The sequence below is a fragment of the Lepisma saccharinum genome, chromosome 9, assembly GCF_977018435.1.
Source record: "Lepisma saccharinum chromosome 9, izLepSacc3.1, whole genome shotgun sequence".
Taxonomy (NCBI): domain Eukaryota; kingdom Metazoa; phylum Arthropoda; class Insecta; order Zygentoma; family Lepismatidae; genus Lepisma; species Lepisma saccharinum.
Genome location: NC_139237.1, coordinates 39,832,958 through 39,977,136, shown reverse-complemented (window position 1 = coordinate 39,977,136; position 144,179 = coordinate 39,832,958). Strand labels below are relative to the sequence as shown.

Genomic DNA, 144,179 nt, shown 5'->3' with positions numbered 1-144,179 from the left:
ACCTGCTCTGTAACACAAGGAAAATGCCTCATTTAGCAATTAATGTGCCTTTGTTAAGTTGTTAAATTCAGTATGGCACTACATTTTAAATAATGCTGATGGAATAAATCAATAAAGTTTGTTAAATGACAACGACTCCTTACCACAAGAATATAATTATTCTTTACGGATATCCCCTATAACGGTTGGGGGTTCGACGTGCTGACCCCACGTCACCCCATTACTGGTTAAACATCTCCACACCTCTAGGTAGGATTGTGGGCAGTCGGGAGATGGGCCAAAGCCCTTCCAGGGCTGTCGAACCACGGGTTATTATTTATTTATAGATGCTTAAATATATATGCAACCTGACATGTCTATCCAGTGACTTATTTCAAGGGTTGTACTTGACTCAACAAAATAAGCTTACTGTGTGAAGCAGATTCATACGAACCAAAAATACCCAAAATAATAAAAATAATAATAATAATTTATTTCAAAATTTCAATAATGTATTTACTTGTTCTTGTTTAAATTTTCGATTATTCGAAAAGTTTGTTAAGGAGTTGAGTTGAGTTGGTGTTTTTAAGTCCACTTTATGCACAGTAAGGCTAATCGAGACTGGACCTACAGTTTAAAGTAAGATCCGGACCACTGTGTACCTGCACACATGTATCAAACCCGAGACCCCTCGATTACAAGACAACAATGCTATCACTGCGCAATCGGGGAGGCATCGTTTGTTAAGGAGGATTCTCAAAATCGGTCTTCACGATATCGAGAAAAATATGCGACTCGATAAATCGTACAGTTTGTGAAGACAATTACTTTTAACACGCTGCGTGTTTTAGACTGTTTTAATAGTAGAATAGATATTTGATGCGAATAATACTACTTACCCGGAGATATGAGGCATCCTGCCACCATTATACTTATTTAGCGTGTATTGCGCTCTGATTCGGGACCAGTTGTAACTGTTTGCATACATGTGGTTTACCGCTGCACAAGCGGTCGTTCTTTAATCTACTCAAGCTCAAAACATTGTTTGGACGCAACGGCAACACTCAACGCCCAACCGCCTCCCCGATGGCGCAGTGGTAGTGCCATCACCTTGTAATCAAGGGGTCCCGGGTTCGATTCCCGGTGGAGGCACATAGTGGTTCGGATCCCACCTTAAACTGTAGGTCCAGTCCCGATTAGCCTTACTGTGCATAAAGTGGACTTAAAACAACAAATCAATCCAATCAACGCTCAACCCTGCCTGTTGTTGACCTGCTACTGCTAGGGGTGGAAAGACAGCTCCCTCTAAATTTCAAGAAACAACGAAGTTCTAGGTTCCTACACTGACACCCACTATAGCTAGAACCAGGAAAACGAGAAAGAAATGTGGTTTTGGGTTCGTGTCACTCAAGAACAGTGTTTCTAACTGAAAGAAAAAAATACTGAAAAAACTATTTTGCAATATTTGTCATGAAAGTAAAAGTTTCAGCAAATGTAGAACAGTTTGCCGGGGCCACGTGAACGTTTCGGGGGGCCAGTGCCCCCCGCCCCCCCTAACGACGTCCCTGCCAAGTACTGATTTTGTTCAGATCATAATTTATATTGCGAATTGAATTTTTAATATTCTTTGGAGGAAAGGACAAATACAGCTAACATCATCTGCATAGATGTGATATTTACAGTGTTCGAGTGCGTCAGGAATATGGTTAATGTACATAGAGAAGAGGAGTGGACCGAGGACGGTTCTCTGGGGGACACCGGCGCTGATTGATCGCCACGACGATTTCTCACCAGAGTTGAAGACGCATTGTTGGCGTTCATTAATATACGAACGGAACCAAGCTAAGGTTGGGTCAGAGAAGTTGTACAGGAAGGATAGCTTCGATAGTAGGATGTCGTGGTCAATAGTCTGAAAAGCTTTACTAAAGTCCAGAAGTACAAGAATAGTTACTTCTTTATGTCCATGACGTGTCTTATGTCGTCCGTCACGTTGATGAGCGCTGTGCAGGTGCTATGGTTGGACCGGAATCCCGATTGGAGGGGATTCATTAGATTGTTTCGTGATAAGAAATTACGCGTTTGGTTACTGACAACGTGTTCTAGAGCTTTGGACAGGGCCGGAATAATACTTATCGGCCGGTGGTCGCCGAGGCTGAGAACTTTGTTTGTTTTCGGCAGAGAGCGAACCTTAGCCAGTTTCCAAATCGACGGTAATATGCCGAAGGACAGGGAGAAATGAAAAATGCTTGTTATAGGAACGAGAACGTACGGAATAATTTTTTAATCATTAAAACAGAGATTTCGTCTATTCCCACAGCAGTGGATTTTATTTTATTGACAGGTGACTGAACGTGTTTTGGCCGAATGGGCGAGAAGAAAAATTTTGGTGCGGTGCTGTGAACGGTGGTCGAAATCGTTCGTACTGTTTCTTCTCTTGCATTATTGGCGAGTGTTTGAATTTCGCTGAAATATTCGTTCAACGTTTCTATGGAGAAGTTTAATTGATCGTTCCTTTTTTGTTTACCAACCCCTAAAGTTTTCAGTTTTTTTCCAAATAACATCCGACTTTTTCTCATAATTTAGAAGATCGTTCGCGAATCGACGCTTTGCTTTCCTAACTTCTTGGTTTTGGTTACAACGATTTCGTAATATTCTGAAACTTTCGAAACTGCCACTTTCCGACTGGCCGCGCCTTACGTCCATCCGATGTTTGCCGTAGGCTCGATCCCTGGCTGCCATGAGTTGCCGCAGGTCATCCGTCAACCACGGACAAGGGGGGCGAGAGACGCGTTTCTTTTTCACCGGGGCGTGCTTGTCCTACAGCTGGAGAATGAAAGTGTTAAGGAGATTCACCTGTTGGTCGAGAGTGGGCAACGTGCTGATTACGTGCCATGGGAGAAGGGCGGCGTCGGCAGATAATTGCGCATCGTTTATGTTTTTAATGTCTCTTTAACATACAAGTTTGGCTTTGTACTTGGGAACGCGCAGCTCATAAGATAAAAATATCATGTCATGGTAAGAGATTCCGGGAACTGGGGTCTGTCCGTGACTTACTACGCGTGATGGGCTGGAAACAAGGATTAAGTCAATCCACGATTCAGAGGTTGGAGTGTGGTGAGTTGGGTCGAGAGAACAGATGGAAAGGTTCTGAGCAAACACTGTGTCCCGGAACGACGTGACTTCTTTCTTTGTGCTGCAGAGATCGATAATAAAGTCCCCCAAAATTATGGAATGTTCATAGTTGGGCAAGAAATTCCCGATTTCATTTTCGAAGTTAACGAGGGAAGTGCAAGGAGGTCGGTACACGTACACTACAGAGCCTTTTGTTGTCTTACTGTGAATTCGAGTATGAGGAATTCAGAAGAATAGTTTTGCTCGCAGCTAGTATTAGTTGTGACTGGTAGTTTGAGAGATCAACATGAAACTACTAAACTCCCATATATTTGTGCGATTTTAAAAAAGTTACTCTTTTATTTTTATTTAGCGGACTCTTATTTTATGTCGCTGAGATTAAGGCGCACGTCTTTCCTTACACTCAACCACATACAAAAAAGTCATTAATATAAAACCTATTCACAAATTGATTCATATATAAACATTCAAAATAACAATCACACATATACCTTTCACGTCAAACCAACCGCGGTAAAAATATGTAATTCTTGTAATCCTTTTAAAATGTTACAATGGACATTTCCACTTTGACATGAAAAACGTCTTAAATCCATTCATTTTACAGATAATGACACAAACATGAGATGTGCAAAATATCTCGGCGATATTTGTTTTGGTTCTCGAGAAACACGCATTCAAACACCGCTGAAATTCACCTACTACGTCACGGATTTGAAAACGTCCTCTCCACAGACAGGAGGTCCTCTGACGTCATCACTTAGAAATGCGTGCAGGCGGGGCTTCTGCTCGTCCCGTCAACTTAGCATGAGCCGCGGAAGCGACAGAAAATTCACTTCTTATTGTTTAAACCAGTATCTTACAACTTCCAGTGCAAAAATCTGTGCTCCATTTCTTGGAGATGAATTATGCCCTAGCAGTATAGTAGTATTTACTATAATTCAGTCACTCGGTAGACGGTTTTTCCCATTAGGGTGACAAAGCAAACCTTGTGACAGTCAATGGCTGAACACGTGAACAGCCTTGTTCATTGCGAATACATAGGTTGGTTCTGACTGGCAAGAACTTAATGTTATAGGAATGCCTTTTCTGGAATTACAGTTATTTTCGTCATAATATTTTCTTCACAAATTTTAAGATAATACTTTTAGAACACACTGGTTTACACGCCAATTTCTGTAATATAAGAGGTGATACGGTATATAAAGGTACGGTGAGTTTTTAAATTTCCTGCAGTAAATGACAGTTTTCTTCAGTTAATATATATATTGCAAATTTTTGTATTTAGCCTACTTTTACGTCGCTTTGTTTAACCGCAACGATGAGAACGCATGGTTAATTTATTATGTATCATCTCTAACATCACATTTCTTCCCACTTTTGGCTAATCGCTACAATGAAGATGAATAACTGCAAGCTGTATTCAAAGTCGGGGGTGCAGGAGTACACCCCCCTCCACACACACACTACCACCAACTAAGTATCACCTGCCATGATAAGAGACGAACTACCCGGTGGAGGCACAAGTGGTTCGGATCCCACTTTAAACTGTAGGTCCAGTCCCGATTAGCCTTACTGTGCATAAAGTGGACTTAAAACAACAAATCAAATCAAGAGACGAACTTTTTCTTCTGTCCCATCTCATTTCGAAAACATTCACTTGTCCCATCTCCTTTTATGAGACGAGACGGAACATGCCTCGTCTCGTGAGCAACACTAACATTAACCATAGAAGCATCCCCCTAGCTGTCCCCAAAGTCTCCAGCAAACATTCTCCCATGTAACAATTTCCAGTTCAATGAAATGTCACTCACAAGGAAACAGTCATGCCCAGGTCGAGAGTCAAACCTGGAACATGCGACTTCCTCAGATAAATAATAAATTTTGTGTATAATAATTACAACGCCAGTCCATTCCTGGTAATTCTGAATCTGCAGTTTGGTTTGCATATATAAGCAGGATAATATTTAGTTTTCGAGGGCTGTACCGTCGAAACGAGGAGTCAAAAAATAATAATAATAATAAAAAATATTAAGAAAGTATTTTTTGTATTTATAATGATAAGACTCTGCATACATTGTTAATTCTATATTTTTTTAGACTTGATACGAGAAAGAGAATTGCCCTCCCAAACCGAGACGCATGTTTATAAATTGAGACGAGACTGTCAATGAGACATTTACAAATAAACACGAGACAGACATTTACAACTCTCAACGAGAACGAGACCAAGGCTGCCATGTCTCGTCTCGATAGGATCCTTAGTGGTGAAGTTGTGAACCAACCAATTAATGCGTTCGGGGTAACGAGATGAGGCGGCTTTTTTCGCAGTACAAAATTCAAAATAATTATATCGTACCATTTCAGTATGGGATATTGTTATACACATGGGCGTATGTATAGTTCACGGGGTGGGGGAGGGATGGATCAACTTTTGGTATGATTAAGGTTGCTTTATTTCGTAAGTGAAAATCCAGGACACTGCTGGCCGGAAACATGGGGGGGAGGGCATGTTGGACCCGACAAAGTTGTGTGTTTCTAGTCACGAAGTATTGATACTTTTCTGTTGATCTTGTGTCACTACGTTTTTAAGAACCAAATTTCTTTAATATGATTCGAGGGGGAAAAGATAACTGATTTGATAGTCTCAATGCAGTTTCTTATCGCAGAAATTCCGAAACTATCAGGAAATTGCAGATATTGGTCTGCAGTCCCATCTGGTGTGTGGAATTACGAAATTTCCTTCCCATCCGTATCTTGTCCTATACGTCTCTAATTTAAGAGAATGAAATAAGTCCGAAGGAATTTTTTATGAACAAGGGGATAGAACAAGGAAATTGGTAATTTTAGTGAACCAAAAAAGAGAGGGGCTGGACTCGTTGAATCCCCCTTAAATACGCCCATGGTTATACACATTATTTCCTTGTAATAATTATACATAAACTAAGTACAGATATGTACTGTGCAACTAATGTAATCTTCTCAGTGTGTTTTCTCTTATCTGCACAAAAATGTTTGATCATAATTTGCGCAACAGAAATGGAACACAAACTGAAATTGCTTTATGGAAAAGAAAGTTAAATAGGCTTTATAAATAAAGTTAAGAATGTGAAAATTCCTATTTTGCACTACATAGGTTACGGTAAATATCGATAAATATTAGTTTAAAAAATATTTTTGAGTGTCGTGTCAGCAACCAATTTTATAAGCAATATTTTTCGCATTGCCTGAGAACACACACGCAGCTGAACCCTTTCATTTATCTTGCACGTGAGCAGCACGGATATTTCATAGAAGAATGATCATTACAAAGCATAGCTTCCAATCGCTCCTTCTTCCATTATTTAAATCGGTACAGATTTGTAAAACTGCTGCACGTGTTCGCTCACCGTGGGCTACCCATCCGGAACTGGACGCTCGAAGCAGACGACAAACGAGCTCTCCCTAAGGAGTGACGTAGTAACATGGCGGCGGCGTGTTTTCAGCGCAACGCTAGCCTCCCAACTTTGGAAGTCTCGTTTCTGCCTTAAACTGAACGCAGAGACACGCGAGAACTTGCAGGGGCCATTTTTCCAGGGTGTAGTTTTTAAAATTGTTGTAAAAAAAATTGAGTGGAAATGTCCATTGTGTTTGTTTTAAAAACAGTTACTGTACTTGTCGTGTACCGACTGATCATATACGCTGATCTACGCCATACAAGATCTGCATCATCTGCGCACGCCAGACCTGGTTATTAAGTGTTTTTTGTAGTTAGTTTTCTGTGCTATCTACTTTCAAATCTGCTCCGAAGGCGAACAATTTCGTCAAAAATACGAAATTCCAAGCTGAGCTCTCGATCAAGTCTCGCATACCGAAATTTTTACTTCTACGAGGGGGACTAGTGTACGGGATAGAATATTATGTTAGCGAGCAGGATGTACTGGATGGCGTTCAATCGCCTATCCCAGTCATTGACGTCAAGCGTATGAAGAAGAAGTTGTGGAAAAATGATGGATCATTTTTGCTACGAGATACAAAACTGGTATGTCTGACATTTTTGGGGCTTATAATTCCCCAAAACATAATCATGAATAGTATAATACATGAAGTTAATCCCAGGCAAAAAGCTGTTCTTCAGTTTAGACAATGTTTCAGATATGCACACACGGCAACTCAGTGTCGTTCCCAACCAAAATCCGCAACCTGCGGAGACAATAAGCATGGTTCATCCTGTAACCTACCAGCTAAATTCTCTAATTGCCAAGGAGCTCATTCAGCTCTTGATAAAAATTGTCCAATGTGGCAAAGAGAGCAACAAATACAGGAGCGAATGGCGAACGATAATCTCTCTTACCGTGAGGTTAGACAAATTATTGAAGGCACATATATACAACCGCCATCTACAGAGGAAATTCTGAATCCCATTGTAAACAAAACAGATTTTCCTCCTATTCAGTTTCGTGCCCGTCTAAATGCTTCAACCAGTGTTCCAAAAATTCTAAATCATAATGCACAACCCACCTTCACATCTAAACGCATCACAAATGCAAACCACAGTCCTAGCATTAGCATATGGCAAGATCATTCAGATGGATTAAATCTAACTCCAGTTGCTTCAACGATTCATCATCCTATTCCACACACATCAGGGAAGTCGATAGAAGTACATAAAAATATCAGAGTGACATCAAAAGAAAAAAGGAAACATTCTAGGAAACCAAAAATACATACTCACTCCAACCCATCCACACTATCAAGTACAGACACTTCTTCTACTGAGTCAGAACCCAAGCCCTCTTTAAATATAGTGCAAAAGCTTATTCTAATTCTAGTTTCTCAAGAATACAGCATACTAATTCAACAGATAAAAACTTAGAACAATCATCCTCTTATCATCCATCTGAAAATATTCGCAAGGTTTACACCTCATTATTATAGAGACAATACCGTTTCTATGACCTACGCTTGTGCAAATAAAAGAGTTTCAGAAACAAAAACTCCTTTTACAACATATTAATACCCTATCTACAAACCTGCTGGCCGTTTTACGGAACCACACCTCTGAATTAATCAATTATATAAAAGTTGACTAATATGACATTATTACTTCAATGGAATGTCAATAGTTTCTCTGCACGTAAACTAGATCTACTAAAACTGGTGACGGAAAGACATCATTTAATACTGTGTTTACAAGAAACTAAGGGTCGTCAGCAAGAAATATATAGAATTTCACATTATCATTGTATAGGACCTCCATACAAAGATTCGGAACGGGGAATTGGTATATATGTCCATGAAAAAGTAGCCTACCAGGAAATACAATTACCTAAACATAAAGAACTATTTCGGATTTATAAAGTAGAAGCAAGAGCAATCCAAATTTACATAGCAGGATATAAAATTACGATAATCAATGTATATAGCCCTTCAAATTACAATTCTCAAAACATAAAACAAACTGATTTACAAGCTTTAACGTTCAATATACCCAGTCCTTATTTAATTGTCGGGGATTTTAATGGGCATCACGATGTTTGGGGTATGCATGCAACAGAATAGACTTGGCACTAGTATAGTGGATTGGATAGACGACAACTCTTTCATTGTCCTAAATGATGAATCACCAACACACATACCTCGAAATGGAAGTAATCCAACATCAATTGATTTAACTATAACATCTGACTATTATTCCCTCAATTTCAATGGTTCATAGAGGATGAACTCCATGGTAGTATTCGTGCTCAATTTTTACCAAGCCAACCTTTTCCCCCCGTCCGATTACCAATTCTCCGCTGGAAAACAAACAATTTAAAATGGGAATTATATAAAATATTAATAGATTCCTTCATTCTAAGTAAACATCTTACTTCCTCCCAGCCTATATCTTATTCACTGCTCCTTCAATATATTACTAAAGCTTTAAATATACTAACCTCGCTTAAAAATACTCATTGTGAAACTATGTTTCCAAAGATACATTGGTGGATGACAGAATGTGAAGAGACAAAATCAAATAGGAAAATCAGAGAAAACCAATATGCCTCATGCCCCAATCTTGAAAACCTCATATCATGGAAAAAGTCCATAGCTCAAGCACGGAAAACATATTTACAAGTCAAACGATAAGCATGGATTAACTACTGCAATTCGATAGACATGCAGGAATCATCCGGAAATAATGTTATTTGGCATATATTCAATTCTATACGCAAATGTACCACGTTCTCCTAAAAAAAAGACCGATAGATGACAGTTGGCAACATCAATTTCTCTCCCAATTAACTCCACCATCTGTTCACTTACATTATGATATTAAAGAGAATTTCCCCTCAAAATTTACAAAAGATTTTCCACCTGTAACCCGAGAGGAATTAACAACAATTCTTAAAAATGTGAAAACACAGCGCCAGGTCTTGATGGTATTCTGTACCAGGCCATAACATATTTACCGAATACCGGATTAGATATTCTTGTTTCACATTACAACAATATATATCGAACCGGCATAGTTCCGTTAGAATGGAAAAATCATGTAGTTGTTCCAATTTTAAAAGCAAACAAATCTCCGTACCATGCATCCTCATACAGACCTATAGTACTTATTCCAGTTTTGAAAAAAAAAAATTGAGCGGACAACGAAAAATAGACTATCCTGGTTATTAGAACGTGAAATTTTTTTTCATCCCACACAATTTGGATTTCGAACTAATCTTAGTAGTCAAGATGCTATAGCCACTCTAACAGCAGCAATTCAAAATAGTAAAATTACACGTTCCTACTGTTTTAGTTTGTTCATAGATGTTGAAAAAGCTTACGATTCTATAAATTTACATAATCTTTGTCATAAATTAGAGAATCTTCATATACACCTGAAACGTTCAACAATTGTGTGGAATCTTTATTCCAACAGAATTATATTTGGATGGTTCTCCGATAAATTGAGCGATCCTCGTTCCACTTCAATCGGCATACCTCAAGGTTCACCTCTGAGCCCTCTCTTATTCAATATTTATACGAACGAGATACATGCATTATCAATTCAACCATTTCATCCCCTTCAGTATGCAGATGATTTCTGTTTCTATAACATTACAGATGGTGCTACTCAAGGTATTACAGCAATGCAGAATTTAATCTCCACCTTAACAACGTGTTTTTTCAACGTAGGACTATCCATCAGCGAAACAAAATCAAAACTTATTTGTTTTAATAATAAACGATTGGGTACTTATCCCAACAATATATCACATATTTCTAATATCCCAGTAATAGAAACACATAAATATTTAGTTATACATTTTGACAGGCGATTCAAATGGAATACACACATTATGCATTTAACCAATAAAAATCGTAAAATAATAAATATACTCCGTAGTAAAACAACAATTAAATGGGGTGGCCACCCCAAAATCTTACTTCTATTTTACATGAATTGTTTTCGATCAAACTTTGAGTATGCAGCCTTTAGTTATGGGGGTGCAAAAGTAAGTCTTTTAGACAAAATAGACATACTACAGAAAAAAGCTTTGAGGACCTGCTTAGGTCTCATGCAGTCCTATCCTAATGTCAGTGTACAGGGTGTACCAAAAGTTCTATTACCCACCCTTTGAATTGTAGACAAACCTGGAAAATGTTATTTTAACAGCATGCGTATGATGAGAGGATGGTATACAATTAAATCAGACCAATGACCACTATTTACTCCAGAGGATCTGTGTACACACCGCCATTTTCATGGCACAGTATAATTTGCCTCCAGGTGCGATGTGAAATCCGTAACATAAGATGTCAGATCCAGATTTCAGGGTGGTGTAACGTTTGTCCCTTTTGCGAGTGCCCAACCTTACGTAATTAAAAATTGCTAGTTCAATTTTTTTGCCATCGAGGGCGTTTTGCCTCTCGATTGCTCTCTCTGGTGCTGCCCCTGGCGGTGAATTTTTGCAGCTTATGTCTGCTCGGAAATCCCGCTGCACCAGGCAGTTCAGTTCGCCCTCAGCCTTTCTACATAGCACGCCCACTCCGAACGGCTCCATTCCGTTGCGATCCGTATCATCTAGTCCACGCCGGCAAGAGTGTACCCGATCCACGACTTGTAAAATTGACGTCTGCCACGCCGACCGCTGAATGGGGAGAAGGTGATGAAACGAGCATAGAGACTTTAGCGGAAGGAAGGCCGTGCAACTTTACGTGATTTGACACTCGTGGGGAGGTATGTACAATAATCTCTAGACCGTGAATATGGCAATGTGAACTTATATACATTTTTTATTCATATTTGCATCAGTGATTGGCCCTCGTGTATTTGCCCCTTTTTGTGAGGTGAACTTTTCGTAGCGTTACAACCTAGTGTATATTTTCGTTGGCGCACGACGGCAAGGGCAAAAATAAGCAAATCGAAGCATAGAATATAAAACTAGAGTGGACGCAACATAAATTACGCGAACCAGGCCTTTTGTAAATCGGCGTTCGTAATAATTACAGAAACTGTGCGTGGCCATTGTTTACGAACCTTTTTGAGTAAAACGTCTGTTGGGGCAAAATTGGATTTTGAATTGTGCAACGAACTTATAGTTCCAGGTCAAATTAGACCTTTCTCGTGCGACGTCAAATGTGGGCGCATTTGCGCTTGAGCAAAAAAAAAATAACGCAAAGACAGAATAACTACGATCCCTTCTGTTCCTTTTGTTTGTCTTTTCTCGTACCCCGATAATAGACATATCCACATTGAGGTAGCACTAACGATGCATTTAGAAAATGGGGGACACAAAAAGTAAAGTATAACTAGTAAAGTAAAATAAGGGTCGTTTTGGCCTGTGTGTTCGATTGAGTAAAGATGAGTCGTACGTTGTTATCCAAGCACGCAATGTGCGTTGTTTTAGAGATGTAGAACCTCTGTACGAATTATTATTATAGAGTCAATTGACAAAAGACATAAGATTGTTTAAGTGGACGTGCCCTTGGTAGTTTGCACTTGATTGTTAAAATTGAATGGGGAAACCCTGCGATACATTAAACGAAGCGCCGGACGCTCCGATTGTTGATGATGAATGTGTGTTGTTAAATTACTCATAGTAGATACATTTTGGGTATGTTTGTATTAAATGAAAGATGTATTGAATAGCAATCAAGAATACATTTGAGCTTGTTAATTAAAATTGTGTGGAATCTTAATTTCTGTTACTGCAATCTAAACGGCAAGAATTGCGAAATAAATAATTGGTTACATAAATAATCCATGATTTAACTAAACGAGAGGATTGGAGATAAGTCTGCAGTCTTTTGGCACGTCTTTTTGAATAATAGATATAATAGTATTAATAGGAACGAGAAGGGAAAATTACGTTGGAAGAATAATACAGCAATTTTACTTTTACAGCGAAGAAGGCAGGTACTGCTATTCGCTGTTGAACCCTTTTGAAACTTATTGTGCATGTTGTGCGACGTACGTGAGTTTCTTTGTTTTCAGGGCTCCTTCCCTATTTGTCTCGTGCTTCTTGTACTCGTCGCTCGTAAACTGCAGTCTTTTGGCACGTCTTTTTGAATAATAGATATAATAGTATTAATAGGAACGAGAAGGGAAAATTACGTTGGAAGAATAATACAGCAATTTTACTTTTACAGCGAAGAAGGCAGGTACTGCTATTCGCTGTTGAACCCTTTTGAAACTTATTGTGCATGTTGTGCGACGTACGTGAGTTTCTTTGTTTTCAGGGCTCCTTCCCTATTTGTCTCGTGCTTCTTGTACTCGTCGCTCGTAAACTCCTGCGTCATTGTGCCGGAAGTACGACACAAAGAAGGGAAGTATACAACTTGTAACGTGAAGAGCGGATCTAAAACCCTTTTGAAGGTGAGCCGCCGCGTAGCCGCTTCCTGTTAATTACCGTGCGCATTCTCATCAAATCCCGCTCCCACGTCACAAATTTTGGTACCAGAGCATTGTTTTTTTCGTTCCGATCAATCAATATTATACCTTTTGTTATAATTGAAATGAAAATTTTTTTCCCCTCCCATTAATCCCCCCCTTTTTTTCTCTTGTCCTTTTATACAAACTTTGGCAGCAAAGTTTTGGTTTCTTTTGATCCATCAATTATTCAGTTTATATTTTTTTTTAGTAATAATTACCCCGAAAATTTTTTTTACCTCCCATTCTTCACCCCCCTTTTTTTTCTTTCGTGTATTTTTTTTCCCCATTTACAGCTTTTGCCATTTCTTTGGTTTTGGTGGCCCCTCAATTAATCCTTGCCCTTTTTTTTTTCAATTAGTGTTTGGCTTTTCTTATTTTTCACTTGTACCGGGTGTTTACAAATTTAAGGATTTCCTTGTTCTTTTATGATAGCACTATGACATTCGATATTCCTCCTCCCTATGCTCCGTCCCCTTTACCTCCACCCTCCCCTTCAACATTGGATTTTGTAAGTGGTCTCCTGTTACCTCAGCCACAAACGCCCGTGCGCGATCTTGTACGCTTCAATGCCTTCAAATTTCTTTTTCAAGATCTGCCAGTGTTACATGGCCTAGATATCCCTCTTTTATTTACCTTTTTTCTCCGACTTCATAAGATAGTTACCTTGGAATTGCTTGACATTGAGTCGGTTTTGCTATGGGCCTTGCAGTACACCTTGACTCCCCTTAAAGAGATTTGGCTGGAAGGTCTTTTACAAAAGTTGCCTTGGAATTTATTCAAGTTAATGATATGGAATCGGTTGATTCCACATTCTTTATTGTTGCCATTTCAGAACGAGGTTTTACATCGGGTGCAGCAACCCGGTGAGAGTTTGTACTCATTCGTTCGCGACATCTATGACGCTTATCAAATTCTCCCGGTAGAATGGTCGGAGTCACAATTATTAGGGACGATTATAGAGGGTATAAATTTTCCAGCGCGTGCATTACTTTTGGGGCATTCCCGTCCACAAACTATTGGGGATTTACTTCTTATGGCCCAAAACATTTGGCAGCCGGAATTGAAGTGGAATCTCCAACGCAAACCGGACAATGTGGACATTTTGGAACATGTGCCTTCGGTAGACGATTCTTCAGTTCCAGACATTTCGCCCCATCAACCAGTTTATATTCCATCCTGCATGCCAGCGGTAGCGTCATCAACTAGGTTGGGGCAGGATTCCAATTTACCTTTGGCTTTCGGTGCAACACAGGTGGATACCCCTCCCTTTTCACTGCATGCCGAATATCCCTTTTTGTTTGAAGGTCACCCGACACCCACACTGCGGGTGCTTCTTAATCATTCTCCCGTTTTGGCATTACTTGATACCGCTTCTTCGGTATCTATAATTTCTTCTTCTTTGTTACATACTCTTAAAGGTTCCTTTCCTATTTTTTCTGACCACTCCATCGAATTGCGAGATGTTACTAACCATTCATTTTTTTTATCCTCCTTTTGTTACCTACCTTTGCGACTTGACCGACTTACTTGGAAATGGCGCTTTTGGGTGTCGGAAGCTCTCCCCTTTTCATTAATTTTGGGCACGGATTTTTTTGGCCATACCAAAGCGACCATTTCTTTTGAGACGAAACTTTTATCCTTTCCCTTTCATCAGGAGGGTGTACCTATTGCTTTCCTTGAACCTACCCAGCTACATATCTCTGAGGCCCTCCCTGGTTCCTCCTCGAGTTCGCCAGAAACTTCTCATGTGTCCGTTATTACCGATCCCCTTCCCGTTCACTTGGATAACCAACCCTTACAAACATTGTTACTTCAATTTCAGGATGTGGTTACGGAAAAGGTTGGTACTTGCACTTTGGATCCGGTTTCGATACCTGTTGTGTCAGACATCCCCTTTCGATCAAAACCCTTCCAACTTAATCCTGTTCAAACTGACATAATGAGGAAACAGATTGAAGAGTTGCAGGCTCAGCACATTATAGAGCCCTGTCGGTCAGCTTACTCCAGCCCGGCCTTTCTGGTTCCCAAAAAGAACGGTACACACCGTCTGGTATGCTCATACAAGAACCTTAACCGCCTAATAGCGTATGATCAATTTCCGCAACCGCGCATAGACTTATTGTTTCAACACCTACAATCAGCGGCAGTATTTTCTTGTTTGGATCTATGCCAATCGTTCCATCAGATACGGTTAGATGAGAGGAGTAAAGACTTGACAGCATTCGTCACTTCCTTTGGCCAGTATAGATATACTCGCGTTCCGTTTGGAATCAATCTTGGAACTCAGATATTGTCAAGGGTTCTCGATGAGGTATTGGGAAAGTTTAAATACAAGTTCCTTTTGACCTATGCAGATGATTTATTGATATATTCACCCGATGAGTCGTCCCATATGGAACATCTTAGAGAGGTTCTTCAGGTTTTGCGATCGGCTGGTCTTACTGTCAATCCGGATAAATCTATTTGGATGGCGTCGGAGATTAAGTATCTCGGTTATATCATTCGTAAAGGCCAGATGGTTATGGATCCGGATCGGATTTCAGCTATCCAAGATATTCCCGCTCCTAAGAGCCAGAAGGGTGTTTCCCAGGTCATGGGCTTACTCTCGTATTATTCCCGGTTTCTTCCCCAATTCGCTGATCGCACGTCCTTTTTAACAGATAAACGGAAGAAAGACGCTACCTTTGTATGGACTCCCGATGATCAAATTCGGTTTGATAATTTGAAAGCCGCATTCATTGAACATACGGTTCTGGCCTTGCCAGATTTTACAAAGGAGTTTGTTCTTCAAACGGATGCTTCAAGTCTAGCACTAGGCGCTACCTTAAACCAACGAGAACTGGATGGCTCATTGCGTCCTATTGCGTTTGCCTCGAGGAAGCGTACAACCTTGGAGCGTAAGCAATCTATATATGAAGCGGAGTGTTGCGCGGTGGTGTTTGGATTCAAGAAATTTGAAACATATTTAACCTCTAAACATTTTGTTCTTCAAACAGATTGTCTTGGCTTTTAAAACACCCTGAACAATTTGGTAAGTTTGGTCGATGGCTTTTGTATTTGTCTCGTTTCTCTTACCATGTGGAACACATTGGTTCCGCTAAAAATCCGGTGGCAGACTGTCTTTCCCGCATGCATTCTTCAGACGATTTTGCGGTGACGTCTCCGCCTTGTACCAGTTTGGCTTGTGCGGCTCCAAAATTCAATATCATTCCTTTCAATAAATCAGATATTGCGGTTCTTCAAAGTCAGGATTCAGACTTGTCACCTATTATTACGCATTTGAAGAATAATCAGCAGGTTAAACATTATCATTTACATCAGGATCTGTTGATTTGGCAGCCGCCTCGTTCTACTTCTTCTCTAGTTGTTGTTCCTCAAGTGCTTAGACATTTAATATGTCGTTATTATCACGACACCCCTGTCGGTGGTGCGCATTTGGGCGTCAATAAAACCATCAAGAAAATAGCGACGCTTTTCTGGTGGCCTACTTATCTCTCAGATATCCGGCATTATGTCCGTTCTTGTGACATTTGTCAGAGGGCCAAACTTGCTATCCGTAAGCCTCCTGGCTTATTGTCTTCTGAGGTTATACGACTCCCTTGGCGACGTTTATATATCGATTTGGTTGGTCCTCTTGTTCGTTCCACTAAGGGTAATGTGTATATCTTGGTGGTGGTGGATGCCTTTTCCAAGTGGGTGTCCTTGTTTCCGCTTCGGTCGGCTACATCCCATCATATTATTGACAAGCTACGCACCTTGTTTTATTGTTTGGTGCTCCATGTGAGTTGGTTTCGGACAATGCCTCTTATTTTCGTTCTAACCTCTTTAATAATTTTCTATTTGAGTCAAATATTCGCCATATTTACACTAGTGCTTATTATCCCAATCCTTCCTTAGCGGAGAGATTCATACGGAACCTTAAGGCTTCGTTAATTTGTTACCATTCCAAGGATAACTCCAAATGGGACACTCATCTGGAAAGCATAGTTTTTGCCTTCAATACCGCCCAGCATGATAGCACTCATACATCTCCATCTAAAATTATTTTTGGTCGAGACATAGACGGCCCGATGAATTTTTTTTGGGAGTTACAAACTGACTCTGAATTGGCTGCTCCTCCTTCGCCGGAGCGGGCACATCGTTGGGGTGAAGCTTATCAACATCTATTAAAGTCTTGGCGCTCTCGCCAACATAAATATGACCCCTCCAGATCCCAGGTATCTCTGAAACCAGGAGATATGGTACTTTACCGTACCTTTCCCCATAGCAATGCCTTGCTCCGTATATCTTCTAAACTTCAGGAGCGTTGGTCGGGTCCGGCTCAGGTGTTTAAAATGCTGGGTCCGGTTACCGTCATGTTGGTTGACCCAGATACCCAGCAAATGATCAGAAAGGTCCATGTCTCTCACGTCAAGCCATACATCATTCGGGATATGGATGTTGACCCCCAACCGGTTGATTTATCGGATACTGAGGTTGCAGTTACGCTTCAGTCTTCCCCTGACAACGGCTCATGATTTTTTTGACATTATTAAATGGTAATGCTTATTTCTTCCAGCGTAATTCCTGCTTCTTCTCCTTACTTTGCCAGTGTATATATATTATGTTTTTTTGTATAGTTGCAAGTGCATTATTTATATTCATGTATTAATATTTTTTAAAGATCAGTCTTTTTGTAATTATGGGTTGTTTTGTACAAACCCTTGTTGAGTTATTTATTAATATTGCTGATTATTGAAATTTGACACTGTTTATGATATGTATCCCATGGTTCTCCCTCATTTTTGGCATCTTTTGTAATAGTGCTACCTTCCTGTTCCTTTTCGTAGTAATTGTCCTCCTCTCCTTTCCTATTTCTTACATCTTCCTTCTCACTTTTCTCGTTTTTGATTCTTGTTTTTTTTTCTTTTTCTATGTTTTTACTTCTGCGAGGATGGAATATGCTACGCATGCGCTTGGGAATTGACTATGTTTAACAACTTCTATTACACTCAGCGTAGCCTTATGATGCATATATACATCTGGAACGACCATGTGGGTGACATAATTCAGTGGTGTGATTGTTTTTCTTCAACTAGTGTCCACATTGCAAGGAATCTAGGTGTATCGACCGGGAGGCGTACACGATTTCCTCTGAACTATGTGATCAACGACAACAGCAGTGCTTCTATATAGACACTTAATATGCTCTTTGAAATTTATCAGAGTTAATCTCTGATCTGTGTTTTGATTGTGTATGTCATTATGGTGTATTGATAAATTTTGGGGGTTTGTGTTAATTGCTGATTGTGTTTTGGACATGGTAATGTGGTTGACCTATGATGGGCTTATATTGGCGCGTTTATATTCTTGGGAACAGTGCATTGCCTTTTTAGGTTAAGGGGGTTTTGTTTTTCGCTTGTTGGGGGTATTTGTAACGTTTGTCCCTTTTGCGAGTGCCCAACCTTACGTAATTAAAAATTGCTAGTTCAATTTTTTTGCCATCGAGGGCGTTTTGCCTCTCGATTGCTCTCTCTGGTGCTGCCCCTGGCGGTGAATTTTTGCAGCTTATGTCTGCTCGGAAATCCCGCTGCACCAGGCAGTTCAGTTCGCCCTCAGCCTTTCTACATAGCACGCCCACTCCGAACGGCTCCATTCCGTTGCGATCCGTATCATCTAGTCCACGCCGGCAAGAGTGTACCCGATCCACGACTTGTAAAATTGACGTCTGCCACGCCGACCGCTGAATGGGGAGAAGGTGATGAAACGAGCATAGAGACTTTAGCGGAAGGAAGGCCGTGCAACTTTACGTGATTTGACACTCGTGGGGAGGTATGTACAATAATCTCTAGACCGTGAATATGGCAATGTGAACTTATATACATTTTTTATTCATATTTGCATCAGTGATTGGCCCTCGTGTATTTGCCCCTTTTTGTGAGGTGAACTTTTCGTAGCGTTACAACCTAGTGTATATTTTCGTTGGCGCACGACGGCAAGGGCAAAAATAAGCAAATCGAAGCATAGAATATAAAACTAGAGTGGACGCAACATAAATTACGCGAACCAGGCCTTTTGTAAATCGGCGTTCGTAATAATTACAGAAACTGTGCGTGGCCATTGTTTACGAACCTTTTTGAGTAAAACGTCTGTTGGGGCAAAATTGGATTTTGAATTGTGCAACGAACTTATAGTTCCAGGTCAAATTAGACCTTTCTCGTGCGACGTCAAATGTGGGCGCATTTGCGCTTGAGCAAAAAAAAAATAACGCAAAGACAGAATAACTACGATCCCTTCTGTTCCTTTTGTTTGTCTTTTCTCGTACCCCGATAATAGACATATCCACATTGAGGTAGCACTAACGATGCATTTAGAAAATGGGGGACACAAAAAGTAAAGTATAACTAGTAAAGTAAAATAAGGGTCGTTTTGGCCTGTGTGTTCGATTGAGTAAAGATGAGTCGTACGTTGTTATCCAAGCACGCAATGTGCGTTGTTTTAGAGATGTAGAACCTCTGTACGAATTATTATTATAGAGTCAATTGACAAAAGACATAAGATTGTTTAAGTGGACGTGCCCTTGGTAGTTTGCACTTGATTGTTAAAATTGAATGGGGAAACCCTGCGATACATTAAACGAAGCGCCGGACGCTCCGATTGTTGATGATGAATGTGTGTTGTTAAATTACTCATAGTAGCTACATTTTGGGTATGTTTGTATTAAATGAATGATGTATTGAATAGCAATCAAGAATACATTTGAGCTTGTTAATTAAAATTGTGTGGAATCTTAATTTCTGTTACTGCAATCTAAACGGCAAGAATTGCGAAATAAATAATTGGTTACATAAATAATCCATGATTTAACTAAACGAGAGGATTGGAGATAAGTCTGCAGTCTTTTGGCACGTCTTTTTGAATAATAGATATAATAGTATTAATAGGAACGAGAAGGGAAAATTACGTTGGAAGAATAATACAGCAATTTTACTTTTACAGCGAAGAAGGCAGGTACTGCTATTCGCTGTTGAACCCTTTTGAAACTTATTGTGCATGTTGTGCGACGTACGTGAGTTTCTTTGTTTTCAGGGCTCCTTCCCTATTTGTCTCGTGCTTCTTGTACTCGTCGCTCGTAAACTCCTGCGTCATTGTGCCGGAAGTACGACACAAAGAAGGGAAGTATACAACTTGTAACGTGAAGAGCGGATCTAAAACCCTTTTGAAGGTGAGCCGCCGCGTAGCCGCTTCCTGTTAATTACCGCGCGCATTCTCATCAAATCCCGCTCCCACGTCACAGTGGCCATTTTAAGAGATTTCCTCAATGATGTGTTCAGAGACAAACGGATTGGTCGAGGATCGCCACATTTACCAGCACCTTTAAAATGGCCACCCCGAAGTCCAAATCTGACATCTTGTGATAATGCGCTATGGAGGCACATCAAACAGAAAGTCGCCCATAATCGTTATCAGACAACTGAGGAACTTCAAGAAGCTGTTCGCAGTGCGTTTTCTTCCCTCACGCCAGCCACGTTACGGAGGATTTCACATCGCACCTGGGGGCAAACAATACTGTGCCATGAAAATGGCGGTGTGCACACAGAGTAAATGGTGGCCATTGGTCATCATACGCATGCTGTTAAAATAACATTTTGCAGGTTTGTCTAGAATTCAAAGAGGGGGTAATGGGACTTTTGGGACACCCTGTATATATGGAAAGCAAAGAAACTAGTTTGATACAGATGGATCCAATTAGGAATAACATTTCTGCTCAAAACCTGGGAAAATCATACGCATCCATTCAATAAATTGTTCGAAATACAAAAACAATGGACAGAAGCTAAAGTCATAGATCCTAAACATACGTTCTTTTATTTTGTATATTGCCATTACACAGACCCGGAAACCCGTGCAAAGTCTTTCACCTTCCAACATCCTTTAATTTATCAATTAGACATACCCTTATATACTCAATGCAATATCCATTTCAGGGATCTAGGAAGACATATCATGTATAAAGAGAAATGGCCAACACACCATATCATATATACTGATGGATCCAAAGATCGTCTAGCTCTGGGTTGTGCTTATTTCATTCCAGATCAAAATATAAACAAACAATTCCGTTTACCACCTGACACTTCTATTTTCACCGCAGAAAGTTACGCAATATATAAAGTTCTCACATAGGCTATCCATAATAATTACACAAAAATTCTTATCATAAGAGATGCTTTAAGCGTATTAATGGCGCTGAGTTCCTCATATCCTCAGATTTGTAAACATCCCTTATTTATCATCCTTATTATCCAACAAACCCAGTATGCTAATGGAAGAAATATCAACGTTCAGTTTAGTTACGTAATGGCTCTCCAAGTAAATACGGGAAATGAACGTGTGGACGTATATGCCAAAGCTACCCGATCATCGAAATCTACCTCACTTGCGAGACTTCCATACACGGATCTTCTCCCAAGAGTTAAATATAAACTTCAAGATAAATGGAAACAGTGGTGTATGGAACAATTTCAATCCGCGGCAATACATATAAATAGTTTGCAAAACATTCACAGAATAAACGTTGGTACTACTCATATAATCTTCCCAGATCAGTTATTATTTTTATATTACGTCTACGTACAGGTCACGTTCGCACTAATGATCATTTAGCACGATTACATATTACAAAAAACAAGCCTGCACATGTGGAGAAGTTAATCAAGATGCCACACATCTTTTTTTACAATGTCCTAATTTCGACAGAGAACGAGATAAATTATATAATGGTTTGTGTCGCCATGGAGTTCCATTCCCTACATCTCTAATTGCCCTGCTCACGGATCCCATTCCTCCCACCATATGGCTTCTTTATGGATATGCAAGAAGATGTAATTTGACGATCTAGCAAACAGTGTATGTATATATATATATATATATATATATATGTGTGTGTGTGTGTGTGTGTGTGTGTGTGTGTGGGTGTGGGTGTGTGTGTGTGTGTGTGTGTGGGTGGGTGTGTATGTGTGTGTGTGTTTTGTGAAAAATAAGTGCATAGTGAACTAAATATAATTTGCAAAAAACTCAGAAAGATGTGTAAAATCGACTAACAGTTGATAGGGTCAGGAAAAAAATATTTCTGTGCAATAGTTTCCGTCATGTATGCACCAAAAAATCTATACGGTCCTTCGCGACGAGACATTAGCATTTATGTCACAATGTACGTTGTTGTATTAATTCTGTTGTCTTATTTGTGAATTATACACTTTTGTTTGTGTCCGTACTCCAGTCGTATTCTTCACTCCATTTCCTGGATTACCGAAGAACAGAAAGAACCCAAACTCAACAATGGCGACGAGGATGTTGGGGTCTTCATTTTATACTTATTTCTCGTAATTCAACATATTTCTTGTGATTGTTCTTCAAGCTGTGTGTTTGAGGTAAGAATCTCTGTACACAATGCAAAAGTTGTCACAATTTTCTGGATTCTGCAGGGAGCAGGAAAGTATTAAACAATACTTCGATAGATTCGAACATTTCTGCAAATCTTCAGACATTCCCGACGATAAGGCTAAACATGTTCTATTAGCAGCAATAGGGCACAGAACGTATGCTGATTTGTATAATCTTATACAACCTAAATCAATATCGGAGCTCAGTCTTCATCAGATTAAGCAAACATTGATCCTCCACTATGAGCCCAAAAAGAATCTTGTACTTGAAAGGCACAAGTTTTTCCTCATTAAACAGAAATGTAATCAAAGCATTCCTGATTTTATTGTGCAAATCAAAGAGCAAGCCTCAAAATGTGATTTTGGTGATCTCATTGATTCCATGTGCCGCGACGTATTTATTCTTGATATGAGAAGTGTGCGCGTTAGAAATAGACTATTGTCAGATCCTGAATTGACCTTGAATAAGGCAATAGATACTGCCATGTACCTCAACGAGCTAGAATTAAACGAAGGAATTGTTAACCAAAGTCAATCAAAGAATGCTGTGGAACATTCTGAAACACCGACTGAATCCACTTCGCAAATCCAAAACAGGTGCAAGGGCAATCTTCGAATGAACATCAGACAAAGTAGAACTGATACAAGGAATATGGAATATGGTAACAAATCAAACAATGATTCTGGTAAACCGTGTGATAATTGTAATTCTTTTCAACCTAACGCGAAATGCCCAGCTTTCGAGGCTACTTGCAGATACTGCAAAAAGAAAAAAATCATTTCTCAACAGCTTGCAAGAAGAGAAAATATAACAATTCTAGCACAAACATTGTACTTAACACACGTGTTAATAAAAGATCTATCAATGTTCCAGCTCATTCAAAACCTATGATTCTACCTAACAATCACAGCAATTTCAAACATAAGTTCCGAGAACCATCCATTGATTATTCAGATTTTGATGTGCCATTGATTCCCACAGATCAGAAATCTGCAGATATAGACCAAGATAAGTCTGAGAGCAAATTTGTTGATTGCAGCGCCGTTGGTATCCACTGTAATGCTCAGTGTCCTGAAATTTTCACGACTTTCGTTACTAAAGAAAGTGAGTCATTAAACCAATCAAATCATCATCGTGGGCTACTCCTCTTGTTGTTGTTCGTAAGAAAAACGGTGAATTAAGGTTATGTGTGTCCTACAAGAACACTGTAAATCCGCAACTTAGGAAGATGGGACATCCATTACCTGAAATAGAGGACCTCTTCAACAAGATGGTTGGTTGCAGTTAGTTCGTTTCATTTGACCTTCGAAGGGATTACCTTCAGTTACTACTATCTCTACAGGCTCAGAAGGTCCTTGTCTTCAACACGGAATTCGGATTATTCAGACAGTTGAAGCTTCCTTTCGGAGTAAACTCGGCCAGTGTCATTTTCCAAGCCACGGTGGAGCAGACATTGATGGGTGTAGACAAGGTTTCCATTTTGCAAGACGACAGTTTAGTAGGAGGAGTTACTCTTGAGGAGTGCTATGATAACGCACGAAAGGTGCTGAATCTTTTCTCTGATTATGGGGTGCGCTGGTCATGGACAGATGTTCATCTGAAGAAATTTCAGGATGTCAAGGATCTGCTGTCTAAGGATTTAGTACGCACGGTATATGATCCTAACAAAGACTTATACCTGATGTCGGATGCATCTCCTACCGCTACGGGAGCAGCCATAATGCACAAGATAAACGGAGTCCTGAAGCCTATCATGTGTATGGCCGGTACTTCATCCGCTGCGGAAAGGAACTACACTCAATTGGAAAGGGAATCACTTGCATTAGTTCGTGGAGTAAAATACTTTCACAAGTACCTCATTGGACGACATTTTGTTGCATTCACTGTCTCGAAACCTTATCTCACCTACTGGTTCCTAGAAGTAACCTGCCTGCTCTAGCCATCAACAGAATCAACATATGGAAGTTAGTATTGGAAGAATATGGCTTCAAAACTGTATACACGCCTCATGTGGAGTTGGCTGATGCGCTGTTTAGAATTTGTGATGCAGATGATCCAGTCCATGATAATCATGAAGATTTCGCATGTCAGTTGACAGCTGAGCCGGTTGTCCTTAATCTAATTGAATCTTCGGTGTTGACGCGCATTGGGCTGGAATCACGACGTGATCCTGAGCTTTCTAAAGTCTTCGAATATGTTCAAGTAAGATGGCCACAATTCATCGGGAGAACAAAAGGGCATCCTCTCAGAAAAATATTCGACAGGCGATATGATGTCCACATACAGAAGGGATGTATTATCGTGGGCGAAAAACTGCTCGTACCTGAATCTTGCATCCAAAGTGTCCTTTCTCTGTTGCACAAATTCCACCCGGGAACGTGCAAAATGTAGGAAATAGCTCGTTCATCGTTCTTCTGGGACACGATGAACGAAGACATTGAAAGGCTTACGTCTTTCTGTGACACATGTTTGCGTTACAATAACAGGCCGAACGTGCCGGGTACCGGATTCGAAACGTGGTCTATTGCATCACAGCCTTTTGAGCGTGTCCATCTTGATTTCTTCAATTTCTCAGATATGAATTTCCTGTTGCTGGTTGACGCTTATTCTCATTGGATATATGTGTGGAGAGTGAAGAATATGCAGTTTGACACCATGATCGGTCAATTTGATGAATTTTCTTCATGCTTTGGATATCCGAAAACCTATATAACTGACAATGGCCAACCATTTGCATCTTCAGAGTTTAACGCTTATTGTTCAAAGAGGAATACTAAGCTTCTTCACTCAGCTCCGTACCAGTCGCGTCTCCTGACCCTGAACTTAAAGCGTTGGCAAAGAAGGAATTAACTCCTCCCCCTCTCATTTCTGTAAACATATATTACAAATTTTCTAAGAAAATTTTTGGTATAAATTTAGAAATATTTAGAAAAACATTAAATTACATAAATTATTTTAAATGAAGTAAATACTTAATTTAAAATATTAATATATTTGAAGGGTAAGGAGAAGCAAGGACTGCCAAAGAACAGTTTAAACGAGAAAGTTAATGTTCAATACTTCGCCATACAATTAATTTTTAAAGCACGAGTTTCAATGATCTTAACGTGGACATTTCTAATTCCAGTGGGGGAGAAATTCTAGTAACTTGCGATATTGTATGTACGTATTATATATTTAACAACCCACTTTGGCTAAACGTTTGCAACCAGAGGGGTTTTTCTGTGAGGCTGAAAATAAAACGTAACACGGTTGACACCTGAGATTTATTGCTAACGTCTGATGTTTCATCGACCATGATGGCCACAAAATCTGTGTTTTGAATTTCATTCTATAGATTTCATCTCTCAGAACATCCGAAACTGAATTTATTAAATCATTTTGAAAGCCTGACGAAGTACCGCAAAAAACTGTAGAATTTAATAAATGTTCTTTTAATGAGGGATTAAACTCAGCACCTGCAAAAAGGAATCTCATGTAATTGCCCTTATTTAGAGGCTGCATTTTCCTCATGGCCTCGTAATGGCAGTTCTTGCTTTACTAAATAGCAGACGGCGTTAATCAACCTCTTTAATATTTCCCTCTTCTTTTTTACCTTTTCATTGTGTAGCTAGCTCGATTTCAACTTTTCGTTGAGTATCCAAAAGAACGTAAATTCTAGTAGGGGTGGCAACAAAACTACAAAATTTGAAGAAACTAAAGACACAATTCAGACTCACTGCTTTTTTCACTGCAGTATTGAGATTATTTAAATCCGCATACCCCTGATAATTGCAAACACATATTTTAGTCGAGAATAATAAACATGTCCAACAGTAAAATTTATTCACCACATCACACCCGCAAAGCCAGTCAGAAATTTCATAAAGTTCTTTTCGAAAATGTATCTCAAAATCTTTTCCAGCACCACTTTTGCCTTTAACAAATGTTGACATCGTGAGTTTCGGACATTTTCGACCATTGTCAATCACTTGTTTCTTCTCTGAATACGAAAGCGAAGAAAAGGAATTATTGAAATACTTTTGCACTATTCTCCATCTTAAAATAATCACATCACTTCACACCACACGTTTAAAAAATAATGCACAACAATCACGAGCAAAACAACGCGGAACGCGGGGTGAATGAAAGCCAAATCGTTGGGAACAAATACAGCGCCTTGAGAAGCAAATCATGGTGGTGGGTGGCAGGGTGCGCATGCGTGGTCATCCTATGTTTTGGCAGTGGTAAGACGTTGGATTTCCTCGCAACGTCCTGCCCGTCCCGGACCGATCTGCCTTTCTGACAACCACTGCGCACTGCGCCGCGTTCGAAAACTACCGGACGCTCGAAACTGACAATTAAAGAAAAACGCTCAAAATCGTAATTTATAAAAGTACAGATACTTTCTTCTTTATTTCATTTTCCTTTTGGGCGTTGACACACGACTTACACACCCAGAGAAATCGCCACTGCTCCGTACAACCCCCGATCAAATGGTCTAGCTGAAAGGAATGTTGGGATAGTGAAGAACATGCTCGAAAAGAACTTTTTCAATCGTTAGTGCATCACTTTGCGAGACATGGACAAGTACGTTCTTGAACTACTAGGCAGATTGAGAAATACTCCAGTGCACAGGTATTGTCCGGCTGAATGCTTGCTTAAGTTTCCGCCAAGAACGGATATTTCCATTTCTGACGCATCAGATGGTTCCAAGAATCAGCCTGTTCCATTTAAGCCTGGGGAAAAAATACAAGTGGAACGTTGTAAGAAGAAGTTCAGTCATGGTTCTAAATACTCTATCGGCGAAATTGTAAAATTGATGGACCGGAAGATGGCAAAAGTAATTGTCGACAATGGCGTGGTTGTTCACTTTTTGAAAATCAAGAGGTATCCCGCTAAGGTTGCTGTACAAAATCAAAGTCTCTCGCGCGGCAACAACCCGGTCTTAGTTAGAGAGGAGGACTATCTCCCAGTACAGTCATGGAAAAAAGTTCTTCCCCATAAGGCTTTAATAGGAGCAAGTAATGCAGGAGGGTAGGCAACACATATTGCACCCTTCGATGATCGGGTGATTTTGCCTGTCTTAACACCGAGAAATGTGTTCCACGCGAAGGTCAACATGACAGGAAAGCAAAGAGGGTCACGTGACTATTGGTTACGTGGAGTGTTGTGCTTCTCCACGTCCCCAGTTCTTGATCCACATTGCAGAAAAAGTAGAGCTGCATGCAATATATGAAAATAGGTTGTTTTCAACTACACGCTTAATTATGATTTTCCCAATTGTAAATCTATCAGACGTGTCTCTCGGGACAGTCTTTTACTTTGAATTCCTGTTTGTCATAGGCGTAACTTGACGGGAGCAGAAAGGGCATTTGTAACCCCCCCCCCCCAAATCAGGTTTCTTAAAGCTGCTAAAACAGGAATTAAATACTATGATTTGACGCGTCCAAAAAAAGTATTTTATTGAAAGATTGTTCCCAAATACGTAGATAGCAATTTAATACTTTGAAAGTGTCTCAGATTTGTTTATTATGTCACATCTTAGTGTGGCACAGGTCTACTACAAAAGTGGAATTTCGTAACAGAAATATGAACCCACTCCTTTTATTTCGTAGCCGATTTCATCTTGAAACTGAAATTAAGAATATTAGTTAACAATGTCATTGGTAAACAATAAAAAAATGTGTTAGACCCAATTCTTTAATACCTTATCATAATCTTTATCGCAAGTTTAAATTTTGTTGTAAGTCCACTTTATGCAAAAAAAAAAAAAGTAAAGTTCTCACCTGTGCTTGGCGCTACGCCATGAAGGCGTATAGGGGGTGTGGGGGTAACGCCCCACACTTTCTTGATTCGTTCGTGATTGGTTTAATGTGATCAGCATCACGCCCCTGACCGCCTTTGCCCCCAGGTACCCATGTCATTCGACGCTGGGTGGGCGCCGGGGCCGCTTCCAACGTTAGAAAAGTTCCCGGGCTTGAACCGGCCGGGGATCGAGCCCGGGGCCTATAGCATGGTAGTCAGACGCGTTACCGACTGAGTCACCGGCACAGATAGACTAATCTGAACTGCATACAGTTTAAAGTGGGATCCGAACCATTATGTGCGATCACCTGGTATCGTACCCGAGACCCCTTGATTACAAGGCCTTACCACTACGCCATCAGTGAGGCGCACACAATCTTTGTATTTCGACCTTTTTAAACCTATATGTATCATATAAGAGGTTGTTTAACGTTACTATGCCTCTATGGATTATATTTAGCCAGTATTCGAGCACATAGCGTCAGGTTTCATAGAATATAAGCTTCTCTTCCATGTTTATGGTTTCCTGTCTGCAGTAGAAAAACTGCCAGGTTCCCATAGCTTTTCTTTCAATAGTCTTCCAATGGTTGCATATCATATCACTCAAATTTGATTGATTCGTTTCGAACACAATCCCCGATGGCGCAGTGGGATCGGGATTAAGGGATCCCGGGTTCGATACTCGGTGGAGGAACATAGTGGTTCGGATCCCCCTTTAAACTATAGGTCCATTCACGATTAGCCTAACAGGACATAAAGTGGACTTAAGACACCAATCAACCAACCAACACAATCCCGTTATTGTCCAGATTATCGAATCCAGAACCTTCGTCGCGAATAACATAAGCAGGAAGACAATGTGAAATAACCGAACAGAAACAGAACCTAAAAACCTACATCGGATAGATTGAATTAAGTCGACGATACAGCACGGGTTCTGAAATGAAAAAGAATACGAAAGTTGAAGGACCTCTATACGCACCCACTTTTCCTCCACTCAATGGGGAAGATATCCTTCTAGCTGAGAAGCCTTTACGTAGGAGTGCCCTGAGGGAACTTCAAGGCCACGACGATAAAGTGTTTTACGTGCAATGACGGGACCAAAATATACGTCAGATAGCTGTGTTCCTCCTTATTTCGTACGACATTGATAACTGGAACACGTGACCTCGTCTTTGGTAGAGCAGAAGCCTGCTTGCTTGCCACCACCCTTTAGTTTAGTGACCTTCGCCCGTAGTCAGCAAGAGTGAATGACTCACCAGATACTTGTTGTCTGTGAGGCTACACAAGAATAGATATTTCGTTAGTGGCTGTAAGTATTGTTTCATCTGCAGTTATATCAGTTAACATTTCAATAGTTTCCTAATGGTTACGTTAGTGATAAACATGTAAATTAGTTCTCGAGAGTGAACGTTTTATCTATTTGAACGGGAGATTTTTATACAGCCTGCATGTATTATTTTTTCCTGAAACAAGAAGAAATTCGAAGACGCAAAATGAGTTGTATAAGAGTAGTTAACAAAAGGAAAAAAGAAGAAGAAAACGAAAATGTAAATGCTGAAATAAATTATGGTAGAGATCGAGTGAATAACATTTTGTCATGGGGCCTCCTCGATGGCGTAGTGATAACGTCGTCGCCTTGTAATCAGTGGATCCCGGGTTTGATACACGGTGGATGCACATAGTGGTTAGTATCCCACTTTAAACTGAAGGTCGAGTCCAGATTAGCATATCTGTGCACCAAACCAAAACTAAGAAAGAAATTGTCACAGTGTAAGAAAATTTCATGTTCAACCAGATACGAAACAAAAGGGAATAATGTAATGCAGGTTGGAGTTCACATCTGTAGCATCTAACCAGCACAATTATGAATCGCAACACATCGTATCAGATCCATTTTTATTATACGTGTATGATAATATAAGAGAAGTAGAGGAAAGAGAAAACCAAGCGAAACACGGACGCCTTCTCCAGAATTTCAAATCTCGTTACAAAAGGTTCTGGGTTGGAGTCCCGAACAGGCATGACTTTCTTGTTCTTGCCCTTTTATCTGCTTCATTTCATCATAATTCATCGTTATGGTTCACCTGCAGGGGAAGAATAATGACAATAATTGCCAATAATTGCCAATACAAAGCCAATGACAAACAGAACAACTCGATTACGGAGGTGCCAAGAAGAAACGAGACTTGACAGTTTCTTCGTCTCGCGGTTTGTCGAATTGAAAATTGCTCTCCCGTTCTCGGTCTCGATTAGTTAAATATAGAAATCGAAAATGTATGTGAATGAATATACATGTATTTCATATATTCCGGTTTTGTAGGAGATTTCGTGAGAGATGAAATAAGTACTCTTCCATCGTATTTATTTTTATAATTTTTATTCCCTGTTCGATGATCACGACGATAAGGACGAGTGACCATTACATGAAATTTATGACGAAATAGTTAAACACCCCCGACAAGGACGGTACTCAAACCCGGAAACTTTGGCGACGATATCGAATGTCAATCACTTAATGAGCTTGACCACCGAGCCTGCTTAATGTTGTTTCTGTCAGGTAATTCGTAATAACTGTCAATATCCCACATTCACTATCATTTGCTTCATAATTTATCTTATTGTTGTAATTAACCTGAATTCAAAGAATTAGTTGAAAGGCAAATATGCATAATTGGATGTCTCTGATGTTACTTCGTGCCGAATAATATGACGTGATATTATGATATGAATTTATTAATCATATAATATGCCTATTCATTCCATTGATTGATCCCAATTGAGCACACAAAATATGCTATAATGTCCACTCCATGGAGGAGTGGTTAGCACAGCGCGCTACGATTCCATGGGTCCCTGGTTAGAATCTCGACTTGGGCGTGGGTGTCCTTGGTAAGTGTCCCTTCATCAATTTCATCATAGCATCACTCATCTTCATCGTCGCTATTTGCCAAAAGTGAAAGAATAGCAAATCTAAATAACAAACATCCAATCAAATCGAACATCTCTACCGATTTAATTCTATACGGTACCGAATTCCCACTTTATTACTGCATCTTAAGTCATTTTACAGCATCTCAATTGTTTTCCGATTCGAAAACATTTGGAATGTTGTTTTGTGCAGTTGATTGTGCATTGTTTCGTCGTTTGGATTGTTTAATTAACGTCGCATTAATTAGTTTTAGACCAATCGTGACGGGGGAAGCAAGAGCACAAAGGAAGCGAAAAAGACAAGGAAGAGACCACGGCTTTCTTTAAAGATAGCATCCCGTGAATACAACTCAAGTGACTGCAGAATATTATGAATAACATTTATTTCGCTTTTTCCTTTTATTTCTGTTTCAGTTATTTTACTTCGCTTTTCTTCTACCACTCGCGTTAATCGTCTCGGTGAGGAAGAATTATAAACTCGTGAAATGGACGATGGTACAAAAAAATATATGCCTCTCCCACGGTTCGAAACTGTCAGTACAAAATATTGTCTTATTTTAAAAATTTACGGGCAAATATGGTTTGTCACGTAGCAATTTTCGCTTATCTCTTTCTCAAGGGGTTCCATTGCCTCTCTGATGTCGCCATGTAATGAAAGGCTTCCGAATTCAATACCAAATAGAGAGGCATTTGGTTCGGATCCCATTTTAATCTGTAGGTCCAGTGCATGAACTGGACTTAAACAATTAACGTGTGGCATGTGGTCTGTGATGAGAACCATCATTTCAGCGAACCTTCTTGACAATGACTCTAATATCACTTGAAAGAATAGTATTTCCTTACGAGTAGCTCTTGTCAAGAAACCAGTTCCTGAAATTTTCTTCTGGAGGCATCGTAGCACGGCTGGGGCACGAGTCGTGTGACTCATGCTATCAAAGCTCAATCCTTCCCGAGAACTCAGAATCACCAGACAAACTTAAGCGAATATTTTGTTATTTGGGTTGCATAAACAACAGGCTTTAAGACGTTACGAAATTCTACGTCCCGTGGCCCAGGTATTTTTTTCTAAGACTGTACCTGCTGCTGAAGACCAAGTAGAGCCTCCAAATGCGACAAACGACAATCAGCCAATTAGAAGATCCCAGAGACCAAGACGACCGCCTGACCGCTATGGGCAAACTCAGGGAAACAGGAGTCTCTTCTGCCAAAGGGGGTAGAGTGTCGTGTACCGACTGAACATATACGCTGATCTACGCCAGACCTGATCTGCATCATCTGTGCACGCCAGACCTGGTTATTAAGTGATTTTTTGTCATCAGTTTTCCGTGCAATTGTTTCCGTCATGTATGCACCAAAAATTTACCGTCCTTCGTGACGAGACATCTAGCATTTATGTCATAATGTACGTTGTTGTATTAATTCTGTTATCTTATTCGTGAATTATACACTTTTGTTTGTGTCCGTACTCCAGTCGTATTCTTTACTCCATTTCCTGGATTACCGAAGAACAGAAAGAACTCAAACTAAACAGTACTATTCTAGATTATCTGTAATTCCTAGAACGTGATGCATGTATAAACTTTTATTTACTGATGATCATCTAATGGTTATATTAGTTTTCGTTCAATTTTCTGATAAACCTCAAACGTTTACATGTAAAAATATGAAGGTAAAATATGGAGGCACATAGTGGTTCGGATCCCACTTTAAACTGTAGGTCCAGTCCCGATTATCCTTACTGTGCATAAAGTGGACTTAAAACACCAAATCAATCAATCAATGAAGGTAAGATAATGCAAACAACAGAAATGGAACTTCTATGTGAAATCAGTTTTAACTTCACGTAGCAGGTTATCGGTAACTCTTTCTACATTTCCCTTCTCCTATTGTATATTGTTTCATTTTACAATGCATTGTTTGCAAGATCAAAAATGCATTGATAAACATAAGATATATCCATAAAATGGAATGAGAAGGAAATCCTTTTAATACTGCATAATACTATCGGTATGGATTAAAGTCAGATAAGATTGGATGGATTTACGAGATTTGATTGTAGATTGGAAAGAATTAGCAGTAGATCTGAGGGGGGGGGCATCATGATAGTAATATGAGGAGAAGAGAAAATTCGTGGATTCATATCGAGTAAATTATAGGAATGGCAGGCTGTGTTTCAAAAGTAACTTTTAAAAAGGAACTAAGGTACTTTTACATCTCCCAGAAAATAACTATGTAACAATTACTTTAATCCAGGATGGTTCATGCATGAATTGCAAGGAGACTGTTCTTTATTTTATTGATGACCAGAGCCGTAGCTAGTGGGAAGGGTGTGATAGCGCTGACGCCGATGCAGAGAGAGAGAAAACTGGGAACAAGTAAACGATGGAGAGGAGACAAAGATTGGAAAATGGGGAAAAGAAACAAAAGAATCGGTAAAGAGAGATAGAATGAAAGATAAGAATCGATAGAGAGATACATGGGGGTCCGGAAGGGGGGCCGTGCCCCCCCCCCCGGAAAATGAAAGTCAACCAAAAATTATATATTTCACACATATAATTCAATTTCAGCCACAATAATGTGTGTTAATTATTGCATGAGTATGATAAATTCAAATTTAAGCAATGTTTATTGAGGGAACAGCACTATTATTGGGGAACGTGTGCCTTGTTTGCCCCCCTGGAAAAAAATACCTTCCTTGCCCCTCCCTGAAAAACTCCTGCGGACGTCCATGGAGAGGTACTAATCTATAGGGCATGGATTTCGGAACTTATTTTGGAGTGGGGGGACAGGTTTTCAAATCTATCAACCAGTTGTTATAAAGTTATTATAATCTCCCCCAATACGATATATATATATATATATACAAGGGTTGGATAAAAAATAATGGCAACACTGGTATAATTGGTACTTGACTGTATTGGCAGAGGAGCACGTGTTACATTCCTTCAATGTTATCGCCCCCATCTCTACGACCTTCTACCACACGTATGGAAGGTGTCGTACACCGTCAGCGCGTCCATCTCTGTCGATGTCCCGCAGTGAGCGCCCTATAGCACGTATGATGGCTTCGCGCGTGTCGTAGTGCTTCCCGCCCAGTGGTTCCTTCATTTTGGCAAAAAGGTCGTCATCACACGCTCTCATAATGGTGGATACGGCGGATGTTGCAGTACTTCCCACTACCAGTTATACAGGAGCGCCGTCACAGTGTTCGTAGTGTGACACCTTGCATTGTCAAGCAGGATGATGGGACACCGTGCCAGAACGTGGCGTCGCTTCCTTCTTAATGCGGGACGAAGGTGGTGTTGCAAGAAGGTGCAGAAGTAAGCTGCGTTGACCGTCTGCCTGAGAGACGTTGTTCTTCTTGCCTAAACATATTGTTAGGGCGCTTTCACTCTCGTTCTCTGTTTCAGAGCACTGCTGTTTTTGACTGAATAACATACAATCGCTCCCACTCACTATACTTCCTCGCCTGACATTCCTTTATCAGCCACGAAACGCTTGTGGCGCTGTGACTCACCCCTTTCACGGGACAGCAGTGTTGCCATTACTTTCCATCCAACCCTTGTATATACAGGGTGTACCAAAAGTCCCATTACCCCCCCCCCCCTTTGAATTGTAGACAAACCAGCAAAACGTTATTTTAACAGCATGCGTATGATGAGAGGATGGTATACCATTAAATCAGACCAATGACCACTATTTATTCCAGAGGATCTGTGTGCACACCGCCATTTTCATGGCACAGCATTATTTGCCTCCAGGTGCGATGTCAAATTATCCGTTACATAAGATGTCAGATCTGGATTTCGGGGTGGCCATTTTAAGAGAATTCCTCAATGATGTGTTCAGAGACAAACGGATTGGACGAGGATCGCCAAATTTACCAGCACCTTTAAAATGGCCATCCCGAAGTCCAAATCTAACATCTTGTGATAATGCGCTATGGGGACACATCAAACAGAAAGTCGACTATAATGGTTATCAGACAACTGAGGAACTTCAAGAAGCTGTTCGCAGTGCGTTTGCTTCCCTCACGCCAGCCACGTTACGGAGGATTTCACATCGCACCTGGAGGCGAAAAATACTGTGCCATGAAAATGGCGGTGTGCACACAGAGTAAATGGTGGCCATTGGTCTGATTTAATGGTATACCACCCTCTCATCATACGCATGCTGTTACAATAACATTTTGCAGGTTTGTCTAGAATTCAAAGAGGGGTAAGGGGACTTTTGGTACACCCTGTATATTTATGCATTCACTGGATCTTTGCTGTTACGTGGGATCTTACCGCGAATGCAGTAGGACCCAGATGGTAGAGCAAGAGCGTTCAGGTTTAGGTCCCCCTACAATCTCCCTATTCAACCCCTAGGCAGTGGCGTGGAAGGACACAAGGGATGTTGAGTGCTGCCCAACTCACCTCTCGGTCAGTCAGTCCGGTGTTGATGTCCTGGTTCGGCCTCGTGCTGTGATGCCCACAATCTTCCTATTTTGTGGCTTCCGGGATAAGAAGAAAGCCTACAGTTCTTCCGTATACTGTGGCGTTGCAGGCTGACTGGGCGCTGGTGGCTGTGACTCCTCGCGGCGTATCGGTCTGTCGGTTCGTGCCCCAGATAACGGCACGTCAGGAACCTTGGCGACAGAGACTGGGTCCTACTGCATTCACGGTAAGATCCCACGTAACAGCGAAGATCCAGTGAATGCATCATGGTGGAGATGCGGGGCAGAGACCTCTATTACGGATTATTTCATTACTTATAATTCCATTAAAAGGCGCTTAATACAAGAAAATTGGAATATTATGTCTTGCGATAATTACCGCAAATTTCTATCCCTGTCTGGTACTCGATCTTCGCATGCAGTGAGGCATGATGGTATTGAGACTTTCCTTTAATAACATAACTGAAAACGCACTACTTTTAAAAGTGGCGAAGTACACGTGCTAACGTATTGAGAAAATCCATGTTTCTGAAACTTTCTGATCAATGTGTTGCAAAGAAAGTTTCCTGTGTTCTCATATAGCATTTTATAAATTGTAGTATAATTTCAACAAAAAACGTCGCATACTAAAGAATAATTTCATGAAAGAAAAAGTTAAAATGAAATAATTTTATGATAGATTTAGTTTATTTTACTTCACTTTTCTGTCATTTTTGGCTAATCGTGAAGGCAGTCGATGAGATTGAGGCAATATGGTATATTATATTTTGTAGGCGCTATATTTTTAATATTTTAACACAACATTTGTGCTTCTAAAATGGCATACAAAAAAGATTATTTCCCCTTTTACTGATATTTTCGTCTTATTTATTAGGGCGTGACACGAGGAATGGGGAGGGGGAGAAAGAAGACAATCTTGCCTCCCCCTGTGTGGTTTCTTTACATCAGTCAATACCAGTGTGGTATTTAAGAAATTTCCAGTGGGAGGAAATTCTACTGACCGTCTAGGGACAGCATGTTTTGATTTGATTTTAAAATTTTGGGTGCGTCAGCACTAAGGCTATTTTGCACCCGCCACACTATACGGGGTCCAGCCCCTTACCGTTTCACATAACAACTGTAACGTTGCTTAATTAAAATCATAAAATATTAAAATCTTCTGACTTTCGTTAAAAGCCGAGGCTGCAAAGAACACTCAGCACACATACGGACAAAATAACAGGACAACACAAACAAAATTATACTGGCCATGGGGCCAGTCGCCAGAGCCTCGTTAGTCTTCAGTCCAGGGTGTACTAACGTGAAAGTGAGGTTGACATTTGGGTGTACTACCTGGAAGGTCACCCCTTACACCCCTAGGCACAGCATGAGATAATGACTTTATGCTATATAACATTTCCCCCATAGATAAAATTTATCAAGCAGAGGGGGGACACAAGTACCCAGAGAGGGGGAAATCCCCCAATTCCCCCCTACAAATACCACCCTGGGCAATACTGAAAGCACTTGTGGGTAAAGGCAAAGAATCAAGGGAGGAACGTTTGTTTCTTGCCCATTTAGATTTATTAAAAGTTTATTCTTTGTTTTAAAAGTGTTGTTCAGTGCTGACGGATTATGTTTAGTCCTCAGAGAGAGGTAACACCATTTATTCTTATGTTCACGTGTGAGTTTTTCTTACCCATACATATCCTATAGCACGTGCCATGAAGGCACATTTAGGGGATGTGGTTATAAGGCCCACACATTCTCGATCTCGGACATTTTAGAGGTGATGTGATCAGCACCATACCATACTCCAGCTGCATTTACCTCCCCCCCCCCCCGGCCTATCCTCAGGTACCCATTCATTTGAGGCTGGGTGAGTCCCGGAGCCGCTTTAAGCTTCGCGCGCACTGTGATGCCGGAACCGCGGCAACAGAACGGAACAGTTTCGCTTCCGGCGTGTCAGTGGGCGATAACCCTCAAAATAACCTGCAGACTTCTAGCCGGAAATTCCGTGCTTCGGTTTCGCACGTTCCCCTGTAGTAAGCGTTATACAATTTGATTTCAATAGAAGCAGACGACAGAAGTTCTGTTGCCGGATTTTTCCTTGTTTCCCCGCGTCTCAGTGGTCCTTTATGCGGAGACAAGGCCGGAAAAATTCCGACCTTGGAACACCCACTCCGGGAATCTAACTACGGGTCTCCGTCTGGCAGTCAGACACTCAGACATCCTACCTACTACGGTATATCTGAACGCAACTCCAACTGGCGGTTGACCTTGATGGTTGTTTCTGGCGCGTCCTGTCCCCCAATCACTTTCGGGGGCGTCAACAAACTCAGTTGCGAAGTAAAACCTGAAGGGATCACATCGCTCTCCCGAAGCAACGTTGCCAAGCGTACTTCTGTTTTTGCCAGTTGCCTTTATATGACCTGTGTGTCCGCCTGCATTTTGACCTGTGGGTGGTCCTTCCGGAAACCTCAACGTGCAGAACCACGTGTGCAGTTGAACCCCCTGATTGCTGGTGTTCGCGGAGAAAACTCTTTCTCCCTTTACAGTACGTTTGGCAACATGTGGTGAACCCAACGCTCATTTGTTTCGTTCCGCGAACAACGCTCGGTACCTTGTGACTCGAAAATACCCGATCTCAGTCGAAGAAAATTCAACTGACTGCTGATTCGCTGTTTCCCAGCCGCCAGTTGGATTTGCGTTTGGTATAGATCAGCGCGTCATTTCGCATTCGTCTCGATTTTTTTCTGACTTCAACTTTTTACGTAGAAGGCTCAGGCTCCATCTGGTTCGGAGTCCTTGCATCCGTGCAATGTAGTTGTAGATGGAAAAGAAGATATTTAAAATTAAGCTGTTCTCTGCCCCCTCCTCCCTTCCCATCCGGGTACACTGTGTTTATTGTTTCGAACCGACCGCACCTGTACGTACAAAACCTGGTAGATAGATACAAAGGAAAACTAGAAACCGAAGCGGCGAATTCCTACGGGATAATTCCTCGTTACACTTGATTTGCGGAGACCTGGCTGCGATTCTTATCTGCACATAGATCTTTCTGTCACGCACTTCTTGCTGGCTGCGAAAACTTGAGTCCACGTTCATTTAACTAGTGAAAAAATATTTTCCAAATTATTTTAAGAACGAAACATAAGTTGGAAAAAATATAGTCTAATTTTTAGCAGACGACCGAGGGGAGGGTAAGAAGACCATCTTGACCCCCTCGATGATGAGCGGGGGGGGGGGGCAAGTCACCCCCCTGCCCCCGGCTCCGACGTCCCTGCGATAGGAAGAGAGAGAGAGAGAGAGAGAGAGAGAGAGAAAGCAAGGATGATTCGAAATAGAATTTTCAGTTTTGCTTAAAGTCCACTTTATGCAAAGTGGGGTTCGAACCATTGTGCCTCCATCGGGTATCGAACTCCTTGATTACAAGGCGACAACGTTACAACTTCACCATCCGGGAAGCCCATAGAATATATAGATATCGATGCAGAATATGTAACATTAAAGGCAGTCCGTACTCCCCCCCTCTCCCCGAAAGAGTGGACAAGAACTAAAATAAGCAAATTGTTTGTATACCAGATTTATTTTGCCAAATTTTCACGAAGATAGGATTGTGTATTGATAGTGTGTAAGAAAATTAGTACAGAATAATAATAAAAAATGATTATCGGGCCCATTAATTATTTATTAGATCTTTCATCAGAGATCGAACCCAGGACCCCTTGCCTCAAGGTCGGAAGCTGTAACAATAATAGCATATAAATTTGCATCCATGATGAGCACCTCGCTCAAGCATCCTTCCCCCTCGAACTATTTCCATATCGAGCACTAATTCACATCATAAATTTAGGTGTGGTGTTGCAGCTAAAGACAAATAATTAATAAATTAATATAATTATTATATTAAGATAATAACCCTGGCGCGACACCCCTTAAGAACCACTGCCGACTGCCGACTTCAGTTCCACGTGCCTCCGCAGCGGTGGGACTGGAGATCATCCAACTAGTTACGGACTAACGTGTGGTCAGCACGACGAACCCCCAGTCGTTGTAGGTTTTCCATGACCAGGTTACGCTTCTCATTCGTAGCTTCTCAATTTCCTCATGATTGTGTGTGGCCACTGGTCCCATCAGGCCCGTAGCTAGAATTGATCTCCAGGATGGTGTTTTGTAAACCAAGTCCATTTCTCAAAAAATTAACAGTATTAAATGAAGATGTGTGTTTTTTTGAGAGGGGACCACACGTGTCGTAGTGCTTCCCGCTCAGTGGTTCCTTCATTTTGGCAAAAAGGTCGTAATCACACGGTCTCATACCGGTGAATACGGCGGATGTTCCAGTACCTCCCGCTACCAGTTATACAGGAGCACCGTCACAGTGTTCGCAGTGTGACACTTTGCATTGTCAAGCAGGATGATGGGACACCGTGCCAGAACGTGCCGTCGCTTCCTTCTTAATGCGAGAAGAAGGTGGTGTTGCAAGAAGGTGCAGTAGTAGGCTGCGTTGACCGTCTGCCTAGAGACGTTGTTCTTCTTGCCTAAGCCAAGCGTCAGGTTAACCTTGCAGCAGGTTTTATGTATCAATCCGCGCGGGAACTGAGCACAGAATCTTCCGTGCCAGTCTTGCCTCAACCGCCGAGCTGCTTACATCGCAGACACTGAGAAAATCTACAGTATTGCCAACCGCACAACACATCAAAACCCGCATGCATGTCAAGCGGAATATATTTGTGTTTCTTTTTGTCTCCTGAAACATAACATTTTAGAAGTACTTTCGGCGCATAAATTATTTTAAAAAATGTGTCATTACTTAATATAAATGCGAAATATCTTCGAAACATGAGAGTATTTTTCCCAGGGGGGCAAACAAGTCACATTTCCCCCTAAAGAGTGTAGTTCCCTAATAACATTGCTTAAATTTGAATTTATTGTGTTAATGCAATAATTAACATATTATTGTGGCTAAAATGAAATTATATGTGTGAAATACATAATTTTTGGTTGACTTTCATTTTCCAGGGAGGGAACGGCCCCCTTGCCCCTCCTTCCGGACGCCCATGAGCATGTGTGTATATTTCGAGCACGCAAAAATAAAAAATAAACAAAGATATAAGTAAACAACGACAGGCCCTCTTGAATTTAATGACAAATTATTGTTTTTGGTTTATAAAAAAATACGTTTATGAAAACCTTTGTTACTGTAAGACACACCCACTTCAAGTTATACCAGCAAAAAAAAAGTATGATTTGTTATTGTGGATATATACAATCAGGTGCATTGTCTGCTGCTATTATTCTGGTTACAATTTATGAATCACTTCACTAAACCAGGATTCAAATCTTGGTCTGTCCATTTCTTGCTAATCATCCATCCCTTTCCTTGCACGGAACAGTAAATATATGCGCCTTCAACAAAGACGTCATTGCCGTCAGTAGGTGAAACAATAAGCCTCCCCCTTCCCCTCTCCCTTTCTCGTCGGTTTCTTCAGCCCTGGCGGTGGTTTTGCATGGTGATATATATATATAATAAAAAAAATCAATATAACGCCCACGCCCCTCCCAGAGTTAAAGCACGTCTGGTCCAAATAATAAACATGTTTCTTCTCACGGTGATATCTTTTAATACCGGGGACATTCTTTTGTAGTCAAACAACAAACAATCGTTTCCTCTTCCTAAACTCAAACCGCAAATCATTCAACACCCGGGATACAGTTCGTGCGCCCATTGACGGCAAATCACCTCACGGCCTGTTTTACTTTGATCTTGTTTCCGTAAGGAGGATTATGCATTTTAAACAACTTGCTTGATTTGAAGAGCTTTTCCCTTCGGATGAAGCCCACAATAACACTCGCTGAACAGGAAACCTTGCTTGATTCAGCTATTCTCGCCGCTGTATAGCACGATTATTAATCACAATAAACATAGGGTTAAAATAGTGGGATGTGCAACACTGGTTTCACGGATTCGACGCGCTCTGCAACGTATTCAGTCTTGCTCGACTCGCACTTGGGCTTCAGGGATTCCTCAGCTCAATACAAACTCCAGTTGGCGAATCTGCGGATCCAAGTTCGTCTGCACAGTGATTGCAACCGATCAAGTCCACACCTGCTAATGGATGTATTATTTTGTCTGTATTTTACAAATCAAATAACTGTGTTCTTGCAAGTATGCAGTTGTGTCGGAATAGAACCCGTCTCAGTGGAACTATATTCTTGCGCGCACGTTTGGATCTACATATGCGAAAACCTGCTGCAAGGTTAACCTGACGCTTGGCTTAAACATATTGTTAGGGCGCTTGCACTCTCGTCCTCTGCTTCAGAGCACTGCTGTTTTTGACTGAATAACATACAATCGCACCCCACTCACTATACTTCCTCGTCTGACATTCCTTTATCAACCACGAAACGGTTGTGGCGCTGTGACTTGCTTCTTTCACGGGACAGCAGTGTTGCCATTACTTTTTATCCAACCCTTGTATAAATATCATACAGATACTACATTTTTCTACATCTATTAAACCATCTCTTGGAGTGTTAATTGACTGATACTGAAATCACCCCTTACAGTAGAGGTTCCCAAACGTTTACGTTTCACTGCGCCCCTAGTGTTTCAAGATTTTTCCACGGCGCCCTAGTCAGAATTTAGGCCTATCTTGCACTTGCAACGCCAAATTAGTGTGGTTAGGTTGCTTTCCTTAGTTAAAAAATATGCACATATTTCAAATTCAGAAACATTTTACATGTAAAAGTACTAAATAAGCAAATATTTGGAACAATATAATCAAGTCAGTGAAAATAATGGAACATATCGCGGCACCCCTAAAACCCAGCCACGTCGCACACTTTGGGAACCACTGCACACTCAATACTACTTTAGATGATACAGATATGTATATCACACACAGTGGCGTGCCCAGGATTTTCGAAAGGGAGGGGTGATGTATACTTTTTCTGGTAGTCAGCCTTCATTTTGCCATCTTTTCCTACCTTTGACGTTCTTTTTTTTTGGGGGGAATACTGGACCAACGGGGGAAAGGGGGTTATATCCCCCACCACCACCCCCCTTAATGCACGCCACTGATCACACAGAAGAAGACGCATAATATTAAATCACATTGCCTACAGTACATTTCACCCCCGGTCGAAGCAATGACACTCCCCTTCGTTCAAACCTTGGGAGATATTGACCTTTGCTAAAGATGCGAAGGGAATTTGCATAAGACATCAAAGTCACAGATTTCTGTCTAAACGAAAGGTCACAACAGGGAGAGTGAAGGTACAGATAAAAAAGCCCCTAAGAAAGAACTTACAAAGTCTAGATAACTTCTAAATATTTGCAGCTACTTGGGCTTCTGCTCATAAACAAGATGTAATAGATTAGGTTATTACCGTACCTTTGTCTGTGGTTTAAATTTTCCTGAGACACCAGAAACTGACAATGCGCGTTACGCCACTGTTCATCACCCTTGACATAAAAGTTTGAGTAGCACGCTACGAAGCCAGAGGTGTTAGGCTCGAATCCTCATCAAATGTTATCTCGAAAATCGACGTGAAAATACCAAAAATATAAATCAGTTATACTTTGAAAAAATAAGAACTATACAGGGCGAACAGAAACTATAGGGACAAACTTTAGGAGGTGATTCCTGACAGGAAAAGGAACAAAAAAGTTCTCATCAACATAAGTCCGGAAACGCATATTTGCCAAGGTAGATGGCACTGAACAACGACATAATCCTCTCATAACTCACAGTGTGCTTTTTTGTGTTGTAGATTGTGTGATTGGAGCTACGCCGAAGCACCATGGTCCGTTATTCATACCAGGAACAAGCCGAGATGGTTTTCGTATACGGTCCAGTAGATGGAAACGGTCGAGAGGCCGCATGGATTTATCGAGCCACGTACCCGTACAAACAGGACCACTGGGGCCTTTCATACAGGCGAACATGGAGGGCGGCCGCGGCATGTACGTACACCAGATCTGGAGGAACTTGTGCTCCATGATATTGAGAACAACCCCAGTACAAGCTCCAGGCAAGTGGCCCGCCAGCATGGTGTAAGCCAAGCGACGGTGTTGTGTATCCTGCATGAAAACCGCTACTATCCTATCACCTGCAACGTGTGCAGGGATTATCCAAGGGGACGGTTTTGTCGCTGGTTTTTGTAATAGGCCACCACCATATTGGGTTTTCTGTCGTCAGTCCTCTTGACCGATGAAGCGACCTTTGGTAGAGATGGCATCGTCAACCTACACAATCGTCATGTGGGCTACAAGCCAACAGCCAATCCTCGAGGAATGGTTGAATCGTCTCATCAGCAATGGTTCAGCATCAATGTTTGTGCAGGGATTATTGGCGACCATCTACTTGGACCATTTGTTCTTCCACAACACCTTAACGGACAGACGTATCTGGAATTCCTGCAGAACAATGAGCCTGTTTTGCTTCAGAATGTGCCTTTGGCAATATGACAGGTAATGTGGCTGATGCATGATGGAGCGCCAGCCCACTTTCGCATTATTCTTCGTCAACACCTCAACAACATCTTCCCCAGAAGATGGATCGGACGAGGAGGCCCTGTGGCATGGCCTGCTCGATCGCCGGACTTAAACCCCCTTGATTTTTCCTTGTGGGAGCATCTGAAAAGTGTTGTATATGCTGAGCCAGCTCCTGATGTGCAGACCCTTGAAGAGTGTGTCCGTGTAGCCTGCGACGCTATTCGGGTACAGGCTGGAACATTCGAATGAGTGAGGCAATCCATGATGCGACGTGTGGACTCTTGCATTGCAACCCACGGAGGCCACTTTGAACACCTGTTGTAACATGGATGAAAGTCATGCCATGTAATGTGTACCGGTACTAATTGCTTTATTGCAGGCTCACCGTCCATTTCCGGACATATGTCTATATTAACTTTTTTGTTCCTTTACCTGTCAGGAATCACCTCCTGAAGTTTGTCCCTATAGTTTCTGTTCACCCTGTATATTAAAATTCCTATTGCAGTGTTCATTCATTCTTTCTTTTTTTAAAGTATATTCAATCACTATTTCTACATACTTCTCATGTGTATACCAGTCATTTTTACATGATACACTATAGAGTGAATTTGTTTTCTTTCGCACAATTGCATATGTTACGATACATGGAAACAAGTCTTGAAATAGCTACAAATCATGGTGTGCAATTTCAGAAATGACGTGAAAGCTGGATCATGTAATGGATTATCAGTTCTTTCGGTTCTTCACGAAAAGATAAAATTGGATCGATAACTTCCAAAGGGATTAAGTGATAATAATAAGAAGTCAGGTATGATTTATGGTTTCAGTTATCTTGGAGTGAAGTGTTATCTCCCTCAAGAAATTGCTGTTTCCAACTGGGTTTCTTGTTTTCCCCCCAATACTGAGTATCTAGTGGCTATTCCTTGCATGCGTAGCTTGCCCAAGGGGCGGGGGTTCCCAACTTATCTTTTTTTTTCGATCCTGAAAGAATTACTTATGGAGATGGCGCCATAGGGTGACATGGGAGTACAACCACCCGTACAACTCATTCGCCGTCACCCTCCCCAAACAAACAAGAAATCAGTGACGTGCCAAGCTGTGGTTGGCACTGGTCGAAACCCCCCTTACCTTTAGTCCAGTCAAGGAACGTCAAAGTCAGGGAAAGATGGCACATTGAGAACTGACCACAGCAAAAAGTATACGTCAACCCCACCCTTCCCACAAGCACACACACATCTCGAAAATCCTAGGCACGTCCATGGGCGTCACCAGAAATTTTTTTGGGGGGGGTCGGGAAAATGATAAAAGTTCAATAGTAGAGGAATAATAAGTATTATTACCAAGGTTATAAATGTTATTATACAATAATAAATAGAAACTAACAAAAATACATTTTATTCAAAATAATGATAATAATTATTATTATTATTATTATATAAATTGGGAGACACGATCCAACAAACGAGTGAATACCAGCACAACTATTTTCAATTATTTATTTTGCATTTTATGCAGTTATTATCTGAAATGTATTTTGATATTAACTTTTGCACGTCTCGTTCCAGATCAGGCTTTAAATGTTAGGGGGATTTTTTCATAAAGTTTGTTGTGTGACCTCTCACCTACAACTGCAATTATTAAAATTTTGAAAACTGTGGAACCAATTGTCCTTTGTATGAAATGGTAGAATATAAACTTGTTCCTGTATTTTTCACTCAAAATTTTCGATCCAATGCATTTTTACATTGATTATTCAGCTCGAATACTAACTAAATTAACTTTATTTCTGTTCTTAACAGTAAGGGTAACAAACTTTCGGCTTTCTTTCTTTAAATGAACGATGTCAATTTTCAGGGGGTCCACAGACCCGTTCGACGCCCCCTTCCGACGCCCATGGTGCACGTCACTGCAAGAAAATGCTATTTAGCCCAAATATACCTATATTTTTTGCAATATCATATTTACACATATAGCCACAGTAGGTACCGGTCTGAGAGGCACGCGCACTTACTTATTTTATTTTTACCTTAATATTATTATTAACCACGGTAGCACAGTCGTTAGTCGGCCTCCGTGGCGTAGTGGTTAGCTCAGCGCGCTACGACGCCAGGGGTCACGGGTTCGAATCCCAGCTAGGACATGGATGTTTGTGTTGTCCGTAAATGAGAAAACCGAGAATAAAGAGAAAAACTGATATGTATGAATGTTGATGAAAAAGTGTGAATGACGGGGATACCACCGAATAGGAGTACCTTTCAATTAAAAAAAGTCGTTAGGGCGTCAGACTGCAAAGCGAGAGACCCGGGTTCGATCCCCGGAGGGAGAGAACTGGGAATTTTTCCACCGGTTCAAGTAGCTCCGGCGCCCACCAAGCATCGTGTAAAGTGGGTACCTGGGGGTAAAGGTGGCCAGGGGCGTGGTACTGATCACATCACCCTCACCTTCGGTCATGCACACCCCCTATACGCCTTCATGACGTGGTGCAAAGCACAGGGGAGTACTTTACTTTATTATTAGTATTATTATTATTATGTTCGTCGTTGTTGAATTCAACTCCAAGTGATTTAGTGTAACTTTATGATCAGATTGGATCCTGTTTCGGGCAAACCTTTTCTCTGAAGTTTTCTGTCATGTTCGACGGATGGATGGCGATGTTGGTCACATGGCATCAGAAACATCCTAGGTTTGATTGATTGAATTGTTGTTTTAAGTCCACTTTATGTACAGAAAGGCTCATCGGGACTGGACCTACAGTTTAAAGTGCCATCCGAACCACTGTGCCATGTGCCTCCACCGGACTGCGCCATCGGGGAGGCCCAAAAAACATCCTAGGTGCGCTGCTAGAGTTTGATGTACAGAATGTATCGAAATGATAGACGAAATGTTGCTGTTGGCTGATTTGGTTAATTTTGTTTGCCTTTCTGCCACATTTGGCTAATCGCGGAGATGAGAGAGAGTGAATATATCATAATGAAATTGATGAAGGGACACTCACAAGGAACTCCCATACCCAGACCGGCATTAACCCGGGACCAATGGCGTCGTAGCGCGCTGTGCTAACCACTCTGCCACTGAGGCCGTTTATTGAAAATATTATTGGGGAGGGTGATCGGAGTATGATTTCGAAAAAAAATGTTATTTATTTTTATAATAACGATAAAATAATTTTAAGCAACAGTTCTTGACTCCCGATTGTGCTAGTTAGGGGTGTGCGGGACAGAATTCTTTTGGTCGGGACGGGAGAAACATCCGAATACATTAGGTATGTACCTTTAATACAAGACTACTCAAAATGTCACAACTGTTCTAGATACTGAAAATTGCGAAATCATTTCCTGAAGTCCGAATCTGGAAAGGAATTTGTCTCCAATCCTGGTACGACATTAAAGGGAATCCCATACACCTTAATAAATCACAAAATCAATATGTGTATTTTTATGTTGCTGGAGTAATACAGGATATAATTGTAAAGATTAGTGAGAATTCCAGGTAGGAATGTGTTATTTTTCAATTGGGAGAAAGTAGGCTCTCAAGGGCAGTTTCCCCACCTACCTACGGGCCTGTTTGTATAGCGGCACTATTATAGTTGAACTGTATAGTAGGTTGGATACACTGTTGAAACATCTGAGCTGAAGCGGTGCGAAGGGTGAAGGTATATGTGCTATATCTAATCTGTGGTGTATGTGTATATAGTAATCTGTGATCTATGGGACTTTTATCATTAATCTGTGCTTTTATCCATCAGTTCGTTGTGTTCCGGTTGTGACTTGTGTAGTACACATCTGTGCAACATTTTCTGGTGCTGAAGTATGTAAGAAACTTGTGAACACGTGTAATCTGATGCAATTTTCGTGCAATATTATAATAACAGTCAGAGGATGGGGGACTTGGAGTTATTAATGAGCAAGATCGGATTAAGCAAGCAGAAAGCGGAAGAAACTCTTAAAAATGAAGCAGTTACGAAGAACATAAAGCAGGCAATAGAAGAGGTAGGAAATTCATCATAAATTCGTCATGTGTGGTGTACAAAGTGTAGTATTTGGAAATAAAAAGCTATTTTGAAGTTGTTTTTTTTTGTACCGTGTAGGCATGGAAGTGTATTATTGAAGAAGTGGCAAGAACTAAACGGCAATGGGTAACAGTATACAAGAGTCCTCCCTGCAATTCCTCCATTTTTCCGGTATTTTAAAGTACTTTACGTTATTACATTCATTTGTGATGGCTGTTAACGTTTGTCCAGTGATATTATAGCAGGGTGTTCTAATTTAGTTCATTTCTAAAATCCACATACCGGTATAGGTAAGTCAAATCATACATGGGCAATTGAACTTGAGTAGTCAAAGACACTTCTTATCGAAATAGTTATGCAACACAACTCATTCAAATGTCAGTTTCTGTGTTCAAATAGCTAACTCAAATCTTTAAAATAAATTTACATATGCAGGACCCAACAATGCAAGATATTGGGTTCTGACAGAAACATTTAGTCATGAATGGAAAATGGAACTACTGTCATGTTCTATTAATTTTTCAGTTTTTACTTAGAAGACAATTCAAACACCATTTCTTGCCATTTTGGATCATGGGGATGGGTAACTGTTCCGATTGTTTTATGATTTCTTCTAGCACAAAGACTAATTATCGTAAAATTTTGGAAATCATTGCCGCACGAAATTTGAACCTTCCTTAAAGTAATGAGCGCTGTTTGGACTCGAAAAAAGTTATTTATGTTGAAAAAAAACAACTTGAAAATTACCTTATGCACTTCTTGTGGACAATATATTCTCCGTTGACAAGCGACAGTAAATATCGTAGAAGCGTGGGAATGAATGTAGAAGTAAATCGGAACCTTAATAGAATGCATGTAGGGACTTTATTTTAATGCTAAGGGAACCAAACCTAACCTGCATAACCTAACCACGATAGCATATATTTTGAACAAAATATTAAGTGATTGTTAAAACTCCGCAGTATGTGTAAACAGACATAAATCGAAATCGAACCATGTAAAAATTGCATTCATAACATGATATAATCGCAATAAAACAAAAGGAACTTGGGCCTGTAAGGGTTTGATCTGAGGATGGAAAATGAGGTACTGATGAGTTTTCAAATAATATCCTTTTCAAGATGCCTTTTTTAATTTATTGTGGCCCTGAAAAACTCCAACTTTTAAAATTTATTTGAGAAATTTTAGGGTTTAACACAACATGAAATTTATGGTAATTGTCTGTTATATCGGAGACACATTTCTATCGAATATTTTCAGTTTTAAATGGTTCGTACTTACCAATTGTGTATTGCGGAACATAGTTGAAGGCACTACTTGCCAATTGTGTATTGCGGAACATAGTTGAAGGTACTACTTACCAATTGTGTATTGCGGAACATAGTTGAAGGTACCATTATGCTTTTTACATGAAAATAACTTCGATTTTTCACATTACAAGTAATTCTTTTGGGTCCTTTCTTCCGTTGCGGAACATACAATATGGCACACACAGCTGTAGATCGTCGTGCTTGTGTTTTGTCGATTTGGAGTGGGGTATGCAGTGTTTCAACCTTCTTAACCGAAAAATACCTACTTTCGTGTTCATTATGTCATCACAAACCATTGACGGATGGCCCCAAAAACCATTCACAATAGCCCCAAAAATCCTTCACGATAGCCCCACGAACCATTTCCGGCAAGGTTAGGTTGGGTTAGGTAAGCATAGTTAAATAAATAAAATTCTGGTAAAAAAAAGGCACGTGTGGAAACACTGGCGAGACCGCATGACTTTCGACAATCGCGCCACCTGCAGGTACATAATTGAAACAACGGCATAATGTTGTCGCTTTGCACAAAATGCAAGTTTATTACATCAAAAGTGCTTATTTCTTGTTGTGCAGCATTCTACGGTGAGAAAATACCTCCGAGAACTTTCAAAATACTATAGAAACGCATTTCCGTAAGTAGTTTCTTCTGTAAAAATTAAGAAATGTGTGTCCGATATAACAGACATTTATCAAATGTATTCCAAGATGTGGAAACCATAAAAATAACAAAGTGTAACCAGTGTTCATACAATTCCTCCTATTGTGGAATAATTTCATATGCCCAATTGCTTCTAATAGAAAACCATCATCAAGAAATAAATGCATACCTGGAAAATATACATTTCCCACTATCTTGTTACAGGGGCAAAAAGGATATTCGTGAAGCCTTTAGTATCGGTGTGACCAGCATTTGTTCTCTTCATATCCCAGAGCACTTTTACCATGTTTTAGAACATTACATCATTGTGTGGGGTAGGGGTAGAAAAATATAGGGCATCCGGTCACCTTGGTGCCTAAAAATTTTCACCAGGCACTTGAATTTTTTGAATTCTGTTTAATTTTTTATTTTAATATTTTGAGTTTGCTTACAGAAATTTCCATTATGAATATATGAGAGTTCAGACAATAATTCACGGCAGGAACCAACAAATAAAATTTTGGCATCTCTACAATGCTTTCCTTTGCGCAATGCTTTGTTTCGACTCATTTTCCGTGTCAAAGCTGCTTGGACGCAGAGTTTATAGTGAAAGCGACTGCCCTTTACAACAAAGTTCACGTGCTTGGAACTTTGTTTTTTATTCCATGGCCTTTATTTTGGGTAACAGTATGGTATAGTGAAAATACATTTCACTCGTTTATTTCCTAATTATTTACATTTGTACTTACCTGTTATGTATAGCGGAACATTTTTGAACATTGGATTTTGCTTTTTTCACTGAAAATAGCGTAATTTTTCACATTACAAGTATTTATTGTTTGTTGCTAATTCACTTTTGTTACACACAATATGGTGGACAAATCTTGACTCATGTTGTCTATCGTCAGCTGATATGCAGTGTTTCCAAACTTATTAACCGAAAAATGCCGCACAAACTATTCACAGAAGGTTTTTAAGCAAAAATTGATCCACAAACCATTCACGAAAGGTTAGGTTAGGTTCAGTTAGGTTAGGCAAACAGAAAATTAAATTGGAAAAAAAACCTGCTGTTTCACTTTTGTAAAATTACCGCGTGGTTGCTACACTAACAGGGGGTTACATAATCGAATGCACGGAACATTTGATTCACGGTAATAGTGGCAAGAGCTATCATGCATTAAGATACATTAATGTCGAAAATTACATTATTTACTGGCCAGATAAGTTGAACGAAGGGAGAAAACACTTCGCGAGCTTCCAAAAGTCTAAAGATAACCAGTTCCATAAGTAGTTTCTCCTGTAAATTTGAAATGTGTTTTCACTATACCATACTGTTACCTTATTTTGATATGCATTTTATGACCATTGGGCTGACCATTACAGAGATTGCAACACCATAATTAATCATTAATTGTGTCTGTTCCACAGAAGATAATTCCGAGATATTTCCATGTTAACAAGCTTCAATCACAAAAAAAATCATATTTTTACGACTGTTTTACATGAAGCTACACACAATTGAATTCAACGTAAGTAAGAAAAACTACACTTTTACGAACATTTTTGTCTGACTTAAAAGCACTTTGTCTTGCTTTTGTCTAATAGCAGACACTTGTAGATTTGCAATGAGGTATTTTTTACTTTTTTCCTCCCACAGAGTACAATTTTATAAGCACACAAATCAAGAACTCTATATTTTTGTCATGGATAGTAAGTTTCAAGGTCTTGCTCATAGAGGCATCACTATGTTTGTGCTCCAACAGCTAAATATGGTAATACACTTCATTCCCTGAAGATGAGAGTGACGTTAGCTCTCGAAAGCTTTTCCGGAAATCACCTGGCTGATTGTCCGGGAAAACCTCTGCAATAGTACTATGTTATTTAAATGTGCCTTTTTCTCAAAACTGTCTTGAAAGGAGTTATGGCACTTATGCTCTGAACCCCTCATATCTTATTGTGAGTGTATGGCACAGCCATAAATGGTATTTTCCCCTAGAACACTATCGTGTTCCAATATTACAGTGTAACTAGCGCTACGTAAATTTTACATACATGAAGGAATGTATTTTCAACTCAACCTATACACCATGAAAACAAAATGACAATTCTTTGTGAACATGATTTTATTTATTTTCCTTATATTTTAGTTTTATTCTTCATTTTAAAATGTATAAACATGGTTTTACTAAACATAGAATATTTTAAGAGAATGTCTTGATTGACGAGCCTGTACGTACATTAAGAATGAAGGTGAAAAGTTCAAACAATAATAATATTCATAACGCTGTAAATAAGGAACGAATGTAATTTTAAAGTCTTACAAGAGAATAGTGCATGCTTACAAACTTTTGTTTTCAAAATCTAACTATCCAAATCAAATTTACGAATGTCAAAATTATGTGAAAGATTTTTCTAGTTTTACTAAAGCTACGTAAAATTGACGTACAGTGCACAACATAACAACCCAAATCAAGATGATCAGCGCTTGCATCCTCCTTACCACGGTGCTGCCTTACGTCCGACAGACTGCTTGAGACACTGCTAGGTGGAGGAATGTCTAGGTGAGAGGTGGAAAATAGGGAAGGGAATTAAGGGCACACCACACGTAAATTTTACGTACAGTAGTGTCCTAGGGTTAAAAATGAATGAACAAACGTATCTACTAAAAAGGCAGTGAAACACTTATCACTAGTAGTAACTTTTCAGTCATAAATATAACCATTATAACAACTAGCAACTGTCTGCATATAGCCTGTTATAGGTATTAACATTTTAAATTTCATCATTTTATTCCACTTTATTATTATTATTTCTATTTTATTCATTATTCCACCTGACTTCAAGTTATATATGTAGTAAAAATTAAGTTGACAAACATTGGATATTTGTATCCATTGATTTACATGCAATCCATTTTCTTTGCTCAATTTATATTATTATATTCCATATACATCTATTCAGTTTACATGCAATTATTTTTTTCCCCTTTTCAATCTATATTCTTATTCCATTTTTCCATTGTATTAATTCATTATAAGAGCAGCCCTTGAGGCTGAAACATTCCCGATCTAATAATAAATATTATAACACGACCAGTGGTGTCTATTAACCGTACACCTTCCCATGAAAAGTCTCTTGACAGACCTTGACCTTTGAAGGGATATTGCATCACAGAGTTTAGTATTGTTTATGTGATCATGCATGCTTGTAGGTTGTTCTCAGTAGGTAATCGTACTGTAATATTTCCCCCGAAATCTTTTCAGGCAAACAAATGGGGTGGAAGCAATGCAGGTTGTGGGATGCTGCTGTATCACATCGCAACGAGGATAAAGCCTCAGATAATGCACCATTTGCCTCTCCTGGTGCAATACGTCCTCACGGGGAAACTCGATTCAACGATTAGGATAGATGGTAAGGTGTGTTGATAATTCTTTTGTGGTGATTTTTTCTCTTGCCTTAGGAGCTTTTGAATTTGTGTGTAAGACTTGCTAATTCTTCCTACTGACTTGGGCTTGTTTTAAGCAAATAAAAACATTTTTTATTATGATCTTTCAGGAGAATATACAATCAAGATGTGAAATCAACAAATATAAGTGATATCTCACCCAACCATCTAATATTTTTAGGAAACCCATCCTATGTGGATGCATGAAATTTTGAGAAATTTTAGCTTCCTGTGCGAGTTTTTAGCCCATACTCAAAACTTTCATATCTCATTGCCCTTTCTCTAATTGATGTAAGAAGTTCATTGTAATCTTGTTTGAAAGGAAATGAAATAAGTTTTGTTAGGATTGATTCACATCTGCTCAAGCAATGCTCAGGTCACATTAGCACTCAAGTTCACTTTGTCAACGTACAATCATCTTTAACTGGTGGTGTTGAATTCTTGGCCGTATACACCGATTTTTCTTGTACAAAATGCCTGCCAATTGTTCTAACTACGATAGCTAAGACTTTTTCAATGACGAACTTGGCTGTTATAGCATTGGCGTGAGAAGAAAATGAAAAAAAACATGAAAATTGAGACAGTTTGATTCATCCAATTAGTCAAGCTGCAAAACAATGGTAAGTTTTATACCCTCGTCTAGTGCACAACAGCAAGTTTTTTCAATATTTTTCAAATATCACTTGCAACTTTTGAAATCATTCCAAAAAAATGTTGGCCTTTTATAAAAAAAATGCAGCAATTTCTACTAGGGAATTGCTCATAGTATATCTATTTCTAAGGTAAAAATAATCAATTAGGCTATATAATGCCTGATTATTGCTATCCTTGAAACAATATAATAAAATGAAAATACCTATATAGTTTACAAATAACTTGAGTGTGTTCAAATTATCGAAAGAATGCACAGATGTGGTATATAACAATATAATACAGAATTTTTCATAATTGTACTGTCATGGACACTTCTGGGTTGTAATAATCCCATAAAATGTCACTGGTGTTGCGACCCAGAAGCATCTGTGACTGTGCACGTGACCGGACCGTGAGCTGAGTGTACTTTGAACTGAGTGCCAGGTGTGAATGATTCTATTTAAGAATCATTGAAGAATATTTGAGCAGACCGTGACCTGAGCGTTTCTTGAGCACTAATGTGAATCAAACCTTATGATTAGGGAACAGATTTCTAGGTCCATACCTATTTTATTTTGCTATATCCTAGGCACGTGCTATTTAGATATCTTTGCGTTTCATGTACACAACACCCCTCTACTGAAATTCTATAGGACCAAAAAATCCTAAATAAACTATAAATGCCTAAAAACCCTATTTTGACTTGAAAAACACATTTTAAACCATTCGCTTAACCTTAAAAATAAGTTTTGTTAAGAACCAATGACCTTAATTTCCACCATAAAATTTTGAAACCGTGGAACTTTGAGACCTTGAAGGAATCTGAGAGGGCAAAAGAAGCAATGCAGCAGCAAGGGGTGTCAGCTTCTCCTCTGTGCAAATTTCCGCCATCTTCCAGCTTGCATCATGAAATTGGAAAAATGTGGAGCGAACTGACTGGATGAGGCATTCTCCATTGTTGAACGCTGTATTTCCAGGCAATTAAAGGGACCATAGGTGTAGCATACCAAACAAATATGTGGGCTGTTTTGGAATGGAATCCTAGCTACAAAATCATTCAGTTGTTAAAACAGGCCTCCAACAGTGTAAGACTGCGGGAAGGTTCCAAGAATATATCCATCTGATTAGCTGTTTTGAGTGCCTGCTGTAAGTGACCATTGTGTCATCTATTTCCTCCATTGACACAGCAGTTAGGTGAAAGGGGAGGGTTTGCACCGTACACTACAACTGCCCTAGTGTAGAGGCTGTTCATCAAGGAGAGAAGACCACTGCAAACTTGACTGCGGTTTTAGTTGTGAGGTTGAGTTTTACGAACACACTTTATACACAGGTAGACTAATCGGGAGTTGACGTACAGTTTAAAGTGGGATCCGAATCATTATGTACCTCCCCAACGGACATCGAACCTACACCCTCTTTGTTGCAAGGTGACTTTTCCACTATGCCTCGGGGAAAACCAGACCTGCCCTGGAAATCAGCAGCAGTTGCATTTCTGAAGTTTGCACCAATAACTTCCTGCAGCATAGAGAGAAGGTTCTCCGTAGACACTTCCAGGTTGTAACAATCTCATTGAAAGTTAATGAGATTGTTTCAAACCCATGCATGACTATACAAGCACTTACTCATGGACCACTGGAAGAACATCACCACGGAGAACATTGCAGTACTTCAAAATATGATAAGGTTTTTACATTGGACAATTTTTTTTTTATAATCAAAGAATAGTGTTCATTGCACTAAAATAGTAACTTTTGTATACAAATTGCATCTACAACCAGTTTCATAAAATTATTATTAATTAATAATTATGCAGATTAATTTATTATAAGCACCTAAAATGGAGTTTATAAAGTCATAAATCCCTCTTTTTTAGCATCTCAAAATGCGTTCTCTACTTATGTATGTCATCACTGTGTTTAGAATAAAGGTTTGATCTTTTGAAGATGCGTTGTATATATGTTAGCACAAATTTCTCACAATCCCGTATGTTCACCAAGGCTCATAATAGAGTTTCATAAAAAGCTGAGATGCTTGGATTGCAGGCTTTGTTTTTTTGTTATTTGGCATAGAATGACACAGATTATAGTTATAGCAATTTAATAAATTTAGCAGTTAAGTAAATTATTTATATATTGCTAAACATATGCTGCATGGAAACCAATGTATATCTTGTAACAAAATTATGACTGTTTTGCAAGAAAATAAGTTTGCAATTTAAGAAATCAGATATGGATCTCGCTCATGCAAAATATCTGCATGCAGAGATAGACAAAATTAAAAATAAATCAGATGCTAGCTCCTTTTTCTCAGGAGCCAACATTTGAAAGGGGGGGGGGGTACAAATATTCAACTAAGATAAAGCTACACATTTGGATATGTGACCATAGAACATCTCATTTATTATTTAATGCAAGATTGTATTAAAGGTAATTAATTCTTGTACCTTAGTGGCCTTCCAGAATTAGGCTCAGCCAGTAACACTATAAATAACCTATGCAATAATTCTAATCTGTAACCAACTCTACCATATCACGGCATATATTAAATTTTGGCTAGCAACAGTGAAAACATTATAATGGCATGTTTATTATTCTGATTTAATTATAAACGTGATATAGAAAAGACACAAACATTAGAAAAAAGACATATAGTAAACTTTTTTTTTAAAATGTAATGGAAACTTCCACAAGTGATCTCGAATTTTTTTAAAAATGGAACCGGATTTGAAAATTTAGGTACCAGGTGAAAATGTTTAGGCACCATGAATTTGTCTACCCCTGACAGCATGCAAAAATATAGATATCAAACCCAATTTGGTATGTGATGTAACTGACTTATATGCCTTTGAGAATTTATTGTTTTAGTTTCACTTTTCATGGTTTCATTTTGTTAAAATTTTTAAGATTTGAAGAAGATTAGGCATTTACTGTGTGCTGATAGAGGAGGAGGAAACGTTAATCCTAGAAAAAGTTTATCCTTCAGGAGGTTTATCTTTTTTATCTTATCACTGGAGAAATTCCTGGTAAATCTTCATTTGCAGTTTTGATAACAGTATTTAACTCATCAAGTAATATTTCTTTCCTGACATGATCTGTCTTTCCTTGACATTTCAATGATGAAATAAATGCACTTTCTTAGGATCTGAACATTTTTGTGCACTGAAACGATATCTAAAGGCACAGCAAACAATTATTGCAGGAAAAAGAGCAAGAATCCTTGCAAGCTCTTAATGTGTCAAAAAGGGTCAAATCCATGAATGTTATTGTTTTAACAATTTTGTGTGGTGATAATTTCTTACAAGGAGTTTTATTATTTATGATATAATTCCCAAACTTTTCACTCAATGTGTAATGATTCGAGAAACAAATTTGTAGAGCCTCTCAGAGGATGTAGTTGTACCACTGTTGCCTTGCAATCAAATGGTTGGTTTGGATCCCCCTTTAAACTGAGTTGGTGTTTTAAGTCCACTTTATGCACAGTAAGGTTAATCTGGACTGGACCTAGAGTTTAAAGTGGGATCCGAACCACTATGTGCCTCCACCAGGTATCAAACCCGGAACCCCTTGATTACAAGCCGACAACAACCACCACCCCCATCGGGGAGCCCCCTCCCCCTTTGAACTGTAGGGCCAGTCCATTTTAACTTACCTGAGCATAAGATTGACTAAAAACCAACTTTATGATAGCATAAGATTGACTAAAAACAAACTTTATGATAAATAAAAACTTGACAAAAATGGGAGGACAATGCTAGATCAGCAGAATGTTAAAGCAGTGAAATTTTTTGTTTTTGTACTCGTTCCTCTGGATGATAAATGGGAACAACGTATGAAAATGGATGCAAGTTGATAAGCTATTTTAGTGTGTGTTCGTGGGGGAAGGGGGGTTAAATGAATTTAATTAAAACAGTTTTGCGATACTCATTCATGAATACTGTGTTATACATAAAATAAATGTTTCGTATAGCACATGATTGCCCATTTAAAGTTGTCAAGGTACAACAAACACTTGCAGTGTTTTGCATTATTCTTACCTAATTCGGTAAAATTTTGTAAAAAGATGTTCACTTTGCAGAAAAATGCATTTTAAATTACTTTTCAAATGAAATACATGTACATTTCATCACTGGGGATGCCATTATTTGCAACATCCTAAAAATTACAACAGTTTTTCGAATTTCATGGTTTTGTGTAATTTAAAAGTTGAATGTTGCTACTAGTGACCGTGTAATTGGTGCAAATTGTTTTCCTTGTTTATCAAAATTTATATTTTTATGAAAGGTCATAATTTAAAAATACAATTTATATGCTTATAGAAAACTTGTACTTTACCCATGTGTGATCAACATTGTGGAAAGTTTAAATGTCTCTACATGAAGGGTTCTTCATGAGGGATTGGGAAATAAATAGGTGTTATGTGAGGGTTTAAGGTGAAGAGTAACAATTTCGTACCAGTTGTGCATTTATTTCAATATCGTTGGAATAGGCACTACTACTAAAATACCCCTTGACGATACAAGAGAGTATTAATTTTTTAAGGTGATTATTAAGCTAGACATGATGTTTGAAAAATATTATCAATAAGTATTTACAGAATCCCAAGTATTCCTTATGGGAAATCAACTTCAAGTCAAGTCAATCAAATGGGAGTTTAGACTTTTCCTACGACTAAGACATAGTTCAACGTGTCCTTTTTCCATCCATGTAATTTTCTACGTCATTCGATGTTTGATATTCCTGACAGAACAAATAAAATAATGGTCCCATAAGCATAATACATTTCTCCTTGCTTCCTGGCAATATTACCAAACCCGATGTGCATAAAAGAGCTAAATTTCACATTAAATATAGCTAAAGTTGACTTTCAAGGCGCTAGATTAACGAAAGCTGCATAAAGTGCTTCCTAGGGTAGTTTTAGGTGTCAGAGGGGTGGGTGCCCTGCTATTACCTTTAACTTTAAAGTGATGACAATTTATTCTTAGTTTTCACCATCTACATCTGGCAGCATCACCCATCTCAATAATTCACCAATGGCTGCATGAAATTGGAAATAAAGGAATCCCAGATAACAATATTATGTCATCTTCAGGTCAGCCACGGCGCTATAAGAAAGCAGCTGAGGAGTTAAAAAGGAATGGGACGACGCAGCCAATATAACAATATCACATCACGTGCAAAATGTATATCCATGGCAATAGTTGGTCTTGTGGGCCAGAGCCAGTGTTGTCATCATGGTGGGGCAGGGAGCCAGTGCCACAGTTCACAGCCAAGCAAGTGCACAAAGAGCCAGATATTGCTCCAAAAGAGCGAAGCTGGCAACATTGCTCGGCAGCTGTCGGAGAGAGAAAGACCTAATTATTACTTTCTTACTCTGTGTTGAACCAAAGTGGGTTTGAAATTCAGACTACTGTTCAAAATGTATGTGTCTAGACGTTAGTCTTTTACACTATTTATAATGACTACTGTTACAGTTGCAAATTTTTATTTATTTATTTATTGTTATTTCTGTTCCAGCCGCCTTGGAGTTTCTCCTGTCACATATAAAGGATGTGAATGTGAAGCAATTTGAAGAGGCATGTGGGGTTGGAGTGTCCGTCACCCCAGAGCAGATAGAGCAGGCTGTGGAGAAGTCTATAGCAAGACACAAGAATGAGCTCACAGAGAAAAGGTAGGAGTTTATGGCCAGAGATCTAGGAAAGTTAGAGAAGATTGATTTCCCAAGCAGCTTAATTCCTCATTCTTTTTATCAAAATTGCGTACATCTTTCCAGGGGGTGTACCTAAGGAAACGGTCATTTTTGGTATGGCAAAACTTCCACTCCATCCCTATTGTAAAGTATCCCAATTTTTAGTTTATTCAAGAATAAATTGCCAGCTGAGCAATTGGTGTTTCAAGCGTGGATGAGTTTTCATGAAGGATATTGTGATTATGCAGCAAACAGCTACAATCTTCTTATTTTTACAGGAGAGGTCTTTCTCAGGGTGCTGGAAATGGTACAGTTAAATATGTTGTGTTCTTCAAAAGGTAAAATGTTTCTGTACTTACAAATGGTTTTCATTTAATTACTTCTTCAGTCCAATTCTGACTCATTTCCAGCTACTTCCTTGATGAGTCTCAGGAATCGAAAACATATAACGGGGTTTAAAGATTAAACAAACATGAAGTCTATACCTGGTGGAGACATATTGTTGTTCGGATCAAACTTTAAATGGCAGATTCAAGTCCTGATTAGCCTATCTGTGCACAAAGTGGACTTAAAACAAAACTCAAACATGATTAGAAAAGAAATAAGAGTATTATGCCTGATCATGATATGAAATTATGTCAGAATCCCAAAATGGGTCTGAAGAGGTAGTTAAATTACAACCACTTGTAAATACAAAAACTTGTTCACATTATTCTAATTACCTCCACTGACTACTAAATGTTGAATGAAGTGGTAAATATATAATTTAGATGATATGTTAAGGACTCACCATTCCATACGTTTTCACAGGTATCGCTATAACATTGGAATTATCATGCAAGAAACGAGATCAGCGTTGAAGTGGGCAGATGGGAAGGCCATTAAGAGTGAGGTGGATTTGCAGGTCCTTGATCTTCTTGGTCCAAAAACTGAGGATGACCTGGCACCTGTGAAACAAGAGAAGAAGCCAAAAGGAGGGAAAAAGGAAGACAAGAAGGAGGCAAAGAGTGATGCAGAGAAGTCTGTAGCAATAAATGGAGGTAAGCCAGCTGAAAACATGCCAATATTTTGGCTTGAATTTATAGTGGTGTGTCCTTTGGCCTGGCAGTCCTAAAAAAAGAACATCAAATAATCAAAATGATGGCAAAATATATAGGACAGGCTACTAAAAAAGAGAGAGATACTTCCCCCCCTCACTTTTGAAAATCCTGGGCATGCCAATATCTTGAAAATTATTTATTACACAGAAATACCTAGTTTATCACATTGGAAAAATAAACTTGGAAAATATTTTTCAGACTCCATATACAGTGAAACCTCGATTTTACGTTTTTCAGGGGACCAAGCTGAAAAACTTAAAATGCAGGAAAATGTAAGATCGAGTAAAATTTAAAACAATTTGCCATGTTATGACGATCTTGATTGAATGTATAATGCGGGAAAATTTAAAATCCAGGTTCCACTGTATGTGACAACTGACGTATAGTGACCTTGGTCATGTGTTGTTGGTTCAGCTTGGATGTCAACACTGCAAGGATGTGCCTCCTGGTAGCATAGTGGAATGTTGCTGCCATTGTCCCAGGTTTGATGCCTGACACAGTCACGTAGTGGTTCGGATTCCACTTTAAACTGTAGGTCCAGTCCTGGTAGTATTTCTGTGCACAAAGTGGACTTAATAACAAACTGCGAATAAAACACTGCAGTTGTGACTTGTTAAGTTCAAGTGTGCTTTGGCTATTCAGCATCGGTGGAGAAGAAGTATGAGCAAGAACAGATGTCTTATTTATACTTCTACAATATCCTACTTTTCAGCTCATTCTCCCCCTTCTCTTTTTTCGAACCCGGGACCCCTGGCATCATAACTCAATAGGTTAACACATTCGGGCCTGGCCTCATAATACGGCATTTTTACCTCTGGTCTGCAGTTTTTGGTTGTTTTTCAAAAAATCATAGAAAAAATATTTTTAATTTGTTTTTATTTACCACATATTTCTTAAATCTACAAAACTTCCTCTTTTCAATGAACAAAAATTTGTTAAATTTTCTTTTCATTTTCAGACATTTTTTAATATTTTTTTCAGCAATGTTTTGTGAAGAAGAAGAAAAGTACAACATTGTAACAAATGTTAATATAGAGATAGTTTAAGTTCGTAATCTGGAAATTTCAATAATTAACTACATAAACTATCAATACATCTTTTGAATCTTGCATAAGAATACTTCTTATGTGCACATAACAAAAAATAATTACAAATTACAAGTAATTATCTTTTGTATGAAAAAGTGGCTGCAGGACAGGACCAGATGATGGATGTATCAGTTGGTTCTGCGTCATCTGTAAAAATTAATAAATAAACTAAATAAATAAAATAAATTTTCATTTGACATACACTATACAAAATAATAAATGGAAAAACTAAAAATACATCAGTGCATATAGGAGAATCAAGCAAGAGGCAAGATGAATAGACCCAAAAAAATTACCTCTTCTCACTTCATTCATAAAATACTAGAGTTTGCAACACTGTTTATATTGTTGACAATAATTATTACGAATATAACCAATAATCAAATTCATCTGCATCATCAAAATCGTCGCTAACTTCAAACTCTGAGGCGGAATCCTCATGCAGAATTTCCGCTATGCAGTCTGGATCTAACGATGCCATTCTAAACAATACACAGTACATCAACCCGACAACAAACAGTCACAGGTGCGAGATAAAAATAGCACGTGAATCACCTTGGGGTCGGAATTTCAACAGAGGGTCTTGAATGAACAGGCGCATGAGACGAAGTACGAGCATAGCCCGTCATTCAATCGGCAAAGCGATTGCATACCGCAGGATGGGCTATGCCCGTCGTTCGTCCACATTGACTTTAAGTGCATTGTGGGCTATGCCCATCATGAGACCCCAATGTGTTAATCACGTCGCCAAAGGGTCCAGCCGAGATGCTGGCGGTAGTTACTTAAAAGCAAATTACACCAGCGACCTTCAGTGGATCTGAAAAATCCGCGGATACGAATGCTACCGGAAATCGTATGGGAAATAAAGCAAACACAGCTTTATGCTAAAAACATCGTTAACGAAAGGTGCACTCTCGTCAACGGTTCTAACGATCGAAAGTTTGAATTCCACATAAATAGTTCGAGAGAACATTTCTCAGCCCCAGTTGTACTCAGAACCTTATTGCGTAAACAGCTGTTGCCTCCGAATTCTCTGGTTTGCAATTAGTACGTAAAGATCTACCGCGGAGTTGCGATACCGAAGGAACTTTCTTTCAGGACTGCACCTTGTCTACAGATTCAACGAGACCTTAACTACAGGACTCCAGAGGTAAACGAATGTTCCTTTATCCCCTTCTATTATTCTCACAACCTTGCCAGGCCGGTCAACTGTTGAACTGTTAAAATCTAATGTTTAAGTGTTCTCCTTTCCAGTGTGTAATCATGTTAATTGATAATGGAACAGATTAATCAGTACTCTCATCAGTATTGCCCAATGTATGCATATTGTTGTGTCTTCGGAATAATTAAGTGCAAAACTTGCCCTAGTTTCTTAAAATACAAGTAAATGTTAAACACAAAATTTATTTTGCAAAGGCAAAACTCTTTGTCAGTCACTTGGTTACATACATTTATTATGGAGGTTAATGATCCATTTATCTCCTTCAAAGAACTTTGCAATTGCATATTTGTCCATTGGTAACTGTTATCCTAGCCTCAGTTAATATCTCACATGCACTTCAATGCAACGATACTAATTACTGTTAATCCTAAAATAAATACATAAGAAACGTAGTTTTGGAATATTATTGAAATTATGTGAAATGTGTGATTTTTACAGAAACTGTAACATTCTGTGCAAAAAATATTTGTCATTTATTGACAACTATTTTAGTAATGTGAGTACACTATCTGATACAGGAATATTATTATAGTTTGCCATGTCTTATTTTGGTAATGGTTGCATCTTCTTTATTTCAGTTGACCCAGCTGCTCAAGGCCCTGTTTCCATAGCAGAGTTAATGAAGAAGATGAACTTCCACAAACCTGGAGAAAATTTTAAGACTGATGGCTACGTCGTGACACCAAAAACCATGACTATCCTCCAGGAGCACCTTAAGATAACTGGAGGACAGGTGAGAGCTAATGGACCACCTGAAAAGTGGTAATCTTTTGTGAACTGCACTTGAATGTCAATCTCTCTTGTACACAGAACACACTGGAAACTGCATTCTTGCATGCAAAGCAGGCTATGGTGTCTGAATCCAAAAACGCTGTGGTTTTTGTGTTGGGTGTCCTGCCCATGCATGTTTGTGATTGTCCCTTCATCCATTTATTTGATTCAAAGTGACAGAAAAGTGATGTAATATAAAACAAAACAGTCAGAAGTGTGAATAACAACATTTGCTTTGCAATTGTTCAATCACAGTTTTTTTTCTTGCCAATAAAATTTATTTGGGACAGATTAATTGGTACCCTTTGGTATTTATTGATATAGGCACATGAAGTTGTTCCAATAATTTTACTAGTTTACCCTTAAGAGTTTAGTACATATACTGAAGTTTTCCACACAACTTACTTGTGAAGGTTCTATTAATTTATGTTTATAAAAGACACTGTAGTTTAATAAATACACCGAAGCAAATACTAACATTTTTCATGCAATTGGATTAAACATCATTTCATGAAAAGTATGGAAAATGTGTCCGACATTCCATTTTTTTAAAATTTACATTTCTTTTCTGCCATTTTTGGCTAATTGCAACAGTGAGGATGATCGATGATTAGGTGAAGTGGCACAAAGATCACCCTTGGCCAGGCTGGGATTCGAACATGGGAACTTTGACAATGAGCAGTTTTGACACCTTTCAATACCACTAAAAATTTACATTCATCATCATCCTCCTTTGCCGTTTCCTGCCCTGACTGGGTTGTCATAGAAGTCAGACCTCTCCATTTTTTCCTGGTCTTCCACCACTCCTCTCTTTCCACGGTGTTTCAATCTTGTCCTCTTCTCCTAACACTCTTCGCTATCTGCTCTTTCCACCGACATCTTGGTCTCCCCCTTGGCCTTATTCCCACTCCTTGTGCATTGTAAGCTCTTACTGGTAGTCTTTCTGCATCCATCCTCTTCATGTGTCCAAACCATCTCATCTGTGCCTGATCTATCCTGTCCTGAAGCTTCACCACTACCCTCACTGTCTGCCAGATCTCCTCATTCCTTATTCTATCCCTTCTAGCCTTCCCCAATATTACTTACTGGTCGGTGCTACAGTCCATGTAGGTCTTTGGCCTTCCTGACTACCTCTCTCCATTCATCTCGATCCTCTGCTTTTCTTCTCCATCCTTTAACTCCTAATCTTCTTAGGTCTTCTTCCACTTCCTCTATCCATCTTTTCCTGGGCCTACCTATTCTCCTTCTCCCTTCCGGTTTTCCATTTAATATTTTCTTGACAACCCGTGCTTCTTCCATCCTCTGAACATGCCCAGCCCAATATACTCCTTAAAAACTTCATCTCCACTGCCTGCATCTTTCCTTTGTCTCTTCTGTCATTGTCAAAGTCTCTGCTCTGTACGTAATTATTGGCACATAGTATGTGTTATATATTACCTTCTTGCATTTCATAGGCACATCCCTGTTCCATATTAATCTTCAAAAGCTTTGATATAGTCCACCACCCATTTGCCCTCTTCTGTTTATCTCATCTATTCTTCCACTTCTCTCAGTTATGCTTCCTAGATATTTGAAGCTCTCCATTACCCTCAATTCTTCCATGTCCATCTTTATTCTCCATCTTTATTCTTGGTTTCTTCTTGTTGTTAGCATTCCTGCTCTTCATTAAAGTTTGTAATCTCACATTTTGCACTTCAAAAAACCAAGCATATATTACTCTTGTAGCTATTATAAAGGTGTTTTACCGCATATTTCAAGTAGGGATGGACCAATATGAAATTTCTTTATGTGCAGAAAGGCTAATTGAGACTGGGCCTAAAGTTTAAATGCGATCCAAACCACTATGTGCTTAAACCAGGAAGTAGGGCTGAGTCATTACCAATGAGAGAGTACCAGTACTGGATGATACCAGCGGTATCAGTTGGATTTTATACACTAATACTTACCAGTACTTTTCTTAGAACCTGGATGTATCTTAGGGTCTGCAAAAATGCCACATAATGCTCTCGCTGAGTCTAATAATGTATGTATATTATGCAAAGAATTACTGCATATTAAAGTAGCAATCATTTAATCATAAAATCCATATTTTCATACACTTGTGAAAATAAATTAATTGTACAAAATTTGAAATTTTAATTTATTTTCACAAGTGTATGAAAATATGGATTTTGTGATTAAATGATTGCTACTTTAATATGCAGCAATTCTTTGCATAATGTACATACATTATTTTCATAATGTAACTCTTTGAATGTTTTTAAGAAGAACTTGAGTAAATTGATGTGATAAAATGGCAGGGATTTCATTACTTACACATGCATGTATTAATTGATATTTTAAATAATTTCTTGTTACAATATGCAAGCATTAGAATGGATGTCAGTTGAAAATGTCATTGACACAACCATACTAAAAATATCAAAAAAGTGACAGTGTAGCAATAAATTCCAGTCTTTTTATAGAAATAACGGATCGGTAAAATTATGGGTAATTTTACCGATAAAGCAATACACAAATATTGTCCGATACTGATGAATACATTAAAGGCACATTTAACTAAATTTTGCTTCTTTGTTGGTAGGTGAGAACAAGATTCCCTCCAGAACCGAATGGCATTCTGCACATAGGCCACGCTAAGGCTATCAACATAAACTTTGGCTATGCCTCTGCCCATAATGGTGTGTGCTTCCTCAGGTATGATGACACCAATCCTGAAAAAGAAGAAGAGAAGTTTTTCATTGGTATTCGTGAAATGGTCGAGTGGCTAGGTGAGAGGAACTTCTGTTCTTTCTATTGCATTCCTTCAGCAAAGTATATTATGGGATAAAAGTTTATTAATAGAAAAGTGTCGTGCCTTACCTGAATTTATTTCCTTTTTAATATCATTTTTCATTCTGATTTTTATTTCCTTTTTAATATCATTTTTCATCAGCACAGTGTTCTACCATTCGAGAGGTCTCTGGTTTGAATCCCAGCCCATCAATTTCATATCATCATCACATATCCTCATTTTTGTGAGAAAGCAAAAGTAGCAAAAAAGTGACACTAAACAAAAATACAAATATTGTTTTTAATGGCAAGAGATATTATTATTTTTTTCTTTCAATTTCATTTCTAAAATCCATATTCAATTTATTATTGTTTGAAAAGAGTAAATTTGACTAAATGTTTAATGTAAAGTAATGTACAGTTACCATAATTGTCATTTGTTTGAGATTTGTCAGAAAACAAACATATGTTAAGGAAGAATGCATTCCAGGAATGAAAAACCTCAAAGACTATAAAATAACAAATTAATCAGCATGTGCTATAGAATGACATGAAAATCAAAGAACCAGATATGTACCTTATGAGTAGGGGCATGCATAATTCGTTTTTGACGAAAAAACTAAATTTGAAAAAACACATTGTAGTGTTAATTTTTCATGTTTTTGAGAGGTGTGAGATGCATTATGTGACCATGTTTTGTCACGAAATAATGCGAAATGAACTGCAAAAAGCGAAATTAACTCTTAAACACGAAATTTAGGGTTTATTCACCGACGCGACACCTTCTGAGGTCTGAATTATCCTGAGAGTTATACAATTCCCGGAAAATTGATTAATTCTGCTGTTAATATTGGAGAAGCAAAAATGGATTCCTTTACACAGAAAAAACTTAATACTCTGATAACTACATAAATGTGCTATTAGAAGTGAAATGTTAATTCTGTGGAATAAGTGTAGTTTTTAAATCAAATTTAGGATTATATTCACAATTTTAAAACCAAAATGTCTTTTTATATACTACTTTTCATCCAATTTTTCACCGCTATAACACCAATATTTTATTTTATTTACTGCTTTTGAACCCGAAATTGACTGTTTTTGTACCGAAATTTTGCTTTTTTATTTACCAAAAATATGTGCCTCTACTTATGAGTACCTCATGAGTAGGATACATAGGAGAAGAGAAAGAAAATCAACAATTACTAATCACATTTTAGATACTAATAATAATACCCCATGCTGCAACAACCCATGAGGGCCAGGACCTCCCTACTGACTGCCAGCCTCACTCCCACTTGCCTAAGTGAGAGATCATCCAAACAGTTAAGGGGTGACGTGTAGCCAGCACGACAAACACCTGTCGTTGTAGGTTTCCATGACCGGGTTAAGCTACGTGTTCGTAGCTCCCCAATTTCCTCACGAACACAGGCCGAAATCTCAGGAGATTTCCTCGTGATACGCTCCTCCAGGAGAATCGAAGTTTTGCACGTCCCAGCCATAGCCCAAAGCATGATGCCTTAGACTGCACGGCCACGGTACATGACCAATCACATTTTAGATGAATATCATAAAATGAAAGACATGAAGAATTTGAAAGCGGCAAGTACAAAACTTGAACATGACATAAATGAGGATTTATTCATTAATTAAGCATACAATAAGGTTAGTGACTCATCCAGCCTTTGCTAGTTGAATCTGCATCATATGATTTTTAATCTGAAAAGAAATGACAATACCACACTAATGGAAGAAGTAATCTGCAGAATTGAAGAGAGATAACATCATCACCATGACCTGCTGACTTATGTATTCGGCAGCCATGCATGGATGACATTCCCATCCTTTTTCCTCACCATAATTTTACATTTTTATCTACACCTATCTTTCAAATATGCAATAATATTTTTGATGTAACTACCATCACCCTCCTCCTGAAGAAGCTAACAGGTGGTTGGCAAAAAATTGAGAAAACTAAGACACATGTCTGGTTCTTTGATTTTTTTTATGTGATCACATTATCGACCTGAGGTGTGAAGTATGCACTATTTTATGGCCATATTAGATTTGCCTGTGCAAGTACATAATTGAAAGTTTTTCTGGTTCATATATGGAGAATTAAAGTTGTTATTGTACATAATTCTGATGAATTTGATTTTCTCTTTAGGCTACAAACCATTCAAAATCACCCATTCCTCAGACTACTTTGACCAACTGTACGAGTGGGCTGTAGTTTTAATAAAGAAAGGTTGTGCCTACGTTTGCCACCAAAAGAAAGAAGAAATACAAGGCCATAACCCTCCCCCATCCCCATGGAGGGATCGGCCAATAGAAGAAAGTCTGCAGCTGTTTGAGGTGAGCTCTTATTAATTATTAGGAACTGTTTGATGTATGTGGACTTTCAATGAGTCTAAGAAACACTTAAAAATAAAAAATGTACTTGCATGAAATTTCTTGCAGGCCTGAGTGGATACCAATGCTTTTGAGGATTTGAATATTTTGAGTGATCCATTAAAATGCCACACTGCACTTTCACTGATTGAAATTATCCCGGATACAGAGTGGATAAAAATCATGATTTTTATTTAAAAAAATATTTTTGATGATTTTTTTCTTTTTAAATTTTGTTCATAATTGGGAACAGAGGGACGAGGTAGTATAAAAATACGGAGAAAACTAGTACTCACTTTATCTGCAAAACTGTTTTTTGTTGGAACGAGGATGGTCGCAGCAGCCACTGAAATGAATAGAACGAAGAAGAAAAACAATTTCGCGGATAAAGTGAGTACTAGTGGCCGCGGTGGCTCAGTCGGTAACGCGTCTGACTACCATGCTCAAGGTCCCGGGTTCGATCCCCGGCCGGTTCAAATCCGGGAACTTTTCTAACGGTGGAAGCGGCCCCGGCGCCCACCCAGCGTCGAATAACATGGGTACCTGGGGGAAACCCTGGGGGGTAAAGGCGGTCAGGGGCGTGATGCTGATCACATCACCCCCACTCACGACCGGATCAAGAAAGTGTGGGGCGTTACCCCCACACCCCCTATACGCCTTCATGGCGTGGTGCTATGCACAGGGGAACACTTTACCTTTTACCTAGTTCTCCATATTTATTTAAATTTTATTTTTAAATCTCTTTATTTTTTATTTTTAAAAACACGCTTAAAATTTCTTGTATGTTTTTTAACACCGTACATAATAACATCTTTTTTTATATATATAGTGTAGAGATATAGTGATTAAAATTACGAGAAAACCTCGTCAAGAGATTATTTTATGCTTGTTTATCCACTGGAATTGTCCGGCCAGCGAGCAGTCTCAAGAATGTGCAAACTTTGTAACTTCCGTGAAGCATTGACTGAGAGGCAAATACGTGGATCTAACATGATCCAGCATGTTCGAAAATTGTAATAACCTTTAGAAGCAAAAGATTATAAAAGCAAGCTCGCCCCCAGAGCTCGCTCTCATTACTCTTATATTACTAGTACACATTACAACTAACTACCTACGACGACGGTGTACGAAGTTTACGGCTGCATAAGCATGCAGCCATTCGCGCGGGATTGCTCGGAACAGTGAGTCAAGGGTCACAGTATCGAACCTTGGCATCAGTCACGATTCGGTCTGCAAGGAGCATCTGGACATTAACATCATTCGCCTACCAGGTATGAACAAGCGCAAATAACCTTAAAGTCAATCTTCCATATCTCATTCCTCTTAGTCGGAGCAGGTTCAACTCACAAGTATATTTAAGCTCTACCTAAAAGTATTATTGAAGCATCCCTGTGACCTCAGATCCCTGGTAAGATGGGATTACAACAATAGAAAGGCTTTTTCTGGTAAACGGCCCTGTAAAATATTTGAACAGTTTGATTATAGCAAATAAAAAAATTATATGTAAATATACATTTTTCTGTTTCTGATACTGTAGATATGATCCTACTATCAAAATGTTTGTTGAGTGTGTTAATCAAACTATAATAATTTCAGTAACTTGTCTTCCAGTGAAAATAAATCACTCTGGATGTACTATATAATTTTAACTTTATTTATTTATTTATTTATTGCGTCTTGTTTATCATGGCGAAGTTAAGGCTTTGTAGCCTTTTCTACCACTTAACCATGTTTACAACAACGTTTAAACCATTCCATAGAAAGGTAAATTTTAAAATATAAAAAGAGAAATATAAAATTACAAAGAAAAAATTACAGAAAAAAATGATAAGAAAAAAAAATGCATACGGGAATAAAATCCTAACCTATACACACGAACATACAACAAAACACACACATACACACACACACACACAATCAGATATTCATGACAGTAGTCAGGGATTTGAAATATTAAGGTGAATAAGGATTTTCAGTGTTGTTCTGCGCTTAACTGTATGCAATTTATCACTAAAATATAATGTGCTAACTATTTGTGCCCAATAAAAAATGTTTTAATTGCGTCTTAAAGACATATACTGAAGATGAGTTTCGGATTTCGAGGGGCAGTGAGTTCCAAAGACGAGAAGTAGAAACGGTGAAAGATTTTGAATAAAAATTTGAGTTATGAAGGGGGATGAGTAGTTGAGTTCTCCCTCGCGATCTGGTGTCAAGGCTGTGTGATTCGGAAAGCATTGAGAATCTGCTCGAGAGATAAGCCGGTTCCTTTGAACTGATTGCCCTATAGAGAAGGGTGAGGTTGTGTACCTTTCGCCGATCAATTAATTTGAACCAATTTAGATTTGTAAAGAAAACGGATAAATGGTCCCTATATTTCAGATCGAAAATAAAGCGGACGCAGGTGTTTTGTACTCGTTGAAGACGTTGAGCGAGATCATCTGGTAATTCGGAATAGACAGAATCGCAGTAATCGAAGTGTGGAAAAACAAGTGCTTGCACCAGCTTGATTTTAATGCTAACGGGTAGAAAATGTTTAAGCCGAACAAGAGCGTGTAATGCAGCGAAGGCTCTTTTACTAGTTAAATTTACGTGATCTGACCATGAGAGATGCTGATTAAACATTACGCCCAGATTTTTGGCTGTTTTACTTAATTTAATAGCTTTCCCTAAGACCATTATGGGCGGGAGGGAAGAAATTTCAAATGCTGAAAGCATTTTTTGTGAACCTATAATAATAGTTTGGGTTTTCGAAGGATTAATTAGTAGCCCATGATTAGCTGACCAAGTACTGATTTTGTTCAGATCATAATTTATATCGCGAATTGAATTTTCAATATTCTTTGGAGGAAATGACAAATACAGCTGAACATCATCTGCATAGATGTGATATTTACAGTGTTCGAGTGCGTCAGGAATATGGTTAATGTACAGAGAGAAGAGGAGTGGACCGAGGACGGTTCCCTGGGGGACACCGGCGCTGATTGATCGCCACGACGATTTCTCACCGGAGTTGAAGACGCATTGTTGGCGTTCATTAATATACGAACGGAACCAAGCTACGGTTGGGTCAGAGAAGTTGTACAGGAAGGATAGCTTGGATAGCAGGATGTCGTGGTCAATAGTCTGAAAAGCTTTACTAAAGTCCAGAAGTACAAGAATAGTTACTTCTTTAATGTCCATGGCGTGTCTTATGTCGTCCGTCACGTTGATGAGCGCTGTGCAGGTGCTATGGTTGCGCCGGAATCCCGATTGGAGGGGATTCATTAGATTGTTTCGTGATAAGAAATTACGCGTTTGGTTACTGACAACGTGTTCGAGAGCTTTGGACAGAGCCGGAAGAATACTTATCGGCCGGTGGTCGCCGAGGCTGAGAACTTTGTTTGTTTTCGGCAGAGGGCGAACCTTAGCCAGTTTCCAAATCGACGGGAATATGCCGAAGGACAGGGAGAAATTAAAAATGCCTGTTATAGGAAGGAGAACGTACGGGAGAATTTTTTTAATCATTAGAACAGAGATTTCGTCTATTCCCACAGCAGTGGATTTTATTTTATTGAGAGCTGACTGAACGTGTTCTGGCCGAATGGGCGAGAAGAAAAATTTTGGTGCGGTGCTGTGAACGGTGGTCGAAATCGTTCGTATTGTTTCTTCCCTTACATTATTGTCCAGTGTTTGAACTTCGCTGAAATATTCGTTCAACATTTCTATGGAGAAGTTTAATTGATCGTTCCTTTTTTGTTTACCAACCCCTAAAGTTTTCAGTTTTTTCCAAATAACATCCGACTTTTTCTCATAATTCAGAAGATCGTTCGCGAATCGACGCTTTGCTTTCCTGACCTCTTGGTTACAACGATTTCGTAATATTCTGAAACTTTCGAAACTGCCACTTGCCGACTGGCCGCGCTTTACGCCCCTTCGATGTTTGCCGTAGGCTCGATCCCTGGCTGCCATGAGCTGCCGCAGGTCATCCGTCAACCACGGACAAGGGGGGCGAGAGACGCGTTTCTTTTTCACCGGGGCGTGCTTGTCGTACAACTGGAGAATGAAAGTGTTAAGGAGATTCACCTTTTGGTCGAGAGTGGGCAACGTGCTGATTACGTGCCATGGGAGAAGGGCGGCGTCGGCAGATAATTGCGCATCGTTTATGTTTTTAATGTCTCTGTAACATACAAGTTTGGCTTTGTACTTGGGAACGCGCAGCTCATAAGATAAAAATATCATGTCATGGTAAGAGATTCCGGGTACTGGGGTTTGTCCGTGACTTACTACGCGTGATGGGCTGGAAACAAGAATTAAGTCGATCCACGATTCAGAGGTTGGAGTGTGGTGAGTTGGGTCGAGAGGACAGATGGAAAGGTTCAGAGCAGACACCGTGTCCCGGAACGACGTGACTTCTTTCTTTGTGCAGCAGAGATCGATATTAAAGTCCCCCAAAATTATCGAATGTTCATAGTTGGGCAAGAAATTCCCGATTTCATTTTCGAAGTTGACGAGGGAAGTGCAAGGAGGTCGGTACACTACGGACAAAAGAACCTTTTGTTGTCTTACGGTGACTTCGAGAATGAGGAATTCGGAAGAATAGTTATATTCTCCGTGAGATTCTCCTATTACTTTTGCGTTAATGTCTTCCCTTAGATATATTGCTACTCCCCCGCCCCTTTTTCCGATCCTGTCTCTCCTAAAGAGTTTAAATCCCGCCACATGCACCAGATCGCTCGAGAGGGACTCTTGCAGCCACGTTTCGGAGACTAAAAGAGCATCGATATGCTCGAGCGTGGAAAATATATTTTGGATCTCGAGGAAATGTTTGAGGGTGCTCTGGGCATTTATGTGCGCTACATTGAGGTTGCCGGCGGCGAAAGTTGACCTGGGTTTGGGAAAAAAGTTTACAATCGTCTGCCGTGAAGGGGGTGGGGAGGGGTCGGTCACACTTCCTGGGGAGAGGGACAAGTCTCCGAGTTCCGCAAATGGGCTGGATGGGGGCGTTGCCAAATTTACAGTGACCAAATTACCGGTTCCAGCCATCGCAGAGAGTTGAATTTCAATTTATTGGATGATCGGGAAAGGCATGCTATGTAAGGAATTATAAGTCTACTTACCAAGGCGGCAGAAGAGATGATGTTTGCAGAACACTGAAAACCCTTTGCAACACACTTTAAATATTTTTATAGTCTTTTTAGCTGAATTTTGATGATTTTTTTAATGATAGTTTTTAAAAGTTTTTAAAATATCAGTTACCATGTTTATTTACAGCTTAATGGTAATGACACTATTTATGGTTTAACATGATTAGTATTTTGTATATTATTCTACACAAAATGTTTGCTATTTTTGCATATAAAAACATATTGAATTTTATATCAAGAGACATTTAAGTGTGCTTACAGTTTACATATTACATTTACTTTCATTTGAGCCTCACCCCATCAGTACATGTATTTTGTTTAATTTATTTTCCTTTCTTCGAGCCTAATAAACATCACTCAATGATTACGATATTATTGTATTTCCTCCAAAAGTGATTCTGATATTTACAAATTCCTTGTGTACATTATTCTGCAAATTATTTCTTTAAAGTGATTTTTATTTTTAAAAAAAACAACAAAAAAACACCTGATTTAAATCAAACCCCATTGCCTGGATATTATGCAAATTTAAAGTTCTGATTTATTTTGGACCAGTATTGTGTGGAAAAATTGCTTTTGTGATTAACTGACAGCTAGTTTAATATGCTGGTATAATTCATGAATATTTTAAAGCAATACTCAGGTAAATATTAATCAATATTTGTAACACTTTCAATTCTTGCAATTTTCAAGCATCAGTATCTGTATAGCTGAGAATTGGGAAGAGTATTGGTGACAGTATAGATCCAAAGTGATGTTGACTGAGCACAAATTTCTCTTTTTGTAATCAACCTTGATTAGCCTACATGAGCATAAATGTACTTAAGACAAACTTTGGCGAGGTTTTTTTTTTCATTCAAGGTTTTATGTTTCTTTCTGATGGTTCCTAGCGATTAAAGAGAACTTAGGTGTTTTGAAAGTGGTTCTGTGTGTTACAATTGAACCAAGTTAAAACAAAATAAACAATACTTCTGGTTTTAGTTTTAGTTGGCAGTGAACAACATCGTTTTTATTGTGATGACATTAGCACATAGTACACATCACCAAGAAGCATTTCTTAAATGTTGTTAAATTGTTCCGTGTTAAAGGTTGTTCACATTCTTTATCATTTTATGTATACACACAGACTTAATTTATTAAATCGTTGGAAATTGCTGTGAGGATATAGTGTTGAAATTGAGAAATCTATCATGTAAATCCTGATAGTTTGAAAACAGATTTGTAAATAATTTACGATTTAATGAACATTTGGCATGGTTTTATTTGCATTCAAGAAGAATTCAACGTGTCAAAGAACACATAATGTAGAGGCAATGTTGGGGCATTCCGTGTGAAAGTATCCCTGAATCTCAATTTTTGAAATTAAATGCAGTGCTGTAACTTTATTCTATTTTATGAGTAAACAATCTAAATTTCATGGTGGTTGCGGTAAACGTGGTTTAAAATTACTTACGTGAAATTTAGAAGATTTCGTACTTCCGCGTTGCACAATTTAATGGTTCAATCCTATTAATTTCGAAGATCCACTGTCTTCATTCACAAAAGGGTACGGCGTTTGAAGCGGAGATGGTGTCGCGTCACTACATTGTTTGTTCCCGGGCAGCGGTGGTTGCGATTTTTCCCGTTCGGCAGCACTGGCGCACGCATCTTGGTTTGCGTCGTCTGCTTCCTGTTGTCCGGTGGCGTTGTCAGTTGGGGGTTGGGGGGCTGGGCCATGTTGCTCGGTAATGTTGCGTTCCTGTTCCCCGCGTGGATGGGGGGGGGGGGGTCTAATATGTGCATAGCATCTTTTCTTTTTCAGGTCGGGGATCTTTCTGAGGACAGGGTGCCAAGTTGGGTGCGCTTGTCCATTGTCCAGGTTTAGTGCTGGTTTCTGCTGGATGATGGCATGGGTTTCTTTGATGGTGTTTTCTATGACAGAGCCGGTTGGGTGAAGTATGGATATGGAGGCGATGGTGTGATTAGTGGAGTGGAGGTGTTGGGAGAGGCCTGATTTAGGTGTGTCGTTTTTGGCATCTTTTACATGCTTGTTAATCCGTTCTTGGACGGTGCGGATGGTTCTGCCAATGTATGTGTTGTGGCATTGGCATGTGGTCTTGTAGACACCGGGGGATGCAAGTTTGGGTAGGTAGTATCTCTTGAAGTTGGGTAGTGCCCTTCCGATTTGGGATATGGGTTTGTGTGCTACTCAGATGTTGAAGGGTTTGAGGGCCTTGGTGAATTTTCCAGATGTGGTGGGGTGGTATGGAGTGGAATGGAGGAGTACATGTCCCGATCAGCCTTGCACTTGACTCCACCAGAACATGGCTACTCAGCAATAGCACGCCTCCATTTGTAACCGATGAAATCTGCAACCTTCTACAAGCCTGCCTCACCCACAACTATTTCCAGTTCGAGGACAGTTTCTTCCACCAGACAGGGGGCCTAGCGATGGGCAACCCCCTTTCTGCACCCCTATCCAACATAGTGCTGCATGTGGCCGAGAAGTCAATTCTCACCCAACCAGAGTTTGCTCATATAAGATACAAAGGATATGCCGATGACACCATAGTCATTTACAAACAGGAAGAGGACCTAACCCATCTCCTAACTGCCCTCAATAACATACATCCCAACATAAACTTCACCGTTGAAAGGGAACAAAATGGCCACCTCAACTTTCTCGACCTCAGCGTCCGACGACTTCAAGACAAGTTCGTCACGTCCGTATACAGGAAACCAGGTTCGGGCACCCAGTATATCCATGCAAAATCCAACCACCCACCAAAACAGAAAGCTGGAGTATGGATGAACTTTTACAGAAGAGCCTTCACACACAGCTGCACAGAAGATGACCTGCAAGATGAAATAGCGTGCGTAACCGAAATAGGCCTAAACAACGGTTACACCGAGCGCCAACTATCCATGTGGTGTGCAAAAACAGAAGCCCAGTTCAGAAACCCAAGAAACAGAGATAACCCGAACCAAAACCCTAAACCCAAATGGATCGCCTTTCCTTACCACCCCACCACATCTGGAAAATTCGCCAAGGCCCTCAAACCCTTCAACATCTGAGTAGCACACAAACCCATATCCCAAATCTGAAGGGCACTACCCAACTTCAAGAGATACTACCTACCCAAACTTGCATCCCCCCGGTGTCTACAAGACCACATGCCAATGCCACAACACATACATTGGCAGAACCATCCGCACCGTCCAAGAACGGATTAACAAGCATGTAAAAGATGCCAAAAACGACACACCTAAATCAGGCCTCTCCCAACACCTCCACTCCACTAACCACACCATCGCCTCCATATCCATACTTCACCCAACCGGCTCTGTCATAGAAAACACCATCAAAGAAACCCATGCCATCATCCAGCAGAAACCAGCACTAAACCTGGACAATGGACAAGCGCACCCAACTTGGCACCCTGTCCTCAGAAAGATCCCCGACCTGAAAAAGAAAAGATGCTATGCACATACTAGACCCCCCCTCCAGCCACGCGGGGAACAGGAACGGCACATTACCGAGCAACACGGCCCAGCCCCCCAACCCCCAACTGACAACACCACCGGACAACAGGAAGCAGACGACGCAAACCAAGATGCGTGCGCCAGTGCTGCCGAATGGGAAAAATCGCAACCACCGCCGCCCCGGAACAAACAATGTAGTGACGCGACACCATCTCCGCTTCAAACGCCGTACCCTTTTGTGAATGAAGACAGTGGATCTTCGAAATTAATAGGATTGAACCATTAAATTGTGCAACGCGGAAGTACGAAATCTTCTAAATTTCACGTAAGAAATCTAAATTTATCTTTTGGACAAAAATTCAAGCATTATACATAATTAAGTTAGAAAGTAGAAGGTATTTTACATATTGTTCGTTCATTTTAAGTTTTTGATTTACTTGTGTTTTCTATTGTGTCCCTCCCATAACACCAAAAAACAATTGATTTCTCCTTTAACTGTTACATTTCTTCCTCAACTCCACTAGAATATTCAAAGGCCAATTACCTTCTCTCTTTGCCTTAAATCATTTATTTTTCATCATTTGACAATTCACAGAAATTGAAATAAATTTGTTATTAAGTGTAGAGGCAGTGTTTCGTCTCTCCCACCCGTGACACAAAATTGTTCGCTTGTAGCTGCAAATCTAGGAAATTATTTTAAGGGTAGTTATGTTTAATCAACAGTGTGAAGTTTCATATTTCATTGCACAGAAACTGTAAAGTAAATGTTGCTTAACTATCAGTAGAACAGTTACTTTAATATAAAAAATCTAGTCTGCATGTCCACCCATGACAATGGAATGCACCTTTTTTTCGTTTTTGAAAAAAGCACGAAATGTGAGATAACACACTGTAATGTTCGTTTCCATGTTTTTTGAAGGTGAGGTGCATTTTCCAACCAAGTTTAGTCACGAAATGATGCAAAATGAACTGCAAAATGTCAAATAAACTCATAAGCATGAAATTTAGAGTTTATTTGTTTATGCGACACTTTCTGAAGTCTTAATTATCCTGAGTTATGCAAGTCACGGAAAATTGACTTCTTTACCCTTTACACAGGAATAAACTTATTACTCTGATAAGCAGTGGCTCAGTCGGTAACGCGTCTGACTACCATGCTCAAGGTCACAGATTCGATCCCCGGCCGGTTCAAATCCGGGAACTTTTCTAACGTTGGAAGTGGCCCCGGTGCTCACCCAGCGTCGAATAACATGGCTACCTGGGGGAAACCCGGGGGGGTAAAGGCGGTCAGGGGCATGGTGCTGATCACATCACCCCCACTCATGATCGGATCAAGAAAGTGTGGGGCGTTACCCCCACACCCCCTATACGCCTTCATGGCGTGGTGCTAAGCACAGGGGAACACTTTTACCTTTTTACTCTGATAACTACGTAAATACGTATACTATTAGAATGGAAATGTTTCTTTTGTGTACTAAATGAATACCGTATTTACTCATGTATAATGTGCACTTTTTTCCAAAAAAAAATTCCCCCAAAAAACTGTGGTGGGTATTATGCATGGAATAATTCAGACAGCCAACATGAAAACGTACAGGATCATTCCGTGATTTTGCTACACTTGCATTGACTTTTCATGCTTACGAAACCCTATCATGTTATACAGGGTAAGTCAAAATGAAGGACCCGATTTCAGACATTTATTCTGTGAAATATAATAAACAAATGTTATTGTGAGACATGTGCTAAGAAAGGTAAACTGTCAAAGTTTTTTTTAAACAAATCACAAGTGTTCTATGTGAGCACCTTGCGTAACACGGCACACATCAAGCCGATAGTCTATCTCCTGCCAAACCTTGTCTAGCATGTTGCGGTCAATATCCGCAATGGCTGCTGTGATGCGGGCACGCAGGTCATCCAATGTTGTTGGAAGTGGTGGTACGAAAACCTGATCCTTGACAAAACCCCACATGAAGAAATCACAGGGGTCAAGTTGGGGGAACGAGGTGGCCAATGAAGGAGAAGTCGATCCTCCAGAGATGCACGGCCTATCCAACATTGTTCCAATGCCCCATTGAGATGGTCCCGAATGCTGCCATGGTAATGGGCAGGGGCACCATCCAATTGGAGAATGAAATCTGCGCTATCCTCTGCAAGCTGTAGAAGGAGCCATAGTTGCAGCATATCAAGGAAAACAAGTCCTGTCACAGTACGTTCATGGAAGAAAAATGGCCCATAAATCTTTTCATGGGAAATGGCACAAAAGGCATTCACTTTGGGAAAATCGCGTTCGTGTTCCACAAATTCATGGGGATTAGCAGTTCCCCAAATCCTTACGTTGCGTCTATTCACTTTCCCTGAAAGGTGAAAAGTTGCTTCATCACTGTAAATTAACCTCTCAGAGAACCCATCCGTTTCCATTAATGCGAGGAAATCAGCACAAAAGGACGCACACAAAGCTAATCAGTGTCTTTTAAGGCTTGAGCTAGTTGCAAGTGGTAGGGTTTCATTTGTGAACGTTTATGCAGAACCCGCCAGACAGTTTTCTGTGGAAGTTGAAGTTCTCTTGCTGCCCGGTAGGTGGACTTCTGTGGACTCCGCACGAAACATGTGCACACTTGTTCCACTGTCTCTTCCCAAGTCGACGGACGGCCAGGCGATTTTCGTTTACAGATGCAGCCCGAATCTCTGAAATGTTCATACCACTTACGAATGGCCTTCCCCGTAGGTGGTTCTCTCTGATAATTGGTAACGAAATGCCGTTGCACACTAATCACAGACTTGGTTCACATGATAATCAAGCACACAGAAAGATCTCTGTTCTCCAGTCAACGCCATTTTCCTGCTTGCTGCTCACTGCTGACTCCTAGCGGTAGAAAGTAGAAACACTGCGTGGACACTAAACTTTGAAAGTTAACCTTTCGAAGCGCATGTCTCAAAATAACATATGTTTATTAGATTTCACAGAATAAATTTCTGTAATCGGGTCCATCATTTTGACTTACCCTGTATATCGTTGTAATGAAGGAACCTTCTCCTCTTGGTCCACATAGCAACAGGTGACTTATTGAATAGGTAGGATGTCATTCACTTTTGATCTGCATAGCAACAGTTTTACGACCTACAACTAGGAAAGCCATTTCTTGAACCTGGATTATACTGCACATTATGTACGAGATAATATGTGGTGGTCAATTTTTCACATCAAATACCAGGGTGCGCATTTGTCATGCACGCACATTATATACGTCATAATCAAATTGAGGGTTTTGTTCATCACTGTAACACCGAAATGCCATTTTTTATACCACTTTTGATCCCGAATTTGTAACGAAATTTTGATGTTTTTTTTTTTTTCATGAATGTGTGGCTGTAACAATATGCTAATGTGCTTAATCTGTGTGTTTCCAGGATATGAAAAATGGCAAAATCAACGAGGGTGATGCTACATTAAGAATGAAGGTGACATTGGAGGAAGGGAAGCAGGACCCTGTTGCCTACAGAATCAAATTTATTGCTCACCATAGGACAGGGGACAAGTGGTGCATTTATCCAACATATGACTACACACATTGCTTATGTGATTCCATTGAACACATTACGCATTCTCTGTGTACAAAGGAGTTTCAGTCAAGGTAAGAACATATTGAGAAATGTGTTTTCGATTGTGGAAGATGTTAATGTAATGTATTATTGGGTACATTTCCCGATTGCATGTAAATGTTTACTGTATTAGAGCAATGATGGAAGGAATTAAAAAAACATCAGTTAAAATGGAATGGAGCATGTTTTGAGGATGACTCGAAAATTATTAAGTTACAGGCCAAAAAGAAAAATATATTTAGGAAGGCCATATTGCTGATGAAATTATCAATTTTTGTAGTCGTAAAACGGGCTTTGGTTACCCAGACTGCAAGAGGAAGAAGCTTTATATTTTCAAATACATTAAAATTTCATTTTAAAAGGTGATGTGGTTAGCACAGCGTGCTCTGGTGCTAGAGGTCTTGGGTTTGAATCTAAACTTGAGCATGGTTGTTCTTTGTGAATGGCCCTTCATAAATTTCATCATATCATTACTCATCCTCATCCTTGCAATTAGCCAAAAGTGGAAGAAAAGTGAGATAAAATAAACCCAATCAACGAATAGTTCATAGAAAAGAAGTGTGCCTACTAAAGCTAATTTTATGTGCCATAATTTCAGTACTATTTTTCTACAGATATAGCATTAGTGGTTGAACCTTCTCTCATCATGCTCATAAATGAAACTCCTCTTCTTTCATAAATATAACTATAAAATTTGTCAACATACAATGAGATTTTGTTGCTGAGACTGTTGCATTCCAAGACCTCGTTTGCCAACATGGAAGATTTCACCCATGGCCAACCTTCTTCTTGTTACTTAAATTATTTTATTTTCAAATGGTATGAATCTATTTTGCCAGCCTTTAGTACTACAAGGATTTATTACCTTCTTAGACACATTCTCCAAGTTAATTTATTTACATATAATGCGATGTACAAATTAGAATAGACAGGGTTGGACATGAAAAACTGACCTGCTTCATCTTGTCAGACATACTCAAACTATTAATTCGCCCATTCCACTACTCTCCCCATCTAGCCATGTCACGTCACCCCTCCTGTCGTAACTGCATCTGTCTTTGTTTTTTTTGAAGAACATTAATTCAGGAGAAATGTTTGTTTCAGACCAAGTGATATGAGCCATGCTGGTTTTTCATGCACAACCCTGTATATTGGCTTAAATGTCCAATAAAAGAAAAATTTATAACTTCAGATGTATTTGAGATATTTGTACAGAGTTTAGTTCTACAAATTGAGAAACTCAAAATGTTTTTTTACATACCTAGTATGTTTCAATATGTGCACCGTTTGTGGCATGACAGACGTCTAATCTGTATTCCATCTCTCTCTCTACGTGTTGTTCAGCATTGCAGGTGTAACATTGTTAATAGCTGCACGAATGCGATGGCGCAGATCACGAACTGGTGTTTAATACACTTGTTTTTTTTACAAATCCCCAAAGGAAAGAATCAAGAAGTGTAAAGTCTGGGCTTCTAGGGGGCCAAGAAATTGGATATTTACCCCTGCCAATCCAACGCCCAGGAAATTCAAAAAATCCTGCGTAATGACACAGAGCGCCATCTTGTTGGAATATCATGTCACAAGGAAGTTGTGGCACAACGTACAACTCCAACATATCCACGTAATTTGATCCATTAACGGTACGCTCCGCGAAGAAGTATGGCCCTATAACCCCGTTCTTCAACAATGCACACAAGACATTCACTTTTGGAGAGTCACATTCGTGTTCTTTCACTATGCAGGGTGGTTCCGTTCCCCGGATGTAACAGTTGTGTTTATTCACCTTCCTGGAAGTGTGGAATGTACACTCATCTGAAAAACAAAGCGAATCGAGTTGTGCCTCGTTTTCATCAATTTCTGCAAGAATTTCTTCCTCAAATGTTTTCCGCAGTAGCTTGTCCTGAGGTTTGAGTTTCTGACAAAGCTAAAAATTGTATGCCCGTAGGCGCAACCATTTATGGAGAACATCATGTACTGTCGACTTAGATACCTGTAATTCCATACTTGCTCGTCGGACTGACTTCCTAGGGCTTCGTTGGAAGGACGTGCTGAATTCTTCAACACTAGCCTCTGAAACTGCACTCTTCGTGTGGTGGCCCAACATTGACTGCACACTGCCGGTTTTCCGAAGGCGTTTGTCCCATTTCTTGATGGCTTTAAACGTGGAAACGTTGTCAGTTGGTCATAATTGACACTCGCGCTGAAAACTATGTTGTACAAGTGTTACAGACTTCAGCTCGGGAAAAGCAAGCACACAGAGAACCTTCTGTTGTGAAGTCCACATTGCTACTGGACTGGCACGTTTGTGCTCGCCACAAACAATGCATTGGCATGATTTTGCAAACAAAAGGATAGGATGTCTGTTAAGAACCAGTGAAAAATAAAGCATCACATCTCTGAAAGTATTGTATTTACTGCATCAAAGTTTACATAATCAGAAATACAAAGCTTGTAGTCAGTTTGTGTGAAGGGAGTTTGTAAGAAATTCTTGTCCTGGGAAAGTTGTAATATTTTGCTCTTTTCTTTGTGACTCAACGATACCTGTCTTTGGGAATTGCTGCCCCCAGTGCAGGACACTGTTGCAAGCTCAGAAACTGATATTGTACTAATTGACCGACTGCATTGATTTTAGTTTATTTTACTTTGCGTTTTGTGCCTCTTGGCTAATTTGCGAAGATGGGGATGAGTGATGAAATGGTGAAATTGATGAATGGACATTCACAAACAACCAAGCCCGACCGGGATTCGAACCCGGGACCCTTGGCATCGCGGCGCGATGTGCTAACCACTCGGCCACAGGGTCGGGCCCGACTGCATTGAATCCAGTCACAAAGCTTAATGTGAAGTACTAGACAGCTGCACTTGCTTGTCTCCCAATTGTCATGCACATGCCCACTTTCAATGCATCCAACATTTTTTGTTGTTGTTTGTTTCTCTTTCCAATTAGGTAAACTTCGAAGCAGTAGTTTAAGAGATGCAGTTCTTTGTTTTTTACTAGTTCTTTCCTGAACACCCATAGTGATTTGCTAGAGGCCTCATGGAGGCACCTACAAAGGATCCTGTGGAAAACAATCAACTAGTGGTCAAGTCCTGTGGATGAACAAAGATACTAGAGTCACATCCTTCACTTTAAACTCAAATCTTAAGACTTAAGAAAGCAGTATTTGACAGTCCACAGAATTATCTTATTGATTTGGCAACAGTGTGTTTCTTCTCCAATCATAGGTCAGAATACTCAAGAACCTTTTTGGTTTAGGGGAGTATCTACTATGTCAGTGTGAAGTTCATTGGAAAAACATTTCTACTGCAATTGTTTGGATTATTTATGTAACTGCTTATTTCATATACACTGTTAAAACCCTTAGTACGCCGCGCGGTCTGACGAAAGTAAGCCCAGTGTTGCCGAAGCTTTGAGCGGGAAATTTGAATTCGTATACATAATGGAGAAAAATCGTAATAACTCTGGCACTATGGGACCAATCTACTTCGGATAACTTTTGTTTTGCAGGCAGAACATCAGTGCATTTGAAAATTTGAATGCCCCAACCATGAGGGGGGGGAGGCAAGGGTTACGGGCGGGGCTGCATCCCCCGAATTTCAATGAAAAAATCATAAAAATGTGGAGTTTGCCCCCTCTTCTCCAGCTACTTTGGGGAGAAAACCCGAACTTTTGCTTTTTTCGTTCGCACTTGCATCTTGTGTAGCTACTGTGAATCTATTTCTTCCCTGTTGACTTGGCTCTTTGTGGAAATATGTCCGGAAGGAAACGATTGTGCATTAGGGAAATCGATGAGCTGTTATATGATACGAACTGTTTATGGTGAGGCCTTTGTTAGTCCTAACAGAGGAGGGAAGGGAGCCTTTGCAGTCGTTTGTTTTGTCTATACTTCTGGATAGACGCACACTTTAGACTCATGCTTCTGGCCTCTGGCTATCGTCAAGCTTCATTGCATTTCTAACATAGAGGCGACAGAAAGCTGACACTGCCAAACCTCATTCAATCCCCTCTCTCCTTGGCCCCCCCCCCCCTGCCACTACTTCAGCTGGATCACCAGGTCTAAACACAAAGAAGAATGTGTGCCTTATCAGTACTAAATCACAGCGTTGGAAGCTTGGAGGAAAACAGCATCATAAATACCAAGCATTTATTGTGTCTGTCAACTGAAGAGCGAACACGTGTTTGGGTGAGCCCAAACACGTGACATATTCCGAGAAAGGAGGGGGGGATTTGGAATTTTCGTAAACAGGATTGCAAAACATGTTCCCCAACGAACTGTCAGTGTTTCAACCTCAATATACAAATATAAGTGTGGCAAACCCTCGATAATTGTATCTAAAGCTGTTTGTAACATATGTGTTACAGCGGCTACAAGGGACATGCTTTTTTTGTAACATATGTGTTATGGCGGCGATTAAAGCTTCCTTTATGTTCAAATTGACCCTTGCAATCAGGAGGTTCCAAGTTTGATTCCCAATGGGGACACAATACGTAGTGGTTCAGATTGCACTTGAAGCTGCTGATTTGGTTCCAATTAGCCCAGCCAAATATAAAATGAATGGAAGAAAATATTTACAACTGAATTAATTTGCATTCTAATGAATGTAATGTAACACCATCATTGGTGGGTGATATGGACACAGACAACTTCACTAAATACACTCCGCGACAAAAAAGAATCTCCCTCTAGTAATAAAGTGCAAAAATTTTCTTTGAAGCAGTATTTCTTCATTTGTGGATTTATTTCAACAATGTAATATTTACAACAGTTGGTGTGTGATATTTTAAAGTACATGCTATGTAGATGAAGGAGGGAGTTCTTAAATTTTTGCACACTATTATTATTATTTTTATTATTATTTTTGTTATATTTTTTTATTCCAAATGTAGAGTATATTACATTTTTCAAGAAATACATTGAAAACAAATACAGTATTACCAAACCTAATTGCAGTACAATAATGCACGATTTCACCTCTTTGCCCGAAGTCAGTATTTTGTATGTCCACCTTTTGCTTTTCGTAATGCTTCAAGTCGATGAGGCATGCTTGCAACTAAATGGGAACATGTTTCAGAGTCAATTTCTCGGTACCAGATATTAACAATTGCCTCAATGAGCTCCTGTCGATTACAGAAGTTCTTGTTCAGGAAACACATTGTCATTATGTGCCATAGATTTTCTATTGGGTTAATGTCCGGTGAATTGGGTGGCTAAAATAATGTTTGAATTCCTTCCATTTCTTTGAACTGTTTGACCCGTTTAGCTGTATGGCATGTCGCGTTGTCCTCTTGAAAGATCCAATAATCGAGATTCTCTTGAGAGAAATGATCAGCTGCAGAGTTCCTTAATTCCTTGTTGAGAACGCTAATGTAGCCATCCATCCTGGTTCAAGCTACCCGTCAGAACTTTGAACCTGCCAACTTCTTTTGCAGAAAAGCATCCCCAGATTATCACGTACTCTTGAGTATTTTCTGGTGTTAGTAACACATTCATCTTTCAGTTCTTCACTGTCCTCCATCCATTTTCACATCACCGTCATTCCCGTGTACACAAAACTTCTTTTCGTCACTGAAAATGACATGTCTCCAGTCTTCTTCACTCCATTCGCCGTACTTGGAGTGGAATTCCCGGGGAACGCGCTTGTGTTGCTGTGTTAGATGTGGTTTCTTCGGAGTTTTCTTCTTCAGTTTCCTCTCTGCACACCTTCTCATTTTTCGTTCCGATACCTTTTCTCCAATTTCACCGCTCCAAATGTCAGCTAATCAGTGGGTAGACAGTCTACGAGAGAGCTTGTCAGCTTTTGCTAGACGTTTCAATTTTCTATCAACCCTGTAACTCTTTTGCTTCCACTGCCTTTTCTAGTCTGTACTTCCAGTCTCTGTATTCCGCCGAACAACATTTGTGGCAGTTTTTGGATGAATATAAAGTCTTCGTGCAATTTCTTTCTTGGACACATTAGCCTCTAACATTTAAAGTATCCTTCCTTCCTTTCTTGGGTTAAGATCTGTTAACACCCTGCTTTTTACCCATTTCGATTTACTGTACTTTGTGAGCAAGAAGGAAGACTTCTGATCAAGATACCTTTCAGCGAGGTTATGAAACCAATCCCTAAACAAATGTAACAATTGAACTATACATCAGACCAAACAAAGGTAACTAAACAATAGCGGAAGGCAATAAAGGCCGTAAAGCTTAACAATTTAATCAACTAACCGCTTTCTTTGTTGATTTCTTCATTATTACCTTCATTGTTAGAGTAAGTAAAATATCAGAAAATGTTAAAATTACCTACAGTATGTACAATTGTCAAAATAATTACAAAAAAAATAAAACACACTGCTTGAAAGAAAATATTAGATTTTATCACAGGGGGCGATTATTTTTTGCCGCGGAATGTAATTATAACAGTCATTCAGCTAAATTTGAGTGTACTAAATTACTTCATTTTAATTGTGTTTGCAGGAGGTCATCATACTACTGGTTATGCAATGCCTTAGACATCTACTGCCCTGTCCAGTGGGAGTATGGAAGACTTAATTTTAACTACACTGTGGTGTCCAAACGGAAAATAGGCAAGCTGATATCCGAGAACATTGTTCGAGGTACGGGATCAGTTATCACACAAAAATGTTACATGCTTGATATGTTTAGTGGAGAAGTTTTTATAAATATGTAGTATATTGCTTCCAGTGTGGAAAAAACATCTAGTATTACCCATATTAAAATGAGAACACAAGCACAAAGGACCACACACTACAGTATTAGAAGGTCTTAAAGGGTTTTAATTCGTCCTCATCAACAGAATTATGTGTAAATTAATTCTGATTTTGTTCCTTTTATATGTCAGGTGATGTTCAATAATTACCACTGTAGAATAATAATACATATCTTCAAAAGAGTATTAGTATTGTATTAACTATCTTGTAATATGTAGATACTAGGGCTGAGTTGATACCAATTTCAATTAGCCACACTGCAGTTTCTGTCAGTATTATTTCGTGTATCCCATTTTGTTGATGCAGATGAGATATCTGATAAACTGAAAGCTCTTTCTAACCTTTTTTCTGTGCTATGTAGTGTTTTGTGCTTTTGTCATTATTTTGTTACAGATAAAAGTGAGTAGTATTTTATTGACTATCAGTAGAGGCACATAATTTTGGTAAATTAAAAAGCAAAATAACGGTACAAAAACAGAGTTAATTTTGGGTTCAAAAGCAGTAAATAATATAAAATTTCGCTCTTATAGTGGTGAAAAAGTTGAATATAAAATACCATCTTGTTTTTAAAATTTGTGAATATTATCCCAAATTTGATTTAAAAACTGCACTTACTACATAAAATAAACATTTCCCTTCTAATAGCATGTTTATGTAGTTACCAGAGTATTATTTTTATTCCTGTGTAAAAGGGCCCATTTTTGCTTCTTAAATAATTACAGCAGAATTAGTGAATTTTCCTTGGATTGCATAACTCACAGGATAATTTTGACTGCAGAAAGTGCCGCGTTGGTAAACAAACTCTAAATTTCATGTTTAAGAGTCTTATTTCGCATTTTGCACTTCATTTCGCATTATTTCATGACAAAACAGGGTAGGAAAATGCACCTCACACCTTTCAGGTACATGAAAAAATTAACATTACAATGTGTTATTTCACATTTCGTGTTTTCGTCAAAAACGAAATATGCATGCCTCTAACTATTGATAAACAATAAGGATGGGGAGAATTTAAATCCCTGAGTTTATTGATACAGAAATACAAGTCCTGTCCCTATCCCGGGCAAGATCAAGCAAACCATTACCATTCTTGCTATTTTTCTTTAGTCCTGTAGCATCCTTTTATGTTGTAAGAGGTTATATTGTTGTTTGCAAGAAAATTGATTGATTGTCGAGTCTTTAGGTGTTGTGTAAGTGCATTGCCTTCGTAACTCTTGACAGGGTTCCCCACTGTCTTAAAGCTGACCTCCGTGGCAGAGTAGTTAGCACAGGATGCTACTACACTAAAGGTCCTGGGTTCAAATCCTGGCCTGCACATGAGTGGTCTTTGTGAGTGTTCCATCATCAATTTTATCATATCATCGCTCATCCTTATTGTCACAATTAACCAAAAGTTGCAGAAAAGTGATGCTAAACAACAAAAATCGGACCACTGTCCTGAAAATTTAGGACAAACTGGAAATTTCAAGGAATTTTAAAAATTCTTGTAAAAATCTTGAAAAGTCAGAGGAAAATGAAGTGTTTTTTCCAGGACTTTGGAATGAAAATAAATTCCACTTTTTTTTTTCCCAACATGAACCTGCTTCTTGGTGGGAGTTGTTCTATATAAAGGTGTTTTCATAATTTGCTCTGATAAGCTTACGTGATTCCACGTCTCCCGTAGCAAGACAGTACATGCCTGACGAATCTTGAGTAGGAAATGCAGTTTATTGCTTAAAACTTGGTTGCCAAACTGAAAATTCAGTCAACACAATCTCACTTCAATAAAAGAGACGAACTACCAACATTATCTCCCATTTTTGTAGTGATTAATAAATTATTAAAAATAAAATTTGTAAAGTTAGCAGTTATCATGTTTGGGGAATAAAAGATGCAGATAACATAAATTAATTACTAACTTCATCTGCAGATAAAGGTAGTAATTCGTTTACGTTATTATTAGCAGTTTATTATGAACATAGTTTTGTTTAAAAATTGCATATGATTTCAGTTAGTTTGACACATTGCTCAGTCTTATTAAGTACATATAAGCACTAACAATGAAATATCTCAAGTGATAGGTACTGTAATGTGTTTCTACAGGCTGTCTAACATACAGAGTGGTCTTAAAGTGACCTTTATTCTTGACGCTATGGTGATTATGGTTGAATGCTTGATATGAACACTTACCTGATAGTTTAAGGGTTTGGAACATCGTTATGGAGACCATCATTTTCGTAGCACAGCTGAGTTCTGCACCATGTTCTGGCAGATGTTTTGCGGAAATAATCAAGACTTGCATATGCCAAGGCATCTTCCACAGCTGCTCATAACTCGTGTGTTGTGCAATACCGGGTATTTGTGACTTGCTCATTGAGTCTTTTTGGAGTCCCTTGAGGCACAGGAAAGGTCTCATTCAGGTGATGACACACTTTAAAGGCAAAGTGTGCCAGAACATAGCACATAGTTTGACTGTGCTACAAAAATGACTGTCTCAATACCGATGTTCTGGACTCTTCCTCGGTGTTGATCATAAGCAGATTATCCACTGAATTGTTTGTCAAGAGTCTTCCTAAAGCATTTTTATTGGATTGCAACGACACACGTTAGCTTACTGCTTGACTAAGTGGAATGGCAAGGATGCAATTCAAAGCTGTACTTAACTGAGATTTCATAATCTTCTCAGTAGGGTTTCAGTGATTCCTGAATCTTAATTAGAAGCATCACTTTTCTACGTGGGTATGATGTGTGGATGTTGAAGAAATAAAGAAAGGTACTTTTACAAGGAATTACTGTTTTTCCACTGTATTGCTAGTTTTAGAAAGTTCCTTAACCTAGCTTAGGAACTTTTTGGAATATCTGCTCTTCCCAGTTTCTTGGTTCTATCCTAGTAAAGCAGATGCTGAGTTCATTAGGACCATCAACAAAATTGCTCAGCCCTGTCCTTAGGTGTTGGGTAAATATGTAGTGAGTGTCCTGGTTTGGAAACCATTTTTCTCTATCGAGCTGACAAAAATGGTGACTTCAAAATCTGCATAGGCACAAAACTAAAAATTCTCGCAACATTTTACGACTTGCGACTGTTAATTTTGAACACTCTTTGTGACCCTGTGTAAACATTTGTACGTGATCATTAGAAGTTTGTTTTAGAATATTTTTAGATATGTGTATGTGATTGTTGAGATATTGTAAAGATTATCCCTTTATATAATCCTTTTTCAATACACATTTCATTGCATAATTAATAATTTCCGCAGTTTTGCATAACCAAAAATCCAGACTTGAATGTAATTGACAAGTAAACTAAATTCTGTGTTTAATATCTAAGCATTTATTTTTCATTATTTTGTGATGAAATGTCAGATGTGAGAAAATGCTGCTCCCATTTTTGGTAACTCCTGTGTGTAATTTAGCTCACTAGCTGCAGATTGATATGGTGTTGCCATATTTCGTGTGTTTAAACTTTATGCCGTGAATACCTGTACTCTTATGTTTTAACCTTTATCAATGACAAGTCGTAACATATTAGAGTTTTGTATGCAGATGTTAATTTGTTATTTTCTTCCCAGACTGGGATGATCCTAGATTGTTCACCCTGACAGCCCTCTGTCGGCGGGGATTCCCTCCAGAAGCCATCAACACCTTCTGTGCCCAGATGGGAGTGACAGGTGCCTTAGTTGTGGTGGACCCCCAGATGCTGGAAGCAGCTGTCAGAGACGTCCTCAATGTCACTGCCCCCAGGTAGGAAGAGCAAGGAATTAAAGACCACTACAGGGTGTTTATTTGCCTATTTTACAGTAGAACATTTGCTTGAATTATGTTTTAAATTCATTGTCATGTTGTTTTCAGCTGAATAGTGCATTTGTAGTGCTTATAAAATAGCATATGGTTTTTCAATTGTGCCAAGAAAATGCTAAGACAAAATGTATTCATATGTTACCGTATTTACTCATGTATAATGTGCACTTTATTTCAATTTTTTTTCCTCCAAAAAAACTGGCCTTATTATGCATGGAATAATTCAGACAGCCAACATGAAACCACACATGTGTTCACTGATGCCACTGTATATAACACATATATAACCAGCAGGTGAAAATAGAAATTACGAGATTGGGTTTTTAAAATAATAATAATACCATATTTTCTCATGTATAATGCACAAATTTTTCCAAAACCGTACAGGGTCATTCCATGATTTTGTGACACTTGCATTTATTTTTCATGTTTACGGAACCATATCATGTTATATATCGTTGTAAACCTTAAATTCTGTAGTTTCTGAATATAGCAACAATATTCTATTCAAGATGGTAACACTAACATGCAATGCAATTGAAATGAGCTCATCAGAAAATTAAGGAATGTTCTGATTTTTATGGTACTTTGGATGAAAGAAAAAATACAGAAAAAGAAAATAATAATTAAAATATATTACTGGCCAAATAATATGACATATATGGAGTGTGTAAATGTCCTAATGGAAGATATCTTTTGCTGCAAACTGCTAGTTTTAGGGTCCGGAATGTGCCTTCTATAAATGTTACGTTAGTTGCGACATCAAGAAAAGCAGTGCCATTCTGGCAGAATTTGAGCATGCACCTTCCGTCCAACAGAAAATAAATTCCTGAGCATTGCAAATCCATAACGTAATTTTGATCTCGCTTTCTACTATTACAGAATAATAAGATGGTAAAAGAGTGAAAGCTTTGGGATGCTAAACACAGTGGAAGGAGAGGGAGTAAGTGGCATGGGTAGGTGACTTATTGTTTAAACAAGAAGATATTCTCCTCTTGGTCCACATGGCAACAGCTGACTCATTGAATAGGAATGATAATAATATCATTCACTGTTCATCGACATAGCAACAGCTTAACGACCCACAACTAAGAAAGCCATTTCTTGAACCTGAATTGTACTGCGCATTATATACGATATATAATTGTTTGTCACTTTTCCTTATCAAAAACCAGGGTGCACATTATACATGCACGTGCATTATACATGCATAAATACGGTAATTTTAAAAAAAGCATGTGTAAACTTGAAATAGTCATTTCCCATGATTTTTTTTACTTTGTGTAGGTTTTGATCACACACCTCCTGACAAACAAGATGCATAATGTCTGTATTTGCCATAAGAGAAATAATAGAACATATCTTCCTGAGCTGCAAATCCATAATGTAATTATATAGCTTCAGCTCCACATCTGAAAAGCTTGCTTCTTGGATAAAGCTGCCTTCAAATTTTCTTGCTTCCGCCACTGTTTTACACTTGCCTCACTAAGTTGAATTTTTGATCCACACTCCTGTTGTTGTTTTCCTGAATATTCCGCAGAACTGGCAATTTTTAACAACAGTATATCTCACCCTCTTACACATTGTGATCTTGCTCTCCTCTACTACAGAGAAAACATGGTGATTGCAGAAGGGAAAACTTTGGAATTCTAAACACAGTGAAAGGGGAGGGTGAAGTGGCATCAGTTGATGGTTCATTGTATACACAAGACTAGTCTTGGTCCACGTAGGAACAAGTGATTTATTGAATAGGTATGATGCCATTCCCTCTTGATCGGCATTAGAGTGCTGCATCGAGGCATTTTTGCTCGATTGTCTAATAGTTCGCACGGATGACACTAGATGGCTTATGGAATCAACTGTTTCTTTGCTCGAGCGAATAATGCTCGAACATTCAAACGATCGGTATACGCTCGAATCCCAGTAGTTCCCGTACATCCGTAATTTGTCTGTGGTAGTGCACCCTCAAATATTCTTCGTGAAGTGAAAGACCCAGTTAAATTGAAACTAAAGTGAACATAGTCATCATCTCCATGTTAAAATGTAATTTAGCCTATCTTACCAATACATAGCAGTATATGAAAATTAATAGATGATTATGGGCTGTAACTACCAGCACGAATTTTACACATATATTTAAAGGATTATTGTCACATTGAAATGATATTTGATGTTCTGTATACACTAGTGTCCAAAATTAAAGCAACAAACAGAAATTCTTTCCTCCTGTGATTTTTTTTGTTGATAAATGCTGGCAGGGGTGCCCACAGGGGGTTTTATGGTGCAGGTTGCTCCATCGAGATTTTTGGAGAGGATTTTTTCCTTCAAATAATATAAAATTCAACATTTATATCTTTTCCAAAATATATATAATAATTTTACATCTTAAATGCACCATATTTAATCCATTAGATGAAGAAATGAAAGTATTTAGGGCATTATCGAAGGGGGTGGGGTATCAAATTCCTATATATTAAACTTTAATTGACACATGGGTTCTGAGGGGGATTCTGAATTAAACTTTGGGGGGGACAGTATCCAACTCTAGATCTTAGATTATGGCGAGTACTTTAGTTAGAGGGGGATTGAGCATTAAATTGAAGGGGGTATCCAATTCTTGTGTATTACTAATGTCTTAGACTGTTGCGGAAATTCTGGTGTGGAGACTGAGAATTAATTTTTTGAAGGAGGCAATATCTACTCTTCAATATTAACAGTAAGTCTAAAATTGGCATTGAAATTATGGTGGTAGGATTGAGTATAAAATTTAAAGGGGGAGATAGAAAGCTCTTGATAAGTGTTAAATCTTATATTGTCAAGGGATTTCTGTAGTGGAGAGAGTTCGAACATGAATTTTTGGAGACTGTATTTAGCGATAATGCATCCACACGTTTTCGACCCCTAATGTGCCAAAAGAAAAGCTGGAAATGTAAAAGACTAAATATTTCGGGATCTTAAGAAAGTGTTGACACCCCATTAAGTTAATATTTTTCAAAGACTACAAAGAAATGGATGTAAATATTTTCTTGCTTTCTTCGCTCACAATGATTTGTTCCTACGATGTGTGTTTGGTGCTTTAATGAGATGAATATGAAGTTTTTATACTAAAGCTGCATTGCAAGACAAGCGATATTCTCGATTAATTGATTTGGTTTTTTAAGTCCACTTTATGCACTCTAAGGCTAATCGGTCCTGAACCTACAATTTTAAGTAGGATCCACGCCATATTCTCGATTATAATGAAGGATTTTAGGGGTGGTCTTGAGTGATGGAGGAGAAGGAGGAGAAGGCAGATCAATTATAATGTTCAGTAAAGCTAAGAAAAAGTTACTTTCGGTAGTCAAGCTGTTGTAATTAAATATTTTGTGGGGATTATAATATGGTTTAAGGGCGCGAATGATATGATTTGGGGGAAACGCATGACATGCGGGGGGGGGGATGTGCCATTGGCCTTGGGGGGAATGGGCACCCTTGAATCCTGGCACATTAAGGTTAGTTTATTTTCTATCTTAAACCAGTTGTCTATGACATCATAAATATTACTATCACTTGATCGTATTATGTGGTCAAATGGACACACAGGAAAGAATTTCAGTTTGTTGCTTTAATTTTGGACATTAGTATATATTCGAGCATCTCGCTCGAGCTTTGGAGATTCAATTAAGTTTGAGCGAGTGAAAGTGGTCCAATGCAGTACTCTAATCGGCATAGTAACAGCTTTACAACATACAACTAAGAAAGCCATTTCTTGAACCGAATTGTACTGCATATTATATAGGAAATATGTTTTTTTTTCTTTTTCTTTTTTTTCTCCAATCAAAAACCAGGGTGTGCATTATACACGGTATTCTGGTGCAGGCATCATATTGCTCTTGTTAAGAAAGTTTATCTCAACTCTCAAAGCTCAAGTCCAATAAAATGAAAGGGGAACAATTCATGTTTGTATTTTCTTGTTTTGCATTCCTTTGCCATTTCAACTAATCATTCATGATTGGGAAATGAGAGATGCGGTAGTAGATAAATAGAGAGAGACACAATAGAAGCACACCAAGCAACAGTGCAACAAGTTCCAAGGAGGATGTTAGTGGCCACTGAAATTAATAGAACTACAAATAAAACTGTTTCATGGTTTCTCTGTATTTATCAACTAATTATGACGACGAGGATGCATGGTGATCAGATTCAATTGATCACAGAACATTCACAAAGAAAAGCCATGTGTAGGTTGGCACACAAACCTGAAACCTTCAGTGTCAGAATTGTGGGCTTTCTGTAGAGACACATTGGATGAATTTTTGTCACCTGCTATGCAGATTAAAGATGATGTCAAGGACACAATCTTATCCTTATCTTTTTTGAAGATTTATTGTGGGTTTTACTCATAAAGGACATTGGAGGGGAGGAGGACAAGCAATCTGCAATCACCATAATTTGCTCTCTGAATATGCTTTTGGGAAACTTTAAAAAAAAAAAAAGGGCAAATAAACATACTTTTCACAATCAGAACATTATTGTCAACCATTTTAAAGAACTTTTGGGCAATTATAGGCACTAATATCAAAATAGGCATGGAAACATAATAAAAATCTACAAAACTTATCACAGGAACAAAATAGGCAAAACTCATTTAAGTTTCTGGGACATTATATTTTATTTATAGTAGAGCATAATTTTGAATTTTTTACTGAGAACAACTCTGATAATATCATAGAAAACAGCTTCTGCATCAAGGTTGCACATAAGTGTTGCAGTAATAATTAATATTGCTTAATTATTTAATTATTTTGTGTCACTTTCTACCTCATTAGCATAATTGGGACTGTTTGTGCAGTGATGAATTTCTACATATGATGTAATGCAGTGTCTGACCTTTCTCTGTAGGGCCATGGTAGTTCTGGAGCCACTGAAAGTCACGATCGTCAACTTCCCCTTCCCTGGTGTGACAGACATCCAGGTGCCAAACTTCCCTAATGACCCACAGAAGGGCAACCACTTTGTGCCCTTTGATAAGGTTCTGTACATCGAAAGAAGCGACTTCAAGGAGGTATGTAACATTGGTGTGCTTCTGCTTCACCATTTTCATGTTTCTCATCAAATTATCTTTTGTTAAGTTTGTAATTTTAAGGGTTCCCACTGCCATGGAAATCCTGGAAAAGTTAGGCATATCAAGCTAGGAGTAAAAAATCATGGTAATGTCAGGGAATTTCGTAATATTGTTTACAAACCAGGAAAAGACCGGGAAATTAATTGCTTTCTTTTTCTTGCAAGGGTGAGAGAACTAAAGGTGTTATTTATTTTCAATATTGTTGAATAGCATGAAACTTTGAAGACAACACTTCTTTATTACTATGTTAAACCATTGTAGGGTAGTTTGGAAAGTTATTTTAAAGTATTTGGGATAGCGAAGCAAGTTGGTTTGCTACAATGAGTCCCAACCTTGGGCTTATAATTTTGTCAATATATAATTTCACGTATACGGCATCAGTTAAACTTTTTCAGATGTTTTATGTAGTTTATAGCTTTTGGTGTGGTGAATAAAAAAATGAAATTTTGCTAAGAAAAAATGAATTTCATCTTAGAAAACAAATAGAAAACTGACAGGTTGGGTCATAAACAAATGGCAAGGTCTGAACAACCTCCACCTTCTCTTAGTTATGTACATGGCATTTGTCAGACCCATTCTGGAATTCAGTTCTGTGACATAGAATTTTTCCTGTGGTGTTGGAAAATGTGACATCATTGAGAATATACAAAATAAATTTCTTTCCTATTTATATTTTAGATTTAAACTGTTTAAATTATTTTATAGTTATGACAACCTATTGAACAAGTTAAAAGTTGAATATCTCTCAGCTAGAAGAAACAGAAATGACATAATTTGTGCGTCGTTTGGACATAATTTTGTTGAGAAAATCTTAGGAGGTTACTACTCTGTCCCTACGCTTTTATCGAGAATATCTATACGAGCTACGCCGTATCGAGTACGCACTAAAGGGTCGTTATTGACAACATCCACAGATTATAAATATAATGAGTTTTTAAACTCCATAGTCAGTAGTTATAATGATTTCCTACGAGCCTAAAGATCATTTGTATTTTAATCAATCACCTATTTAATGACTTATCATGTATACTTTAATGTATATATCATTCATATTTTATTGTACCTCTTATTGTATTTAGTATTTCTTTTGTACAGTCACATCTTTATCATTCAATCTTGTATTATAAATTTATGACTTTTTTGTATTTACATGTATACATACTGCTGTACTAAGGCCAGCCAGCTGTTTTTCAGCAGGATAATACTTGCATAAAAAAATAAAGAAAATAAATAAAAATTTGTGTTTTTATGGTCATTAAAATCACAAGTATAATTTGGAAACTGCACCTAGAAAATAATAAAAATAAAAATCCTAATCCTAATCATGTGGATTTAGTGGCACGTAAATATTTTGCATTAGTTCCATAGTTGTGTCCAAATATGTATTAATTGCCGAGTGGTGCCTTAATGTTATGCTTTAATTGCCAAGACCTGCCTAAATAGAATATAGCGTTGCTACATGCCTAAATATAATGCATTAGTTGCCTAATGCTGCCTGAATATTGTGCATTAGTTGCCTAGAGGTGCCTAAATATCAAAGTTCACTTTTTAAACTTACAACATATGTTCAGCACATACGTGTTGCCTTTGCAGGAGGAGGAGAAGGCATACAAACGCCTGACACCCAATCAGCCAGTGGGGCTGAGGCACGCAGGCTACGTGATCACCTTGGCGAGGGCCATCAAGGACTGTCAGGGAAACGTGGTGGAGCTGGAAGTGAGGTGTGCCCCAAGCTCGGCCTCCTCCAAGCCTAAGGCTTTCATACACTGGGTGTCACATCCGGTGCATGTGGAAGTCAGGCTGTATGAGCGCCTGTAAGTACTATTTAGTGTACTTCATATGCCTTGCTTCAGTACCTTGTTGTCATTTTATTAACTTTTTAATTTTTAACGGGCATGTGAAAGCCATGCTGTCCTCCTCCTACCCTCGACACGCTGCTACGTAGTATTGCCAGTCTGGTCTTTCACCAACTGTCTGGTAGAATTTGTATGTAATGGAGCAGTCTGTGGGGGAATCAATGTTATTAAGAGAGAAAAAAAAAAGCCTTTGACTGTGAAATGCCACAACTAAAATTCAAATCACCAACCCTGAGACCTTCTGTAAACAAAACCACGTGCATGCAGAAAATATTGGAAACTCATAGAAGTAAAATAATCAACATGAAAATCCAGTGTTACAGGATTCATTACGGAAGGTAAAAAAATGGCCAATTTGTAGTATGGGATATGCCGCCGCAAATGACGTCTCTCTTTAAATCCAATGCTCTTTCTTTTGTCCTTATTGCTTCACCTTTATGGTTAACTCTTTGCACCAGGAATCATTTCCCATAAATTTGGCTTAGACAAAATGATATAACATGGTAATGTATATTTCTAAGGTTTGAAATAGATAGGAGTGTATTTGAAATTTGTTTGTAGATTTTATGTAAATTGTATGTAAATAAAATATATAATGGGCATAAAAAGCCATATGCAATGCTGTAAGTCCAATAAGTATATTGATGATGATGATCAAAACAAGACAAAGAAAGTTCGTAAATTTATTGCGGTTGGAAACTTTGACAAGCATCCTAATAACGATTTTTGTTCCTCCAAATATAGTGCACTTCGTAAAATAACTTGGTGACATGGCAAGGCAAGATAAGTGTGAACATTTTGTAGGAATATGCATTGTAACTTTCAATGAGCTGAGAGATTTGTGTAGATATTGATATTTTATAACATTGGTTATTTTCTAAAAATAATAATGTGAACAGCAAGGAAGTAGTGCCACTTTCAACATGGCGAGTTCTATACGTTCGGGAAGGTCTCAGTGTTCAGTGATACATCGAATTGGTGAGACGGTTTGTTTACAGAAGGTCTCAGGGTTGGTGATTTACACTATAGAATTCAGTTACTGGTGGTAAAAAGATTGTCATGCAAAAATGTTTACCTTGCACCAGATTTCGAGGCTGCAAGGTGCGTTTGTTTTAGTTTTGAGAGACTGCTGCACTTCCTCTGGTCCCATGTGACTAGAGAACAGTGAATTTGAGTGAATTAAAAATTTAAATATTAGTTGATATTGTAGTCACATGAAATTCTATGGTGGCAGTTGTTTGGAATTAAGTGTTGCATATTTCATTGTAATATAAAATTAGTTAGATTGTATGTGTGTAATATCTAGAGGCACATTTTTTTGGTAAATAAAAAAGCAAAATTTCGGTACAAAAATAGTCAATAACGGGTTCAAAAGCAGTAAATAAAATTAAATTTTGCTGTTATAGCAGTGAAAAAGTGGTATATAAAATGACATTTTGGTTTCAAAAATGTGAATATAATTCCAAATTTGATTTAAAACTGCACTTACTACACAAAATAAACATATCCCTTGTAATAGCACATTTATGTAGTAACCAGAGTATGAAGTTTGTTCCTGTATAAAGGAATCCAATTTTTCTTCTCAAATATCCACAGCAGAATTAATCAATTTTCTGTCAATTGCATAACTCACAGGATAATTCTGACTTCGGAAAGTGTCACGTCGGTAAATAAACTCTAAATTTCGTGTTTAAGAGTCTATTTCGCATTTTGCAGTTCATTTCGCATTATATCGTTACAAAACATGGTGAGAAAATTCACCCACCACCTTTCAGAAACATGAAAAATTAACACTACAATGTGTATTTCACATTTCATTTTTTCTTGTCAAAAACGAAATATGCGTGCCTCTAGTAATATCATCATCTTAGTGTTCAGCCCTGTGGTTAACTTGTTCAAGTACTACTTTGCTATTTGAAAATTTTACTTCCCTCTCCTTCATTATTTTCCTGTTCACTTTGTATTTACAGATGGGAAATGTGGAACTTGTTTATAATCACAATTTAGGCAAAGTACAGACAAATCAGGTGAGAATCATCACTGTGCTGCTAGCAACACTGCAGAGACCACTGTGTTCAGAGGAGAGGTAGAAAGAAATGAACTTCACCTGTAGAGAGTTACCAGGTGGCCACAATTAAAATTTCCCTTTTTGAATTAGTTCAAACTTTCACCACCAGGTTGAAATATGGCGCTGAAGTAACAACCAGCAATTTGAGTTTATGTTGGTACAGCAGTGTTCAGTATGTACCATGTGCACGTGGATGATGCTTTGGAAGTATAACACAGTGTGATCAATGGTCACAGTAAGCATTTCACGGGATGTTGTTCACTGTGCACCAGATTAAAGCACCACATTTCCACACCCAGTAGTACTTGGTTCAGTTTGTGTGATGGTATATTGGCCAGGCTGCAGCTTGCATAGAATTTAGCAGACAACAGAATTCACCACTTCCCGTAATGCTCTCTTTGGTGGCAGTGCACCATTTCTCCAATCACACGTCAGAATGCTCAGCCGTCTTTTTTAGTTTGCATTCTGTATAACACACGTTAGAAACCACCTTTCTTCAGGCCAACAAGACTCTAGTGCCTGAACACGCACACAGTCAGGATAATCCTCTGTTTGGTTTTGTGTTAAATCATTTTTTCCAAAGGCGCAGTCTTTGCCGTGTGTAAAAGAATTTGTTCTCCGGCATTTTATTGCTTTTAATCTAGATACAGAGTTAATCTTCATGAGTATTATCCAAGTCATGCTCTCTCCTATTTTTTTCTGTTGTTGATACAGTTCTTCCCTCTGTGACATGAGAGATATAAATAATTCACGATATACCCATAATTTTAATTTACTTGTTAAGTTTTAGGCATTTTTTCAACTGACAATACCTTGGCTTTGTCTTGAATTAATACAGGGATAAATTATGATCAATTGATATGGCAATTGCTTTTGTCGTGTTTTCATAATGAAATTTTACACCTGACTTGATTTTTACTATGATAATGTACAAGGTGATTCAGCATTGTTGTCAAGGTTTCGTTACCTATAGTTTTCAAGCTTAAAGTAATAAGGTGGGGTGGATATGCTTACACGATATGAAAAGGTAACTCGAAACATTTTTACTTCTGATAGAATCAACACTGCAGAATGATAAATAGCTTTGCATGCTTGACTTAAATGTGGAATGTTAAGTTGACCAAATGGTAATCGATTTCCCCCACAATCTTGAAATGGATTTAACCAGTTGCGTATCTGAATGATAATGAACTTTGTTGTGAAAGACTAAAGTACCCTCATTGTGTACTCTTGAACAGTTGCCATTGTTAAGTATGCAGGTCCTCCTCCTCCCTCCACTGACCTTAAAAATCTGGAAAAATCAGTGAAACCAACCTTTGAAAGAAAAACTCTTTCACATCAAATCGGGGAAAATGATGTGGTTTTTGGTACTTCCCATTATTTGGAACTGAAAATAAATTCCACTTTTTCTTGAACTACGATCTCTATGAGTAAGATTATATTTTTTTTAAATTATAAAAGTCATGGTCATTTATTTTGCAGTGTTGTATAAGCTCTGTTCTCTTAAATAGCAAGTGCGGTTTACACTTAAAACATACAGTTCATCATACCTGTCAAAGCAGTAACACAAGAGGAAACAGCACACATAAGAATTAAACTTTTAAACTACTGCTCACACATGTTTTTGACTCCTATTTTATTCTTGACAATGCCAGCAAGAATCTGGTGAAACATCAGAACTTAAAGTTCTATTTTTTATGTCTAGTATGTTTTTATGTTTGTGTTTATGCTTAGTTATCACCACAGAAACGTTTCGGAAATTTATTTTAAAATTGCCTTGAAAAATCAAGGAAATTGTTTTGCTAAAGTGAGTGGTATTCCTGTGTATGTCATTAGAATTTCTCTGACATCAATACAGCAAATAAATGGTTTCCAATAATCTGGGATCACCTTGTGTTCTTACGCAGATGAGATTGTAGCAGAGTCACAGATGGAAAATATATTGGTACATTTACTTTCATTGTAGATTCAAGCATAAACATCCAGAAGACCCCAGCGAAGTGCCTGGTGGGTTCATCACTGATTGTAACAAGAATTCCCTCCAGGTTCTGACAGCATATGCAGATGTTTCAGTGAAAAATGCCCGGGTGTATGATAAGTTCCAGTTTGAGAGGACGGGATTCTTCTCTGTGGATCCAGACAGCTCTCCTGAAAAGGTAAGAATGCTCAGTTCCTTATTAACTTGATTTACACAGCATGTGGTATTTGTTTTGTCGTTAACTTAGGTGTATTGTAGAGTTACCGAGTTAAAAGTTGTTCCGTGTGTAATCATTAAATAGGTGAGTTCCAAATTTGCTCTCAGAGAGCCAGCAAGTTTCTTTGACCAGTCATACTTTGCTCTCTCAAAAATGTGCACTCTTTATTTTAAACTTTGTTGGTTCAAATCCTGTGCCAGCCATCCGACTAGGATGATAACCTGTTAGTGGATGACTGGGACAACAGCAATCCCAGCAGCTGTAAATCCTTTAAGATGGCTGTGATTACTACTGTCCCAGCATTTTACATGTCATTCCTCGAAAACAGAGATGGTATTTCTATTTTTAAATTCTTTTAATTTTTCATGTAATTATTTATTTCTAATGTGTGAATGTATGATATCCAAATTTCCATGCAGTATAAGTACTGGAAATTTGTCAAAATTAGAGCTGAGCCGATACCGATGCCAATGTATTGCTATAGGCCGATACCAGTGGTATCTGTATTGGAAAGTATCGGTTGGAATTTATTTACCGATACTTTTCCGGCATTTTGATCTTTCACAGATTCCTCAAAAATGCCACGGGACACTTTCGTCGAGTCTAATTATCCTGAAAATTTTTCAAAATTCGAAGTTCCTTTTAATTTTGCACCAGTTTTGCATGAATAAATGATTTTCTTGATAACATAACATGTAATTCATAATTGGGAAAAGAGACACGCGGTAGTATAAAAATACGGAGAAACTAGTACTTATAACATGTAATTTAATATTCTGGTGTAATTCTTGAATACTCCCTCTGTCCCATAATTATTGTCCGGTACACTTTTGTTTGTTGTCCCATAATAATTGTCCAATAGGCAAACTGTGACATTGGTGTATACAGAAGAAGAAAATTAAAACACGGGAATGAACCATACAACGTTATTACTGAAGGATCAGTACAAATTTGCCGATCAAGTATCCAAAAGAACATAAATAAAAAGTCACCATTTTGGCATACCGGACAATAATTATGGGACAGAGGGAGTATTTTAAAGCAAAATTCTTGGTACATTGATTCATATAATTTGGGTGGAATACGTTCACAAGTGTTATTCAAGATTTTGAACAACTTTTAATTATTACAATTTTCAAGTATCTATATTGGTATCGGTTCAAAGTAGTATCGGCTCAGCCCTAGTCCAAATATGTTTTTACTTTCAGGGATGTAATGGAAATGTACTATTTAAAAATTCATACAACAAAAACTATTCATTATAGAGATTTGAAGTTTGTTTTGTTTTGAATGCAGTGGCTAGAGCTTTCGCATGAGGCACAATGTTGGCATTCCATCTCAATATTGAAGAACAAGTGGTAATTAACTGAAGACATTTCTTTTCAGGGAGCTTCTGCAGCTCAGATTCTAAAATGTAACACTACTATGTAACTACAATTGTGCTAAATATAGTTTATGATTGTCCTCTTGCGACCCGAGACTTTGTTTTCAGTAACAAAAACATATTTCCTTTGTTTACAGTAACAAGAAAAATTCAGTTTTTAATTAATTAAAAGTAAAAGGAAGCAGTTATACAATGAATCTTGTAATAAGACTATAATTATAGTATCTTTACTAATTACAGATTGTTTTCAATCGGACGGTTACTCTGAAGGAGGATGCACAGAAGAAGTGAAGCGTTCCTTGCTCAATGTTACTGTTAAGTGCTAACCAAACAATGAAGTTTGAGAGTTTTTCAGAAAAACTTTATTCAAACATATTATTGAACTTGTATTTATGAAATTAATTGTACCAGTTTCCTGCTGAGCTGTGTTGGAAATCAAAACTGAAAATAAAGGTGGAAATAATGTTCATGCATATTTTATTCTCAGAACTGAAAATTTAGGTGATAGCATAAGTATGAGGTGCATTTCAGTGTAAAGGTGGTCATAAAATAGAAATAAAAAAACGCTTCATTGCTTGTACACGTGTTGTGCATACTGATTTCACTTGTACATAGTCACCAGTCATTTCCAAACAATTTTACACCAAGAAACAGATTTTTGATGCCCTGCGCATGCTGAGAATTGAACCAGTTTAGCAGCTCTGTTGCTAAAGTCTTCATTGTCTATGGTTTTTGCCGTCATGTTGTTGCAAATTGAGCAAAGTTCCAAGGTTGAATGGTGTCCTATCCATCTTGCTCACATTTTATGATATCCTAGTCTTTCAGTGACACTTCTGTACAAGGAATTTTAGTTTCCATTATTGCTCTAATCATCAAGGAATGTCACTCAAAACATTTGACATAAATGAAAAACATATAAAAAAATACCGTATTTATGCGTGCGTGCACATGCGTGTGTACACATGCGTGTGTAATGCGCACTCTGGTTTTTGATGGGGAAAAGCGACAAAAAAATTTATCTTGTGTATAATGCGCAGTATAATCCAGGTTTACAAAAAGGCTTTCTTGTAGTTCGAAAAGCTATGCCAGTCAAGAGATAGTGACATCATACCTATTCAATGAGTCACCTGTTGCTATGTGGACCAAGAGGAGAATATCCTCTTGTGCAGTGGCGGCGATTGGGTTCCAAAACTGGGGGTGTTGAGTGTCAGTTTCCAGAAAGCCCCGCACTACATTGGCTAACTGGCTGAACTCCACCCTGGCCCGAATTATCCTAACTGCGTCGGTTCCCGCACGGTGTCTGGTTAAGTAACAGACGCACAAAGACGATATATACATACATTTAATGTCTATAATACACATATACGAAGGACTATACAATAACTAAACAATATACACGAAGGACTGTCTGTTTGGCTGTAGAATGTCTCTACAGCGCACTTGTGACCGCGCGCGTGTGACACGGTTCTTCTCACGATGACTCTCTGATCACGACTGTTCTTTTCTCGTGGCAACGCCCAAGCTAAGAGCCTGGCTCACCTCTCGGGACGTTCCCGAATTTACTTGTGGGTGTGTAAGTTCCCGAAATCAAGTATGCGGGAGGTTCCGCAGTTTCTTACTCCCACACACTTCACATGAATAACTCACACATATACACAAAAATGGAAAACAAGATTAAAAACACTAATTATATGCATTGTTCACCGAACACACTCCCCCCCGTTGAAATATTAATTTCAACCACAATCAATAATTTCAATGCAGTACACTTATGTCTCCTTAGAATAGGGGAGAGGAGCAAGTTTCACAATTGGACGTCTGTATTGCCCATCAGCTGTTCGCACTGTCACTGATCGTACTAACTTGTCTGGTCCTGCATGAACTTTCACTACTCTTCCTAGCTTCCATTGCTGTGGAGGGGTAGATTCTTTCAACAACATCAGATCTCCTATCTGTAGATTTTCCTTCTTCTCCATCCACTTGGGCCGCTGCTGGAGTCTGGACAAGTACTCTGTTGCCCACCGTTTCCAAAAATGTTGCGTCATTTTTTGGATCAAATGCCACTTAGACAAACAATTCGACGTGGATGTTGTAAAGTCTGCTTGAGGTACAGCCAGTAACGAATCACCGGTTAAGAAGTGTCCTGGCGTGAGTGCCGTTAGGTCATTTGGATCACTACTCAACTCCGTTAATGGCCTCGAGTTAAGACACGCCTCTATTTGTGTCAATAACGTGATGAATTGCTCATAAGTGAGTAATGTTGAGCCCATAACTCTTTTCAAGTGATATTTCACTGCCTTCACTGAAATTTCCCATACACCACCCCAATGAGCTGCTCCCGGTGGATTGAAATTCCATTGTATGCCTTGCGAGGCCGTAACATCTGACATCGATTGGACGTGCTCTTTTTGTCGCATGAATTGAAGTAGCTTTTTCAATTCTCTGTTTGCCCCTACGAAGTTCGTTCCGCAATCGCTGAAGATCTGGTTAGGTTTACCACGTCTGGCCACAAACCTACGTAATGCAGCAATGAATGTAGGCGTTGATGCATCATTTACCGCTTCCAAGTGAATTGCTTTGGTTGCAAGACACACGAAAAGAGCGACGTATCCTTTGGTGATTTTTGAAGACCTGAGTTGGCAACTCTTTATTGAAAATGGGCCGCAGTAATCTACACCTGTATTTGCAAATACTCGGCCTGGATTGACGCGAGGGGCTGGCAAACTACCCATGAGTTGAGTTGCTGTCAACTGTTTTTCCTTAAAACATTCTTTGCACTTAAACACAATTTTTCGAATTAAGTCCCTCCCTCGTATAATCCAAAAACGTTGCTGTAGGACAGCGAGAAGTAATTGTGGTCCCGCATGCAAATGTTTCAAATGTTCATGTTTCACGATGAGCTCTGTAAGTTTATGTTCACGAGGTAACAAAATGGGATGTTTCTTATCAATTGTCATTTGTGCATTGTGTAAACGTCCACCTACTCTCAGAATTCCCTCCTGGTCCAGGAAAGGAGTCAAATTGAGTAATGGGTTGTTTGAAGGCAAAGGATTCCCTTTTTTCAAATGCTTTATTTCTGTAGGGAATGCTGTAATTTGTGCTTGTTTCACTAACACAAGCAACGTGTGATTAAGTTCGCGTGCTGATAGGGGTCCAAACTGACGTTCATTAGCACTTCGCTTGGTGTTATGCATAAATCTGAAGCACCAAGCCGCTACTCGTTGGAGCTTTGATAAGTTTGAATACTTGTTTACTAATAACTCCTCCACCTCGACCGAAGACTGTAATACGAGAAGACCCTTTTTTCTCTCTCTCTCAACCTCAGCTGTTGCTGCTGCGTTGACCATGCGTGTAGGATTGAAGGACTGATTACGTAACCACTGTGGGCCGAAGAACCAAATATCACGTTCGAACAGGGTTGAGGGAGAAATTCCTCTTGTCGCCAAATCAGCTGGATTCTCTTCACTGCACACGTGGAACCAATTCTCTGCAGGGAGAACGTCGTGTATTTTAGCAACTCTGTTGGCAATAAATGTACGCCAATTAGAAGGAGAAGAGTTTATCCAACACAAAACTATTGTAGAGTCAGTAAATGCACGGATCTCTGTAATGTTCAAATGAAGAGCTTCCTTTATTGTCTGCAGCAAACGTATGAGTAACACTGCAGCACAGAGTTCGAGTCTCGGGAGAGTCACTTTCTTCAGAGGCGCGACTCTCGTTTTGCTTGCTACAAGATGCACTTCAATACTGCCGTCGCTGTATGTAGAACGTAAATAGGCAGTGGCCGCATAGGCCCGCTCGGAACTGTCACAAAAGCCTATCAGTTCGCACGTTAGCGGTTTTGAAGACACGATGCGCCTAGGCACCTTAACATCCTGCAACTTATGCAACTCCGCCCGAAAACTTCGCCATGCAATTTCTAGTTCTGGTGGAAGTACATCGTCCCAGTCAAGTTTAACTTGCCAAAGTGTTTGCATGAAGATCTTTGCTTTGACAGTTACTGGAGATATCCACCCTAGGGGGTCAAATATTTTCGCGATGTCTGATAACAAAATGCGCTTGGTCAACTGCTCACGAATTGCGGGTTGCGTCACTGATATCGCGAATTCGTCACTCGCTGGATGCCATTCGATCCCGAGTGCTTTTATATGTTCATTTATGCTCACATCCAATGCAAAGTTCGTTTCTCGCAAATGTACCGGGATTTCATTCAGTACTCGTGTATTGTTCGAGCACCATTTCCGCAATTCGAAACCACCTCTTTGTAGAAGTTCACTTATTTGTTTTTGTAACGCGATAGCTTGCGTTACTGTATCACTGCCAGTCACTAGATTGTCTACAAAGAAGTCTCTCAATGTAATCGCCGCTGCTTCAGGAAAGTCTGCCTCTTCGTCGCGGGCCAGCTGTTGTAAACACCTGGTGGCTAAGAAAGGAGCACTAGCCGTACCAAACGTCAGTCTCTCTAATCTGAAGTCTCGTATCTCTTCTTTCGGTGACTTCCTCCACACAATGCGATGATATTCTGCATCATCTGGGTGTAATTTCGCCTGTCGAAACATTTTGACAACGTCCGAAGTAAGGGCTATTTGATACGTACGAAAACGTAGCAACAAAGGCATTATGTCGTCTTGTATCTTAGGGCCTACAAGCAACTTATCGTTGAGGGAAACTCCTGTCGTCGTCTTCGCACTGGCGTCGTACACGATCCGTAAAGCCGTTGTGGAACTGTCCATTTTGATGACACTATGGTGTGGGAGGTAGCAACTGCTTTCTTGGGACACAGGTAATTCTGAATTCGAAATGACGCTCATATGACCCAAGTCTATGTATTCCTGCATACACTCAGCATACTTTTGTTGACGTTGTGGATTCTTGACGAGTTGTCTCTCCATTTGTTTGAGACGCTGCACCGCTAGGGAACGTGAAGCACCCAGAACACCGCTTTGTTCTCGGAAGGGCAATCTCACAACATAACGACCGTCGATGTCACGTGCGTGTGTTTTTCGAAAATGTTGTTCACAAAAGTTTTCTTCTTCGTTGTACAGTTTTACCGATGGCACAGTCTCTATTTCCCAGAAGCGCTGTAGGGTAGCGTCCAGATCACTACATGACGCATGATGTGATGACACTGCGCGTTTATTGCGCGGAACGTTAATTCTGCCCATAAGAATCCACCCAAGTGAAGTACTTATGGCCGTTGGTGTACCTACTGGACCTGCGACTTTCTCAGGTCTTAACCTCTTAACTGGGTATGACGTAATATTCCGTTCTGGCTCTACTGATTTATAATGGGCATGACGGGATACTACGTTCTCATGTTCTTACTGCTGATATCTGTTGTGTATGACGAGATACTTCGTCAAATTACTTTCTTCTTTGTTTCACCAGATGGCTCTGACTTCCAGACTGTTGTAACAGTTAGAGTTAGCGGGAAGCAACGAACACAGCCCGACGTTCAGTTCTATCGCGTATGCAATAATGGCTCAGGCAAATCGGAAGCGACGGCATGTTTTTCCTGCTGAGGAAATCCGAGATATATTGTAGTTGTAAATCTCGCATATTGTAAAAAGTACAACAAGGACCAATAAAAGAATAAACAATACCTAAATGGTATGCCATGGAGCACAGAAATATTAACTAAAATATTGGTTTACGAAATTCATCAATTTATCAACAAAAATTCCCAGGGCAGATTGGGCTTTCGACGAGGAAATTACCCAGTTAAGAGGTTAAAAGTAAGGGAACAATATCTGCACCAAATAAAATGTCTATTTTCCCTGGTTTGTTGAAGGACGGGTCGGCAAGATCAAGGTTATGTAGGTGAGTCCACTGTTGATCAAAAGTGAATTGCTGCTTGGGCAAATTATTTGTAATCTTCTTCACAACGATGGCTTTGGTGGTGTACGTTTCGTTGCCCGCTTTTGACCTAAACTGTAGGTCCACCATGGAACGAGAAGTACCGATACCGGTTGCCGAAATACTGGATATGGCAACACTGATGTGTTTCTTTCGAAGGCCTAATTGCTGACTACAGTCTTCCGTGACAAATGTACACTCGGAGCCCGTATCTAAGAGTGCACGAAAATGCCGAACGTTGTTATGTCTATCCCTCACGCCCACGGTGGCTGTAGACAAGAGAACTTCCTGCAACGGAATGGCTTTCTTCTTGCTGGCGATGTGGGACGTTACTTGCCGCGTAGAACTGGGATTTTCACTAGGAGAGAAGTGAAGGGATGTGTGGTGCTTTCTAAAGCACACCATACACGTGCGCGAAGTACACTTTCCGACGTTACAATTCGATTGCAAACAGTTGTAGCACAGATTGTTGCTTTTCACAAAATAGTACCGTTCTTTCACCGACATTTGTTGATACTTCTGACAAGTATGCAACCTGTGGTGTCCGCGGCATTTAGGACACACAGTTTCAGCACCTGTGTGATACGAATTCACATTCTTCTTTACTTGACGATCAGTAGACCTGGGAGGGGGTTTGCTGGACATTGGGAGGCTGGAGGTCACCGTAGACGCTGCTAGAGCTCTGGCACGCACATCCAGGAACGTAGTCAGGTCCTCGAACTTAGGCACTTCTGCATTCTTCAGGGAAAGTTCCCACTGTTGCCTAGATTCTGCATCCAACTTGTCGGTGGTGTGAAAGACTAAAATTGCATCCCAAGCCTCTACAGGGATGTCCAAAACCTTCAGCACACGCACACACTCAGAAGGGACGTCAATGAGCTTGCGTAACCCTGTAGCCGAGCGTGATGGCACACAAGGTTGATTAACCAAGCGATTAATCGTGCTGTTCACTATCTCTCTTTTGTTTTGGTACCGCGAAACTAGCAGATTCCACGCCTCCTCGTAGTTTGCATCCGTTATTGCGATGGACTGGATTAATAATGACGGTTCACCCTTTAATGCCGAATTCAAGTACTGCAACTTCTGAGCGCCACTGAGGTGTTTGTTGTCATGAACCGATGCCACAAATAAGTCCCGAAATGACAACCATTGATGAATGTCACCACTGAATTCTGGTAATGTTAGTTTTGGTAACCGAACGTCACTTTTCGCATCACTGTTCACCGCGACCGCGACAACGGGAGAAACTGCTTCCTTCTGTTTTTGGTACAGGGAGCCCAACAAGAACTCTAATCGGTCTTGCACCGCACTCAGTTCATCGTAGTACTCAGAGAACAATGTTTCTTCGCACTGTTTAGCGAGATTCACAAGTAATGCACTACAGTCTGCACTTAGTTGAAGGACCTTGTCTATGTAGACTTGAAGTGTAGCACCTTCCAGCGTTGGTGAAGCTGACTTGTTTTCAATCCGAGTAACTTCCCGCTTGAGGACTGTCTTTGACGCCTGTAACTGCTCCATGTTGACTCGTCGTACAAGAGACGCTAAACGCATATGGCGGACCGAGGGTGTGGCACGTTGACTCTTCTTCTGGCTCGTTGATTTCCCGACGACAAACTACCGGAATACGGCACGAATACTACAATTGCGACGCATCCGGCCCGGAGGACCATTTGTTGAGTGTCAGTTTCCAGAAAGCCCCGCACTACATTGGCTAACTGGCTGAACTCCACCCTGGCCCGAATTATCCTAAATGCGTCGGTTCCCGCACGGTGTCTGGTTAAGTAACAGACGCACAAAGACGATATATACATACATTTAATGTCTATAATACACATATACGAAGGACTATACAATAACTAAACAATATACACGAAGGACTGTCTGTTTGGCTGTAGAATGTCTCTACAGCGCACTTGTGACCGCGCGCGTGTGACACGGTTCTTCTCACGATGACTCTCTGATCACGACTGTTCTTTTCTCGTGGCAACGCCCAAGCTAAGAGCCTGGCTCACCTCTCGGGACGTTCCCGAATTTACTTGTGGGTGTGTAAGTTCCCGAAATCAAGTATGCGGGAGGTTCCGCAGTTTCTTACTCCCACACACTTCACATGAATAACTCACACATATACACAAAAATGGAAAACAAGATTAAAAACACTAATTATATGCATTGTTCACCGAACAGGGGGGCAAGGACAGTTTACTTTCCCTTGGTAGATAAGGTTTAGCATTGTTCTGGGACAGAAGTGGCAAAAACGTGGGGGCAACTGCCCTCCTTAATCGCCGGCACTGCTCTTGTGTAAACAGTAAGTCACCAACCCAAGTCACCTTCCCCCCTCTCCCTCCACTGTGTTTAGCATCACAAAGCTTTCACTCTTTAAACACCTTAATTATTCTGTAATATGTAGAAAGGGAGATCAAAATTATGTTATGGATTTGCAGTGCTCAGGAAGTTATTTTCTATTATTTCTCGCCCAACAAATACCGCTGATATCATAGGATATCCCATGTGATGGGAGGTGCATGCTCGAATTGTGCCTGCTTTTCTTGTGTCGCAGAACATTACATAGCAAGGGAAAAATCATTGAAAATGGCCTTTAAAATTTTAAAAGTGGTTTTGCTCATATTCTCTCTACTTTTTTCTAAAAAAAAAAAAAAAACCTTTAAAATATATACAGTACTTTTTCCATGACTGATGTAACATTTATAAGAGGCACATTCAGGACCCTCAAACTAGCAGTTAGCAGAACAAGATTTCTTTCATGAAGGCATTTACACACTCCATATATGTCATATTATTTGGCCAGTAATACATTTTAATTATTAGTTTCTTTCTCCTTATCTTTTCTTTCATCCAAAGTACCACAAAAATCAGAATGTTCCTTTATTTTGTGATGAGCTTATTTCAACTGCATTGCACATTAGTGTCGCCATCTTGAATGGAATATTGTTGCCATATTCAGAAACTACAGAATTGAAGCTTCACAACAATATATAACATGATAGGGGTTCTTAAACATGAAAAATTATTCCGTGCATAATACACACCATAGTTTTTGGGTGCAAAAAAAAGTGTGCATTATACATGAGTAAATACGGTAACCACTGGCACAACAGCCCATGAGGGCCAGGACCTACATACCTACTGCTGGAGTCACTCCCACCTGTTGAGATGGTCAATCATCCAACCAGTTACAGGGAGACAAGGGTCCCGGGTTCGAATCCCGGTCGGGCTTGGTTGTTTGTGAATGTCCATTCATCAATTTCATCACTCATCCCCATCTTCGCAAATTAGCCAAGAGGCACAAAACGCGAAGTAAAATAAACTAAATCAATCAATCAATCAGTTACAGGGAGACATGTTAGCACCACGGACCCCCGGTCGTTGTAGGTTTCCATGACTGGGTTGTGCTACTCATCCGTAGCTCCCCAGTTTCCTCATGATGGTGGGTGGCCACTGGTCCCATACACAGGCCGAAATCTCAAGAGAATAGGTGTTATGCTTCCCTCAGGAGAGCGAAACCTGTGCACGTCCCATAGTGGGATACTAAGTCCTTATGCCTTAGACCGCACAACCATGGTGCGGGACTTAACAAAAGAACACCTGTTTTGAATTCTGAATTCTCTACAAGTATTTAGAAATTCTGTGGCAAAAACACTTACTGTGAACATGTGCACAACACCACTGTCTGTCTTTTCCTTCACTCACTACAATAAGCTCGTAAATTTAACATAGTTCATGCTGAATTTGGCTGCATTGCATTAAGGAATAGAATCAGGCATTGCTTAACACGTGGTAGGATTGGTTATTCTCGCAAGCATAAATAATAAATATTTGGGAAGGCAAACAAAAACTCATGAGAATATCCCCAATAGCAGCATAAAGAAACAGTTGAAGCATTTGCACCTGTGCAGTTCACCTCATTGTTGTTGGTGATTTGTTATGAGGGACTTGTCCTTATTTTTAATATGCACCTCCTGGTAGGTATGTGCAAAGGGTGATTTGTTTATGTACTTTTTATGACAGATGGGACAGGATTTGTAGACAGAAATTATTGGTAGATAATGCCTGTAAGTATATGTTGATACAATTGCTTTTTGCTGTTGCGGCTCCCCACAGCTGCCAAAATCTGCATGTGCCTTGCCTCAATAAAAATAGATACAGTGGAACTCTGAAATTATGTTCCTCGATTTTACATTTTCCTGCATTATACATACCATCTTGATGGTCCCAATATAGCACATGGAATTTTCTTCGGTTTTACATTTTCCCGCATTTTAAGTTTTGAGCTTTGTCCCCTGAAAATAAAATTGAGGTTCCACTGTAAATACATTAGAGACCAACGCAAAGTCTGTTGATGTGCATTTGCTGTTTGTGCACTTACAAGTAATGTAAATATGTAATGTGTGATTAATACAGGTGTACAATTTTTTAATGTTCATAGGCTACTATCAATTCACTCAGTGATATGATATTCATAAGAAAAAGATATATATATTGATGCGTTCACCAGGTTCCTTGAAGTATTGAGAGGGATCGGGAGGTGAACACTTGCCCAACTCGGCTGGATGACCTATGCGATCTTACTTTAACCCACTTATCGCCCCTGGTTGCCCCTAGTCGAGGAGGAGAGAATAAGGGAGGTTTTTGGTCGTCAACTTACCCTCGCTCAGGTAGTCTGGACAATTCGGAAGCGACTCGCTGGCATGCAGTTTGCGTCCAGTTGGTCTGCAGTCTCAGATGCGTTTCTGTCACATCCCGTCCTCGCGGAAATGGTGATGCAGGCGGACGTCCGCACTGGGTGACTGGCGTTGGCCAGAAAGCAGATTGAAGGGCCGCGATCAGAGCAGGGCTGCAGGGTTTGCAGTCCACAGGTTCCTCTCCGTATCTTGTTCTGCCGACGGTTGACGTCGCCTTGCCTGATCCGTCAGTAATTGAAACGCCTTGCTGCAACTGAGACTTCTGACTCCCTCTTCCAAAATTTCGTTGTCTTTTTATTTGGTTATTTTACCATAACGTCTGCTGACGAATCTTTCCGGGATTATAGTTGTTTAATTGTTTTGATCTCGGAGTTACACCTGGCAGTGATTATGGTATACCCGGCATTGAACGTCATATAAGTGGTACAGGAAAACCTCGTTAATACAAAGTTCAAGGGACCAAAAAATGTCAACTTCGTATTAAACGACTTCGAGTTATCCAAACTTTTCAAGATGGCGCCTATTTTCAGGTGTAAATAAAGTAGAGTATAAATTAGCCCCACAAAGGATATTTTATACTTGGTGGTAGCTCAGAAAATAAGCTTTATATGTACTATATAATATATTTTATGTTTTAATGGAAGTGTAAAAAATGTTACACAAAATGAGAACACGGAGCTTAACGCGGACACAAAGATTACAAGGAGTCGGTTAACACCATTTATCCTGCCTAGTTATACAACCGGTTATGCACGGGATGCATGTTGTGGCAAAAAGTCTTAGAAAAAACGGTATTTTCTTTTAATTGTGCAAAGTTGTTGCTCTTCCACGAAATTCTTACAATTTTAGTTCATAAGAAACCCGTTTGCACGGAGACCTACGGAAAAGAAAACAATCTCGTTTATTGCAAGAAGTGAATCTTGACAGTAGTCACACGCGAGGTGATCGAACAGAATGAATATTGGATTTTATGTACTAGAACATTGTCCGTTACAGGATTAACTGGTAAGAGAAGATTCTCTTGGGAGAGAACACAACCTTTCCCTGGCACAAAAGAAAACAAAAAAATCGGGCCTGTAAATTTCATTCTGGTTCGGCTGTCTAAAACACATCGTAAAAAAAAGTCACGTATTCTTTGCTTCAGTTAACTTCATATTCGCCCCCCTCCCCTTTTTCAGGGAGCAGTCCAAACTCTTCCTCAACTTGCATTGTAATCAACTCTGAAAAAGTAAACACACAACTTGCGATGTTTGCACCCAATGTGTATCCTAGGACACATTAAACAGTGCGGCACTCGATAATCACTCTGGTTTGGATCCCACTTTAAACTGTATAGTTCAGCAGTATAAAATGAACTAAAAACAAATTTTACGAAACTTGCGTATTTTCAGATTAATCGACAATTTATTGTAGGTTTCAGGAGTATTCTGGACGTCAAACACTCGCTCCGCCAAAACTTTTCCTCTCGTGTTCCTACATTGAGCATTGCGGTTTTTTTTAACAGCAGCACGCTAATGGTTCTGAAGAAAAGCAGGGATTATATGGCTTTGCAAGATTCAAAACAATGAAGCAATGAAGCTTATTTCTTCCCACTGGATGAGTCATTGCAGTTATCAGCAAGCGAGAGCTTTCCAGACGCTAGACTAAACACTGGCGCCAGCTGCAGCGTAAACACAATGAGACCGGCTGGAAGTTAGAGCAAGCAGCAGGTGGCAGAAGGGAAATCATCGGCATTTTAAAGATAACGCAGTTGTCGAAGACTGAACTTTTATCAGCAGTGCGAAAAATCACATTACCATGCACATCAGTGGCGGATAATGAGCTGTTGTAGGAGAAGGAAGGGGGTCACTTTTCTTTTACTTATCATGCGGTTTTTGTTCGTTTTAAAGAAGGTTTTCAGAACTGTTTGCTTTTTTTAGACGCCAAAGAAGCCGGTGTGCGCACACGAGCAAGAATATCGTGGCCGAAACAATTAGTACCCCCCCCCCCCCCCCGTTCGCTGATAGATAAAGGGGAGAAGTCACTCAGACAACAAAACACTGTTTTGGCAAATTTTATGACCGGCACAGTCACAGTTGGGAAACGTATGAAGCGGGAAACTGGAGTTGCAACATACGTAAGATCGACGTCAACTTTTGCGGGAAACCTAGATGACAACGCATTAAGCGGGTTGACGATCTTTAGTTGGCCTATGCTGCTTTGATTATCTGTAACAGTTTCCCTTTTTTTATGAAGTTCTACAGGGCACAAAGAACACGCTTTTAATGAAAGTGGTTACCGGAAGTTGTCTGCTACCAGGCCAAAAGTTGCTCGCTCACGGGAAATTGCTGTGTCTCGAGCTCAGAGCTAGACAGATTGGTGAGACTTCCAGGCACCACGCGTCTTGTATTTTGGATCGTGCGATCTTATCTCGCATTTCTCATCTGGCACTGGTGAATATTTCCAAGGTGGCGCATTCAGCGGGGAAAGAGCTTGACCTCCCATGCACATTGACAAAGAATGTCAATGTCCAGCGGGCATTTCGGGCTGCTTCCCTCGAGTTGTCAGCAGCTCTTAGGACAAGGAAACATGTCAAGGTCAAGTTAAAATAACGTCCAAGCTCTTTTCACATTCGATCTTCTCTTGTCGACTTACGCAGGTGTCTACTTCGAATTAAGCGAAACCAGTTTTGCGGAAGGGTCTTGTAAACAACTTCGTATTAAAAATTATCCGTATTTCGATTTATCCGTACTGAAATACATTATAAATCCTATCTTATCGGCTGGGGAATGGGAAGAACTTTGGATTAAAGGGTACTTCGTATTAACCAATATCGTATTAACGAGGTTTTCCTGTATTTTGTTTGTCACTGCCTGACCGAGCTTCGGTTGATGACTTGAGATGATATGATTTTGAGATTTCTCCCTTGCACTCTCTACAATATACAGACAATAAGAAAACCTGGATAATAGATAGAGATGTATTGCAATATTTTGTAATGTCAGTGGGATGTATGATTCTGCTTTGTGTCACACTGTTTTTCGAATCTAGGTACAAATGTGGAAACTGCAAGGCATGGATTTTTATTCTTCATCTGTATTTAGAGTTGAGTGTTTGGTCAAATCGATACAGTAAACTTAGCTCTACATACGAAGTCTTTACACTTTGAGGAGGCCACTAAAATGATATCCACACTTGCAACATCGGTTAAATTTCTGCAAAAAATTTTTAATTCATTCTGGATTGAAATAACAGCATAAAGTAAAGACATGGATGTTGATTCCCCAAAACTACCTCATTAAAGAAAAATTCCTAAAAAGTACGATGACACTAATAATTCATCTGTAGATACATTTACTGAAGTATGTGATAAGTACAGAAAAATGTACTATGAAACAATGGATTTATCCCTCAACTTCTTGGAATCACGCATCAACACTCCATCGTTCATGTCCTAAGCCAAATTGAACAATTTCTTCTTGGTGATGACAATCCTTCTGAATAGATTTATCTTTCTATGAATCAGACATATATAAGTAATGTTTACTCCTTCGAGGTATGTTTCATGAATTATCCGAAGTAACTGGTTGGACTGGAAGTGAGGCCGGCAGTCGGTAGGTGGGCCCTGGTGGCCCTCGGGGACTGTAGCACCACGGGTTTCCTTACGTATATTGGCATAGCCGTGTGTGGGTCCACAGAGGCTCGGCCTCTCCTCGAAATTCTGTCACTTTATTTTGACCAATTCACTGGGAATTTTTTAAGAGTACTTTGTAACACGTATAGTGCTGATCTTGAAGATCATACTATAATTAGTTGGACTGAAATTTCACTTGGGAAGCAATCAATTAACATTGGGAAAAATCACAATAGGAGAGAGCAACTAATGTGATGCAGGAACTTGTTAAATGCAACTGGTCATATGTTTCCACAGCGGATTCACATCACCACTGAGAGTTTGTCCCCACCCTTGCCGGCCCCCGTGGCAGAGTGGTTATCTCATTTCGCTACGATGCCAGTGGTCCCGGGTTCGAATCTGGTCTGCGCATGCATGTCCTTTGTGAGCGTCTCTTCATCAATTTCATAATATCATCATTAGCCAAGAGTGGCAGAAAGGCGAAGTAAAATAAACAAAATCAATCAACCTTGGCCGATTAAAGCTGCTGTGAACTCCAACGATTAGAACTGTGCAAGAGACTTAATTCAGATCATAACAAAGAAAACTACTTCATCAAAGTGTAAGTTCAATATTAAACTATTGTTTCCTGACATCTTTGTTACTACTGTACATTTTGTTACATTCTTTTGTTCGTCTTTCTCCTTTTCAGTTTTTCCATATGTTATTACGCATGTCCACGTTTCCTCTTTTTAAATTCCAGGTAGTTTCGCTCCTGCCCTTCTCTAATTATAAAAGGGACTCTATTTGTTAATAGTTGAAATAATAATTGTTACTAATTTTTACCTTATTATTATTATTATTATTATTATTATTATTATATATCGATTTTGTATAAAAAACACCCCCTTCAAAAAATTACTTTCTTTCAACTGATATTCTCTACCTCCTTCTTTACTCTCACTTGATAATTCCAACCTCAACAAGAAAATTCAACATAATTATAGTAGCCACTGTAATCAATCAAATTTATTCAATCAAAACTTCAGTGATGAAGGTTCTGTCTCGGGGGCCTGCCACTCTTCTCGCTCCATGCAAGAGTCAGTCAGCATGCAGTGAAATGTGAATTGCTTTGCCAGTGGAGAAATTTTAGCCTCCGAAACCAGAATGAAAAGAAACAGGTGGGTGCCCTTTTCCTGGAAACCTCACTGCGGGAGTCATGGAGGAGGGGAGGGGGTGGTGAAGGGAGGAAGGTTGTCTGGCCTCTGGTTTAGGACAGCGGAAAAAAATTCCTAGTCCCCTGATATGTCGCTAGGTGTCTCTGTATCGCATAGGGCCAGGAAACTACTTTCATGCCAACCTCCAGGCCACTCTTAAAGGACGATATAAGAATAATGATATAACAGTACGTATTCATTATCTAGCTTATGTGTAGTTAAGGTCGGCAAAATTTGTAATAAAAAAATAACTGCCCTGGCAAGGGAATTAATGTCAAATAGATAAAGAATTGAATATTTATTGAACAAACAGTTGACGAAAAATAAAAGTTCCTGGTGATATTTTATGAATGTTATGTTGCAAGTAGTAATAAATCTTGCATAAATCTTCTGGTAACACTGTTAAGCCTTGTTTCCATGTTAATAAACAATTAAAATGCTGACCAAGGCAAACTTTTATAGTATAAAAGAATATACATAAAAATGTAATGTTTCCACCTTCTAACAGGTCTTCTTCAGATGAATATTCACAATATATTATTTTTTATGTATATTTTTTATACTACAAAAGTTTGCCTTGGTCAGCATTTTAAGGTTTTATAAATCTACTGTCATTCAAAGTCCTATGATCACATAATATAATCCTTGCTTTCCAATAAGTTTGGAGGAGATAAATAACCCTCGATTAAACAACAAGTATATTTTCATTATTTAATTTTAATTATTTTATTATTCCATTATTTTCATTCTTTAATTTTTGTACTTACTGTTAGTAAATCTTTGGGGGGTGGGGTCCAAACCTCCTGGGGCCCCTAAATATGTCCTTGACCCCAAACTCCTTTGCGAACATTTTAGCAATTTCAATTTCTTCGATCATTGGCTCAGAGGTACGGTCATCGCGTAAACTGCCTTCATTTGTTTGAACTTTATCCAGCATTCTCCCCCCCACCTCACCATTTCCATTGTAAATCTAGCTTTCTTTATCTTATCTGTCCACCGTTTTTGGATAATACTTACTGCCGTCTTGCTGACACTGGAATGCTTCGCTGTCTGCTCTTTAAGGTCTTTCTCTTTCGCCATCATAACTCAATTAATAGCAAAATTTTTCAGTCAACTTGCATAGAGAGAAGAAATGAAACCTTGTCTTTTTCATACGACTGCTACATAATTATGCCTAAACATTCTTTGTTACACTTCAAAACAGTTTTTTTCTTTCTTTCACAATCTGCCAAGATAAAAAAAAGTTCATCCTCGCAGAAGCGTGCGTCAACAAATAATATGCAATTTGGGGTGTGGAGGCAAAAGCGTTCCATACGCCTCATATGAACGTATTGAGCAGTTCAATAATACTGCATATAAATGCGTTTGTTGTTTTATACTGCATATAAATGTGTTTCGTTCCCGCAAGAATGAAACCTTTTTTCAAGGACTTGCAATTATCCTAAAGCCATCCAACCCTATTACTACCACATGCTGACTACTGTGATCCTCAAGTAGCAAGGGAAAACCACTTGAAAGTAATATATATATATAAACATAACCAGTGACGTGCGGTGAAGTCGACCCTTGGGGTAGCAATCAGTGGCATGCTCAAGGGATGGGGTTGGTGTGAGTCATACCCCTCCCCCCCTTTAGGACACAGTATTCCTAAAAATAGAACGTCAATAACAGGAAAAGATTGCAAAATGATGAATGAGTACTAAAAGAAGTACACGTAACCTTCACCCCCATTCGAAAATAAAAAAGATTTGATTTGACTACTAAGCCACAGATCCTGGGTTCGAATCTCGGCTTGACCATGGGTATTCTTTGAGTGTGTCCCTTCATTAATTATATTGTATCATCTTCGCGATTAGCCAAAAGTGGCGGAGAAGTGAAGTAAAATAAACCAAATCAAGCAATCAATCAATGATTTGACTTGATTTTTGTTACTTAGCGCCACTTTTTTCTCATATTTGGTTAATTGCGAAGATGATACGATAAATTAATGAAGGGACAAACACAAAGAACACCCATGCCCAGGTCGGGGTTCGAACCTGGAACTCCTGGTGTTGTAGCATGCTGTGATAACCACTCCCCCACGGTTGGTTGATTTAGTGTTTTAAGTCCACTTTATGCACAGAAACAAAACAGGTAACAAAACACACTTTTTTGTAGTTTCTTCAATAATATTCATTTGGCTTCTTGAGTTCTGAGATACATTTTTCATTTCAAATTATTTCATTATTCACTGCAGAGTACAACACAGGAACAAGAATGCGCGCTCATCACAGGTTCGAATCCTGGCCTGGATTGTTCGATTTCCCTTCATCAATTTCATAATTTCATCACTCATCCTCATTTTCACGATAACCAAATGTGGCAGAAAAGCGAAGTAAAATAAACCAAACCAACAACAATATGAACGTGCGTTCTCTTGTCCAAATAAATACAACCGTCGGAGGCCAAAAGATTAGTATATTTAAATAAAACACTACTAAAACGAGAGCGAGAGAGAGCCTGAGCAAATATTTGTAATTTAATCATTATATATTCCATATTTGAAAAAAAAATAAAGAAAGCATAACATTATTGTCTGCACATAATACGTTCCCATTTCATAAATAATAAAACTACATCCCATAAGGTTCTGTAAATACAGAGAACATACGTAAGTACTGCAGAAAATTTTTCCTTGAGTTCTTTAGAGGATTTACAAAGAATCAAGGGAAACCAATCCCCTATCTGTCCTATAGGAGATAGACTGGGGGACCTGAAACCATGGGCTTTCAACCATTGCAGCGGGGGGAGGGGACAAGGGAGGTAGAGGCAGAAATTTTCCTTTTCCTTCGGCCGGCCGTTTCTACCTGGAAACTGGTCAGGCGGAAAAAGAGCGAGCTAGGGTATCCAGCCAGCTTTGCCCGTGGATCACACCGATGGACGAGAAGCGCGTGGAAAAGAAAGTGTTGCATATGAACTGTGGCTTTAACAAGACAATAAATATTGTGATTTGAAAATAACTATAGATCTGAGATTGATTAATCTATCTCTGCTAGACTAGCTACTCCTCAGTGCACGTCACTGAACATAACCCACAGCACCTTGAAGGGCCTTGGCTTACCTACCGACTGCTGGTCTCCCTCCCACACTGTTCCTCCGTCACCTGTTATAGCGTGGAGGTCTTAGACCAGTATTGGGGTGACGGGTGATCAGCCCGACGAACCCCCAGCCGTTGTTGTAGGTCTTCTCGACCAGGTTACGCTCACTCACTTGGAGCTTCCCAATTTCCTCACGATGGTGAGTTGCCACCGGCCCTATACGTAGGCCAAATAAATTCCGACCAGCGCCGGATTTGAACCTACGCCGTCCCGCAGCGAACGATCTCAAGACGAGTGAACGCCTTAACCCGCTCGGCTACGGAGGAGGACCTTTTTTCAAGGACTTGCAATCATCCTAAAGCCATTAACCCTATTACTACCACATGCTGACTACTGTGATCCTCAAGTAGCAAGGGAAAACCACTTGAAAGTAATATATATATATATATATATATATATATATATGATTTTTATTACCAGATTTTAGACGATTATTTTAGCTCTAAGAGAAAAATTTCAGCAGCTTACATCATAGTGAATTTTCAATTTCTTTTATATTAGTAAGCATAAAGATATGCCATTTGATCTTTTCTCTGAAAAGTGTAGAAAACTTGCCAGAATGTTAACACAAGAAGGCTACTGAATTAAAAGATGAACTAAAAGTGCTTTCGGCTATAGTAAAACAATTACACCAAAGCAGACCTTAAACTGATAAAGGGTCATGGTTTTGCACCTAATGTGAGTGTAGAGCCTTAATTTCCAAAAAGAAACTTGTTTCCAATTTCTGCACCAAACAATCAACAAAATTCCTCAAAAAATAAATAAAACAAAATAGGCCTAATATAAAATTAGTGTTGCATTCTTTAAAGTTTAACTGTGGTCGAGCGAGATATTCCTTTGTGCTTAATAGTATTGAAATAGTCTAACAAGTCTCATTATTTATTTTATAGTTTGATGTTTTACTTAGGAATATATTGATTTTAAATTTCCTGTTACTGCATAATGACTGGGAGGGGGAGGGGGGGGTTTGTAAGAGAGCGGCATCTGCCACCACCGCCCAGGGCAGTATGACTAGCGCCGGCCCTGATATAGAGCACCCGCTGTAAGAGTAGGAAAGACCTATACCAAGTGTGAAACTTAAAAACTATTAGTGGATTTTTTTCTCAGAATCCACAAACCATGCACACAGAGAGAGAATTGTACTATACCTGTTCATGGACGTGTGCAGGATTTTATCCAGGAAGGGGCAAGGAAGGTATTTTTTTCCAGGGGGGGAAACAAGGTACATTTTCCCCAATAATAGTGCTGTTCCCTCAAAAAACATTGCTTAAATTTGAATTTATCATATTCATGCAATAATTAAGACATATAATTGTGGCTGAAATGAAATTATATGTGACAAATATATAATTTTTGGTTGACTTTCATTTTCCAGGGGGGAGGGGGCATGGCCCCCCCTTCCAGGTGTCCATGTACCGTTACACCACGTGGCTTATCGGGAAGTATTATTAATCAACCATAGTATTTTCAATTTTTTGGGGGGGGACTGGACCCCCTGGATACGCCCTTGATGAGAGTAATAAATTGAAATAAAAACATTAGGAATTTCCTTGTAGTTACATGATTTTGAATATATTTATAACTTTTACTTGAAAATATCATAATATTGGCTTACAGAAATCAGTTTTTCTTATTATTGTATCAAGCGCTCACAGCCTGATGTAATGTGGAGAGGAGAAGGGAACACAATTCTGCTATTCATTGTTGACGATAATTTTCTGTAAAGAATGAGAACTTCACGTCTTCAGACAACTTTATATATTATAATTAGGACCCGGGACTTTATGTCCTATAAAACTGTAACAAATGTAGGTAATTATGTCATAAAAATTGAAAAATATGTGTCATAAAAAATTAAAAATATGTCAAAAAAATTGCAGAATATTCCCAGTAGAGCAAAAATATGCACAACAGTACTTTAGAATTTCTCATTATATGGGAAGTCAGTATCTTCCAGGGAAGAATGATGAGCGTGGGGGTGGGGTATTAAATGAAGTCAGAATTCCTTTAACCGAAGAATGTAGTGGGAAAATACTGAAAATAGTGTGAAGTTCACTGCAATTACTCTGTTTCATTTACTTTTATGTCAGATTTAGGTTTACACCTTTGCGGAAACTAAAGCATAATTGGCAGCTCGCTACAGCTAGAGTAAATCTAGGCAATCGATACACAAACACAACTTTTTATGACAGATCTTAACTATATAGAATCTGACAAGCAGCCTACAATTTTTTTGTCAGAACATGTTACATTCAATCAGACCTGTAGCTAGGAGGGGCAGGGGGACAACTGCCCCCCCCCCCAGAGAGCCTGCTTTGCCCCCCCCCTGTGAAAAATACGGAACACATTCCTACCTGGAATTCTCTCCAATCTTTACAATTATATCATGTGATTTATTAGGGTGTATGGGATTCCGTATAATGTATCAGCATTGGTGGGGGAGATTCCTTTCCTGATTCAGACTTGGGGAAATGATTTCGCAATTTTCAGTATCTAGAACAGTTGTGGCATTTTCTTGGATGTGTTACTTGGAACTGCTTAAATTTTTGTTTCCCAAGTCTACATTTTGGTAATAATGATTCATGTGGTAGAGAGAGGGAGTGGATATTTGATTTTTGTTACTTAGCGTTGCTTTTCTGCCACTTCTAGCTAATCGCAACAATGAGTGATGACGTGAAATTAATGGAGACACTCATAAACAGTGCCACAACCACAGGGGGGGCTGGGGGCATTGTCCTCCTCCCCTCCGAACTTGGATGGAAGTCCATTCTAGGGGAAGCAAACATTGAAGTAAAAAGAAACAAGACTAGGGGAATCTAAGAATAGCAGGACAATTGGATACTCGTGATAAAATTAGTTTTCACGGTTCCTTGCATTTTTCTTCCAGATGGCCAAGGGCACTTGCAAGGGGCAATTGTTCCCCCTCCTCGATTACAAAATTTATACAAGTAAAAGTACACTTCGTAAAATTTTCTTGCTCGCTCCGCTCACAATGCCTGCTATTCTTATAGTCCAAGTTCAGAGCCATAGCTATGGGGCGGCGGGAGTCGGCCATGGGAGCCAAACGATCTATATGAAAGAATAATGTTAAAGAGAATGCCAAGACGCCCGTAAAATTATTTAAAACAATTTCTTTCTATGAAACTTAATATGAAATATTAATGATGACACTGTAATCCAAGAAGTCGTTGATCAATCAAGGGATTCCTATTTGCTTGTCAGGTGTCAAACACATGTATTTCACCTATAGGCTAATTCACACACTATTTTGCAAAATGGTTAACATAACCTGTAGGCAAACATTGTCTGTAGTGATTCAAGAGTCTCCCCTTTGAAGGGAATAGAGTCTGTGGTGGACTAAGGGACCCATGTTTTAATGTTTAAGCAAGTACAAACAAATGTGTTACAAATTTTTACACAATTCATCAAAGTGTAGATAATATGTAACCATTATTATTTAATTAATTCAATTTTTCTTCCATAACACAACACAATGGTGTTGTTGGATTCTCGATAGATTCCTTTGTGTGTAAAAATCTTGCATGCTGGAAACTAAAAGGAATCATTATGAAGCATGATTTATAAAGGGCTCCCTTAATCAGTTCTGCAGAGAGGCCCAAAGCTGTTGGTACATATTAATCATCCATTAACATTATCGACCTGTAAATATCAAGTAGATACAGTCCCTATTAGTCTATTTATGTTAAACTTTATATTCTTTGGCAATCTGGAAAGGTCATTATCGAAATATTGCTATTTGATGTTGCTCGAAGTTTTTTTTGTTCGTTGGAGTTTCAAGATCTCATCCCTTTTCTGTTACTTATCACTTTTTGGGGAGGGGGCAACTAACTGCCTCTTGTGTACCCTGCTATATCTGCCAATGCGACACCGTATATTAAAAATTTGCCCCCTATAGGAGTGACCCCCCCCCCCTACAAAGAATTCCTGGCTACGGGCCTGCACTCAATATTACAGTAAGGTTGTTCGTTTTATATCTGATCATTTTTGACAGGTACTCACCTTAAGAAATACCATTGCAGCAGCTCCGGCGCAGGACAGGCATGGGAATTCTGTCCCACTCCTCCCTGCACGCTTTCCATAGACCATCCAGGGTGCGCAGGCGGCGATGTTGAAGACGTCGTTTCAACAGTCCAAATGCGCAAAAATCCATTGGACTGGCATCTGGGCTTTTCACAGGAATGTCTTCAAACGGAATGACACAAATTCCTAATTCCTCTGCCATTTCCTGATAAAAACCTAGTGATGTTCTGGCGGTATGACTCGAAGCCTTGCCCATATGGATCATCACCTCGTTGGCGTCCATTCCATACAATTGTGGGATGTCTCTCTGATAGATAGGTGTCAGAATGGAGTCTTGGAAGTATCTGGCATTCACCTTCATGTTTTTGTCCATCTTGCGTATCATCAACTTACCCTCATATCCGAATCCCGTCACAACCATAAAGCCACGAGGGAAACTTTCCCTGCACTGACGAACATACCTTGCCGTCAATGTCACGGTATGTGATCGCACGAATGTGACCACCAGCAGTGAGATGGACATATGATTCATCCATTGTGACAACTTTCTTCCATTTGGAACCCGCCAGGTACTTTTCATACAGTTTCCTGCCTTTCGTCTTACGTTCGGCAATGTGACGTGGTAGAAGGTGGTGAACACGGGCCTTCCGCACACACTTCAACCTGAGGCACTTGCGAATTGTTTTGTTCACAGTTGACGGTGCGAGGTGAAATCTGTGGGCCATATCACGTTGAGTCAGGGGATTTTCTTGGCACGCCAATCGACGGATCCCCCTTCGCACTACGGGTAACACTTTGCTCTACGGGTGACACTTTGCTTGCAGCGCTTCTCCTGGTGGTTTTCGTGGGTGAATGTTTCGCAAGGAGAGCATGTTGTGTGTAATGGGCCACAATAGCTTTCGCAGTAGTCACCCCGAGTGTTAACCCATTCTCCCGACACTGTTTCACAATGCGTACGTATGAAAACTTAGCATGGAAAAGGGCCATTACGTAACCCTCCCAATACCGGTTGATTTTCGGCGCCATTTGATACCATTCACTACCAATACTCACGCACCTACAAGGTCAGACACAACACTGCTCCCGCCAGCAGACCCATAGTTCCAGCATGATACACCAGGTGGCAGCACCGAATCGAAAATGGTCGGATATAAAGCGAACAACCTCTGTATTTCTGTTCCACAATGCAATCAATACACAAACAACATTTTAGGGTGATCTTAAGGATTCGAAAAACAGCCTACTTGATTGCCAATGCACCTAATGTTATTTTTACTTTTCACTGATTGTTGTCAGAAGCTCAAAAAATGTAAAGAAACAACAATTGAAGCTTGTTTACTTCCTGTCCAGTGTTCTGGTGCCAACACAACAATGACGGAGAACCATTTTACTCAATAATGTTGGCATGGCTATCATTTGTCGGCGGGATAAAAAAAGGGAGGTTATTATTGTTCTGTACTAGTTGGTAAGACAGTATCTGCTTGTAATTTCTTCCTCCGTAATTTCCTTATCCTGCCATCGCTTGTATAAACTATCTATTGCGCTAAAGCTATGGAGAATAAATTATAAAATAACCGATTATATGCAAGACAATTACAAAATTTTTCAGAAATATGTCTTATTACGAGAAAACTGAAGAAACATATTGTAAAAATGCTAAATTGGTAATTTATGTCAAAATATGCCTTATTAAGTTCATCTATTGTGGCTGATTTTCATCAGAGATATAAAGGTCTCACCCCAGCATTCGATCAGATGCTAAATAAAAAATATGTTATAACATAAAGTCCCTGGCCTTAATTATAATATATGTGTACACAAAGGCATTTGAACGTTTGGAAGGCGAGACCCCTGTTTCTTAAATATTGGGGGGCAGAAAGTGTCTCCCCCAAAGTGGACGCCTCTGGTTCAAATAGTTTTATTATGTATAGGTTTTTGTTTGGTTTTTGCTTTCTATTAATATAAATCGATTATATTTCGTAGTTATAGTGTCCGATCCGATGGTCAATTTTCCTACTCTTTGCCGTTGGCTGTATATCTGGCATTTTTTTTATTCGAAAACTCCGATTTTTGGGATTAGGCGATTGCGATTTCAATAAACTCATGAAGCATGGAAAGACAGGCGCGTCGCGTGATAATGTTCGCATGAGCACGTGAACACTCATGTATATGTTTTAAATTACTTACATATTTTGATTTTGATTTGATTTGATTTAGTTTATTTTACTTCGCGTTTTGTGCCTCTTGGCTAATTTGCGAAGATGGGGATGATTGATGAAATGATGAAATTGATGAATGGACATTAACAAACAACCAAGCCCGACCAGGATTCGAACCCGGGACCCTTGGCGTCGCAGCGCGATGTGCTAACCACTCGGCCACAGGGTCGGGCTTACTTACATATTAAATGCACACATACACACATATATTTATTAAAAAAAAAATACTTCTTTGATGTTCAAATATATACACACAATTTACTCGGAGTTGAAGTCTTTCACGTCTGATAACTTTTTTAGATAGTTGGTAACACTGACTCCCACGGTGTTCACGGATTGCGTTGAACACAATTGCTGTGCGTGTTGCATCAAACTGACAGCTAAGGAGCTGTTGGCCACTATACCGCGAAAATGTTCACTGGGCTGTGTGAACATATGGTGCTGGGAGTCCTGATTCAAGCGGCAATACTTCTTGCATTCGGCACCAGAGTGCAGCATATACAAGGCATGTCTAGGGGGACTCGAGACGGTCTTCGCTACATAGTTGCAAACTTGAGTGAGAAATCGCTAAACCTGGTGGATTTTAAATTCCAGTGAACGCTAAAGTTCACGGAATAGTGACAAGCGATTTTTCTTTAGAAACTAGTCTGCAGGAGTTATATATCTTTCAAGATTTATATGATTTGCGCAAGTGCGTCTAAGGGCCATTCAGACTATGCAACTTTTTTTTAGTAATCCATGTTTTTAATGCAAAAAAAAAAAAAAGAACTCTCACCAACTTAAATTGCAAAGGAAAGTGCGGACTATATTTACATCAATTGAACGTGCATTTTTCTGGTAACTATAATCAGAATAGTACGGAGTCCTAGGCCTAAATAGCTGTTACCGAAAACCGTTATCAATTGATGTTAGTAAATTATTTTTACTATTCTCTACGTTATTAGAATATGCTTATTGTGAAGAACAAAATATAACTTTCAGAATACTAGAGATTTTCTTCTTTGAAGTTAGAAAGTTAAAATGAAATATGCATAAAATTATCTCATTTGAAATTAAGTAATTTTTTAATCTACATATAAACGCACAAGCATTGAAATTTAATTTATTGGTTGGAATAAACCTGATGTAAGTTGTTCTTTACAGCACTTTTTAAAAATATATTTTGCATTTTTCACCTGTAAATTTGATTCAGCAACTGTTAGCGCATGTTGAAGATTTAGCAACTTCTGCGTTTCAATTGTTGGCAACACTGTTGCTGTAGGAGAACTGCAAGGGGACACGTTATATATGGAAAGGTCAAGTTCAGTTCGTTTTGCAGGGCAATAAAATAGCCTATGCTCTTTGGCGGCAACCGGCAAAACGCGGTTGTCGACTGTCGACTGTTGAGAGCGCGATATCTATTGGCAAGTGGTTGGGTGAATTTATGTGCATAGGCTTTCAGACGTGTGTGTGTGTGTGTGTGTTGTGCCGTGTGGGTGTGTTGTGCTGTGTTTCTGTGTAGTGTAGTGTTGTGTTTTGTACACTATGAATACTATTAGTAGTTTGAAAGAAACTTCATTTTCGCGAATGAGTGAAGTAGAACGAACGGAAGTAAAAAGGATGATCCCTCACCAGCCGGACCTCTGCATTGTACAAGAGGTAAGTACTCCCAAACTTCAATCATAACCATCCCAACCGAGTTATTGTTGGCGGGGCGAGGGCATTCTGTATAATACCCAAATATCTTACATACACAAAATATTTTTTTCTGGACTGGCTGCATCCTCCCCTCTGTCTCGCTAATGATGCACGTGCTTTCAATGCTGAATGAATGTCGTTGGTTAATATATGGTCGGTGTAATAGAAAGTAGATTGCAAAGTATGGTAGTCTTGCATTGTACAGTCAACGGCAAAGACAATGGTAGGCAAATTGTCCACCACTATTCACATTACTTTTTTATTTTACATCCTGTGTTGTTTTAAGGAATGAAACTATGTTGGTTTGAAGCAGGCATTGTTCTCTGCGTATTGACGTCATTATTCCAATTCATTGTCATCACATTGTGTAATACAGACCAAATGAGAATGGTGGTGGAAAATTCGCCTACTGTTTCTTTTGCCGTTGGGTGTACATACCTGAGATTGCATGGTATACTAATTAGTTTGCACTAGCCATTACTAATTGAAAATTGCGTAATTGAAAGGGTGTTAATTGAATAAAAAATCTTGTATTACTTCAAATATAGCGTGATTTTTGTGGGAAATAGTTGAAAATAAGTTGAACTGTTATTCTTACTTTTTCAATTGAATATGAAGTTACAAGGGGAGAGGAGTAAATCTCCATTCAGTATAAAAATTTTATTGTGAACACCCGTATTTGAACCGCACACGATGCCACTGTGGAAAGAAACTTAAAAAATTGCAACAAAAAATCTCCCTGCCTATAATTTTATAGATGTATTCTAAATGTACATGTACAATGTGACAATTCCAAACTTCTGTAAAGTTGAATGGATGCTAATAAATCAATCAAATGCTATTCTGCACGTGCATCTGGTGTATGTAGCACGTACATTTAAAATATGATCGCTAGATGGCAGAGTGTAAAATTTACGAAATTATGTAAATTAGAATCATAGAAATCACATTTTTAAAGAAATTGTTTCATTGTTTCAGGTATATTTTTTTATTTTTTATTATAATGCTGTGTATATACCGTAATTCTTGAAGATATATAAATTTGTTTATACTTGGCATTAGTCTATTTCAAATAATATTCAAACACATACGGGTGATTAATTTAGAAAGATAACTAAATACGAATTTTTCGTAATTTGAACTCAAAAGACTTTTGAGATACAGATTATTCTAACTCTGCTATGCTTTATCGGCGTGCATTACTGTGAACGGTGTAGCACACGCATCGGGAGGCTTTGCACGCTCAGGGCATTCAGGGTCAATCAGAGGCACGTAGCGGCGGTGTAGGAATATCTGACTACCATTTCCATTTTTTTGGGTTGATAGTTCAAATCGACCCTTTCTACGAGTGCGGTGAAGTCTTGGTCACCACATAAAATAATCTTCCAAGGCTATGCTTTTGCTCTGCAGTGGCACTCATACGAACTGGTCTCTATAAGAGATAGGAGGGCATTGAATGTTCTTTCTTGTCCCACCCCTCGGAGTGGTGACATAGAAACGCTGGTTCCTAGACCTCTTTTATAACGTCTACGAACTACTGCAATGTCAGCCAGACACAAGAACCTTCCCTTTAGAGGGATGGAGCACCTCAAAGCCAGTTCAGCAGGCAAAATGACACAGTCTACGCGTTTCAATTACCGACCAGAGAATTTTCTGGTTCCCTTGGGAAAACGAGGCGTTGCATTATCGCAACCTACACCCACCACAGATAAGGCAGCCCTCCAATTCGGGGAATCTTCCAACCAACCTTCAGCAGAATTTACACTTGTTGGCCGGCATCGCCGCCAAAGGTCACTTACGGACTTGGACAGTCTCACCCAACTATATGAAGGGAGACATCCAACAAAACTGCAAAAAACCATGCCGTTATCAACTGACGTCCCAACTTCAAATACATTTGCGCCTGGCACAAGATCCCTCAGGTGACATGGAGATCCCCCAAGAAGAGGAAACGCAACCACCTACAACAACTCAACCTAAGAAAGTCCCAAGGCCTCCACCTATTTCCGTGTTCGGAATTAAGGAAACTTACGCCTTCACCTCTACTTTAAGCAAGACGCTTAGTCAACCTCCTCACATACAGCACAATAGAGAGAAGGTCACCTTCCAAGTATCAACCAGGGCAGATTATGATAAAATAATTGCATTTTGCGACCAGACCAAACGAGAATATGCCACCGGCATCATTCGCGGTGAACTGCCTGTGAAGGTGGTAATACGAAAATTACCCATCGATACCTGTCTGGGCGACCTGGAGCAGGACCTGAAAGACAAGAACTATACACCTATATCAGTTCACCAAATGTCTCGCAGAAAGAAGGACTCAAATGAATGAGTGTTGATGCCACTCTTTCTGGTGTCACTTTCAAGAAACTCCACCACTCACGAAATATACAAAGAAGAATATCTTCTTGACTACAGAATTAAAGTACAGGTATACAAACCACCCACCACACTACAGTGTTATCACTGTCAGCGAATGGGACATGGTCAAACCCAATGTAAAGCACTGCCCCACTGCCTCAAATGCAGACAGGGACACTTGACAAGGGCTTGTCTCAAAACAGACACCACTACCCCAGCCAAATGTGCCAACTGCCAAGGTGATCACCCCGCAAACTTCAGAGGATGTCCAGTGTTCAAAGCCTACACGGACGCTCAAACTTCCACCAACAAGAAGACCCAAAAATCTTCCCCAATCATCACTTCTCAACAAACACCTGCAACTTCTGCAGAAACCACTTCTTCACAACAAACCGCGACAACATACGCAGGCGCAGCCTCTCCGTCCAGACACACCCCAACCAAAACCATCACCAAAGAGGCCCCCTCCACAACAAATATATCAGAATCGACTCGGGATGACACATCAGCCTCAGACATTAAACTCATTTTTGAGTTCTTCAAAGGAATGAATTTAAGCAAAATAATACCACATGTTAAAAGTGGTATTGCTCGTCTTACCTCTGCTACGGACACAGCCACAAAAGCAGCCGCATATATCGATACCATTGCCGAAATGATTGACGATGGCTGTTTCTAGTCAGTCGAAAATTCACCACTCACTTACCATCATGGCTTGGAACGTAGATGGGTTAAGAGGACAGAGACATACCCTCATCCACTTTCTTCAACATAACAAAGTAGACGTAGCACTGATCAGTGAAACACACTTCTCCCACACAGTCAAAGGCTGGAAATTGCCCAACTATCTCATATACCGACTGGATAGAATTGGAAGGCCGAGAGGCGGATTATTAGTAGTAGTAAAAAGGGACTTTCCATCTCAGCAAGTACATGTACCACCTTTGTACGGTCTAGAAGTGCTAGCTGTGCACATTCTAACTCCTGGAGATTCACTCATTCTCGTGGCTGGATACAGATCTCCTGCTGCGGGACTTGTACCAGATGATTATGACAACATAGGTAAACTAGGCAATAAAGTGGTTCTTGCCGGAGATCTCAATGCCAAGCATACATCTTGGCATTCACGGTATCCTAATAATGCAGGTGACCTACTGCATGACTACATACTTTGATCCACCTTCACTATACAAGCACCCCGGGAACCCACTCACTATCCGAAGATGGGTGGCAGGCCTGACGTGTTAGATGTAGTCATGAGTAAAGGGGTGCCACTTTTCACAGACCCGTACGTAATCTCTGCTTTGGATTCAGATCACGATCCCGTCATGTTCCAAGTCTCCCACCGTACTCTTACTCAAGGAGTACCACCCCTTCTAAGAAGCAAGACAAATTGGGATAAATTCAGAGGGAATGTGAACTCATTTCTCGATCTTCATGATAGGCCTCAGACACCCCAGCAAATCGATCAGTCAGTATCACATCTCACCCACTCTCTGCTCAAAGCTGAGGCAGAAAGCACAGAAGTAACACAGCTACACCGATCGTCACAAATGACAGGCAGTCTTCATCTCCAAATGTACATCCAGTTAAAACGGTGGGCGAGACGAAGGTGGCAACACACAAGGAGTCCTACATATAAAACTCTTTGGAACTCTCTCTGCTCCAAGGTGAAAACCCTCATCCAAAAAGAAACTGCACATCACTGGAATGACACACTCAGTCGCCTTTCAGTGAATGATCAGCGTATATGGAAATATACCAGGGCATTTCTTCGTCCCAAGGACTCATCACACACCAGAGTCATACAAGGATCAACCGGACTGTTACATGAACCACAAGATCAGGTTGAAGTCTTTGCAAATGCTCTCGAAGCACAATTCACTCCAAATGAAGATCCATCAGACGAGCATACAATCGCACATGTAAACAGGGCGATACGCACTTTTACCACCAGAGGAATGGAGCACATGACAAAGCTGACGTCCCCTCGAGAGGTAGAATGCCAAATCCGAAGACTGCCTAAAAGCAAGGCTTCCGGGCCAGATGGTATACGACCCGAACTGCTGCGACATCCCACTCGCAAATTACTTGTATACATTACATACATATTCAATGCCATCCTACAACTAGGCTACTTTCCCACTGCATGGAAGAAGGCAAAGGTAATAACATTGCCCAAACCTGGAAAGAGTACTCTCAAACCGGAGAATTATAGGCCAATAAGTCTCCTTTCACACCATGGGAAACTCTTCGAAAGAGTATTTCTCTCAAGACTCATGACACACGTAGAAACCTCCTCGCTCCTACCACACCACCAATTTGGTTTTAGGGCCAACCACAGTACCACCTCTCAGCTGGTCCGTGTGGTAGACTACATCACAACGGCATTCAATAGAAAACAGTTCGCAATAGGGGTTTACCTAGATATAAGCAAGGCTTTTGACAGAGTCTGGCACTCTGGTCTCATATATAAACTATTACGATGGGCCTCCCCCATGGCGCAGTGGTAGCGTCATTGCCTTGTAATCGAGGGGTCCCGGGTTCGATACCCGGTGGAGACACAAGTGGTTCGGATCCCACTTTAAATTGTAGGTCCAGTCCCGATTAGCCTTACTGTGCATAAAGTGGACTTAAAACAGCAACTCAAAATCAAACTATTACAGCAAGGTTTCCCGGATTGCTATGTCCGACTTCTCCAATCTTACCTGAACAAACGCAGTTTCTTTGTCTCCTTCTCAGGGGCAACGTCCCAAACCTGGCTCATATTAGCAGGTGTACCTCAGGGAGCAGTACTTTCTCCACTTTTGTACACGCTATACACAGCAGATGTCCCAACTTCAGATAGGTGTTTCCAAGCCACGTACGCTGATGATACCGCATTCTTTGCAGCCAGTCGTCGAATAGCCTTATGCTACCGCTACCTTCAACAACAACTCGATGAGTTCCAAGCGTGGGCTCGCAAATGGCGTCTGAAGGTGAACACCGCGAAAAGTGTATGTGTCATCCACACAAAAAGAAGAAAGTATGAACTCAGACAACTTTCATACTACGGACAAGCAGTGCCACATGAAGACAAAGTCAAATATCTAGGGGTCACCCTAGATCGAGGAATCACGTTTGCCTCTCACATCCAAGATGTGGCCAACAGAGGACTACGAAAAGTCTTTGCACTTTTCGTTATGTTTACATGTCCGGAACTCACACTACAGACGAGGCTACATCTACTCCAGATGTACATCATTCCAACTTTGACTTACGCGGGCCCAGCCTGGCAGCATGCCACCTATTCACATCTTAAACGACTAGAACGGGTTCAAAGCAAAGCAGCTCGGATCATTTCAGGCCATGACATGTACACACGCAGCACCCAAGTTTTAGAGAATCTGGAATTAACTCCAGTGATCCAGCAGCTTCGAGACGCTCACCAAAAATTCTGGCAAACACTGCCGAGACATACAAATCTGGAAATAGAACTTATGGGAACAGCGAACCCCTTCAGACACACATATGCAATGCCATGGCCATGAAACACAATTTCCATACGAAGCATTCCTTGTGTTGCGACAGTTGCACACACAAGATCCACGTATAGCCACAGGCACTTTCATTAATTCCACACACACTTCATTTATACAATTTTCATAGAGTCAAGGGCCAAAAGAGCTCGACACTCAACTTCAAAACGTCAGATTTATGCCATGCCATGCCATGCCATTTGAACTCAACAGGTATAGGTAATCGTAAGTCAGTCTCTCTTGTGTCACGCATCATGCGCCAATTATTCCAGGTGGAAGCCATAAGTCTGGAACGGACAAACGGTACCAATTGAGCCTATACGGTGGTTAGGTGATTGCGAGGAACCTTTTGGTTGAACACGTTGAGTGGAGCAGACATACGACTTACACTATTTTTTGAAACTGTTCTCCCTTATTACCTTCATCCTTCCTCTTCTTGGTTGTCTTGGGCTCTACAATTAGTTTGGAATTGCTTCATTGGATTGAGTTGTCGGTTGGTTTGAGTTTGTGCGCTTTCCCACACGATTTTCGTTTGTTCCATTGGATCATATAACAACTCACGGTTGTGGTCTTCTGATATGCATCATGGTCTTCCTGCAACGCTGCTACGACAGCGAGAAGGGGTGAAAACCTTCACCGGAGGTACTAAACGGACGGACGGTCCAAACTCCGAGACGATGCTCGATTCACGAAGTACCAATGATCCAATGCAAACGTCCAGCTATTCCACCAAAAACCGACGTCGCAATTCCTATGAAGGATTACCTCAACGTCAACGATCTCGATCACCAATTAAACGAGATGCAGCAAATACAGCTCATGCAAACCAGCATATATAACTTCCTGCTCACCAACTACGACACCAAATACAATACAGCAAAACATGTATTCCAACAAACATCTAAATATGTGCCAAGGGCACAAATTTCACAAATACTGTTCACCCGTAATGGCATCATATTGAAATCACCAGATCCAGACTTTGCAAAACTAATTAGAAACAAAGCTTCTTTTGAAATTTATGGAGCCAAAGCAAACATCCAAACACTGAATGCTTCCACTCAAAAACAACCACCACCACCACATAAATCCCCACTACTATCAGTAGTCATCAGGGGTGTAGAACCTAGCCTAACAGATGGAGAGATCTTTGAGGAACTGGAATGCGAAGGTGTACAAATCCGCAAATCTATCCGTATTCGCAATAACAACGGACCCACATACATGGTGCAGGTCCTAACAGACTCACAAAATGCTGTAGACACCCTACTACACAGTGGAGCATACATATACAGACGCAGGTACAAAGTTGAACCATCCAGTTCTCAACAACCTCTTCCATTGCGGTGCAAAAAATGCCAACAGTATAACAAGCACACTACTGCTGCATGTCCAAACCGAGATAAATGCGGATACTGTTCAGGACCCCATTCAACCAAAGAATGTCAAAACCAAACTGCTCCACCAAAATGTGTCACATGTACGGAAAACCATCCTACATACAGTTACAAATGCAAAGCCAAGCCAGATGCAATACCTGAACATCCTGACCTAACAGTTCCCCTGCGCACCAATGACACTGCTACAGAACCTGACAACTCACTATGACATCCAGTAACAGTGGAAGATCTAATACGTTTCTTCACACTGACTCTCCAAAATGTGCACCCATTTTTAAGAACGCACATATTAACTCAAGTAACGGCATCTGCAAAAACCATTTTCAACTTGCAACTCCATGCAACATACTCTGGTCCTCATGTACATTTCCACATATCCCACTTGGAAACTGTGGTTTAAGGTTTTGAATATGGCTGTACGGAATATGTATAATTTTCTATTTTTAAATATCCGATCCGTTTCTAAACGAAAAGCTTTATTACAACACCTGCTCTTGGAAGAATCTGTTCACTGATTTGCACTAAACGATACCTATCTGGCTCCAAAAATGATCTGTAATATTCCACCATACAACATCTTACGCCACGATGGTCCGCTGGGCTTAAGAGTAAACGGCGGCACAGCAATTGGAGTAGATAGAAAATTACCATATCGAACAGTAACCTTCCCACCAAACTTCCACTTGCCAGAACATACTGCTAGTACCATCTACTTTCCATCCCGGGTCGTTACATTTGCTACCATCTATGTAAGACCAGGGGAGACTATTCCATACCAATTCTTCCAACATATCCAAACCCTTAGCAAACATTATATCATAGCAGCGGACATCAATTATCATAGTCGTAGCATGCAAGACAAAACAAACTTTTTACAATTTCTGGACCAAAACACTACAGAAGAATTCCATGTACTGCCCAGAGCCACACATCCCATAAGTAACACTACCCCTGACGTTGTTATAACATTAACATCTCTTAGTGCCTGCTTGAACATATCTGTGCTGGATTCCATCGGCAGTGACCATGACCCAGTGAAAATCACCTTAAATTTTGGTAACCGCAATACAAGCAGTACAGTACAACCTCGAAAAATCTGGTGTTACAACAAAGCGAACTGGGAGGCATATAGTGAAAAGCTACAGAATGCTTTTTCTGACCCGCATCCACCACCAAACAATTTACAGGAACTCGATACGATGGTGGAACATCTTACTGCACAGATTACCAGTGCAGCCACCACTCACATACCTACGACCACTCTCAATAGTTACAAACCAAAGCTACCTCCGCAATATCTTCACCTAATCACAGCATCACGACGAGCATACAGGGACTACCTCCAGACCAGAAATCCTGAATCCCTTAACTTACACCGTCAATGGCTGCGTACAGTACAAAACTATATAAAAGCTTATAAACAACGTCGATGGAATGAAACGTGCAACCAATTGAGTGATGAAAGCCATCCCACCAAATACTGGAAACGTTTCAAGGTGCTCACTGGACAATCCAGTAGTACTCCTTATCCGATAACAATCAAGGACGCAGCCCTAAACACCGACACTGAAAAAGCTTATGCCTTCGCAAATGTCTTGCAAGACACTTTCACTCCAACACCACAACTAGCCCCAAATCTCCGCCTCCAGACCAAAATTGACAGAGTCACCAACCCCAATAATAGGCAACTGCAACCCAGCAATACGCACGATATTGATCCTACTAATGCTCCAACTGTTCCTATTACAACAGACGATATTATCAATACTGTGCATAGGAAGAGAAACACTGCTCCCGGCTTGGACAATATCACATACGTATTGATCAGACAGGCCCCACTTGCATTGCTGTCCCTTCTGGCTATTATCTACAATTTTATCCTCCGCACAGGACACTACCCGACAGGCTGGAAGATTTCGAAGATTCTAATGTTTCCAAAGCCACACAAAGATAGTACCAACCCCACAAACTATCGACCTATTCAGCTCACATCAACCTTTAGCAAAATATTTGAACGCATCATTGTTCGACGCATACACATGCACTTACAAGCACACAGTTTACTTCCGTCGCACCAAGCAGGCTTTAGACCTCAACACAGTGTCCTTGATAATTTGTTAAAACTAACGACTCGCATCACAAATCACTTCAACACTTCCAAACCATCCTGTCTAGTACTATTCGACCTGGAGAAAGCATTTGACAAAGTATGGCATACTGGACTCATCTACAAGCTCCATAAATTCCACCTACCGCTTTCCTATGTCAGATTAGTACACCTTTCTAACAAATAGGGTCGCTTATGTCACTGTAAATGGAGGGATGTCATACCCCATTTTCCCTTACTCTAGCGTTCCACAGGGTGCTGCTTTATCACCATTACTCTACATACTATACGTTGCCGATATGCCAAAACCCCCACAAGTTTCTATCTACCAATTCGCTGACGACACCGCATTTCTCGCCTGTTGTTCAACCATCCAAGCTATAAACAAAACTCTCCAACCAGCTATAAACTCCTTCCAAAGATGGTGTGACACATGGCGTCTCACAATTAATGCTCTCAAAACACAAGCATTGGTGTTCCTACAGACAGGCTGTCGCTCGAAGATCCAAAGGAACCCAACATTATTAAACATCAAAATACGGGGAACTCCAATTCTGCCTGCCACCACTGCAAAATACCTGGGAGTCATATTTGACTCCAAGCTAACCTGGAAACCTCAATTGCTCAACATCGTCCAAAAAGCTACAAATCGTCTGAGCTTGCTCAAACAGCTAATTGGAACATCCTGGGGACTCAACTCCCAGGTTGTCCTACATACCTACAAGGCTTTCCTTTGACCAGCAATTATTTACGGCCACACTGCATGGATATCAGTCCCAGACTCATTCTATCACAAACTACAAGTTCTGAAAAGACATGCTCTTCGTTTGGCCTTCAGAGTAGTCCTACCAAGTCCTACACGACTACTGTACGAGCGAATAACCTTTCCCGAAATCATAACCCACATCGAAGCCATCCGTCACAAATACATAACTGGTCGAATGAACTCGCACCATCCACAACTTCTTAGCACAATGTACGAAGATGCTCTACATGACTGCCTTCCCACATACCACTGCACACCATTACAGCATCTCTTAACCATGTACACCTTCCTGATAGATCCACAGCATCCTGACTACCAGCTGTATAATATCCATCATCCTCCGGAACTACGGCACGTGATATATCCAACACATGCCGCACCATAGCAAATTATTACTTTCCTAACTCAAGTAATTTTCCCACTACTGAATAAATAAGATCTAAGTGAACTACCCTCAGAATAAGTAAATATGCACCACTTCATTACTGAAAACACACTTAGACCATCACCTTGCAAGGGAAAACATTTATGAAAACAATTCACTTACCAAAGAGAAGGTGTACCCTTCTAAATGGAAAACGAGGACAAAAAATAAAAAAAAAAAAAAAAATAAATAACTAAGATCATACTTCACAGGATCATTTCTGTAGTATGGTTGGTTTACGTTGATCCCATAACATGGAATCGACTCAACCACGATGAAGACCCATAGCATCTTCCTCTGAGCGTGAAACGGATTAGGAGTTTCCTTGTGCTATTTCCTGATCATTGATGATTGCACCTGCTCTCCTCTGAGAGTCGGAGGAGGAAGATGCAATCTGAGTGGTTTCTTTTAAATAAATAACTAAAGCCCGATCTCAAATCATCTCCGCTTTGTTGACACCAGTGGCGTACACAAGCGGGGGGAGGGGGTTACCGGTTTTTACTTTTCAACGAAAACATAGATTCAGTGGAATTTAGCAACATGCATTCTATCGCTTCATCATCCTGGGCAGCCCCAGCCCTAGGAATTTTGCCGCCCCGTACAATTTTACTTCTTGCCTCCTCCCAAAATACGTACATAGAGAACGTAATGTATGAACGACTAAGCTTGTCATCCGTGGCAATTTCACAATAACCAATTTTTAACATAATAAAATGGAAGAATACATAATGTGAGAAGATAAGTTATTCATATATATAAAAAAAATAATATATATTTAAGCCTAATAATAATAAAATATCTGTTGCATTTACTCACCATAGTTTCTGCCAACATGCAGAATTCTCAGCTCTCCTGTTTTGTTCCACTATTTCTTCATGACTATTTATACCGTACATAATTATGTACATTTTCCAGAACTTTGTACATGAAGTAACATATCTTCACTTCATTACTATTTACAATAAACTATGTATGTACAATTATGTACGCCTCGTAAACCACGATTTCTTCATGATTACACTATTCACTTTGTACCTTTTCCTCCTTTAAGTTGGAAAGCTTACAAATGAACTTTTCTAGCTTTTCTATTTGCAAAGTCGCGAATAACAGAACCATAGTCTAATTTTTGACCAATTTCATGTTCAATTGAGATCATGGCAAGTCCTTCTAACCGTGATTCGTCCATTGTGGTATGTAAATAAGTTTTAATAAGTTTTAGTTTCGAAAAACTACGTTCACCTCTTGCAACTGTTACCGACAGAGTAAGCAGTATTCTCAAAGCTACGGTTACATTTGGAGCGAAACAATTGTCAATAATGTAGCGCAACACTTCAAGTGGAGGTGAATCATCTTCTATTAAGTGGGAAAGTACCTTCAGTTCATCGCATAACTCAGTGGCATAAATGAGGTGCAACCAGCAACAACAAAAACAGCGGATATTTGTACTTACTAATGCATCTTGTGCGATTCGGCAATACCTATCATCACCACCTTTCGCGATCAACATGTCAAAGAACAATGCAGCTCTACCTAGTCTGGCCATAAATACTGTTACAAACTTTCAGCTTGGACTGTACATCCGGTAGTCAGGCTCATGAACCATGCTTGTGCTGAAGTTCATTTCTGACCATTGTGTGTTCAGCTGCGAAAGATCAAATGTGTATCTTCTTGGGCTTAGCATGGAGTGGGGCGAATATGAAAACAGAGTAGCCGTAATTGCTCTGCATATGGTTGGGAAGTCAGTCACTGAGATTTTCCAGCCCCTAAAAATCCCGAAGATCAGCAAAAGGTTTGTGTATCAGACAATCTAGAGATTCACTGAAACTGGTAGCATGGAAGATCGTCCAAGAGTTGGTCGACTTCACACCGTATGAACAGCTGAGGCTGTTAAAGCAGTGAAGGCTCGCATCCGCCGAAATCCCATCCGGAAGCAAGTGATAATGGCACAGAAGCTGAACAGTTCACAACAATCAATGTTCAGGGTACCTAATGAAGACCTTGGAATTGGAGCTTACCAGTGGAGTACTGGAAATTTCCTGACGACACAAGTGAAGAAGCAGAGGAAACTGAAATCGAGAAGGCTTTTGCAGCGGTACGTTGCCAATGGGCATTGCAGGATTCTCTTCACTGACAAGAAATTGTTCACCACTGAATAAAGTTTTAATCGCCAAAATGAAAGGGTGTATGCTTCAAACTCTTGAGACGTTTATCAGAGAGTTCCCAACAATCAGAGATGCCACCAGCCCTCCTCAGTCATGGTTTGGTGGGGGGTGAGCTATGAGAGTTCCACCAGGCCTCATTTTTGAGAAAAAGGGCTTAAAAGCCATGCGAAAGTGTATGTGGAAAGTGTCCTGGACCCTCTCTTGACACTGTTGAACCAAACAATGTTTTACAATGATCCTGGATGTTCAAGAAATATTCTGCCCCAGCTAATAAGGCAAGGATGACGCGACGGTGACTGGAGACCAGTGTACGCGATTTCATCTCCACTTTTGATTGGCCATCTGATAGCCATGATCTCAGTACCTAGGACTACAAACTGCCCAGAGCTAGAGGGTACTGTCTGCAAGAAGAGGCACCCTATAAATGAAAGTTAAAAGCGCTCCTTGATAGCAGCAGGGGCGGACTTTCCCATCAATACCATCCGTGCTGCTATAGATGCCTGGCCAGGGAGACTTTGAGCCTGTGTGAGGGCAAAACGTGTACATTTTGAAAACTGATTGGTGCTATTTGTGTGTAATATATGTAAG

At 39.6% G+C, this 144,179-nt stretch overlaps 4 protein-coding genes and 1 non-coding gene across 5 annotated transcripts; 3 read left to right on the top strand and 2 right to left on the bottom strand.

Annotated features, from left to right (window-relative positions):
• The first annotated feature begins 47,767 nt into the window (after nt 1-47,767).
• GlnRS (Glutaminyl-tRNA synthetase) lies at nt 47,768-104,878 on the top strand. Its single transcript, XM_083128031.1, has 14 exons — nt 47,768-48,053; nt 53,284-53,431; nt 59,612-59,765; nt 60,594-60,823; nt 63,772-63,926; nt 66,549-66,735; nt 68,901-69,088; nt 81,121-81,344; nt 87,774-87,913; nt 91,576-91,747; nt 96,686-96,848; nt 98,502-98,722; nt 102,799-102,988; nt 104,652-104,878. The coding sequence occupies exons 1-14, from the start codon at nt 47,943-47,945 to the stop codon at nt 104,700-104,702; spliced, it is 2,334 nt and encodes a 777-aa protein (XP_082984157.1). The 5' UTR covers nt 47,768-47,942; the 3' UTR covers nt 104,703-104,878.
• Nucleotides 104,879-106,180: 1,302 nt separating this feature from the next.
• On the bottom strand, nt 106,181-109,303 carry LOC145992397 (uncharacterized). The gene has a single exon (XM_083128777.1). The coding sequence runs from the start codon at nt 109,301-109,303 to the stop codon at nt 106,181-106,183; it is 3,123 nt and encodes a 1,040-aa protein (XP_082984903.1).
• Nucleotides 109,304-110,132: 829 nt separating this feature from the next.
• On the bottom strand, nt 110,133-111,785 carry LOC145992396 (uncharacterized). The gene has a single exon (XM_083128776.1). It carries the CDS (start codon nt 111,783-111,785, stop codon nt 110,133-110,135), a length of 1,653 nt encoding a protein of 550 aa, XP_082984902.1.
• Nucleotides 111,786-134,437: 22,652 nt separating this feature from the next.
• Nucleotides 134,438-136,744, top strand: LOC145992395 (uncharacterized). Its single transcript, XM_083128775.1, has 2 exons — nt 134,438-135,263; nt 135,957-136,744. Exons 1-2 carry the CDS (start codon nt 134,438-134,440, stop codon nt 136,742-136,744), a joined length of 1,614 nt encoding a protein of 537 aa, XP_082984901.1.
• Nucleotides 136,745-141,624: 4,880 nt separating this feature from the next.
• Nucleotides 141,625-141,832, top strand: LOC145993023 (small nucleolar RNA U3). The gene has a single exon (XR_014442235.1). It is a non-coding gene; the product is annotated as a small nucleolar RNA U3 (small nucleolar RNA).
• Nucleotides 141,833-144,179: the final 2,347 nt, after the last annotated feature.

Coding starts and splice junctions, on each gene's coding strand:
- GlnRS (XM_083128031.1), top strand. CDS start 47,943: ATGGGGGACTTGGAGTTATTAATGAGCAAGATCGGATTAAGCAAGCAG. Junction 87,914..91,575: donor ATCCGAGAACATTGTTCGAG/GTACGGGATCAG, acceptor TTTTCTTCCCAG/ACTGGGATGATCCTAGATTG. Junction 98,723..102,798: donor GTCAGGCTGTATGAGCGCCT/GTAAGTACTATT, acceptor CTTTCATTGTAG/ATTCAAGCATAAACATCCAG.
- LOC145992396 (XM_083128776.1), bottom strand. CDS start 111,785: ATGGAGCAGTTACAGGCGTCAAAGACAGTCCTCAAGCGGGAAGTTACT.
- LOC145992397 (XM_083128777.1), bottom strand. CDS start 109,303: ATGGAGAGACAACTCGTCAAGAATCCACAACGTCAACAAAAGTATGCT.
- LOC145992395 (XM_083128775.1), top strand. CDS start 134,438: ATGGGTGGCAGGCCTGACGTGTTAGATGTAGTCATGAGTAAAGGGGTG. Junction 135,264..135,956: donor CAAGGCTTCCGGGCCAGATG/GTATACGACCCG, acceptor TCTCCTTCTCAG/GGGCAACGTCCCAAACCTGG.